Here is a 144,179-nt window from a genome sequence, read left to right on the forward strand (position 1 = left end):
ACTGGTTTGTGGCCTTTGGAAAGTCGTGAGATGGGATTGGGCCTATAATAAACAGAGGAGATGAGAGGGCGGGTAATGGAATGGGCTTGTACTGACGTCAGCTTGTTTGTGTATGTTATGGGTTTGTGTGGTGGGGGTGGTGGGCAATGGATTTCTGCTGAGTTGTAAGAGGCAGCACAGCAAAGCTGGAGCCAAACAGCTGCCCACAAACACAGTTCCACCCACTGGGTGAAGAAAGGAGGGGAAGAGGAGGAGGAAGAGGGGCGTTGTTTGCATGCCAAAAATAAGCCTCCATATCCATTTGGAGGCTGCTTTTCTGCCGGGAGAGAAAGGAGGGAGAGAAAGGAGGGAGAGAAAGGAGAGAGAGAAAGGAGAGAGAGAAAGGAGGGAGAGAAAGGAGAGAGAGAAAGGAGAGAGAGAAAGGAGGGAGAGAAAGGAGAGAGAGAATGGAGGGATAGAAAGGAGAGAGAGAAAGGAGGGCGAGAAAGGAGGGATAGAAAGGAGGGAGAGAAAGGAAGGTGGAGAAAAAAGGGAGAGAAAGGAGAGAGAGAAAGGAGAGAGAGAAAGGAGGAAGGGAAGGAGAGGAAGGAGAGAGAGAAAGGGATGTTAGGGAGAGTAACAAAAGAAAAGGGCGGGGAACGGAGAAAGAGAGAGGGGAATGAGCTAGCCAGCACAGTGGAAAAAAGGCTGGAAAAGAGGACAAGAACGCAGGAGTGAGACAGACAGAGGCTGTGCCAAGCCTCCCACCTGAGTGTGCACGGCGCGGCTGTGTTTTGTGTTTTGGATTTCAGGGAAAAGGAGGAGGAGAAGGAGGGGAGGAGGATGGAGCATGGGGTGGGCCAGAGAAAGGAAGTCTGCTGGCAGCGTTGGTTTCACACACCAGTGGTGAAGTGAAGCCCCTCGCAGGAATTCTTTCTGCTGCTGCGTCAGTTTTTTTCTCTGCCCTCGCTTTTCCTTCTTACTCACATCTGGAGTGGGGAGTCACTTCCTCTGTCTGTGCTGCCCCGTGTTGTGTTGTGCTTTAACAGGGCTAGTCCTCTCATCCTCTAGCCCCCCTTCACCTCCTCCTCTGACGACACTCTAGGAAGATACGGAACACACCACGCCAGGGGGACGGGACGCTCCCAACACACTCTCAGCACGGGACCGACCAGGGACCCTTGATACCCCCCACCAACACCCCCGACCCACCCTCTGTAATCTACGTCTGACAACAGAGAGGAAGAGAGAGACTGTGGAATCTGGAGAGAACTGCAACCATCAGCTGAACTTTCTGTAGGGTATTTGCCCTTTCCCTTGTATGGCAAAACAACTGGAAAATCATTTGAATTGTCTGATATCTATCCACCACAGCAGGCTGTGCAGCAGGGTTTGCTTGTATGGCTGACTGACTTCTCTTGGTTCTTCTTTCCTATGTTGTTTGCATGCCGGGCTTTTATTGAGGGGACAGCAGGCAGGAGCATTGCCGGTCTTTGGGGTGAGGCCGCAGGCACTGCCCCCAGGGGTGGTTGGCTATACGCATCATTGCTTCCCCCCCCTCTTTCTTTCTCTCTCTCTCTATCTCTGTCTGTCTGAGAGAAACATCCAGCTGTCTGTCTACCTGAGAGGAACATCCAGCTGTCTGTCTACCTGAGAGAAACATCCAGCTGTCTGTCTGCCTGAGAGAAACATCCAGCTGTCTGTCTGCCTGAGAGAAACATCCAGCTGTCTGTCTACCTGAGAGGAACATCCGGCTGGCAGCAACCTGCACACAGACACTAAGACAGTTGTTCTCTGTGGGGGAACTAACAGCAAGGTGGGCCAGAGTTCAGCAACTGTAGTTCTGGAATCTGGACACATAGAGACATCTGTGGGAGGGATACTGACTCTGACTCTACAACGACAACAATCCTCAAATGCAACAGGATGTGTAACCCAGTAGGACCCTGGAAGGCGTGCCTGTCTTAAATGAGGAGGACTGCTGTTGTTGTTCTGTGTCGACCTTACTAATGAGGACGAGGATGCTGGAGAAGCTGTGAACACTCAAGAGGACTGAACAACGAGAGCTCCTGGCTGGAGGGTCTCGTGGTGTCATGACACAGGTGTCTGAGACAGACTGTGTGTGTGTCATCTCTGACCGTACACCTTGTTGTGGATTACCCTGTTGGACGGACAGACACTCCACTAACTGACAGGTGGACAACAACAGCATTGGTTGTCATGGCGATGGCGGCGTGGTACCACCGTGACATCAGCCGTGTGCATGCGGAGGACTTGCTGGCCCGGGCTGGGAGGGACGGCAGCTTCCTGGTCAGGGACAGTGAGTCCGTGCATGGAGCCTACGCCCTCTGTCTGCTGTGAGTAGCCTACCACCACACACACACACACACACACACACACACACACACACACACACACACACACACACACACACACACACACACACACACACACACACACACACACACACGCACACACGCACACAAACATAACATTCCTTTCCATCTCTGAGTGTGTATGGTCAATATCAACTCAGTGATGCTCACAGTCAGTGGAAAGGGAACTAACCTCACATTCACAATAGCTATAGAGTGTCTCAATGTCTGCATTGTAAATGGATTCAGCAGCCTGTCTCTCTGTAATCTTTATCATTGTCACTCTGAGCTGGGACAGCAGGCACGGAGAAGGCTGTGGCTCACAGGGCTGCTGGAAGTCTATAGCTCCTGAACACTCAGGTTGCCCAGTCCCGATACAGCCCAACCAAGCCTGGCCAGTGTCCTTGTAACCCTGGCTTAGGGCTCCCTGTCCCCCTCTCTCCTCTCCTCCCCCCTCCCTTCATTCTTCCCTGGGGCCCCTGTAAGAGGGCGGGAGCTACAGTGACCACACGGCTCTCTGTGCACAGCGGCCCGAGCCAGACACATTCCTGAAAGCTGAGTCCCACTGCTGCTCATGCTGCCCCCACCCCCCCCTCTCTCCCTCTTAGCTGTCTCCTTCTCTCTCTCCCTCTTAGCTGTCTCCTTCTCTCTCTCCCTCTTAGCTGTCTCATTCTCTCTCCCTCTTAGCTGTCTCATTCTCTCTCCCTCTTAGCTGTCTCATTCTCTCTCCCTCTTAGCTGTCTCATTCTCTCTCTCCCTCTTAGCTGTCTCATTCTCTCTCTCCCTCTTAGCTGTCTCATTCTCTCTCCCTCTTAGCTGTTTCATATTCTATCTCCCTCTTAGCTGTCTCATTCTCTCTTTCCTCATTCTCTTTTCCCTCTCTTTTGCTGTTGTTTTCTATTCTGTGTTTTTCCTGTCCCTCTGTCTCTGTACCTATTCCTCCTCTCTATGTTGTATGTAGGCCTAGTGTACACTAATCTAATCTCCACATAAATACAGGTCTACTGTTTCTTTACATTATTCTCTAACTTCATTACAGGGAAATATGAATTAATTCCAGATAAATGATACCTGTGATTTTCTACCAGGCATCACAAGGCCATGCTTTCAGCAGGGGGCTTTCAACTGGTGGCTTTTCAACAGGTGGGGTTATAGGCATTTGCTGTACTGTGTTTAGAGATAAAGTAGAGATAAAAGTTAGCCATCTATTGGATACTTGACACAGACTAGTGGTATGATTTTGCTACCAAGTGATTATTATCGAACATGAAGCCCACATGCGGTCCAGATGAGTCACACCCCTCTGGCTAGTTTGTGTAGGTTGTGTAAATAGTGGTGTGTAAAAACGTGAGATGTCTGGGTAGGTTATTTCCATGTAAAGAGACCCATGTGCACCAACCTGTGACGTTAATAGAATCATGTCAAAATGGGTGTCAAATGAAAGATAATTAAGAGTCTATATATTTTTTTAATTAAGGCATTTATACATTATACAACAATTTTCCATCCTTAGAATTTGGAATAAGCATAGGCTTTAATTTCTTGTCAAACAGATGGGAAAGGAGTCTGAGAAAACATCTACCAGAATAAGTCTTAAAAGTTATTAGAAATACATCTAAACACAATAATGCTGAAGTAAAAACCCCTGCCAACTAATATCAACACTTATATTTAGGTTAGGAAAACATTTTCTGCTTTCTGTAAGTTGAAGAAACATTGCCTTATGCCTTGAAATTCTGTTACCAAAAACCAACATATTTTAAAGAGGGAGAATAATGAAAGTTCACAGAAGTAACCAGTAAAGGTAGACATATCAATTAGTTATAGAGTTTTTACCAATATAAATTATGTTAATGAATTGGCAACAGAATTTCTGAAAAATCTGCAACAGAATTTCTGAAAAATCTGCAACAGAATTTCTGAAAAATCTGCAACAGAATTTCTGAAAAATCTGCAACAGAATTTCTGAAAAATCTGCAACAGAATTTCTTCCTCCCTTCCACTGTCATGTTCAGCTGATAACGATTCTCTTTCATTTTCTGTCATCTGATGGTCAAAGTTAATGTGTCTGGACAAGCCCTCCCCTAGGCCTATTTATTTCTGCAACAACATACTAACTCATCACAATTTGTTAGCAAGCTGGTTACAGTGCCTCCTAAAGACATGATTGACATCGGAAAAGGGGGTGGGCTTGCTGATCAATAGGTGCCTTTCTTTGCGAGGCATTGGAAAACCTCCCTGGTCTTCGTTGTTGAATCTGTGTTTGAAATTCACTGCTCAACTAAGGGACCTTACAGATAATTGTATATGTGGGGTGCAGAGAGGAGGTAGTCATTCAAAAAATCATGTTTAAACACTATTATTGCACACAGAGTGAGTCCATGCAACTTATTATGTGACTTGTTAAGGACATTTTTACTCCAGAACGTGTTTAGGCTTGCCATAACAAAGGTGTTGTATACTTACGTATTTACTCAAGACATTTCACCTTTTCATTTTTGATTAATTTGTAAAAATGTCAAAAAACATAATTCCACTTTGACATTATGCGGTATTGTGTGTAGTCCAGTGACACAAAATCTAAACTTCCCAGTAAAGCAATAAAAACAATCAAGCATCCCAGAAAAGTGCAAAAAAATAGCCCACGTTAACATATGTAGTTTAAGAAACAAGGTTCATGAAATCAATAATTTGCTAGAAACAGATGACATTCATATTCTGACAATCTCTGAAACTCACTTAGATAATACATTTGATGATACAGTGGTAGCAATACATGGTTATATGATCTACAGAAAATACCAAAATGCCAAAGGTGGAGGTGTGGTCGTTTTCTATTCAGATACACGTTTCTGTAAGGCTTCGAGAGGATCTCATGTTTGTCACGGATCCCTCCGGAACTGTCATTACGCACACCTGGTCCCTATTCCCATTGATTAGTAATTGTATAAGTGTGCCCTTTGTTCACCATTATTCGGTTGATTATTATTACAATGTCCGTTGGTTGTGTGAGTACCTGTGCTGTGTTGTTTTGGCTTTCGTGTCGCGCGTATTGTGCAGATGATTACGGTTCTTGTCCAGTGTGGTATCATTGTGTGCTTGTGTATTTATTCGAGGTACTCCTCGCTCTTTTGTTTGGGACTAAACCCTGTATTTTGTATACGTGTTTGTTTGGTCTTTGTCCCCGTGCCTTTACATGGCACGCTGTAATTTGGGTAGAATTTTTTTGAACTATTACGCATTCCTGCGCCTGTCTCCCGAACATTTATACCAGCGTGACAATGTTAAATACTGTTGAAGTAATATGGCTACAGGTTCATCTGCCTCACCTAAAGTCCATTCTGGTGGGAAGCTGCGTTAGACCACCAAGTGCTAACAGTCAGTATCTGGCTAACGTGTGAAATGCTCGATAATGTATGTGATATCAACAGATATCAGGCTGCCCACTCAAGAGAACTTAAAATTGTGACTAGTATCAGCAAACTGGTTCAGGTTATCAGTCAACCTACCAGGGTAGTTACAAACAGCACAGGAATTAAATCATCAACATGTAGTGATCACATCTTTACTAATGCTGCAGTCATTTGCTTTAAAGCAGTATCCAAATCCATTGAATGTGGTGATCACAATATAGTAGCCATATCTAGGAAAACCGAAGTTCCAAAGGCTGGGCCTAATATAGTGTATAAGATGTCATACAAAACATTGTGTAGTGATTCCTATGTGTTGATGTAAAGAATATTTGTTGGTGCGTGGTGTGTAATGAAGAGCAACCAGACACTGCACGTTTATGAAATTGCTTTTCCCAGTTACTAATAAGCATGCAGCCATTAAGAAAATTACTATAAGGACTGTTACATCCCCATGGATTGATGAGGAATTGAAAAATGGTATGGTTGAGAGGGATGAGGCAAAAGGAATGGTAAATAAGTCTGACTGCGCAACCGATTGGCAAGCGAACTGAAAATTGAGAAATCATGTGACTAAACTGAATAAAAAGAAGAAACTACTCTATGAAACAAAGATGAATGAGAGGTAAAAGCTTTGGAGTACCTTAAAATAAAATTGGGGCAAGAAGGCAAACTCAGCTCCATCATTCATTGACAAAACCCACTGACATTGCCAACTACTTTAATCACTTTGTCATTGGCAAGATTAGCAAGCTTAGGCATGACATGCCAGCAATAAACACATCCAAGTATATCTGACCAAATTATGAAAGACAAGCATTGTAATTTTGAATTTCCGTAACGTAAGTGTGAAAGAGGTGAAAAAATGATTGCTGTCTATCAACAATGACAAGCCACTGGGGTCTGACAACTTGGAGGGAAAATTACTGAGGATAATAGCGGACGATATTGCCACTCCTATTTGCCATATCCTCAATTTAAGCCTACTAGAAAGTATGTGCCCTCAGGCCTGGAGGGAAGCTAACGTCATTCCGCTACCTAAGAATAGAAAGCACCCTTTACTGGCTTAGTAAACTTCTGGAAAAATTGTGTTTGACCAGATACAATGCTATTTTACAATAAACAAATTGACAACAGACGTTCAGCACACTTATAGGGAAGGACATTCAACAAACACAGCACTTACAAACATGACTGATGATTGGCTGAGAGAAATTGATGATAAAAAGATTGTGGGAGCTGTTTTGTTAGACTTCAATGCGGATTTTGACATTATTGATCATAGTCTGCTGTTGGAAAAAAACGTAAGTGTTATGGCTTTACACCCCCTGCTTTATTGTGGATAAAGAGTTACCTGTCTAACAGAACACAGAGGGTGTTCTTTAATGGAAGCCTCTCCAAAATAATCCAGGTAGAATCAGGAACACCCCAAGGCAGCTGTCGCCCCTTACTTTTTACTAACGACATGCCACTGGCTTTGAGTAAAGCCAGAGTGTCTATGTATGCGGATGACTCAACACTATACACTTCAGCTACTACAGTGACTGAAATGACTGCAACTTTTAAGAAAGAGATACAGTTACTTTCAGAATGGGTGGCAAGGAATAAGTTAGATCTAAATATTTAAAAAAAACTAAAAGCATTGTATAAGGGACAAATCATTCACTAAACCCTAAACCTCAACTAAATCTTGAATAAATTGAGCAAGTTGAGGTGACTAAACTGCTTGGAGTAACCCTGGATTGTAAACTGTTATGGTCAAAACATATTGATACAACAGTAGCTAAGATGGGGAGAAGTCTGTCCATAATAAAGCGCTGCTCTGTCTTCTTAACAGCACTATCAACATGGCAGGTCCTCCAGGCCCTAGTTTTGTCGCACCTGGACTACTGTTCAGTCGTGTGGGCAGGTGCCACAAAGAGGGACTTTGGAAAATTGCAATTGGCTCAGAACAGGGCAGCACGGCTGGCCCTTGGATGTACACAGAGAGCTGATATTAATAATATGCATGTCAATCTCTCCTGGCTCAAAGTGTAATTGTGAGAAGTATTGATATATTGAATGCCCAAGCTGTCTGTTTGAACTACTGGCACACAGCTCGGACCCTCATGCATACCCCACAAGACATGCCACCAGAGGTCTCTTCACAGTCCCCAAGTCCAGAACAGACTATGGGAGGCACACAGTACTACATAGAGCCATGACTACATGCAAGCAGTAAAATAAGATTTCAAAAACGTTTTAAAAAACACCTTATGGAAAAGCAGGGACAGTGAAGCAACACAAACATAGGCACAGACACATGCCTACACACACGATAACATACACACTATACACACGTACACATGGATTTTATGTTGTAGATAGGTGGTGGTAGTGTAGGGGTCTGAGGGCATACACTTCATGTGTTGTGAAATCTGTTGTGAATGTATTGTAATGTTTTAAAAATTGTATTACTGACTTAATTTTGCTGGACCCCAGGAAGAGTAGCTGCTGTCTTGGGGATCCATGATAAATACAAATCATACAGTGGACACGTTAGCCTGTAGGCCTATGCATGCAATGCCCTGATGCATTTAGGACTCAAATCGCCGACAGCTGAACCGTGAGGTGGACCATTATTGTTTTATGAAAGTAGCCTAAAAAACAATAAAAGAAATTTGCTTTAAAGTTTTGCATACGCTACACATCGAAACCAAGGAATAGTGTTTTGGGAATTTGTTATAGGCTGTTTTTAAGGACATGTAAATGTCGCTCATTTGCAGTGGTGGAAAAAGTACCCAATCGTCATACTTGAGTAAAAGTAAAGATACATTAATAGAAAATGACTCAAGTAAAAGTGAAAGTCACCCAGTCAAATACTACTTGAGTAAAAGTCTAAAAGTATTCTGTTTTAAATATACTTAAGTGTCAAAAGTAGATGTAATTGCAAAAATATACTTAAGTATCAAAAGTAAAAGTATAAATCATTTCAAATTACTTCTATTAGGCAATACAAATGGCGCAATTTTATTTTTTACATTTATTTATGGATAGTCAAGTGAACACTCCAACACTCAGACATAATTTACAAACGAGGCATGTGTGTTAAGTGAATCTGCCAGATCGGAGGCAGTAGGGATGATCAGGGATGTTCTCTTGATGAATTGTGTGAATTGGACCATTTTCCTGTCCTGTTAAGCATTCATAATGTAACGAGTACTTTTGGGTGTCACGGAAAATGTATGGAGTAAAAAGTACATTATTTTATTTAGGAATGTAGTGGAGTAAAAGTAAAAGTAGTCAAAAATATAAACAGTAAAGTACTGATACCCCCCAAAAACGACTTAAGTAATTTTACTTCAGTACTTTACACCACTGCTCATTTGGTCAATATCCCTCATGTATTGATGGCGCTGGCTGCGCCAGGTTGGATCTGAATGCAAATGGATGTCCGGTAAATTTCTCAAATGTCTGGTAAATTAAAATCTTCCCGGTCATGTTGTCTGCCAAATTTTCCTAAAGGAAACCCTGAAATGTATATATTGTTTTTATGCAGATTTGAGAATATTTCCATGACAATCTGTTGCCAATTGGATGGAAACCTATAGACACCCGAAAGACTAAAGTGTGCTAGTCCAATGTCACTTTGATCATGCCTGCACATCATGGTTCACCAGCAACCCCAAACATACAAAGAATATTTTCCCGGTATTTTATAAATGTTCCATCCTGAGAATAATCACTTTTTTCCCGGGTAACACGATATTTCCCACCCAAACCGGAAGTGTCATTCTCAAGTACATAGAGCATATTGATGTCTGGATTTGATTAGAGCTTTGATCGGCATGAAAATTCAAGTCTGATGCTACCTGAGCCTGATGAGCCATATATGAAGTCCTACATTAAAGATATTTTGTGAGCCCTACATTAAAGATATTTTGTGAGACCTACATTAAAGATATTTTATGAGCCCAAGCCCAAAAAAGGCCAAATGATTGTACCGTTATCCAATACATAGGCTATGACATAGGCTACTACACATTACGCACGACAGAAAAACATGAAAGCCCGCAGATGTAGCTATGTTAAAAAAATAAGATGACCACCCAAAGCCAGATGGAGATGTGTAAATTAGAAGTGCATTCTGTCCTTATATTACTGACGCATAAGACAGCGCTACAGGGAGACAGGACGGACAGCTGATCGTCCTCGCAGTGGCAGACCACGTGTAACAACACCTGCACAGGATCGGTACATCCGAACATCACACCTGCGGGACAGGTACAGGATGGCAACAACAACTGCCCGAGTTACACCAGGAACACACAATCCCTCCATCAGTGATCAGACTGTCCGTAATAGGCTGAGAGAGGCTGGACTGAGGGCTTGTAGACCTGTTGAAAGGCAGGTCCTCACCAGATATCACCAGCAACAACGTCGCCTATGGGCACAAACCCACCGTCGCTGGACCAGACAGGACTGGAAAGAAGTGCTCTTCACTGACGAGTCGCGGTTTTGGCTCACAAGGGGTGATGGTTGGATTTGCGTTTATCGCTGAAGGAATGAGCGTTACACCGAGGCCTGTACTCTGGAGCGGGATCAATTTGGAGGTGGAGGGTCCATCATGGTCTGGGGCGGTGTGTCACAGCATCATCGGACTGAGCTTGTTGTCATTACAGGCAATTTCAATGCTGTGCGTTACAGGGAAGACATCCTCCTCCCTCATGTGGTACCCTTCTTGCAGGCTCATCCTGACATGACCCTCCAGCATGACAATGCCACCAGCCATACTGCTCGTTCTGTGCGTGATTTCCTGCAAGACAGGAATGTCAGTGTTCTGCCATGACCAGCGAAGAGCCCGGATCTCAATCCCATTGAGCACGTCTGGGACCTGTTGGATCGGAGGGTGAGGGCTAGGGCCATTCCCCCTAGAAATGTCCGGGATCTTGCAGGTGCCTTGGTGGAAGTGTGGGGTAACATCTCACAGCAAGAACTGGCAAATCTGGTGCAGTCCATAAGGAGGAGATGCACTGCAGTACTTAATGCAGCTGGTGGCCACAATAGATTCTGACTTACTTTTAATTTTGACCCCCCCTTTGTTCAGGAACACATTATTCAATTTCTGTTAGTCACATGTCTGTGGAACTTGTTCAGTTTATGTCTCAGTTGTTGAATCTTGTTATATTCATACAAATATTTATACATGTTAAGTTTGCTGAAAATAAACACAATTGACAGTGAGAGGACGTTTCTTTTTTTGCTGAGTTTATTTTTGTGCCACAAAAGCCAAGTAGATATACATGTTTATAAACACAGGGCCGCTACAATTATTGTTATACAGTAAATTTCGATCTGTCCCTTAGGTAGCAAACTTGAAGACGTCGTGACGAACTTGCGGGCAATGGGTTCAGAACAACAACAACAAAACTTAATACAAAAAATATCTATACCACCACCCAAAACGGCACTTGGCGAGTAGAAGTGCAAAGGGGCATGTACTAGGCACAGGTTGACTCCTATCTGTGCACCTGCCTGCCAACACCTACCCATGAGCCCCCTCTCTTTCCATTTACTGTAACCAGCATCCTTACCCACTGACACGACCAACACCGAATGTTCATGGACGGTCAGTCCACCCTGGCCTTCATTTCAATGTCCACATATGCTATTTTTTGGTATGTCCACAGATGTTGATTTTTGGTCTGGTCCGGACCGGCCATGATTTGACCGAAACAAACGTCTATGATTGGTTCAGATTGGTCCAGACCAGACAAATGAACCAATCATAGACATCTATTTTTCACAAGTTTGGAGAGCACAGTACAGTACGGTAAAGTTTTTAAAAAGTTGAGTAGAATATAGCTCAGTACAGTGCAGTACAGTAGAGTAGTATAGAGTAGAGTTCAGTACAGTAGAGCACATGAGTTGAGTACACTATACTGTACTATACTGTACTCTACTGAGCTCTACTGTGCTGTACTTTGATGTCAAACTTGTGAAACATAGATGTCTGTGATTGGTTCAGATTTGGTCCTGTCCGGACCAACCAAATTTGGTCTTGCTTAGTGGAGGAGCTCATTAAAATAGCCAGTGTGTAGAATAATAACCAAATATGCAAAGGAGGATTTTGCATATTAATACCTTTTGTGTACCTATTTAGGATACATCGCCATGGAGAGAATGACATTTATATCTATAATTATGCATTTCTGTGTAATACAGATCGGGGACCCATGAAAAATGTCTGTTACCGCAATTCCGTTACCGGGTGTAAATCCACTTACTGTGGCTCAATAATCAAAATATCTTTTTTTTCAGAGTCAAGGTGTCATGTCATAGCTAACTTCCCATTCTTTCGGTAGACATCTTTTAATCTTAGTCTTGAGGAGATATTTAACAGATCTTTTGAAAAACATGGTCACATGAAAAACGGAGGGAGATTTTACCGAAATTATTTTACTAAAATGTGCATATGCACAGTTCTTCCAGTAAATGTGTTTCTGTAAAATGTTCTGTGTAAATTGTTAAAAGTAGTCATTGTGCATAGAGTGGTATGGTTTGTTAAATTTTTAAATCAAAGGTTTTTGTTTGGAATACATTTTAAGTGAAAAATCTGAGTCTCAGCGCAGTTCCCTTTCCATGGAATTGCCCAGTAGTAGTCATGTAGTCCCACGCTATGCAGTGGACCATGAAGTTGCTAAAATAACCATCTAACTGAGTCACACTATCAACAAATTAGCGTCTTGTTTATCTTTAACAAGGGCAGCACATCTGCTCATCCTTATTTCATTGCTACTTTAAAGCATGTTTTGCCTTTGAATGTGTATTTCTGGCCCAAGACAGTGGTATAGTTACGTGTGATGCTGTGTTGGGGTATATAGTACATTTGTAAATGTTATTTTCCCCTTTTCAGGTTCCAACGGCACGTTCACACTTATCGTATTCTTCCTGATGCAGACGGCCTGTTGGCTGTACAGGTGAGTAACCATCATCAGTGTAACTTTCCAAACCCCCTCACATACACACATGACCTAATCCTGACAGTAACCAGGCTAATACTGTAGCATATCCTACATGTGCAAGCATGATATTATCCTCTTGTAGCATCCACTTTTGAGAAAGAATGGACAGTACAATACTGTAGTTGTTATCCTTACAAAAGAGTTGTGTTATTTTCTGTTGTAAGGGAAACAGGAAGTGTCTTGTTACTAGGCTCATTCGGCCTTAGGCCTTTTTGTTTGAATGGCATCTCTGCCATGCGGCTGCATGCTTGGAGAATGACAGCTGCACAGAGGAGAAATTGTGTGTCTGTGTGTGTCTCACAGATTCCTGACCTACCCACTCGTTGACCAGTGCTCTAAGGAGGATGGGTCTGTTTGTACTTTGTGTATGTGTGTGTGTGTGTGTGTCGTGGACAAGGATGTGTGTGTTGAGGGTTAGTTGGGCGGGGGATAGGGATGGTTCGGATTAGTGTGTGTGTGGCGGTTGTATGGGTGTGTTTTAGATAGTGACTATAGGGGACGACTCCTTTCAAGAGCCGCAGCTCCTGGTCCTAATTATCAGGAATGAGAAGAAAGAAAAAAAACACAGCAACGAAAAACATTTGAGGCAGCCCGCAAACCAGCCTGTGCATTCCTTTACCATATCTGGTGAAAAAACAACAGCTCAATAACAATTGTCTCATAGAGACAGTCATGTAATGAGTCTTTGATTTGAAAACACCATGTAAACGTTATTTTCAGATGAGGGCTGTGCTACATTTACTGTAGCGCTGCTTCGCTTGTTTTCCACTGAAGTCAGTAAAGTCCCCAATAAGCAGATTGTCTCACTGGCTTTGCTATAAAAACATTACCACATAGGGATTGCGTGGTTGCTTTCTTGTCTTTCTGTGGGGGCTATTTTATAGAAGGGATATTTTGAGCTAAAAGACAGGCTGTTTTTGTCTCCCTGAGTCGTTTAGTCTGTATTTTCTTTGTAATCACTTTTCAAGAGTTCCTCGAAAAAATGCATCAACCATTAGAAGAGTCCCTGGCAACTGGAGCAGGTAATGTCTGCCAAAAATGGTTTTTCAAACCACATAATGAAAACAAACGTTTCTAAAATAAGACGTACAGGAAAGGGGCTTTTAGTTTGCAGTGTTGCTGTGTGTGCCCTTTGGGTCCTGTGTCTGAGAGTGTGTCCGTGGCATCTAATGTGTGTGTGTGTGTGTGTGTGTGTGTGTGTGTGTGTGTGTGTGTGTGTGTGTGTGTGTGTGTGTGTGTGTGTGTGTGTGTGTGTGTGTGTGTGTGTGTGTGTGTGTGTGTGTGTGTGTCTGAGAGTGTGTCTGTGACATCTAATATGTGTGTGTGTGTGTGTGTGTGTGTGTGTGTGACTGGCACGTAATGTGTTTGTCTATGACTGTTGAATGTGTGTTTCCCCCTCCATGTTTACTGTACGTATCTGAGACAGCTGGCTGTTGGAGTGTTGTTTATAGCGGGCAGCGTTTGTGCGTGTGTACGGTAGACTGGCTCAGAACACAGAGGTCAGCTAGTAATCTGCTGGAACACTGTGACTCATGGCAGCCAACCTTGCCAGTGACCAGAAGCTGGGGGGTTGTTTGTGACATCATCTCCTGTCCTGTGGCTGATTAGTAGTGGTTTCTGCAGCCTGCTTGGCAGTGAGTGTTTGATGTGGTTCTTGTTCTGGCTATGCAAACAGAGGTGAGTGGTTGTGGCTTCTGTTTGGCACCTCCAGGGCCTAAGAGACCGCACCTCTACTCCAAGGGACCCTCCTGAGCATATCCAGGTCCATTTTGTTTTGGTGGACACTGTTCGAACAACACATGCGTATCCTGAACAGGTTCTTATGGATTTGAGCCATTTGTACGGTCTTCCAAGCTTTAGGAACTTTAGAGAAACAGTTTATAAACATTATCTTGATGGACGGTTTGCAGCTTATTCTGGCACCAGTTCAGGGAATTTGTTCATCTATCCTGTAAATAAAGGAAACTCTCATGAAGATCACATGTGTTGTGTAGTGTCACAATTGTCGTCATGGAGAGAAGACCAAGGCGTAGCGGGAATGTGGATACTCATATTTTAATTTAAAAAAATAGTAAAGCATCCACCGGACAAAAAACAATACACACGACAGGAACAGTCTTGCAGGCACACAAAACGCAATGCAAGAACAACTACCCACAACCCCAAAGAAAAACACACACTACTATATAGGACTCCCAATCAAAGGCAACTCAACACACCTGCCTTCAATTGGGAGTCCAATCACCAACACAACACTTAACACACAAAAACCTGCCACGTCCTGACCAAAACTAATACAATTGCTCCCTCTGCTGGTCAGGACGTGACATGTAGGTTCTGTATCATGTGTTTATGGTATTTTTGACCTTTCTGGGTAACCACAGCCCATGTATGTATAACCACAGCCCATGTATGTTCATTCTTATATGTTTAAGCAAATTGCTATGTCTGTGAATGTCTATTTATATTATAATTATGTCTATGCCGTATGTGTGTTTCCCCACAGACATCTCAAGGGGTGCAGGTGAACTGTTTCCGTACGCTGGGGGACCTGGTGTTGGGGTACCAGCACCCTCATAAGGGTCTGGTCACCCCCCTGCTGTACCCTGTGGGGAGGGACACAGAGCCTGGTGAGGAGAGCTCAGGTGATGATGAGAAGCCAGGGCTGGTGTGGAATCCCAGCCCAGCCCCAGTCTCGGTCAGTACAGCTCCCCCAGCAGGACCCCCAGTCACCCCATCTCCCCACCTCCTCTTCCTCCACAGGCTGCAGGAGCTGAACACACCCAGGTACACACTCCCTAACACCAATCACACATCAGGAGAACACAGATATAGTTCCAGTTCCACACATACATAGAAAAAATGTTCAATATTGGTCTGGGGCTATTTAGGGTACTTTAGCACTGTAGGACTTTCCTGTGGCATCTAGGAATCCCCTTTCCCTTCCTTTTCAGCTTGCCTGAGTGCTGATTTCAGGCTTACATTTGCGAACACTCACAATAAACGTTGTTTCTTTTCAACAGAGTGTGTTGAATGTTGTTTTTTTTTTACACAAACATTCCATTCCGTTCGTTTAATCTACTCTTTCTGGTAAAATGATGGATAACCCACATAAAATGTAGATTTTTTTTTACTGTGGTTTCACAGCATGGCAGGTGAGGTGGTTGGGCTGCTCAGTGAGTATCTGTGCAGTGAGCTGCCTCTGGATGTGGAGGGTCTGCGTAGAGGAGCAAAAGGCCTACTCCATCTACACCACACCCTGGGCACCGCATGCCAGGGACTTAACAGGTGGGTTTCAGCATTTTGCTACTGCTATTACAGTTAAAGTGTTGTATGTAATTTTGTGTTTGTGATGTGATGGATTTGTTGGTTATCACAGGGAGAAAATGAAACTGATTGTCTGATCCACAGTGAGATTGATCTGACCATGTCTGGTTTGGAGACGCTGGCCAAAGTGTTTGACCATCCCACCTACCCTTTCACCTCCACCAAGTCACAGGTACATCCCATCTGTGATATACCCTGTCTGTCCTACCCGTTCTGTCCTTTTTTTACCCCGTTTTCTCCCCAATTTCGTGGCATCCAATTGGTAGTTACAGTCTTGTCTCGTCGCTGCAACTCCCGTACGGACTCGGGAGTGGCGAAGGTCGAGAGCCGTGCGTCCTCCGAAACACAACCCAATCCAGCCAAACCGCACTGCTTCTTGACACAATTCCCACTTAACCAATGCGTCGGAGGAAACACCGTACACCTGGCGACCGTGTCAGCGTGCACTGCGCCCGGCCCGCCACAGGAGTCGCTAGTGCGTGATGGGACAAGGACATCCCTGCCCGCCAAACCCCCCCCCCCCAACCCGGATGACACTGGGCCAATTGTGCACCGCCCCATGGGTCTCCAGGTCGCGGCCTGCTAAGACAGAGCATGGACTCGAACCCAGAATCTCTGGTGGCACAACTAGCACTGCGATGCAGTGCCTGAGACCACTGCGCCACTCGGATGGCCCCTACGCGGTCTGTCCTACCCTGTCTGTCCTATCCTGTCTACTCGACTATGGTCCACAACGGACCCACAAACTAAGAAGACATAAAATAAATGGAAATCTGATCTGCTACGCCCTCTAGTGTACCAATTGAGAAAAATAACTTTCACAGCGCATCACTGTTAAGAAAGTTGAAAATAAAACACCTCTAAATATGTTCCATTCATGGGGTACAATTATATATTTATATCTGTATTGCACATAGCACACAGCTACTTAATACAGTATATTACTGTTCCTCCTTTTAGAATATGGGCAGAGGTCCAGACATGGAGTTGGACAGCCTGCTGTGTAAGATCTCTGCCCTGGTCAGCCTGCTGTCCTCCCTGGAGAAGAGGGTATGTTCCCCCATACACACACTATCCCCCAATGCAAACCAGTCTGATATTCATTTACTATACAGTCTAAAGCTCTCTGTGCTCTTACTGTGCAGGTGCTGAAAGCTCTTCAAGATGCTGTGACCAATCACAACCTGGCTGTGCAGCCTGCCCCTCCCCGTGATCCCACCCCACCTCCGGCCCCAGTCCCTGCTCCTGCCCCAGCTCCGGCCCCAGTCCCTGCTCCAGCCCCTGCTCCATCCCCTGCTCCAGCTCCAGCCCCTTCTCCAGCCCCAGTCCATGCTCCAGCACTAGTCCCTCTAGCCAAGAACAATGCCAGGCCCATACCTGTCCACTCTTTTCAGGTGACAGAGAGAGACAAATGGCACTTCATACTTTTAGGGGGGCATACCAGCTGTTTAATCATATTTTGATCATTTTTTTGGTACAGTATAGTATATGTTGCATCATCTTTGTGTGTGTGTGTGTGTGTGTGTGTGTCTGTGTGTGTGTGTGTGTGTGTGTAGATTAAGATGGTGCGTTACGGCAGACAGACCGTGTCAGTGGACTTGGACACAGGAGTGCTGCTGTTTGACAAGAAGGCCGGGTCATTCGGAGCGGAGACAGTCTCACACGACCGGAGTAAGAGAATAACATCAACACCTGACATTACTTGACCCAGTTCGATGAAGAAGCTTTCAGTGAACCTAACGATTCCCCTCTTTTTCCTTGCTGGCGCACGTGTCAGTTCTGCAGCTAGTCAAGTTCCAGAGCAGTCCAGCCAAGCTGCGCATGGTAGTGGACAGTCATCACAACACCCCACGAGAGCTCATGTTTGAGAGTGCAAGGGTACATACAGGTCTACATTCATCTGTGTGTGTTGCCACCCATTGGATTCCATTGTAGTTTTTATATTGACTGAGAACACTCTTCCCTCCAGAAACGGGAGGCATTCTGCCAGCTGCTACAGCTGATGAAGACCAGACACTCCCATCTGAGTGAACCTGACGTCATCTCTGTGTTTGTGGGCAGCTGGAATATGGGTAACTACGGCATCAATAGAACCTCACTGTCATAGAGTAATATGTCTTCCACTATTACTGTCTGACATCAGAACTTTTACTGTTTTGGCTACGGTTATTACAGAGTTATTACAGGGTTATTACACTAGAAAGCCACAATTTTCTTATTAGAAACACCCTTTTTTTTATTTGAAGCACTAGATGGTCTATACTGAGTTGGACCCTTACTTATGATCTTAATGGCTGGGTGTCCAGGTGGCTCCCCTCCCCCTCGCAGTCTGCAGTCCTGGGTGACGTGCTGTGGTCTGGGGCGAACCCCAGATGAGTCCACGGCTCTGCTGCCTCATGACATCTACGCCCTGGGTACCCAGGAGAACTCTCAGGGGGAGAAGGAGTGGACCGAGCACGTCAAGGCTACCCTACACAGCTACACTCATATAGAGTACAAACAGGTGAGCATCAGTTTTTCCTCTATTGTTCTCCATTTAACTCCCCCCAAAAATTGGGACACAGACAATGTACAACAAAATCATACGTTTTAGAATACGGAGAAAGGAAATGTTGCACCAGATTTAGCAAACAGCTCATTTCCATCTGTTGTCCCCAGTCCTCTTTCTCCATCTCTCTCTGTTTCTTTTTCTCCATCTCCATGTCCCTCTTTTCCTCCATCTCTACTGTATGTGTCGCTCTTTCGCCATCTTTCTATCTCTGTCTCTTTCTTTCTTTCTGTCCCTATACCTTATTGGCCCTTTCTCCCAGATTTCAGTTTCTCTGATTGTCATGTGTTTGCATTATGTCATTATGCCCTTGCTCACCTTATAGGATATCTGTTTGATGTACTTTTTCTTTTACCCATTCATCCTGAAGCAATGATAGGTGTTTATCTCTCTGTGACAGTTACTTTACATGCTCAATTACGTATATAAACCCTGGATTGCGGATGCTATGTATTGGCCAATGAGAGGGTTTGAAACCATCAGTGGGCATTATTGGCACTCCCTAGGAGAGAGGGTTCTCCATAGGAATGAATGGAATTCTACAGTATTTCAATTAACTGTTTTAAGGACAAAATTACATGGATTTCAGTATTTTGTTGTTGCAGTGGGGACAGTAAAATTCGAACTTTCAAAAAGTATGCTTTAAGGAAAATAATTGTATATATTTAAAAATATATATTTGTATGTTTAGCTCACATAATATAATGAAAAAGTATGCATTAATGTGTCTGTAATGGAATAAACGTGGCAAAACAATGCATTTCTATAGCTTCCAAAATATTTTTTTTTACAACAGTGGTGGAGTGCCAAGATGGGGGCGTGGTAGCTTCAAAACAGCTTCACATGATAGTCATCTAGTGTAAATATAAATCGTTGGTATAAACTGGAAGTCTAGAGACATTTACATTTACATTTTAGTCATTTAGCAGACGCTCTTATCCAGAGCGACTTACAGTAGTGAATGCATACATTTCATACATTTTTTCGTACTGGTCCCCCGTAAGAGCATCTTAAGGTTTATTGCTCATTCATTTACCAGATACTTACTGGAGTTAGCCTAGCAATAAAATGTCTAAAAACCATTGCTCATGTCTATGATTATGATACTTCCATGAAAAATCAAGACATATATGTTAACATTACTTTAGCTTTTTTCAAACAGCAGCATTGTAGGCCGATGTCTTAATTGCTCCGTTATAGTGTGCTGTGGTTATGTGTCCTGCAGGTGGCAGTACAGTCCCTGTGGAACATGAGGCTGGCAGTGTTTGTGAAGCCGGAGCACGAGAGTCGCATCAGCCATGTAAACACAGCCAGTGTGAAGACTGGCCTGGGGAACACACTGGGTATAATGCCAGGCCCCTACTTGGGTCGTCTACCCATAACACCATACCCTCCTCCTCGTCTCAGAAAACAATGTGTAGTATACACATCCAAATACCAGTGGAGACTGCTGAGGGAAGGACGGCTCATAGTCATGGATGGAATGGAGTCAATGGAATGTCAAGGAAACTACATGTTTGATACCATTCCATTGACTCTATTCCAGGCATTATTATGAGCTGTCCTCCCGTCAGCAGCCTCCACTGACACATAGTGTATCTTTGGCGTAGCCTACAGCCGAAGACACGTGTCAAACTCATTCCACGGAGGGCCTACGGGTTTTTGCTCCTCCCTTGTACTTGACTGATGAATTAAAGTCACTAATTAGTAAAGAACTCCCCTCACATGGTTGTCTAGGTCTTAATTGGAAGGAACAAAACAAAAACCTGCAGACACTCGGCCCTCCGTAGAATGAGTTTCCGAGCATGAAATCCGAGCATGATCAACAGGAATGAGATGTTGTGTTTTATTAACTAACTGAGGTAAACCTTTAAAATGTCAAATCTGTTTGTTTCCAGGAAATAAAGGTGCTGTTGGGGTTTCCTTACACTTCAACAGTACTTCTTTTGGATTTGTTAACTGCCACCTGACCTCTGGCAGTGAGAAAGTACTCAGGTATGTACATATTGTATTCACCAGTGGAGGCTACTGAGGGGAGGACGGCTCATAATAATGGCCGGAACAGAGTGAATGGCATCAAACTATGTGTTTGATGCATTTGATACCGTTCCGCTAATTCCGCTCCAGCCATTACCACGAGTCCGTCCTCCCCAATTATGGTGCCACCAACCTCCTGTGGTATACACAACTGTATACACACCTATTTCCAATGTTCAGCTGTTTGGTATATCATTTGGGTGTTAGCTGACGGATAAAACATTAGGGAAACGTTCAACACAACTATCATCAGATTGATGTACACTGTGTACTTTCTATATAAGGACATTCCAGGGCTGTAGAGTGTATACGTTTCCAATGTATGTACGCAGCATGTCTATGTGTGTGAGTTGATGTTGTCCCTCCCTGTGCTTGTGGTCCTGTCAGGAGGAACCAGAACTGTGCGGACATCCTCAGACTGTTGTCCCTGGGTGACCGGCAGCTCAGTGCCTTTGACGTCAGCCTGCGCTTCACACATCTCTTCTGGTGTGGAGACCTCAACTACAGACTAGATCTGGACGTACAGGTCAGACAAACCCTGTCTCCTCTCCCCTCTCTGTTTTGTTGTTCCCCAGCAAATTTTGTATAACCCGAAAACAAGAATCTTCATAGACCCAGAACCCTACCTTGAATTCTCTCATACTGAATTGCTATTGCTTTACAGGACATTCTGAAACATGTTTCCAAGCGGGAGTTTGATGAGCTCATGTGTGCTGACCAGCTGACGCGAGAACGACACAAGAGGAAGGCCTTCCTCAATTTCAGTGAGTAGCATCCTACTGACGTCATGTCAAACTGTGTGTTCCTGTGCGGGTGAAAATACCTGTGTTATTTATTCTTGTCAATAATTTCTCTTCGTTGCTTTTGTCTCTGAATCTACCCCTTCTCTCTCCCTTTCTCTCACGTTGTCCTGGTTAAGAGGAAGAGAAGATTGCGTTTCCACCCACCTATCGGTACGAGAGGGGGTCCAGGGACAGTTACCTGTGGCAGAAGTACAAGACCTCTGGCGTGAGTCTATCTCCTTGTGACACTATCTGACCCAACCTCTCAAAGCTACATTGTGTCCAAATCAGCGTGTTGTCTGAATTACATTCAATCGGTAAGTGATGAATAATCCACACAAAGCATAATTTGTGAGCCTTGTGAAAGCAGCTGGCAAATAAGGGAATTGCGTAATGCTAGGTTGGGAACCTTCGCTTCTTCAACTAGTGTAACCTGCCCCTCTAAACATTCTAAACAAAGAAGTATAGCTCACGACTGGATTTACTGTGTGTGTAACCCAATCAGTCTCTATTGGGGACACAGGGGGTAGGTAGTTGCTTTGACGGCAGCTGTCACCATGACTACTAAAACTACCTCACAGAGTGAAATGGCTGGTATGATTGGAATGCAGTGTTCCCTACATTATATAATAAAACATGTCTAAATCAATTCTATGTTTAATGTGTCCGCATCGAACACACACAAACACACAATAAATATAGCCATTCTTCTATTCTGTGTCTACAGGTGCGTGTCAATGTGCCATCATGGTGTGACCGGATTCTGTGGAAGTCTTACTCAGAGACACATATCACCTGCAACTCCTATGGTGGGTTTAGGATAACGATATGGATGAGAAATTTTGATGGGGCTGGGGGCCACAAAAAAACAGAACTCATCATGAGGGGCCGCAGTGGCTCATGGGTCTGCGTACCCTCCCAACCCCATCCCCTTGTGAGAAAACATTTTAGCGGCCCCCCTCATGACAGCAATGAGCGATATTTACATTTTAAAGTTAATTTCCTGCAATTCTACTCATTTTGCCATGGGGCGGAGAAAAACATTAGCAGTTTTGAAGCTAATTTCCGGCAATTCTACAGTCGTGGCCAAAAGTTTGACAATGACACAAATATACATTTTCACAAAGTCTGCTGCTTCAGTGTCTTTAGATATTTTTGTCAGATGTTACTATGGAAATACTGAAGTATAATTACAAGCATTTCTTAAGTGTCAAAGGCTTTTATTGACAATTACATGAAGTTGATGCAAAGAGTCAATATTTGCAGTGTTGACCCTTCTTTTTCAAGACCTCTGCAATCCGCCCTGGCATGCTGTCAATTAACTTCTGGGCCACATCCTGACTGATGGCAGCCCATTCTTGCATAATCAATGCTTGGAGTTTGTCAGAATTTGTGGGTTTTTGTTTGTCCACCTGCCTCTTGAGGATTAACCACAAGTTGTCAATGGGCTTAAGGTCTGAGGAGTTTCCTGGCCATGGACCCAAAATATCGATGTTTTGTTCCCCAAGCCACTTAGTTATCACTTTTGCCTTATGGCAAGGTGCTCCATCATGCTGGAAAAGGCATTGTTCGTCACCAAACTGTTCCTGGATGGTTGGGAGAAGTTGCTCTCGGAGGATGTGTTGGTACCATTCTTTATTCATGGCTGTGTTCTTAGGCAAAATTGTGAGTCAGCCCACTCCCTTGGCTGAGAAGCAACCCCACACATGAATGGTCTCAGGATGCTTTACTGTTGGCATGACACAGGACTGATGGTAGCGCTCACCTTGTCTTCTCCGGACAAGCTTTTTTCCGGATGCCCCAAACAATCGGAAAGGGGATTCATCAGAGAAAATGACTTTACTCCAGTCCTCAGCAGTTCAATCCCTGTAACTTTTGCAGAATATCAGTCTGTCCCTGATGTTTTTCCTGGAGAGAAGTGGCTTCTTTGCTGCCCTTCTTGACACCAGGCCATCCTCCAAAAGTCTTTGTCTCACTGTGCGTGCAGATGCACTCACACCTGCCTGCTGCCATTCCTGAGCAAGCTCTGTACTGGTGGTGCCCCGATCCCGCAGCTGAATCAACTTTAGGAGACGGTCCTGGCGCTTGCTGGACTTTCTTGGGCGCCCTGAAGCCTTCTTTACAACAATTGAACCGCTCTCCTTGAAGTTCTTGATGATCGATAAATGGTTGATTTAGGTGCAATCTTACTGGCAGCAATATCCTTTCCTGTGAAGCCCTTTTTGTGCAAATCAATGATGACGGCGCGTGTTTCCTTGCAGGTAACGGTGGTTGACAGAGGAAGAACAATGACTCCAAGCACCACCTTCCTTTTGAAGCTTCCAGTCTGTTATTCGAACTCAATCAGCATGACAGAGTGATCTCCAGCCTTGTCCTCGTCAACACTCACACCTGTGTTAACAAGAGAATCACTGACATGATGTTAGCTGGTCCTTTTGTGGCAGGGCTGAAATGCAGTGGAAATGTTTTTGGGATTCAGTTCATTTGCATGGCAAAGAGGGACTTTGCAATTAATTGCAATTCATCTGATCACTCTTCATAACATTCTGGAGTATATGCAAATTACCATCATACATACTGAGGCAGCAGTCTTTGTGAAAATTAATATTTGTGTCATTCTCAAAACTTTTGGCCACGACTGTACACATTTTGCCATAGGGTGCAGGCAAATGTTTGCAGTTTTTTATATGATAACTGATGATCAGTGGGCCCCACCTCGGTCGGGGCCCACTGGACCATGCTTACTACAAGTTTAGATAGCTAGCCACTAGACTAACATATCAATCGTAAATAAAATTGCTGACGTGCTAACTGAGTGACTGCTGATGCACAACCACATTTCAAAATTGCACCCTGTGTATTCTATTATTCTAACTCTCAACAGTAAGTGGAGACCCCGATTGAGTTCCAACCAAAAACAAATACATGTATGTAAAATTTGTTTAATAAATTGTATTTTTGTTATTATTATTATTGGGCCACAGGCCTACAAAATGGGGGCTGTGGGCAGCTGATTGCCCATCCCTGGTTTAGGACATAAAAATTAACAATCTTTTTCAGGACCCTGTCTTTCAAAGATAATTCGTAAAAATCAAAATAACTTCATTGCAGAGGGTTTAAACACTGTTTCCCATGCTTGTTCAATGAACCATAAACAATGAATGAACATGCACCTGTGGAACGGTCGTTAAGACAGTAAAAGCTTACAGACGGTAGGCAATTAAGGTCACAGTTATGAAAACTTAGAACACTAAAGAGGCCTTTCTACTGACTCTGAAAAACACCAAAAGAAAGATGCCCAGGGTAGAATCCCTGCTCATCTGCGTGAACGTGCCTTAGGCATGCTGCAAGGAGGCATGTGGACTGCAGATGTGGCCAGGGCAAGAAATTGCAATGTCCATACTGTGAGACGCCTAAGACAGTGCTACAGGGAGACAGGACGGACAGTTGATCGTCCTCGCAGTGGAGACCACGTGTAACAACACCTGCAAAGGATCAGTACATCCGAACACGACACCTGTGGGACAGGTACAGGATGGCAACAACAACTGCCCGAGTTACACCAGGAACGCACAATCCCTCAATCAGTGCTCAGACTGTCTGCAATAGGCTGAGAGAGGCTGGACTGAGGGCTTTTAGGCCTGTTGTAAGGCAGGTCCTCACCAGACATCACTGGCAACAACATCGCCTATGGGCACAAACCCACCGTCTCTGGACCAGACAGGACTGGCAAAAAGTGCCCTTATCTCAGCAGGGGTGATGGTCGGATTTGCGTTTATCATCAAAGGAATGAATGTTACACCGAGGCCTGTACTCTGGAGTGGGAACGATTTGGAGGTGGAGGGTCCGTCAAGGTCTGGGGTGGTGTGTCACAGGATCATCAGACTGAGCGTGATGTCATTGCAGGCAATCTCAACGCTGTTTGTTACAGGGAAGACATCCTCCTCCCTCATGTGGTACCCTTCCTGCAGGCTCATCCTGACATGACCCTCCAGCATGTCCAGCATGACAATGCCACCAGCCATACTGCTCGTTCTGTGCGTGATTTCCTGCAAGACAGGAATGTCAGTGTTCTGCCATGACCAGCGAAGAGCCCGGATCTCAATCCCATTGAGCACGTCTGGGACCTGTTGGATCAGAGGGTGAGGGCTAGGGCCATTCCCCCCAGAATTGTCTGGGAACTTGCAGGTGCCTTGGTGGAAGTGTGGGGTAACATCTCACAGCAAGAACTGGCAAATCTGGTGCAGTCCATGAGGACGAGATGCACTGCAGTACTTAATGCAGCTGGTGGCCACACCAGATTCTGACTGTTACTTTTGACCCTCCCTTTGTTCAGGGACACATTATTCAATTTCTGTTAGTCAAATGTCTATGGAACTCAGTTTGATGTCTCAGTTGTTGAATCTTATGTTCATACAAATATTTACACATGTTAAGTTTGCTGAAAATAAACGACAGTGAGAGGATGTTTATTTTTTTGCTGAGTTTATTTTTTGTTGGCTCGTAACATTATCCTCAGACATACAGTGCCTTCAGAAAGTATTCAGACCCCTTGACTTTTTCCACATTTTGTTACATTACAGCCTTATTCTAAAATGGATTACAGAAATAAAAATTGTCAGCAATACCACGTGAAGAAAAAGCAAAAACAGTTTCTTAGATATTCTTGCTAATTTATTAATAATAAAAAAACAGAAATACCTTATTTCCTTAAGTATTCAGACCCTTTGCTATAAGACTCGAAATTGAGCTCAGGTGCATCCTGTTGCCATTGATCATCCTTGAGATGTTTCTACAACTTGATTGGAGTCCACCTGTGGTAAATTCAATTAATTGAACATGATTTGGAAAGGCACACACCTGTCTATATAAGGTCCCACAGTTGACAGTGCATGTCAGAGCAAAAGCCAAGCCATGAGGTTGAAGGAATTGTCTGTAGAGCTCCGAGACTGGATTGTGTCAAGACACAGATCTGGGGAAGGGTACCAAAACATTTCTGCAGCATTGAAGGTCCCCAAGAACACAGTAGCTTCCATCTTTCTTAAATGGAAGAAGTTTGGAACCACCAAGACTCTTCCTAGAGCTGGCCGCCCGGCCAAACTGAGCAATCGGAGGAAAAGGGCCTTGGTCAGGGAGGTGACTTGGTCAGTCTGACAGAGCTCTTGAGTTCCTCTGTGGAGATGGGAGAACCTTCCAGAAGGACAACCATCTCTGCAGCACCACCAATCAAGCCTTTATGTTAGAGTGGCCAGACAGAAGCCACTCCTCAGTAAAAGGCACATGACAGCCCGCTTGGAGTTTGCCAAAAGGCACCTAAAGACTCAGACCATGCGAAACAAGATTCTCTGATCTGATGAAACCAAGATTGAACTCTTTGGCCTGAATGCCAAGCATAACTTCCAGAGGAACCTGGCACCATCCCTACGGTGAAGCATGGTGGTGGCAGCATTATTCTGTTTGGATGTTTTTCAGTGGCAGGGACTGGGAGACTAGTCAGGATCGAGGCGAAGATGAACGGAGAAAAGTACAAAAGAGATCCTTGATGAAAACCTGCTCCAGAGCGCTGAAGACCTCAGAATGGGGAAAAGGTTCACCTTCCAACAGGACAACGACCTTAAGCACACAGCCAAGACAAAGCAGGAGTGACTTCGGGACAAACCTGTAAATGTCCTTGAGTGGCCTAGCCAGAGGCCGGACTTGAACCCAATCGAACATCTCTGGAGAAACCTGAAAATAGTTGTGCAGCGACACTCCCCATCCAACCTGACAGAGCTTGAGAGGATCTGCAGAGAAGAATGTGTGAAACTCCCCAAATACAGGTCTGCCAAGCTTGTAGCGTCATACCCAAGAAGACTCAAGGCTGTAATCGCTGCCAAAGGTGCTTCAACAAAGTACTGAGTAAATGGTCTGAATACTTATGTGAATGTGATATTTCCAGGTTTTATTTTTAATAAATGAGCAAAAATGTCTAAAATCCTGTTTTTGCTTTGTCATTATGGGGTATTGTGTGTAGATTGATGAGGGGGAAAAAAACGATTTAATACATTTTAAAATAAGACTGTAACCATAACAAAATGTGGAAAAAGTCTAGGGGCCTGATTACTTACCGAAGGCACTCAAACAGCGTTGTAGTTTAGCATTAGTGCACAGCAAATTGGATATCACAGTATTATTTCTCGTGGCGTTCCTAAAGGATATCTTTTGTGGCCATTTCTTTCATTGTTTTCCTGTAAAATGTGAGATGCCCTGTTAAGGTATGATTGACAACTCCTACATCCTCTGGTCTGTGGTCCTCAGACGAACAGTCAGTTCCTCACCGTAGCCCTGACTCCAGGGCACTGCTTTTGACCTCCCTCAGCAAATACTCCCCATACAGCATAATACAGCATAATACAGTATAATCATAGCCATTAAAGGATCATTAGTTTAGTCTATGCCACAGGTTTTGATGATAAGGTTGAATAACAGAGTGCTGAAGTGATCATCAGTGACATAAGAATGCTTATATGATGGTACAGTTAACAGAATAAGGATAATGGACACGGTTGTATCATTATGACTGAGATCTCTCTGTCTCCAGGTTGCACAGATGACATCTTCACCAGCGACCACTCACCTGTTTTTGCCACATTCCATGTAGGGGTGACATCACAGTTCATTTCCAAAACAGGTGATTGTGGTTATTTTGACATAAGAATTGTGATTAATATACGTCGTACAATATAACTGTGATGCTTGCTTGTGAGCCTCGATTGCTTTGCACTACAAAACAGACCCAAACTCAAGCATGGAGAGGGCCTGGATGGAATTGGAAGGCGTTGAGGCCATTGTGAAGACAGCCAGCAAAGCCAAGTTCTTCATTGAGTTTCACTCATCCTGCCTTGAAGGTGCTTTGTCCTTAACCTTTTCTCACCTAGTTCATCTAAAGTTCTATAATAAACTCTGTGACTTATGTGATGAATAATTTAAGTCGATATCTGTTTTGAGCAGAGATCCGCCGTTCCGTAGAGAATGACTCACAGAGCTGTGACGTGCCTGGCTTCCTCAAACTGGGCTGGTCCCCCAAGCAGCTTCCCAAGGTAAATACATCAATCTGGAGCTAGATGAGCAAACTCATACCAAAGACGCATAGCTAACCTGTTTGTGTGTGTGTGTGTGTGTGTCTACATATCATAGCTTCTCCCGATCGTCTCAGACATGGAATACCTTCAGGATCAGCACCTCCTGCTGTCTGTCAAGTCATGTGACGGGTTTGAGTCATACGGTTGGTCATTACTCCTTCCCTTCCTGTTCGTAAACCACCACCATTCACTATTTCCCCTCTCATCAGTCACTTAGTCAATCAATGCCCTTTGACCCTAGTCATTAGGATGTTTTGATCTTTTGAAGTGTATTTTAGGCACAGATCAAAGACCAGTGTACAGTCTTCAAATCTTAACTATTAGGAGAGAAAAAAGCTAAACTGACCAGAGATCAGTGTCTAGGCCGGGATCAGTGTCCACTCCATTGTTGATCCTACTGTTGACTCTGTAGGTGAGTGCTGTGTGGCGCTGCGCTCCCTTATCGGCGCGACAGAGCAGTTTGAGACGTTTCTGACCCACCGGGGCGAGGAGATGGGCTCCATACGTGGGCGAGTCAGGGTCCATGTGCCCAAGGACCGGCGAGGAACACGGGAGAAGATCTACGGTGGGTTCGCCTGGCTGCCCTCCCGCCAACCTCATCACTGCTCTCCTCTCCTTCCTCTGCTCGCACTATCACTTCCCGCTGGGCTTCTGTTGCGACAGTCCATATGCCGTCTGGTTCTCCTGTGTATCTCTCATTGCTTCCTCTATTTGGTTCCTGATTGATCCAAGGCTTGGCTTTCTCTCTCTGTGGTCTCTGCCCTGGCTTCCTCTTTTGGCTCCTCGCTGACTGACCCTGACCAGATGCATCCTGAGACATTCAAAGGAAACAGTGTGAGTGGGTGCCATTTGCCCTATAGGTCAGGCATTATGCATTGCCATAACAACACACATAAACACTGCCAACACACGCCAGGGGCAGCCTTTACTCCAGACAACACAGGACATATGGAGAAGACATGAGTTAGATGGTGTCCAGTAAACATCTGTTTTGTCTTTTTCAGAATGGTTCTGCTTTGAGAAGGATGAGAAGGGTCTGGTGAGGGGATGCTTGTCTCCTCCGTCCACTCGGACACCTATCAGCCGGTGAGGATCTTTTTGGTGTTTTTCAAGCCACTCATTGTAAAACCAGCCAACATACATTGTCAGCATATGATTCCGAGATATGATTAGTGATGGGAGTTTATAGTATAGTTTGTCATTTAGCCTACTTTCATTATTATCTGTCCACCCATTTCAGATCCTCACCGCCTCCACCCAAGCCGGCCCCTAGCAGTTACACAAACCCTGCCTACTTCATATTTGAAGGTGTGTCTGTCCTGGGAAGAGTAGAGGAGTCTCCACCCCCTCGCAGGGACCCTCAGGTGGTCTGGGCCGGCGACTCCGCGCTGCAGTTACCCAAACTCTTCGGGGGGCGTGGCTGTGACAGGAAGTCCCCTCGCAGGTCTGACTTCACTGAAATCGAGATTCCAGGCATCCTGCCCCACTATCCTTCCACCAATGACCCTCATCCACCCCAGACCAACTCCTCCTATCAGCTCTTCCCATCAAAGGACCCATCGCCAATCCCCCCTGCCCCAAGCCCCACCTCTCACTATCATGAACAACCCATACAACCACGACCAAGCAAAAACAATGTTGTCCAGGACTCCATCCTGCCTGCCAAGAACCTGAGGAACATGTACATGAACCACTCCGCCATCATCAGAGAGACCCCCAGGAGAGAACAGCCTAGGGTGCACCAACAGGAACAAGCCATCCCTGTACGGAGCAGCAAACTCCCAGCCTTCTACCCATATTTGTCCACCTGTGTACCCCACACCCAGGCCTCAGCACCGTGGGTGGTGGAGCAGCCAGTTGGGCCCCTTGGGGACCACTCCCTCACAGCCCTGCAGATAGCCAAGTCACTCAGCGAGGTAGACTTCTTCCCAATGGACCTTGAGGCTCCATCTACCCCATGCCAGAGACTGGCCCAGAGGAATGACCTGGCCATGGCTGCAGAAAGAGGCTACTGCTGGGAGAAAGAGGTGGGTAGATATAAAATGTTTATTTTATTTTTTATTTCACCTTTATTTAATCAGGTAGGCCAGTTATGAACAAGTTCTCATTTAAAACTGTGACCTGGCCAAGATAAAGCAAAGCAGTGCAACAAAAACAAAAAACAGAGTTACACATGGGATAAACAAATGTACAGTCAATAACACAATAGAAAAAAAATACAAATCTATATATATACAGTGCAAATGCAGTAAGATTAGGGAGGTAAGGCAATACATAGGCCATAGTGGCGAAATTATTACAATTTAGCATTAACACTGGAGTGATAGATGTGCAGATGCTGATGTGCAAGTAGAGATACAATATGGGGATGAGGTAGTTGGGTGGGCTATTTACAGATGGGCTGTGTACAGGTGCAGTGATCGGTAAGCTACTCTGACAGCTGATGCTTAAAGTTAGTGAGGGATATATAAGTCTCCAGCTTCAGTGAATTTTGCAATTCGTTCCAGTCATTGGCAGCAGAGAACTGGAAGGAAAGGCGGCCAAATGAGGAGTTGGCTTTGGGGATGACCAGTGAAATATACCTGCTGGAGTGAGTGCTATGGGTGGGTGCTGCTATGGTGACCAGTGAGCAGAGATAAGGCGGGGTTTACCTAGCAAAGAGTTATAGATGACCTGGAGCCAGTGGGTTTCGTGACGAATATGAAGCAAGGGCCAGCCAACGAGAGCATACAGGTCGCAGTGGTGGGTAGTATATGGGGCTTTGGTGACGAAATGAATGGCACTGTGATCGACTGCATCCAATTTGCTGAGTAGTGTTGGAGGCTATTTTGTAAATGACATCGCCCAAGTCAAGGATCGGTAGGATAATCAGTTTTACGAGGGTATATTTAGCAGCATGAGTGAAGGAGGCTTTGATGCGAAATAGGAAGCCGATTCTGGATTTAATTTTGGATTGGAGATGCTTAATGTGAGTTTGGAAGGAGAGTTTACTGTCTAAGCAGACACCAAGGTATTTGTAGTTGTCCACATATTCTAAGTCAGAACCGTCCATAGTAGTGATGCTGGGCGGGCGGGCTGGTGCAGGCAGCGATCTGTTTAAAAGCATGAATTTAGTTTTACTAGCATTTAAGAGCAGTTGGAGGCCACGGAAGGAGTGTTGTATGGCATTGAAGCTCGTCTGGAGGTTTGTTAACACAGTGTCCAAAGAAGGGCCAGAAGTATACAGAATGGTGTCATCTGCATAGAAGTGGGTCAGAGAATCACCAGCAGCAAGAGCGACATCATTGATATATACAGAGAAAAGAGTCGGCCAGAGAATTGAACCCTGTGGCACTCTCATAGAGACTGCCAGAGGTCCGGACAACAGGCCCTCCGATTTGACACACTGAACTCTATCCGAGAAGTAGTTGGTGAACCAGGCGAGGCAGTCATTAGAGAAACCAAGGCTGTTGAGTCTGCCGATATGAATGCAGTAATTGACAGAGTCGAAAGCCTTGGCCAGGTCAATGAAGACGGCTGCACAGTACTCGTCTTTTATCGATGGCGGTTATGATATTGTTTAGGACCTTGAGCGTGGCTGAGGTGCACCCATGACCAGCTCGGAAACCAGACTGCATAGTGGAGAAGGTACGATGGGTTTCGAAATGGTCGGTGATCTGTTTGTTAACTTGGCTTTCGAAGACTTTAGAAAGGCAGGGGAGGATGGATATAGGTCTATAACAGTTTGGGTCTAGAGTGTCTCCCCCTTTGACAGTGGCAGCTTTCCAATCTTTAGGGATCTCAGACGATACGAAAGAGAGGTTGAACATGCTAGTAATAGGGGTTGCAACAATTGCGGCAGATAATCTTAGAAAGAGAGGGTCCAGATTGTCTAGCCCAGCTGATTTGTAGGGGTCCAGATTTTGCAGCTCTTTCAGAACATCAGCTATCTGGATTTGGGTGAAGGAGAAGCTCTAGGGGGGGGCTTGGGCAAGTAGCTGCGGGGGGTGCGGAGCTGTTGGCTGGGGTAGGGGTAGCCAGGTGGAAAGCATGGCCAGCCGTAGAAAAATGCTTATTGAAATTCTCGATTATCGTGGATTTATCGGTGGTGACAGTGTTTCCTAGCCTCAGTGCAGTGGGCAGCTGGGAGGAGGTACTCTTATTCTCCATGGACTTTACAGTGTCCCAAAACTTTTGGGAATTTGTGCTACAGGATGCAAATTTCTGTTTGAAAAAGCTAGCCTTTGCTTTCCTAACTGACTGTGTATATTGGTTCCTAACTTCCCTGAAAAGTTGCATATCGCGGGGGCTATTCGATGCTAATGCAGTACGCCACAGGATGTTTTTTGTGCTGGTCAAGGGCAGTCAAGTCTGGAGTGAACCAAGGGCTTATATGTTCCAGGTTCTACATTTTTTTAATGTGCCATGCTTATTTAAGATGGTGAGGAAAGCACTTTTAAAGAATAACCAGACATCCTCTACTGACGGGATGAGGTCATTATCCTTCCAGGATACCCAGGCCAGGTCGATTAGAAAGGAGCGTTTGACAATGATGAAGGGTGGTCGTTTGACCGCGGGCCCATTACGGACGCAGGCAATGAGGCAGTGATCGCTGAGATCCTGGTTGAAGACAGCAGAGTTGTATTTAGAAGGCATGTTGGTCAGGATGATATCTTTGAGGGTGCCCGTGTTTACGGATTTGGGGTTGTACCTGGTAGGTTCCTTGATAATTTGTGTGAGATTGAGGGAATCTAGCTTAGATTGTAGGTGCCTAGTAATGGGCCCAGACCTAAGGCTTTATCAATCAGTTTTTTGACGAGACATTTGTTTTGGTGTTTGATACAGGTCCTCTATGGAGCTCCAGAGACGGTGCGAGAACTACTCAGCACCCTGGGTCTACAGAAGTACACTCTGGGACTCAGCCTCAACGGCTGGGATGACCTGGACTACTTCAGGTGAGAGGAGGAATAACGGTGGATGGAACCTGATTTGTTTGGTCTCGGTGGTCTAAGTCAGTCAGGGATACCTAAATGACCTTTGCTCTCTCCGCAGTGGTATCACAGAGGAGGACCTGCGTGCAGCCGGGGTGTGGAACCCGTCGCATCGCCGGAGGATCCTGGAGAACTTACCCAGGACCTGGGATTCACTATAGACCTACTCACTTTGTTTGAGTTCTCAAACTGAACCCAATGGACATCGGTGACAGATGCCTGCCCTAATGGACTCCTCGTCATCTCTTCCACTCACGTCCTTTTATATACAGTAAAAAAAAAATCTAGTAAGCACACACACAGACATGGTGCATGTCCCATGAAATCCTCATCTCATATCCGTTTCCATTCACATGTCCACCTTAAAATGGTCAAACATTTTTTAGATCCAATTTTAGATCCACATAGCTAAATATTGATTTTATGTCTCCCCAGTAGTCACCAGACGAGAGTGTTTACTGAGCATTCACACGCATCACCTCCTCCCCTGCCCTTTCCACTGCTCTGCCGTTTATAAAGAACAGCACAGAGCTTGTAAAATCACTCAGTAAGGGCCATGGAGGATGAAATGTACAGCTGTACATATTTACCAGTACATATTTTAACATGGCCTGGAAAGTTAATAATAAGGTCTCGCTTTCTGTTTACTGTCTGATGGTATTATTATATTGTCACTGTGGTGTAGCTGTTAGTGATAAGACGGGAATCCAGTGGGAGGAAAATGCGAACCCTGGGCCCGTTTATTTACATTCCTACTATTACATTGTATATGTTTCTCTATTCTCTCCCTTATCCCATAACTCTCGTGCGCTCACGAGATAATAAAGTGGCACCCACCCATTTAACATGAACATCACAGTCACTTAATCAATGCTTCTGTGAACTTAGCATTTTTTTTTACTGCCTTTTTAAAACGTTATTGTATAAAACTAACTGTTGATATATGTGGGTTCTTAGACACTGCTACTGTGTGAAGATTGAGGGCGTAAAAATTGTGCTTGACGCCTGTGGTTCTTTTCCTGTGGTTCTTTGCCAGTGGCGCTACTTTGGTCATCATCTGCGTTTTAGATATGCATTTAACTGTGGATCATAGAAGTTTACTACTTTATTTTCTGAAGGTTGTTGAATTAAGGTAATGAAGTATTACATGCAGGTGATGTTGCATTTATTCAACCAAATGGGACACGACGTGAATAAAACAATGTTGTGTGAACGTTATGAAGTAAACTCTCTATATTTATTAGGACATTTGGGACCATATAATCCAATGGCGATTGAGCATGGGGAGGTTTCATATGCCAGACTGTACGATGGAATTATGTTTGTTTTGTCTTCATATTAAACTATAAACTATCCACACTCTTAATGGTACAGGCCTTGCTGGCACAAAAATACAATAGCGGAAAAACAAATTGACCATGCCTTGATATAATCATCAACCTAAAATGGTATACCTAGATGCAGCATATAAACACAATGATATTGCAATCTTTATAGAAATGACAGAAATTCAATTGAATAGCTGTCATCATTTGCTTAATTTGCAAAATTATAACAGGTTTAGTTATATTTGCTAATTGTTATTTTTTCTTGAAGCCTTTCTTTGTTGGATATCTTCCCCAAAACTTCCTGTGTCTGGTTTCACACTATATTGTCAGTTACACCCACAAAAACCACACGACTGTCTCTATGCTGTACTCACCTGTTCCCATGACATGATTTGGGTATTTTACATAATGCATGTCAATGTCAGTGCCACACACATGATAGCTCAGTGGATGTTATCAAGGCCTGCATGTTTGAACAGGAGAAATACTTTTACTCTTATGTAAATTCCAATGTAAAGTGTACCCATGGAGCGACAGTCATTGTGGGAAAATAATAGGCATTTTTCCTTACAGCAAATGTTCTATAACTACAAGCTGTATGTGTGTCCCTTATAACTTCGGAACCCAGAACCATTTCCTGTCTGCGCTGGCCATGTAAGTTCTACTCGTTCTAACACAGGCAACAGGCACAAGAGTGGAGGACGTGTGTCCATGCGGGATTTGGAGAAATCTGTTGATATTATTGGTCTGTGTGTTTGGGGCCTGTGGTGGTGCATATAGAAAAAGTTAGTCATTCAAAAATGAGCCAACACATCCCTCTGTGTCACTTGACAGCGGGTATGTGTCAGTGACCCCCTGGCTGACCGTAGAGGCAAATGTGTACTGGTCACCCCGCCTGGACTCAGACACTGCGGCGGGGTGATGGCCAGGGTGATAAGACCCCCGGTCAGACTGGCTCCGGTGGAACTATCATGATGTCATCACAGGACATCCTCAGGGGATTCTGGGACTTTTGGCAGAATGTCAACATAGTGATCCTGTTTGCTCCTCTATAAACCCAACAGCCTTTGTCCACTACAGTAGGTTAGTTTAAAGCCAGGAACAAGATGATAGTGTGTCTGTGATTCTTTCCAAATCATTCTAATCCAACTGCTACTACTAATAATAATAAGGCTGTGGCTGCTGAGCTGACATTTCCCTGACCTTTTTATCCCGAGCGCATGTTTCTTTACCTCTGCGTTAGGCACATATTTTTCTGTTCTCCTTCCCTTCACATTTCTCGCTGCCAGTCGTGAATGATAATTCACGACTGGCAGCGTTTTACTGGTTGAGTTTTAGCCACATGAGAGGAAAATGTGGTGTTTTTTGTCTTGCAGTAATGCAATGCTATTATATTTGTTTATTTTATGTAGAGTACTATCCTCATGTGATCTTGCAGACATTGATTCAGCTTTCATCTATCGTTATTAAACAAGCACCATTCGCAAGAGTTCTCTAAAAGTAGAACACAGACAGCGCATAAGGAGAGAATTAACACATGCGCAGGAGCTTGGGGACCTTTAACGTTAGAAAAAAAAGGTCTGGGAAAAGTTGGATCCTCAGCCACTCCATAATAATAATACACTGAATGTATAATGCGCAGTGAGTGTGTTAAAATAAATCAAATAAAAAAAAAACGAAATAAGGGCACAAGTAGACAGGGTACCTGAAACAAAGAACAAAGGGACACAACAAGGAACACGTCTACAGTGAGCTCCAAAATTATTGGGACAGTGACACATATTTTGTTGTTTTGGCTCTGTACTCCAGCACTTTGGATTTGAAATGATACAGTGGACCTGGACCCGGTGAGGGGTAGAGCCTCGGTTTTGCGGCTGTTAATTAAGTTGAAGGGAGTTTTGCTTCATCCAAGCTCTTATCTCCTTAAGGCAGGTGTTTAGACGAGCACAGGCAGCAGAGAGACTTGGGGCAGTTTTCACCAGTGGTGATCAGGGTTGTTTAAGATGAGGGAGGACGATACGCATTTTTTATTATTCTTTTATTATGGGCATGGCCTTATTTCTATTACAGCATATTGGATGACTGTCATTTATATTACATTCACCCAGTTCAATGTAACATCGATAAGTTTAGGCTACTACATGATACTCTAGTTTTCCCTATACCCTTCGTGAGGTTGCTACAACCTAGTCTATTAATGAAAGTTTACAACGTAGGTGCACAGGTCGAGATACATTTTGTAATCAAGGTGACAGACATTGGCACATTCAATACCGCCTTACACACTTTTGCCTGCATCTAGCTGATCTAGGGTGTAATCATTAGTCCAACAGTTAAAAATGAGTTTCTATTGGACAAATTCAGGTTATGTTTATCCCCTTTTTGTTCTGTTTGCTTCCATTTAAGAAACGTTTTCAACAGAGTTGGCGGAATGAATACACCTCTGATCACATGCAAACACAGTTCACTTTCATAGCAGCCACATAGAATCAGCATGATCCCTTGATCGTTGTATAATTCCTTCTCGCATCCATATGCTCTCCTCCTCTCACCTTTTCCCTTCACTTGTGGACTTCAGTGTTCAAAACGTCAGTGGGCTGTCATGTGCCTTTTACTGAGGAGTGGCTTCCGTCTGGCCAATCTACCATACAGGCCTGATTGGTGGAGTGCAATGGCCCTGACCAAGACCCTTTTCCCCCGATTGCTCAGTCTGGCCGGGCAGCCAGCTCTAGGAAGAGACTTGGTGGTTCCAAACTTCTCCCATTTAAGAATGATGGAGGCCACCGTGTTCTTGGGGACCTTCAATGCTGCAGAAATGTTTTGGTACCCTTCCCCAGATCTGTGCCTCAACACAATCCTGTCTCGGTGCTCTACGGACAATTTATTTGACCTCATGGCTTTGCTTTTGCTCTGACATGCACTGTCAACTGTGGGACCTTATATAGATAGGGGTGTGCCTTTCCAAATCATGCCCAATAAATTGAATTTACCACAGGTGGACTCCAATCCAGTTGTAGAAACATCTCCCGGATGATCAATGGAAACAGGATGCACCTGAGCTCAATTTCGAGTCTCATAGCAAAGGGTTTAAATACTAATGTAAATAAGGTATTTCTGTTTTTTATTTTTAATACATTTTCAAACATTTATAAAAACCTGTTTTCGCTTTGTCCTTATGGCATATTTTGTGTAGTGTAGATTTTATAATAAGGCTGTAACATAACAGAATGTTGAAATAGGGAACGGGTCTGAATACTTTCCGAATGCACTGTATTTGGTGACGTGAATGCGTATATTTAGTATAGATTTATCTAAAAAGGATAACTTTTCAAAATATTTCCCTATTTTTTATTATTATTAAATTCACTGAGGGGGATGGTCCTCCCCTTCCTTCTTTGAGGAGCCTCCACTGGTTTTCACATATAGCTGGCTGTCATCAGGAGAGGAATATCATTGATATTATCTGTATGAGTGCTCACCTGATGCTAACTCATTACCCTGGTAGTCTACTACAGATGTTATTGGATTAGAATTTTTTTTAAATACAATACACTGACTTTCTGTCTGTGAAAGTTATATAAAGCAAGTCAGCCTGTCCTTTGATTGGTACTGAGTGGGTTTCTGACTTCTCCATGGGTCAGGGGCCAGGGTTTAAAGGGGAAGGGAGAAGAGGGGCTGCACTGACCCCAGGATATGAGCAGTAGAACTGCCGGCCGAACAGAACGAATGCAGAGCAAATTAACACCATGACACCATGACACTGCAATGAGCCTAATTTGTTTGAAGAACCAAAGAAGCACAATTACCCTAAATAGTCACTTACAGTATAAATCCTCAATAGAAATCGTTCACACGTGAAAGTTATGTTGTTTTAACAAGGGCATCTGCAAGGGTGAAATTCCATTCAAAAGCTTTTGGTATTTGTTTAATTAGTCCACTTTTGATACAGTCCCAAAATGTTTTGTCAGCAATCAAGTTTTCAAGATGTAGAACAGTCAAAATACAGAAAGTGTAACAGTATGCTGCGTTTGAAAATTTGAGCCATAGATATTCAAATCTACAATCCCAACAGGGCCACACCCATGGGCTCGTACACACACAGTCTACATACCACAAGCTACAGTACAGGAATCAGGTCCCGTCTCAGAGTAGGAGCGCTGATTTAAGATCAGGTCCCCCCTGTCCATGTAATCTTATTCATTATGATCTAAAAGGCAAAGCTGATCCTAGATCCGCACTCCTACTCTGAGACGCTTTGTGAATACGGGCCCAGATCTGATGCATGCTATATGGAACTAAAAGCATAACTATTGTAGTTTCTGACCGTCCTGTTTGGAGTCACGTGAAAACTGACATTCCCAGATAGATAACACCTGGACTATGCATCTCTGCCAACGTTAGCTTACTGCTCATCCTGTCCACATTTATTTCTTTATGATCATGTTTTATCACTCACATTTCCGGCAAATTAAGACGATGACGTGGAAAGGTGGCCAGAGTCAATAGTACATTTCTCCTGTCATGCCAGGATCGACCGCTGTGTAAATGTGCTACTTTGCGACAACCATTTACAGAACTGTCTAAATATTAACCTTAAAGCTGTAGCAATGACCCACCAATATCAGGCTTGGCTGGCAGTAGAGTAACATGAGAATGATGACAAGCAGGACAGAGTTGAAGAGAAACAGTAGCATACTTTTTGGTAGAATACAGTCTGATTAATCACTTTCACGGTATATTAACCTTAACACTCATTTGGAAAATCGAATACATAAACAAAGGCTATTTAAATTTCTGCCGTTTAGCAAATGCTCTTATCCAGAGCAACTTACAGTAGTGAGTGCATATATTTTCTTGGTGCCCTGTGGGAATAGAACCCACAACACTAGTGTTGCAAGGGCCATAGGCTATCAACTGAGCTACACAGGAATGGTAAAAAAGTAATGCATTACTCTCCATATTGATACAGCTGCCCTGGTCAATTAGTAGGCTAGTGCAGTAGGCCCTACAGTAGGTCATTATACAGCTAATCACAGTTCATATGATTTCCACTTTGATTTATTACAGTTTGTATCCGATTAAATACACAGTGGTTCCCCGACGGTGTTGAGTCATAAGATTTCGGCACGTTTGGTTATGTGCCAGTTCTCATGAAATTGTTAGGGTTGATTCCTCTTCTATTGAAAGGAAGTTGCAGACTTAGGAGGTCAGACATGCACACAGTGTCAACACATATCAATTTTACTTCCCAATTTGGTCCCCAACACAGCTCCATACGCCGTGTGTTTGTGTTTTTCTACTTGATTGTCACGTCCTGGCCAGTATAAGGGTTAATTGTTATTGTAGTTTGGTCAGGACGTGGCAGAGGGTATTTGTTCTGTGTTTAGCCGTGTGCCTTGCCAGACTGTTCGTTTGTCAGGGTGTGTTTCATGTGGTTCTGTATATTGTGGAGTTACGCTATTCCTTTTGGGCTGCGTCCCTGGTTACGTTCTTTGAAGGGTGGTGCGTTACTTTTGCACACCTTGCACTTTATACCTTGCATATTTTCCGTGTGGATATTTTTATTAAATTCATTAACGGAATTTTTCTGTCTCCTGCACCTGACTCTTCGGAATCCACAAGCCACCCATTGTGACATTGATATGATATTTGTGGTTGCGGTTATATGTGAATAAATTATTTGTGAGAAATCACTAATTTCGTCAAATACACTGAGTGTACAAAACATTAAGGACACCTTCCTAATATTGAGTTGCACCCCCCTTTTGCCCTCAGAATAGCCTCAATTTTTCGGGGCATGCTCTCTACAAGGTGTCGAAAGAGTTCTACAGGAATGTTGGCCCATGTTGACTCCAATGCTTCCCACAGTTGTGTCAAGTTGGCTGGATGTCCTTTGGGTGGTGGATCATTCTTGATACACACGAGAAACTGTTGAGCGTGAAAAACCCAGCAGTGTTGCAGTTCTTAACACAAACCGGTGAGCCTGGCACCTACTGCTGAAGGTCCTAAACGATATCGTAACCGCCATCGATAAGAAACAATACTGTGCTGCCATATTCATTGACCTGGCCAAAGCTTTCGACTCTGTCAATCACCACATCCTCATCGGCAGACTCAATAGCCTTGGTTTCTCAAATGATTGCCTCGCCTGGTTCACCAACTACTTCTCTGATAGAGTTCAGTGTGTCAAATCGGATGGCCTGTTGTCCGGACCTCTGGCAGTCTCTATGGGGGTGCTACAGAGTTCAATTCTCGGGTTGACTCTTTTCTCCGTATACATCAATGATGTCGCTCTCGCTGCTGGTGATTCTCTGATCCACCTCTACGAAGACGAAACCATTCTGTATACTTCTGGCCCTTCTTTGGACACTGTGTTAACAACCCTCCAGACAAGCTTCAATGCCATACAACTCTCCTTCCGTGGCTTCCAACTGCTCTTAAATACAAGTAAAACTAAATGCATGCTATTCAACCGATCGCTGCCTGCACCTGCCCGCCTGTCCAGCATCACTACTCTGGACAGTTCTGACTTAGAAGGTGTCTGGTTAGACTGTAAACTCTCCTTCCAGACTCACATCAAACATCTCCAATCCAAAGTTAAATCTAGAATTGGCTTCCTATTTCGCAACAAAGCATCCTTCACTCATGCTGCTAAACATACCCTCGTAAAACTGACCATCCTACCGATCCTCGACTTCGGCGATGCCATTTACAAAATAGCCTCCAATACCCTACTCAACAAACTGGATGCAGTCTATCACAGTGCCATCCGTTTTGTCACCAAAGCCCCATATACTACCCACCACTGCGACCTGTACACTCTCGTTGGCTGGCCCTCGCTTCATACTCGTCGCCAAACCCACTGGCTCCAGGTCATCTACAAGACCCTGTTAGGTAAAGTCCCCCCTTATCTCCGCTCACTGGTCACCATAGCAGCACCCACCTGTAGCACGTGCTCCAGCAGGTATATCTCTCTGGTCACCCCCAAAGCCAATTCCTCCTTTGGCCGTCTCTCCTTCCAGTTCTCTGCTGCCAATGACTGGAACGAACTACAAAAATCTCTGAAACTGGAAACACTTATCTCCCTCACTAGCTATAAGCACCAGCTGTCAGGGCAGCTCACAGATCACTGCACCTGTACATAGCCCATCTGTAATTTGGCCCAAACAACTACCACTTCCCATACTGTATTTATTTATTTTGCTCCTTTGCACCCCATTATTTATATTTCTACTTTGCATTTTCTTCTACTGCAGATCTACCATTCCAGTGTTTTACTTGCTATATTGTGTTTACTTTGCCACCATGGCCTTTTTGCCTTTACCTCCCTTATCTCACCTCATTTGCTCACATTGTATATAGACTTATTTTTCTACTGTATTATTGACTGTATGTTTGTTTTTACTCCATGTGTAACTCTGTGTTGTTGTATGTTATCGAACTGCTTTGCTTTATCTTGGCCAGGTCGCAATTGTAAATGATAACTTGTTCTCAACTTGCCTACCTGGTTAAATAAAGGTGAAATAAAATAAATAAATAAAAACTTCCATACCCCTTTCAAAGGCACTTAAATATTTTGTCTTTCCCATTCACCCTCTGAATGTCACACATGCACAATCCATGTCTCAATTGTCATAAGGGTTAAAAATAGATTTTTTTTATCTGTCTTCTCCCCATCTATACTGATTGAAGTGGATTTAACAAGTGACATCAATAAGGGATCATAGATTTCACCTGGATTCACCTGGTCAGTCCATTTAACGGAAAGAGCAAGTGTAATATTTTGTACACTCAGTGTATATGAAGCAATATTGTGAGAATTATGCTACATCACTTCAAAAGGCAAATTTACAAAAAAATATAAGTAATCAAAAAATTCATATTGAGCACTATTTGAAATCAGTGTTATTATCATGCTAAAACATTGATTGAATATCGGGTTTAAAACGAATAACTTGCCTCAGTAATATCGGAGTTGTATTTCATGTGGACGGATGAGAAGAAGGGGGCATATTTCCTTTAGACCGGAGAGTCAGTCAAGACGCATATACCATTTCTATCCAAGCCGTTTGCAGAGATAGTGCGCTCACTGCACTGAGAGCAGCGGTCACAAGTCAAGTCCGTCTCGGCAAGTCAATTTTGTATCTAAGGTGGGTAAATTGTACATCTCAGTTCAACTTTGAAGTTATATATCCCTTATGTCAGGGTTATTAGCTATAGTGCAATTATTACGATGAGTCACATTGAGTTGCCAGGTTTTCAAGAAGTGTGCATCCTCGTCAGTTTTTTAAATGTATTTTTTAAACCATGCGCACATTTCTCTGTAATCTTCCGGCGAACTATTTGGATTACAGATTTAGATACAACACCAATGTTATCCGTTTATGGATATGGCTCGGTATTTGGGGTTCATTTCAGAATAGGCTTTGTAGGAAATGAAAACATTTTTTTTTAGGTTAGGCTATAAGCAGAGCAGTCTCTAGACTTTTCGGTTGGGGGAGCCCACCAAACGGCCTAATGTTTTAGTAGAACCCTTTTGACAGCTGAGAGAAAAATGTACATTTGAAAATGTATTTCATGCAATTCTACACATTTTGCCATGGGCAGAGATAAAATTTTGCCATGTTATTTTTTTATTCATTCAATTCCACTCATTTTGCCATGGGGCAGAGATACATGATTACAACACGTTTAGATAACTGTCAGACTAACATACTAACATACCAAATTGTTAGCTGACATGGCTAATTGAGTGACAGTCAGTGACTGACAAAACAAGAGAAAAACTGCTAATGCACAACCAAAATTCGAACGTGCACCTCGTCTATTCTATTATTCTAACTCTCAACAAGTTGCGACCCCAACTGAGTTCCTAAAAAAAGGCTACTGCTTATATTGCTTATGCCTGGAGCCGGCCCTGGATATATACAGTGCAGTAAACTTTTATGAGCAGGTTGAACTTCAGTTCATTCTTCAAAGATGTCAACAAAACATTTGTATTTCTAACACAACATGCTGTTAATATTTTTCTTTCCAGAAAAAATTGAATCAGGGACTGCTTCAAAATTTGAATTCATACTAAATATATATATTTTTGGTGAAACTGTCATTTTCAGAGTGATGCCATGTGGATTCCAAATGTATTCAATGTCTCCACAGATATTACAATCCAAGCCTTAGCTCTCTGCTGAAGAGACAGAAGATGGACTCAGCCATTAACAGCCACCTTGTGCAGAACCAGTCCATTCTTCTGAGTGCTGGTTATTCCAACGAGACCTGTCGCTTCAATGAGGAGTTTAAGTACATCCTACTGCCTGTTTCCTATAGCCTGGTGTGCGTTCTGGGTCTGGTGCTGAACTCTGTGGCTCTGTGGATGTTCCTGACCAAGATGCGACCGTGGAACACCAGCACCGTCTACATGTTCCACCTGGCCCTCTCAGACTTCCTGTACGTTCTCTCCCTGCCCACCCTCATCTACTACTACGCTAACCGCAGCCACTGGCCCTTCGGCGTGGCCGCCTGCAAGATCGTCCGCTTCTTGTTCTACGCCAACCTCTACTGCAGCATCCTCTTCCTCACCTGCATCAGCGTCCACCGCTACCTGGGCATCTGCCACCCCATCAAGGCCCTGACCATGGTGAAGCCACGCCATGCCCACGCCGTGTGTGGAATGGTGTGGGCTGCTGTCACGGCGTGTCTGGTGCCCAACCTCATCTTTGTCACCACCAGCCAGAGGGACAACGACACGATGTGTCACGATACGACCAATCCCGAGAAGTTTGAGGAGTATGTGGACTACAGCTCTGCGGTCATGGTCCTGCTGTTCGGCATCCCGTTCATGGTCATCATGGTCTGTTACTGTCTGATGGCACTGGCTCTGTGTCGGCCCAGACGGGGGCTCTCGTCCAGCCTGCAGAACTCACCCTCACGCACCAAGTCCATCAAGCTAATTGTGGTGGTGCTGGTGGTGTTCGCCGTGTGTTTTGTACCCTTCCATATCACACGCACCCTTTACTACACCTACCGTGTACTGAATGCCAAATGTGAATTTCTGAACATCGTCAACTTTGCCTATAAGATCACCAGGCCCCTGGCCAGTGTGAACAGTTGTATTGATCCCCTCCTGTATTTCCTGGCTGGGGATCACTACCGCTCTAAGCTGGTCAAAGCTCTCACTGGAAATAGACCGACAACCTGCCTGACAAAGCGCCCCAAAAAGAACCATGAGATCGCCCTGGTCTATAAGAACCCAGAGCCTAAAGCCAGCGCTGAACCTATGAGATAGTGGGTTATACATATGGACAACTATGGGGCATCATATAGATATGCCTAACCTCCATGATATAAACAGGGAGGAAACAGTTAAAAGTCCTAGGCTGGCCACTACACAGCTGCACTTTCTTTGGATGCTGTTCTGTCATTTCAGACACAGGATGACTACTGTCCAGAGTGAACGAAGGGGCCTTTTGACAGAACTCAGACCTGAATGAGAAGTTCAGTTCCTATAAGGCTGTTGGGTCAACGCAGCTAATGTCATGTTAAAGAGAATGAAGAAGTGGGAGTACGGTTGAGTTCAGATAACAGTTGTGAAAAAAGTACCTAATTACCATACTTGAGTAAAGTAAAAATGAAAGTCACCCAGTAAAATAGTACTTGAGTAAAACATTTTACTTTTTTTTATTTTTTAGTCATTTAGCAGACGCTCTTATCCAGAGTGACTTACAGTAGTGAATACATTTTTTTTTTTTAAATCCCGTACTGGTCCCCCATGGGAATTGAACCCACAACCCTGGCGTTGCAAACACCATGCTCTACCAACTGAGCCACACGGGACCTAAAGTCTAAAAGCATTTGTTTTTAAATATACTTAAGTATCAAATGTAAATGTAATTGCTAAAATATACTTAAGTATCAAAGTAAAAGTAAAACTATAAATTATTTCCAATTCCTCATATTAAGCAAACCAGACAACATCTTTTTCTTGCTTTTTAATTTATGTGTGTTTAGTGAGTCCGTCAGATCAGAAGCAGTAGGGATGACCAGGGATGTTCTCTTGATAAGTGCGTGAATTGGACCCTTTCCCTGTCCTGCTAAGCATTCAAAATGTAATGAGTTATTTTGTGTGTAAGGGAAAATGTACAGAGTTAAAAAGTACATTATTTTCTTTAGGAATGTAGTGAAGTAAAAGTTGTCAAAAAATATAAATAGTAAAGTACAGATACCCAAAAAAACGACTTAAGTAGTACTTTAAAGTACTTTACACCGCTGGAAAACAGTCTCCTTATCACCACTAACACTTTAAAACAGTGTTGAAAGTATGTAGTTCCGTGAGACATCCACATTCCCCCTTGTTAGTAAGAAGCTATGGCAGGTAGCCTAATGGATAAGAATAACTGAACGGTTGCTGGTTCAAATCCCCGAGCTGACTAGGTGAAAAATCTGTTGAGCAAGGCACTTAACCCTAATTGCTCCTGTAAGTTGCTCTGGATAAGAGCTTCCGCAAAAATGTAAAAGCCAAGTCTGTTTTATACATGTACTGTACAGTCTCTTCCTAATATGAATATTTGTGTATTAATTTAATTCTGCCGGTTGCCGTGCTTGTAAGACAAGAGTTCAAATCCTTTCAACCAGGGAAACAAAACAGTTTATGTGCCTCTGTCTGAGCCAGACTGTAGTCTCATAGAATTAATTCTTAACTGACTTGCCTAGTTAAATAAAGGTTAAATAAATAAAATAAAAATATTACCACAGAGTGTTATGCACAGTAGCTACAGGACTCTGAAGAGCAGGAGGAAATGTATGTAATCTGTAATCTGTTTGTTCAGATTTGTGTTATTATGGTAGCACGTACTCAGAGAGAGGCTCTGTGGATGGGTATGACAGAATGGATTATTATGGATTATCAGTGAGTTACTGTGATCATCAAAAGCATCTCTTCCTATAACATTATTTAAAAAATATGATCCAAGGAGTTTGGCTGGTAAAAATGTCTTCCAGTCAGAGTGGAGGTGACGTCACAATTATCAAAAAAACTCAGAGGTTGAGGCAAGCTGAAACAGTTCAACAGAAACAGTGTGTGTTATCCAAAAAATGTGTGGTAGCTAAAGCACTAGTCCTCTCCCAGCTGTTTGTGTCCTTCAGCACAGCGTCTCCACAGCTGTCTATCTGTCTGTCTCTGCAGTGGGGAAACCAGGGGTGGGGTGGTGTGAGGGAGTAGAGGGACTGAATGGATGCGTAGGCTGGAGTATCAACTCCATCCAACAACCCACACTTTGGATAAAGAGGAGATTTTCCTGCATTACCCAATTTGGACTCATTACTAGACCCAACATGGTCTTTTTCCACACTAGTTTTGGTTGTTGTTGTTGTTGTTGTTGTTGTTGCTGCTCTCAGAAAGACTGTCTTACTTTCCATGTGAAAGCAGATGTCTCTGTAAAGCAGATTGCAGGTCAGAGGTCCATTCCTAAGGGTATTTGAAGTACTACACTGCTGTACTTTATATTTAAGCTACTGGTCGTGTTTATATAAGGCATTATAACTCAGCTTCAAGGTATGATATGAAGGCACATGGTTCAATAGGTTTATAATAACATAATGCCATTAAATCGATTTTTATAAATCCACATTTGCTTACCGTCATTTGGTTATAATTTTATTTTGTTATGCGCTATGTGTTATGTCAATATTTGTCAATATTTATCCATGACATTGGTTGATTAACCAAAATCTAAGTTGTGTGCGTATATCGAACTGAACTCCTTCGTGCTGCAGTGTCTTGCAGACTTGAATGGGGTTATGATAGAGGGAGAGTGTGGGAAAGTAATGGTTGGTTACGTGTCTCACCCAAACATGAGGCGTTATCGGATGTAGGTCCTCCATGATTCAGACAGGGGTGAAAGGAGGAGACCTGAGGAAGTGGGAGGACGGGACGGATGGAGAAACAAGAGCAGGAAGTGAGCTGGTCATGGTAGTGGACTGTTTGGGTTTTTCCTTCCCTGGTCCGTGCCAAGAAAACCAAGCTGGCCCCACCAACCAAAAGATCTTGTGCTTCCACTTTCCAGCCAAGGCTCTGTATTGATTGTCCATCGTAATCATCCATAAACAAACTGATATTGAGATCTGAAATAGGGGAAGACCAACTCTCCATAAAGCAATAGATGGTGTTAAAATAGTCACAGTACACAGCAGGTGTATTCTCCATATTTCTGTAGAGCATTGTTAGTTGTTGTCAATGACAACTTTTACTTCATTACATTCCTAAAGTAAATAATGTACTTTTTACTCCATACATTTCCCCTGACACCCAAAAGTACTTGTTATATTTTGAATGCTTAGCAGGACAGGAAAATGGTCAAATTCACACACTTATCAAGAGAACATTCCTGGTAATCCATATTGCCTCTGATCTGGCAGACTCATTAAACATGCATGCTTCATTTGTAAATTATGCCTGAGTGTTGGAGTGTGACCCTGGCTATCCGTATATAATGAAAAAAGCAAGAAAAAGGTGCCGTCTGGTTAGCTTAATATAAGGAATTAGAAATAATTTACACTTTTACTTTTGATACTTATGTATATTTTAGCAATTACATTCACTTATGCATTGTTTGTTGTACGCCTTCAGTTATTGGTTGTCCATTGTCATAAACTAGTCAAACTAATGTTCAACTAATTGTCTGCAATTCAGTGTTTTGCAATGATTTAGTTGTCTTGTCTGCCCCGCTACCTTCATACCTCTGCTCTCCTTTCCAACAAGGATGCATTAAAGGGTATATTTAAATACAGATTTTATGCTCAAAGAGACCAGCTAGTTGTTAAAGCCGTCCACTGATGTAATAGCAAGCCCCAGGAAGAATATGGTTTCCATGGATATTTATCTGAAGATTTGTAGTCTGGTCAGATTTGGAATCCCATGAGCACTAGCGCCACTCTGTGGGCTGACTGTGACAAAACCGATTAGTGGTGTGCATTGGTGCCTCTAAGTATCTAAAACGGAATAGAAATGTAACAATGGAATACAAATTATATCTAGGCTTAAATGTAGATGTTTAGTACTGATGTACCTATCGATAAAAAAAAAAAATAAAAACATTTAATTTTAATGACTTTTTGTATACAAAATAATTTGTCACATAAGTCTTAGGCCCAACAAAGAAATTTACAGCCGTGGCCAAAAGTTTAGAGAATGACACAAATATTCATTTTCACAAAGTCTGCTGCCTCAGTTTGTATGATGGCAATTTGCATATACTCCAGAATGTTATGAAGAGTGATCAGATGAATTGCAAAGTCCCTATTTGCCATGCAAATGACTGAATCCCCAAAAAACATTTCCACTGCATTTCAGCCCTGCCACAAAAGGACCAGCTGACATCATGTCAGTGATTCTCTTGTTAACACAGGTGTGAGTGTTGACAAGGACAAGGCTGGAGATCACTCTGTCATGCTGATTGAGTTCGAATAACAGACTGGAAGCTTCAAAAGGAGGTTGGTGCTTGGAATCATTGTTCTTCCTCTGTCAACCATGGTTACCTGTAAGGAAACACATGCTGTCATCATTGCTTTGCACAAAAAGGGCTTCACAGGCAAGGATATTGCTGCCAGTAAGATTGCACCTAAATCAACCATTTATCGGATCATCAAGGAACTTCAAGGAGAGCGGTTCAATTGTTGTGAAGAAGGCTTCAGGGCGCCCAAGAAAGTCCACCAAGCGCCAGGACCGTCTCCTAAAGTTGATTCAGCTGCAGGATCGGGGCACCACCTGTACAGAGCTTGCTCAGGAATGGCAACAGGCAGGTGTGAGGTTATCTGCACGCACAGTGAGGCGAAGACTTTTGGAGGATGGCCTGGTGTCAAGAAGGGCAGCAAAGAAGCCACTTCTCTCCAGGAAAAACATCAGAGACAGACTGATATTCTGCAAAAGGTACAGGGATTGGACTGCTGAGGACTGGGGTAAAGTCATTTTCTCTGATGAATCCCCTTTCCGATTGTTTGGGGCATCCGGAAAAAAGCTTGTCCGGAGAAGACAAGGTGAGCGCTACCATCAGTCCTGTGTCATGCCAACAGTAAAGCATCCTGAGACCATTCATGTGTGGGGGTGCTTCTCAGCCAAAGGAGTGGTCTCACTCACAATTTTGCCTAAGAACACAGCCATGAATAAAGAATGGTACCAACACATCCTCCGAGAGCAACTTCTCCCAACCATCCAGGAACAGTTTGGTGACGAACAATGCATTTTCCAGCATGATGGAGCACCTTGCCATAAGGCAAAAGTGATAACTAAGTGGCTCGGGGAACAAAACATTGATATTTTGGGTCCATGGCCAGGAAACTCCCCAGACCTTAATCCCATTGAGAACATGTGGTCAATCCTCAAGAGGCGGGTGGACAAACAAAACCCCACAAATTATGACAAACTCCAAGCATTGATTATGCAAGAATGGGCTGCCATCAGTCAGGATGTGGCCCAGAAGTTAATTGACAGCATGCCATGGCGGATTGCAGAGGTCTTGAAAAAGAAGGGTCAACACTGCAAATATTGACTCTTCGCATCAACTTCATGTAATTGTCAATAAAAGCCTTTGACACTTATGAAATGCTTGTAATTATACTTCAGTATTCCATAGTAACATCTGACAAAAATATCTAAAGAAACTGAAGCATAAAACTTTGTGGAAATTAATATTTGTGTCATTCTCAAAACTTTTGGCCACGACTGTACTCTGTTGTTAGGATATATAATGTTGTATAAACCAACCACATACAATATAATTACCAATAGTATATACCACTGCACATCTTTACAGAAGATTCAGTCATCTCATGTAGGATGTTCTCAGCTTGGTCAGTAGGTGGCCCCATCGGTTTCTTTACTAAAGCATGGGCATCATGTGAAACTATATCAGTTAATTACCTATGGGTTTATCGCATTTATTGAGATATAGGTTGATATTATTACAAGTGATGTTGAGTTGAAAATAATCTTAACCCAAAATAAAATAGGGGAAGTTTGGCAAGGAGTTTCTTTGACTATATATTTTTTTCTGTGAAGTCAGTAGCAAGTCAATTTAATTGTTATAGACATTTACTATAGGGAGGGCCTCAATATTTCCTATAATAGCTAAACATTATGAATTTATACATTGTCATTGGTATAGTATAAACAGGCAAGTAAACAGGCATTGTATAGCTCACTGCAGAAGGTGTAATAAAAGCACAATGTTTATCATAAAGCAGGTTTAAGTAGTCTAGTCTCAGCAGTTCATTTACAGCAGACAATATTTTAATGCTAGAACTTGGTATAAAATGAAGCAAAATACAAACATTATTTTTTGAAACCTCTATTCTGTAAATATATGGGAACATATTGTCTCTTGATATAGGGTAACATTTGGGTAAAATATTGTTGTTCCTTTCAGACCTCAGTAATGAGAACATTTATTAATGCCATAAGTTCTCTGACATTTATGAATGCTGTTGGACTTGTAAAATGCAATGGACTTATAAAATAAGTTTAGTAATTTGCATATTTTTATAGAAGTAAATAAGTCTTATGTAAATATTATATTGAGCATACCACATGCATATGGAAACTATGCATTGAAAGCCTACAACTTTCAGAGTGTTAAGGTGAACATATTTTAATAGAGTAATAAAAAAAATCTATTAAGTTATTAAATATTTATAATCAACCCTAAACATCTCGGCTATTTTTCAGGATATGGGGTTATACGTTTAAAAGCTTGATGAGTTTCATAAATACTAACTTATCAGCAGCCTATTTCATATATTTTCCACAAAATACATAAATACGTTGAAATTGTACTGATTTAATTGAAAATGTATATTCCTTAAATAAACACTGGAAAAATGACAAATTGTCAGTTTTTTCCTGAATGTTTTCATTTTTCCCCTCGTTTTTTGGGGGTAATCAAAAGTTATTTGTAATAATGCATGCAGTGTTTCAAAGTAATGCATGATACATGTCGCTGTATTTAACGTTATATTGTACTGTAATCTATGTATTATTCTTCATACACTTATTAATTACGCCATTAGAAAAGAAGAGGGATCCGTGCGCCCCCCTCCTGCCTCTCTCGTCGATCCACATCGCGCTCGCCTCATGAAAGGCGCGGCTGCTCCAAGGACATGGCTCTGCGCAGGTGAAGAACATCTGTGTTGAATACTCAGGGTCACAATATTGTAGACACCTAACGGATAATACGTTTCTAATAATTTCTTGAAGTTACTCTGAGGACTGTGTAGTGTATTATATCAAGTGTGAAAGGAAAGAGACGCATTCTGCACCGAATTGAGTTCTGCGGGCGAAGCAAATTATATTCTCCATATTTTTTTTGCCGAGGAACAATGTAATACTGTTATCCAACGTTTGTTGAGTCTCTCCCACGCTCTTCGTGTGAGATTACAACCTCTCACGATCTACGTCAGGGGCGGGAAACTCCTGTCCTCGGGGGCCTGATTGGCGTCACACATTTTCCCCAGCTCCAGCTAACACACCTGACTCTAATCATGATCTTCAGTTTAGAACGCAATTAGTTTAATCAGCTGTGTCTGCTAGGGATGAGGACAAGTGTGACACCACTCCGGCCCCCAATGACTGGATCAATTGCCTGGAAGGAATTTGACATATAAGACCAACAGCTGAGATGTCCACAGAAGAAGCGGGAACGTATATGACTATTTCAATAGAAAGGTGCATATGTTTTATTTAAATAAGAATATATTACTAATAACAGGTTCACATTTTAGGCCTATGGAGGCTATAAAAAAATGAAGTTGTGCCTCAAGGGAATCTACCAAAGTCTATCCATCGAACTCCACCCCCCCACCCTCAAGGACAATGGTAGCATCCAAATTAAAGGAGGTCTGAACTGACTGATTTAGCCTTGGTTTCAAGCCTCCTTATTAGGAAATGCGACTGAGAACGAGATTTGGGTCTTGGAGGTGTAATGGGTGTCATTATGTGTGTGTTTACATGTGGGAAGTTTTAGTACATTCAGTCTGCCAAAACACTACACAGTTAAATACATTTAAACAGTCTAACCAGGTCTTGGGTTTGGAAGTAGCCTAGGCTAGCTAGCAAACTAGCCAACTCCTTTGCCAATTTCCAAAGTTGGTTTGATTTTGGATAGTGGGGCTAGTTAGGGACAGTCAATAAATTACACAAGGTAAATGGGACAATATTTTCATATTGCACACCTTTTAGTTTTCTCATTAAATACTTTCAATATGTGTAGACTCAAAAACTTCTACAACTTATAGTTGGTTTGAGGCTTTTAAGTCATTGACATTTGGAGCCATTAAAATGTAAAAAAAAAAAAAAAAAATCGAATCAAATTGTATTTGTCACGTGCCGAATAAAACAGGTGTAGACCTTACCGTGAAATGCTTACTTACAAGCCCCTAAACCAGCAATGCAGTTCAAGACTTGTAGTTAAGAAAATATTTACTAAATAAACTAAAGTAACAAAATAACATAAAAGTAAAAAGAAAATTACATAACAATAACGAGGCTGTATACAGGGGGTACCGGTACTGAGTCAATGTGCGGGGGAACAGGTTAGTCAAGGTAATTTGTAAAGTGACTATACATAGATAATAAACAGTGAGTAGCAGCAGTGTAAAAACAAAGGGAGGGGGGGTCAATGTTAATAGTCCGGGTGACCATTTGATTAATTGTTCAGCAGTCTTATAGCTTGGAGAAGCTGTTAAGGAGCCTTTTGGTCCTATAGGCTTGGCTGTACGGTACTGCTTGCCGTGCTGTTATCAGAGAGAACAGTCTATGACTTAGGTGACTGGAGTCTTTGACCATTTTTTGGGCCTTCCTCTGACACCGCCTAGTATATAGGACCTGTATGTCAGGAAGCCAGTGATGTACTGGGCCATAAGCATTCCCTCTGTAGCGCCTTATGGTCAGATGCCGAGCAGTTGCCCTACCAGGCGATGATGCAACTGGTCAAGATGCTCTCGATGGTGCAACTTTAGAACCTTTTGAGGCTCTGGGGACCCACGCCAAAAATGTTCAGTCCCCTGAGGGGGAAAAGGTGTTGTCGTGGCCTCTTAACAACTGTCTTGGTGTGTTTGGATCATGTTGAGATGTGTCTGTAACTCTGTGAGGCATTTATTTGGGCTGCCATTTCTGAGGCTGTTAACGCCAATGAACTTAACCTCTGCAGCAGAGGTAACTCTGGGTCTTCCTTTCACAATGTAACTCCAAGTCAATCACACTTCTGTGAAATCAAACTGTCCACTTAGGAAGCAACACTGATTGACAATACATTTCACATGCTGTTGTTCAAATGGAATAGACAACAGGTGGAAATTATAGGCAATTCGCAAGACACCCCCAATAATGGAGTGGTTCTGCAGGTGGGGACCACAGACCGCTTCTCAGTTCCTATGCTTCCTGGCTGATGTTTTGGTCACTTTTGAATGCTGGCGGTGCTTTCACTCTAGTGGTAGCATGAGACGGAGTCTACAACCCACACAAGTGGCTCAGGTAGTGCAGCTCATCCAGGATGGCACAGCAATGTGAGCTGTGGCAAGAAGGTTTGCTATGTCTGTCAGCGTAGTGTCCAGAGCATGGAGGCGCTACCAGGAGACAGGCCAGTACATCAGGAGACGTGGAGGAGGCCGTAGGAGGGCAACAACCCAGCAGCAGGACCGCTACCTCCGCCTTTGTGCAAGGAGGAGCAGGAGAAGCACTGCCAGAGCCCTGCAAAATGACCTCCAGCAGGCCACAAATGTGCATGTGTCTGCTCAAACGGTCAGAAACAGACTCCATGAGGGTGGTATGAGGGCCCGACATCCACAGGTGGGGGTTGTGCTTACAGCCCAACACCGTGCAGGACGTTTGGCATTTGCCAGAGAACACCAAGATTGGCAAATTCGCCACTGGCGCCCTGTGCTCTTCACAGATGAAAGCAGGTTCACACTGAGCACGTGATAGACGCGACAGAGTCTGGAGACGCTGTGGAGAATGTTCTGCTGCCTGCAACATCCTCCAGCATGACTAGTTTGGCGGTGGGTCAGTCATGGTGTGGGGTGGCATTTCTTTGGGGGGCCGCACAGCCCTCCATGTGCTTGCCAGAGGTAGCCTGACTGCCATTAGGTACCGAGATGAGATCCTCAGACCCCTTGTGAGACCATATGCTGGTGCGGTTGTCCCTGGGTTCCTCCTAATGCAAGACAATGCTAGACCTCATGTGGCTGGAGTGTGTCAGCAGTTCCTGCAAGAGGAAGGCATTGATGCTATGGACTGGCCCGCCCGTTCCCCAGACCTGAATCCAATTGAGCACATCTGGGACATCATGTCTCGCTCCATCCACCAACGCCACGTTGCACCACAGACTGTCCAGGAGTTGGCGGATGCTTTAGTCCAGGTCTGGGAGGAGATCCCTCAGGAGAACATCCGCCACCTCATCAGGAGTATGCCCCGGCATTGTAGGGAGGTCATACAGGCACGTGGAGGCCACACACACTACGGGGCCTCATTTTTACTTGTTTTAAGGACATTACATCAAAGTTGGATCAGCCTGTAGTGTGGTTTTCCACTTTAATTTTGAGTGTGACTCCAAATCCAGACCTCCATGGGTTGATATATTGGATTTCCATTGATTATTTTTGTGTGATTTTGTTGTCAGCACATTCAACTATGTAAAGAAAAAAGTACTTAATAAGATTATTTCTTTCATTCAGATCTAGGATGTTGTTTAAGTGTTCCCTTTATTTTTTTGAGCAGTATATATATATATATATATATATATATATATACTTTCTTTTGTGAGGAAAACATATTTCACAAAAGAAGTACACTGAGCCTTTACCAGTCCTGTGTTAGCGGTTTGATATAGCTGTCAAAAATAAACATCCACAACAAATTCTCAGCCCCCCCCCACCCCACCCTTCAATTCGGATTAAAATGCAATGGCTGTTTACCTTAAGGGATGGCTTTAGGACCATGCGGAGAATTGCTCGTAGAGCAGCTTCCAGCCTGTGCACCTTTTCTGTCACTTTTAAAAAGAGTGCCATTTGCTTTGTCGGTCAGCTGTTTAGGCAGTGCACCAATTGCTTTGAATTTGATGTCAGCCTTGTAAACCTTATTGTAATCTGAGAGCCAGGGGTTCATTTAATTTGGAATTGGGGAGCCCTCCTTGTTGCTATTTTATTCAAATTAAAATATAGATTGTGAAAGCTGTAGGCCTAATTGTTATTTTCATTTATTTGCCCAGTAGGCTAGTGCAATTTTGGTTTCGTGTAGACCTATTGGTGTGAAAAAACAACTTGCTATTTCCCCAAAATACATGTCTTGTTTTTGGCTTCAAAGACAATAACAATTGTAGACTATAACAAATGTGCATTGTCATGCAGTGACATAACAATAATTGAGATAACTATTTTAACTATTTATATTATCTCAACTAGGTAATCATTAACTTCTTGCTGTAGACCTACATCATCATCCTCTGCCTTCATCTCTACCTGTAGCTTACCTGCCTCTAGTATAATGCATTTCCACCTCTCACTCTATCAATCTTGCTTGTCCATCTACTCGAATTAAAATTCTATCTTGTAACAGGCCAATCTTGCTGGCAAAACGTCATTAAATATTAAGTTATTTAACTATAGTGTGGATGTAGGGCTGTTTTGTTGTATATAATGAGCACCCAGATGCAGCGTAGGCAACACAATGTCATCAGACAGAGCCATGCTGCCCGGGGGAAAAACGTTCGCGGGCCGCCTCTGCATTGGCTACTATGTTGCAATATTATTATTCTCCGAACAGTCTAGTTGATTCAAAACGTTTCAATATTATCTGAGCCGCCTCGTTCGTTGATACAATGTTGGCAGGATTGAAATAAACCCAACTCAATGGATACTGTTACTTACCCTATATTCTCGCAAATCGATACTGACTTTGTGACCAACATGATCATATTTACACTTTGTAGTTCATTTTGACACTAGAATAAATGTTTCTGACTCATATCGATACCACATAGACCGTTCTCGACTAAGAAGTTGTTTGTTTTTGGTTCAGTTGCCGTTTAAATATGTTTCGAACGGTCTGAAAAAACGTTGTCTTACAGACAGGGTATCAAGAAAGAAGCAGCAGGAGGCCTAAGAAATATTTCATTTGGCAAGTGACGAATATCATGTCTGTGCTCTTGAAATTAGGATGTACAGTTAGAGCCATTTTAATTAATCTCCTATGAGACGGGCAAATCAGGAGACCGCCTGAAAAAAACGCGCCAAAACAGCAGAATTGAGGTAGGGCTAGCCCGTGCCCTCCAAATCCACTCACCCAAATCGTTGACATCATTTGTTGAATAATTTCACCATTGACTTTTGTTTTGTTTAATACTTTTGGAATTATACATGTTTAATGTTTATCAATTACAACCAATGTTCTTATAATTTGGTGCAGGGCGAGTTTGGCAGAGAAATTATACAAGCCATGAGTGTTGGAGAAGATAAGAAAACTGATGCATTGCTGAACAGAGGTCAGTCTTGGAGGTCGGTGTTTTGCCTAATATGGTTATTTGTTAGCCTACTAGAAAGCATAAAATGAACACTGGAGGCTATCTACCCTTTTTAGTTTTATTTAATGTATTTTCTAACCAAAAATGGTTTTTGAGTATTAGTATTAAGTAAATTAACTTGAGTTTATGTTTAGATTTCTAGGATTTTTATCAATATCCCATATAATAGGCCTATCGTATCTGTGGAGCTTCAAATCTCTTTCTCTCTCTCTCTCTGTCTGTGTTCTTGTTTGGAAGAACTATTTGGAAGAAATTCAAGATTTCAAGGACGCACGGATTTGAATTTAACTGGAGGGGCTGAGAGCTGAGGGGAAGAGTGACATAAAGAAGAGAGAAGTTCATTATCCAGCTGAAAAGGAAACCAATGGCTTTCACAGTCTCCATGGGAACCGGCCTTTCTTTTGCTGTCAAACCTATGATAAGGTACTTCACAGCATTAAGCACAAATGTTGCAAGGTAAAAAGAGGAAATATTGCTTTCAAATGCTAATAGATGTTAGATATTGATTGGCATGGTGATTCATGTAGAGCTGTGCCCTAAATGATCACCTGCTCTCCAGCCTTTTGGGAAATGGCGAGTTTTGGCATGAGTGGCTCGGAGGTTATCCATGATGGCTCTGTGAGGCACTGAGGGCCTAGACTGCCCCTGATAACTCTCTCTCTCTCACTGATAATAACATTTGGTAGGGAAAAACACAGACTAGCCACACTAAACTCACTGGAAAAGGCAAGCGAGTAGCATTGCCTTTGTGCATTTGTGTGGAAGCTGAATTTGAGCTGAAATTCATAAGCCAAGGATGATATCTGTTTACTTATTTTCTTTACTTGGTATGGTTAGGTACTTCCGCTCTTTCATCACTAACATTATGTAGACACAAATCTTAATTGGACAAGTACAGAGGCAGATATTCATAAACAACCAGACCCCCACCCCCCCCACCCCTCCATCTTCTCTCCTGTTTTAAAATGTAAAATCCCATAAATACCAAAAACAGGCTGCTCCGTGTCATCAGCATGAGTGGCCTTCAATGAGCTCCACAACACAATGGTGTTCATAGCCCCGGGAGCAGCAAGGTCAGGCCCAAGCACAAGGGCAGGCTGTGGAGGGTGGTGGAGGCCTAGTTAGTGGGGACCAGGGATTAGCATAGCAAGAGGGAGGCAGACAGGCAGAGGAGCCGACGGCGGGCTTGCTTGCTGAGGGGGCGGGTGGGCGAGAGGGGGCTGTGGCACTCCTGGCAAATAGTTTTAACCCCTATTATAGCAACGGTATGGTGCCTTGTCTTATCTGGGCCACTGCAGCCACCCATTAATATTCCGGACATATGGCAGCGCTATCTGTGTCATTGTCTATTAATGGGAGGGATAATCACTCATTCAATTATCAGCCAAAGAGCAATCCCGCCTGCCTACCCTTGGTTCTCACCAGCGCTGGAGCCAAAACAGAGATGCACCAGTGAGAAGGGGCGAGAGATAGTAGGGATTACACCATATTAGCAACTTTAATTAGACAGGTGGCAGGCAGCATGTGAACCAATAGGAGACTGACTCTGCCGGCGAACAAGAAGAACCTCTACTGAAATCAACAAAGGTCCCTGCATGAAATGATAAAGTGCCGTAGCTTAAAACAAAGTATTTCTTATGTTAATCTTGAAACTCTGCCATAGAGATGATCAATGTCTTCTTTGGCATTGGGCAGTGTATTGTTTTTGAGACAGCTCTACAGTCAGCTTTAGAAGCATCAAAGTAAGTCAGATCCTGGCTTTACCCCTGGTCAGAAGTGGAAGCTGATAGATACGACTCTTAATCGCTTCCTCTGTCTGCAGCCTGACCCTGGTCCCCGTGGACCAAAGGTTTGTGAAGTGATCCACTGCAGCATTCATCCCTGTTCATCTCTTTGGGGCCCCGGATCCTGCTCTGTCTGTCAGCCTGCTGTGGAATCCTGCTCTGTCTGTCAGCCTGCTGTGGGATCCTGCTCTGTCTGTCAGCCTGCTGTGGGATCCTGCTCTGTCTGTCAGCCTGCTGTGGGATCCTGCTCTGTCTGTCAGCCTGCTGTGGGATCCTGCTCTGTCTGTCAGCCTGCTGTGGGATCCTGCTCTGTCTGTCAGCCTGCTGTGGGATCCTGCTCTGTCTGTCAGCCTGCTGTGGGATCCTGCTCTGTCTGTCAGCCTGCTGTGGGATCCTGTGTCTGCTCTGTCTGTCAGCCTGCTGTGGGATCCTGCTCTGTCTGTCAGCCTGCTGTGGGATCCTGCTCTGTCTGTCAGCCTGCTGTGGGATCCTGCTCTGTCTGTCAGCCTGCTGTGGGATCCTGCTCTGTCTGTCAGCCTGCTGTGGGGCTCGTGGCCTGGATATGAGGGGCGACTAAGGGGCTACCACTATGATGACCTCTGGCCAGCTCCTGGCCTCTGGATGCACTCTGTTGCCTTTACCCACACAGGCATGCACTTAAACACACAAGAGGGCAAACACACGCACGCAGACACGTGGACTCTCTCTCTCTCACTCACACTATCGCAGTGAGTTTATTTCGTTCTCCTGTGTGCACCCATTCCCTTCAGGAGGTGGGTCATAAGATTGGGGTCACAGGGAAGCTGCAAGTAGGGAAGTTGTAGGGAGTGTAAGAAAGGTAGGAGGTGAAATGTTAACAAATTGTATAAAATCCAGAGTTTGATAAATTCTCACATTTTAAATTAACATAGGTGTCTGTGGCTGTGGAAGGCCTTTGTTGGAGGGCCCCTTTTTTCCACTGGAGTTGCGCTCTCACAGGGTCAGCAAAGTTACGAAAGTAATTAAAGCTCCATGATTCACCACTTGCTGCAGTGAAAAGAAAGCAAGCTGTCATTCTGATTTAGAAAAATAAATTACAATTTTAATAATGGTGTAGGGTGGGGGTACGAGGATGTCGGGAGTCTTGCTTGGTTGAGAGGAGGTGGGTAGTTACACATGGGGGGGGGGGGGTCCAGGGGTTGCTGGCAGCCTACTTATCAATAGTTGCAATTTTTTGAAACCGCATCCGTAGTACATTGCAGAGAGCACAAGTGCCCTTAAAAAAAGAAAATCCCGGAACATTAACATACTGATTTCATGTGCGTGGCAAAGGGCCTGAGCCAATATCAGAGAGGACTCAGCAGTCCTATTGTCTGCTGGGACTCTGGTCCCCTCTGATATGAAAATTCAATTATTTTATAACTAGATCTGGCGCTGCGTTTCGACAGTCGACGGTAGCGCCTTGCCAGCTGCATCAGTGTGGGGGACCACAGGCTCCTGATAGCGAGAGGGAGGCCTTTCACGCCATTGGTGTGTTTTTGGGGGACAAGATTACCTAAATGTGTTGCATTTAATGAATGAAAGTTAATTTAATGCCCTGCCATTATCTCACTCAGGTAATTCCAATACCGTCCCCAATCTATGTTTACACACACTCACTCATTCTTTAACACTTTGAATCTGATTCCCCTACACGCTGTCTGCCTCCAAATATGTTATGTATATATTTATTTTTCCCTGGTGTGTATATGCTTTGAAAGGTAGAAACTATATCACACTGAAGTCCTTTTCTATGAGATGTCAGTCATTTCCAGGAAGCAATTTCATTGGTTTAGAATAAATGCAATGTACAATATATTTATTTTGAAGGTGCATGAACATTGTTCAAAAATGCACACGTTTCCAGTTTGTCCACAAGGTGTCAAGGTATTTGTTTACGAGGTGATAAGGTTGTGCTTGCTTTTATTTAACGCATAAGGAAAAGGTTTTGGACCTTTACAAATCCAAATGTCCTTGAGAAAAGCAATATTGTAATAGGTGAAGTGTAGCGATTTACTATCTTGTGCGAGGCGGAAGTCTTTGTGACGTTACAGAGCTACAGAGCTGTATGTTGCTGCGTTCATTATCTAAAGACCGGCCTTGTCCTATATTTTCCCATCAGATACAGCAGTGTCGTCACCGTTACATATCCATGTTGTTGACTGAGGCTCCACTGTGCTGGCCCCCTCGACACCTACAGTCCTCTCCAGTTTGGGGGGGGTTCTGTTAGGAGCAAGGGGGACCGGAACCCCCCCCCATCTTTACCCAGCACTCCCCAAACCCTAACATGGACCTCCTTCTTTACCCACTTGGAACATGGTGAAGACAAACCTGCCTCCTGCCTCTGCTCATTAGGACATGGTGGAGTAGTGGAGTACATTCATACACACCCAGCAACATTAATTAGTATTCTCTGCAGGGGGACTGCCATTAGCACTTCATTAGCAGTAAGAGTACCATTCAGACAGGGGACAGTCAGTGTCCAACACAATATGTTCTGTCTCTGTCTCTGTGTGTCACGGCAAAATGCTCCAATGTGAAGAAAAAGGCCTCCTTTTGTTAGCACATGTGTGTTTGGTGTGTGTGTGTGCAAAGTACGCGTGTGCTACGCTTCCTTGCATATGCCTGCCTTCTTGTCTTCATGGTTAGCTGAGGGATAAGATTTTGTTTTAAATACCCAGGAACTCATATCCCCTCCAAACTACAGCCACGAAAGGGCTCATTTTTCCCATCCTTAAGAAAAGCTGGCCACACAGGTCTGTGCTGTGTAAGCGTGTGTTTATTTTAAGAATAACTCTCTCTGCCCTCTCCCTGCTCTGGTCTGCTGTAAGGCCAAGGGCTTTGCTATCAGCAGTGTGTAAGCTCAGATAGTGGGGCTGGTTGGTGTGTAAGCTTTTTACCTCCGGTCACAGGGAAGATCTGATGAGCAGGCATTCTGGTCCCCTTTTCTTTTCTCTCTACCTGCACACCAGAACTAGGGAACAGACATGGGGAAGAGACAGGAGAGTTCCAGCCCCCCCTCCTCACCCCTCGAACGTACCGCCCCCACCATCAGCTCCCCTGTTCCCCATGGCTCAGGCGGACGGTGGCGGTGGTACCTTTCACTTCCCTAAATCCTAGAGGCGGAGAGCTGTCATTTGCCAATTTGGCCTGAATGAGGTGGCGGCGGATTGAATGTCGTTTTCCCACCAGGCTTCGCCATCCAGCCCAGCAGGAGAGGGAGGGGGGCAGTGGGGAGGCGGGAGGGCGGCAGTGGGGAGGCGGGGAAGGGGTGTAATGCTAGAGTAAAATGAGCGCTTTATGGCATCTAATAGTATGTGATGGTGTCACTGATGTGGAACTTCCAGTAAAGACACCGCAGGTTGTTTGCCTTGCTTGCTCTCTCTCTCTCTCTCTCTCTCGCTCTCGCTCTACCGGCTGGGCGCTGACACACCTGTAAGATTATATGGGCCCAGCCTCTCCTCTAAGAGCTGTAATTTCTCCCTGATCAATATAATTATACATCTCCACATCACCCTCTCTAATGTCAATGGGCCACGACTGGTCCTGTTCCGTGTTGTTGATAAAGCCCCCTCAGTACACACACACACACACACACACTATATACATATATACACTACATAGCCAAAAGTATGTGGACACCTGTATTTCATATTCAGTGTATTGCATTGGGGCTATGTGGGGGGGAGTAAAAACATTTTATTCCAAACATCTCATTCCAAAATCATGGGCATTAATATGGAGTTGGTATCCCCTTTGCTGAAATAACAGCCTCCACTCTTCTGGGAAGGCTTTCCACTAGATGTTGAAACATTGCTGCAGGGACTTTCTTCCATTCAGCCACAAGAGCATTAGTGAGGTTGGGCACTGATGTTGGGCGATTAAGCCTGGCTCACTGTCAGCGTTCCTATTCATCTCAAAGGTGTTCGATGGGGTTGAGATCAGGGCTCTGTGCAGGCAAGTCAATTTCTTCCACACCGATCTTGACAGACCAATTTTGTATGGACATCGCTTTGTGCATGGGAACATTGTCATGCTGAAACAGGAAAGGGCCTTCCCCAAACTGTTGCCACAAAGTTGGAAGTACAGAATCCTCGAGAATGTCATTGTATGCTAAGATTTCCCTCCACTGGAACTAAGCCCTAGCCCGAACCATGAAAGACAGCCCTAGACTATTATTTCTCCTTCACCAAACTTTACCGTTGGCACTATCCATTGGGGCAGGTAGCGCTCTCCTGTCATCCGCCAAACCCAGATTCGCTGTCGGACTGCCAGATAGTGAAGTGTGATTCATCACTCTAGAGAACGCGTTTCCACTGCTCCAGAGTCCAATGGCGGCGAGCTTTACACTACTACAGCCGACACTTGGCATTGTGCATGTTGATATTAGGCTTGTGTGTGGCTGCTCGGCCATAAGAAACCATTTCACGAAGCTCCCGATGAACAGTTCTTGTGCTGAAGTTTCCAGAGGCAGTATGAAACTCGGTAGTGGGTGTTGTAACCGAGGACAGACGCTACGCGCTTCAGCACTTGGCGGTCCTGTTCTCTGAGCTTGTGCAGCCTACCACTTTGAGGCTAAGCCGTTGTTGCTCCTAGACGTTTCCACTTCACAATAACGGGATTTACAGTTGACCGAGGCAGCTCTAGCAAGGCAGAAATTTGACGAACTGACTTGTTGGAAAGGTGGCATCCTATGACGGTGCCACGATGACAGTCACTGAGCTCTTCACTAAGGCCATTCTACTGGCAATGTTTGTCTATGGAGGTTGCATGGCTGTGTGCTTGATTTTATACACCTGTCAGCAACGGGTGTGGCTGAAATAGCCAAATCCACTAATTTGAAGGGGTGTCCACATACTTGTGGCCATGTAGTAGGTTTGTGTTGTACTGGTTGTATAAAGCACACAGGGAAAGGGAGGGGTCACAGGAAGTAAAGGGGTTTCCTTTAGGGTTATTGTAATCTTCATTAATCCCAGGTAGACTGGGAGCTTTGAATGTCCTCCTCTCGCACTCCACTCCAACCTAGAGATACGGGGAAGATGAAACTTAACACTGGGACATGGCTCAAGGCTACGAGCCTCCCCTCACCCCCAACACACACACACAGCCTACCTCTCTTCACACACACACACACACACACACACACACACACACACACACACACACACACACACACACACACACACACACACAGACACACACGCCCAAACACAGACACACACACACGCACACACACACACACACACACACCCACACAGTCAGACACACACACACACACACACACAGTCAGACACACACACCCAAACACAGACACACACACGCGCACACACACACACACACTCAGACAACACACACACACACACACACACACACACACACACACACACACACACACACACACACACACACACACTCAGACACACACACACACACACTCAGACACACACACACACACACAGAGTCAGACACACGCACCCAAACACAGACACACACACCCAAACACAGACACACGCACACACGCACACACACACACACACACCCACACAGTCAGACACACACAAACACAGACACACATACACCAACACACACGCACACACACACACACCAACACAGACATACACACAGAAACACACAATCAAGCATTTCACTGACTGCCTTATCGATTGCTAGCATGTTAGTCTAAAGCCTCATTGGGCACTCATGCTCTGACAGATGGGAGGTTAAAGGCTTCTTAAATGTCTATATCAATCTGCAGGGTTGTCACGGTGACAAAGACTGGAAACAGAACATCATTAGCTGTCAGCACGTGTCACGCAGGATCATCAGAACAACATCCTAGAAGTGGATGGATGGCCCTCACTGTCACTATCTCTATGGACATTAGGGCTAGATCAGCTTCTAATGGTATTGCTGTAAATACCGTTTCTGACCCCAAATGGTTTTATAGTTTGAACTCAAATGATCACTAATGTATTTGTACTTAGTTAACCTGCTCAGATGACATGAGTACGTCTTAGAAATCCAGAAATGCAATATCCAGTATTACAGTGGATCTAATAGCACTGGATTACATTGTTTTTCTTAATACAATCTGTTGAATACTAACATGCTTTTGACCCAGTGAGGGTATTGTCCTTTCTCAGCCACACAACGAGCATTGTAGTCCATTCTCCTGGGATAGGAGACATTTTGTTTTCGTGCTCTTTTCACACCAGCACTCCCTTTTCCCACAGAAACCCTCTCCTTTCTTCCGTTCCAAGGCAGCCCTTTTCAAACCGGGAAGCTCCAGGTCAGTTTCCCTTTCCAAGTTTTACGGCCTGCCATGTTGTCTATTCTGCTCAGCTATTTAAAAAATGTTGAATATCAACAATGGCTTTCACTGGTGTATTGTCAACTTTTGTATGAAGCAATCTTGGCTGAATGAGATGGGTCCCAGAGCAGGGAGGGCTTGGCTGCGGCATGCACCGCAACACCACTGGCGCCTGCCTGGCTCTCTCTCTCTCTCTCTCTCTCTCTCTGCTGCAGGCAGGATCAGGGAGGCAGGAGCAGCCGTCCCTCTAGTCCCTGTCTCAGCCCAGCCGTTGGGGTCTGCATGGGGCTGGGAAAGCCACCCCCTCGTCAGTCCACTCCGCGAACCCATCCTCATCCTCCCCCTGCCTCTGGCCCTGTCGTCTGGGAGCCCCCGAAGGTGTGACACCTCACACAGGGATCGGAGAGCAGGAGCCCCGGGGGTCAGTCAGAGCTGGGTGAGTGTTTGTGCGTGAGCTAGTAGTGGTTGGGAGTTGTGAGGGAGGGAAGTGGGGGGGTGGTGTAGGGAGAGCTGGTGTGTGTCGCTCTGTTCTGTTCTCTGAGTTCGGTTCTCTATAGCTCTATGCAGTTCGGAGGTGGCAAAAAAGCTAAGGGCAACACGTTTTTGGCCTTCATGATTCACAATGTTTTTATTTGCAAATTCATCGAGTAGGAATGCATTTATTGTACGATAAATCATGGAAACATTGTCACGTCCTGTCTGGCAAAAATATCAGCTGACTACAGATATCTAATTCTCTGTAAAGGTATTATCTGTTGGTCCTGATGCCATCATTGTGTATTGTGTGCCTATTGAGTGACAAAGTTAGTAAAAATTGTCGGGCAAAAATTCAAGTCACATGGTGGACACGGACAACAGAAGAGGTAATGTGATAAGTATGGCCTTCAGAGCAGGTGTGTTGCTTTAGATCAGAGCTCAAACTAATGGCCAGTTGGTGATATTCCTAATAAATACAAAGGTTTGACAGACACAATACAGCTTGCTGACTGTAATGTACTGCATTGTATTCATACACAAATTACGTTAGCCTAGCTCACATGGATTCAATCGGTACCACTTTTAGAGGACTCTAAATCGAACTTCAAAACAACTCCAAAGACAACCCTCGTAACAGTTTATGTAATGCATGGCATGATTCACTATTCCCTTCATACTGAATACCTTTATGCGTTTATGCTGCTGATCATGTGTTTGTACAAGCACGTGCGTCCGTGTTTTGAGTGAGTGAGTGAAGGAAAGAAAATATAAAAGTGAGAGTGCTCCAGTGTTGCTGTCAGTGAGGAGTGCAGTGAGTCTGTGAGATCTCCTCTCCACTGGAGCAGCAGCTTGTATCTGTCATTGACATGTCAGTCTCCGGGGCATTGAGCTGTCCTCATCTCACCCCTGTTGTGGGACACTTGCGTGCGGGCACTATGATTCAAGTCAGCACCGTATGCAAGTACAGTTGAAGTCAGAAGTTTGCATACACCTTAGCCAAATACATTTAAACTCAGTTTTTCACAATTCCTGGCATTTAATCCTAGTACAAATTCCCTGTTTTAGGTCAGTTAGGATCACCACTTTATTTTAAGAACGTGAAATGTCAGAATAATAGTAGAGAATGATTTATTCAGCTTTTATTTCATTAATCACATTCCCAGTGGGTCAGAAGTTTACATACACTCAATTAGTATTTGGTAGCATTGCCTTTAAATTGTTTAACTTGGGTCAAACGTTTCAGGAAGCCTTCCACAAGCTTCCCACAATAAGTTGGGTGAATTTTGGCCATTACTCCTGACAGACCTGGTGTAACTGAGTCAGGTTTGTAGGCCTCCTTGCTCGCACACACACTTTCAGTTCTGCCCACAAATCTTCTATAGGACTGAGGTCAGGGCTTTGTGATGGCCACTCCAATACCTTGACTTTGTTGTCCTTAAGCCATTTTGCCACAACTTTTGAAGTATGCTTGGGGTCATTGTCCATTTGGAAGACCCATTTGCGATCAAACTTTAACTTCCTGACTGATGTCTTGAGCTGTTACTTCAATATATCCACATAATTTTCCTCCCTCATGATGCCATCTATTTTGTGAAGTTCACCAGTCCCTCCAGCAGCAAAGCACCCCACAACATGATGCTGCCACCCCCGTGCTTCACGGTTGGGATGGTGTTCTTCGGCTTGGAAGCCTCCCCCTTTTTCCTGCAAACATAACGATGGTCATTATGGCCAAACAGTTCTATTTTTGTTTCATCAGACCAGAGGACATTTCTCCAAAAAGTACGATCTTGGTCCCCATGTGCAGTTGCAAACCGTAGTCTGGCTTTTTTATGGCGGTTTTGGACCAGTGGCTTCTTCCTTGCTGAGCGGCCTTTCAGGTTATGTCGATATAGGACTCGTTTTACTGTGGATATAGATACTTTTGTACCTGTTTCCTCCAGCATCTTCACAAGGTCCTTTTCTGTTGTTCTGGGATTGATTTGCACTTTTCGCACCATAGTGCGTTCATCTCTAGGAGACAGAACGCTTCTCCTTCTTGAGCGGTATGACGGCTGCATGGTCCCATGGTGTTTATACTTGCTTCCTATTGTTTGTACTGATGAACGTGGTACCTTCAGGCGTTTGGAAATTGCTCCCAAGGATGAATCAGACTTGTGGAGGTCTACACATTTTTTTTCTGAGGTCTTGGCTGATTTCTTTTGATTTTCCCATGATGTCAAGTGAAGAGGCACTGAGTGTGAAGGTAGGCCTTGAAATACATCCACAGGTACACCTCCAATTGACTCTATTCCTATATTGTTAGTACTGCTAAAAGCATATTACCCTCGGTCAGTAATGTTCAGAACCTAATGTCCTGTAAGTGTGATGCCATACTGTCTGTTTTATTTTCCAGAATGGTGTCAGTTCTGATTTAGTGCTTGTGTGGTGGGAAGTGTCTTTTTGAGGGGGTAGCTGTATTTTCTAATATAGGTTCCATGTTGACCTCTCCCAAAAACATTTGTCCTCATTCCAGATATGCAGAAAAGTTTATGTAGAGCACAGGAGGCTGCTGAGGGGAGGACAGCTCATAATAATATCTGGAACGGCGCGAATGGAATGGCATCATACACATGGAAACCATGTTTGATGTATTTGATATCAGTCCACCTGTTCCACTCCAGCCATTACCACGAGCCCGTGCTCCCCAATTAAGATGCCACCAACCTCCTGTGGTGTAGACTATGCACACGTTCATGTGCTATTGCTTGTATTGTACATGTTGCCAAATGTTTTTATAAACTCTGTAGTTTGGGTCCTGGATGCTGATTGGCTTAAAGCCGTGGTATATCAGACATGATAAACTGGGTGGTTCGAGCCCTGAATACTGACTGGCTGACAGCCATTGTATATTAGACCATATACCACGGGTATGACAAAACATTTATTTTTACCGTTCTAATTACGTTGGTAACCAGTTTATAATAGCAATAAGGCACCTTGGGGTTTGTTATATACAGCGCCTTAGGAAAGTATTCAGACCCCTTGACTTTTTCCACATTTTATTACACTACAGCCTTATTCTAAAATGGATTAAATAAATGAAAATCCTCACTAATCTACACACGGTATACCATTATGACAAAGTGAAAACAGGTTTTTTGACATTTTTGCAAATTTATGAAAATTTGTAAAAATTATTACCTGATTTACTTAAGTATTCAGACCCTTTGCTATGAGATTAGAAATTGCGATCAGGTGCATCCTGTTAAGTTGATCATCCTTGAGATGTTTCTACAACTTGATTGAAGTCCACCGGTGGTAAATTCAATTGATTGGACATGATTTGGATAGGCCCACACCTGTCTATATAAGGTTCCACAGTTGACAGTGCATGTCAAAGCAAAAACCAAGCCATGAGGTCGAAGGAATTGTCCGTAGAGCTCAGAGGCAGGATTGTGTCGAGGCACAGATCTGGAGAAGAGTACTAAAACATTTCTGCAGCATTGAAGGTCCCCAAGAACACAGTGGCCTCCATCATTCTTAAATTGAAGAGGTTTGGAACCACCAAGTCTCTTAGAGCTGGCTGCCTGGCCAAACTGAGCAATCAGGAGAGATGACCAAGAACCCAATGGTCACTCTGACATAGCTCTAGAGTTCCTCTGTGGAGATGGTAGAACCTTCCAGAAAGACAACCATCTCTGCAGCCTTTATGGTAGAGTGGCCAGATGGAAGCCACTCTTCAGTAAACGACACATGACAGCCTGCTTGGAGTTTGCCAAAAGGCACCTAAAGACTCTCAGACCATGAGAAACAAGATTCTCTGGTCTGATAAAACCAAGATTTAACTATTTGACCTGAATGACAAGCGTCACGTATGGAGGAAACCTGGCACCATCCCTACGATGAAGCATGGTGGTGGCAGCATCATGCTGTGGGGATGTTTTTCAGCGGCAAGGACTGGGAGACCAGTCAGGATAGATGGCAAAGATGAAAGTACAGAGAGATCCTTGATGAAACCCCAGACCTCAGGTTAACTTTCCAACTGTACAACAACCCTAAGCACACAGCCAAGACAATGCAGGACTGGCTTTGGGACAAGTCTCTGAATCTCCTTGAGTGGCCCAGCCAGAGCCCGGACTTGAACCATGATCGAACATCTCTGAAGAGACCTGAAAATAGCTGTGCAGCAACGCTCCCCATCCAACCTGAAAGAGCTTGAGAAGATCTGCAGAGAAGAATGGGAGAAACTCCCCAAATACAGGTGTACCAAGCTTGTAGCTTCTTACTCAAGAAAACTCGAGGCTGTAATCGCTGTCAAAGGTGCTTCAACAAAGTACTGAGTAAAGGGTCTGAATACTTATGTAAATGTCACATTTCTGTTTTTTATTTTTAATACATTTGCAAAAGATTCTAAAAATCCGTTTTTGCTTTGTCATTATGGGGTATTGTGCATACATTGATGAGGGGATTTTTTTTTTTAAACATTCTAGAAGACTATAAACTAACAAAATATGGAAAAAGTGAAGGAGTCTGAATGGTTTCCGAATGCACTGTTGGGCCAATGCACATTGTGTCGTGCTTAAGAACAGCCCTTAACCGTGGTATATTGGCCATATACCACAAGCCCTCGAGCATTAATGTTTAAATATATCACGGTATGACGCAAAATTACTTGTTTACTGTTCTAATTATGTTGGTAACTAGTTTATAGTAGCAATAAGGCACCTTGGGGGTTTGTGGTATATGGCCAATATAGCACAGCTAAGGGCTCCATCCAGTCACTCTGCGTTGCATCGTGCATAAGAACAGTCCTTAGCCGTGGTATGTTGGCCATATACCACAACGCCTCTGGCTTTATTGCTTAACCTCCCTGGGCAAGGTCACAACAGCCAGTGGAATCGCGTGGCGCGAAATACAAATACCTCATAAATGCTATAACTTCAATTTCTCAAACATATGACTATTTTACACCATTTTAAAGACAAGACTCGTTAATCTAACCACACTGTCCGATTTCAAAAAGGCTTTACAGCGAAAGCAAAACATTAGATTGTCAGGAGAGTACCCTGACAAAAATAATCACACAGCCATTTTCAAAGCAAGCATATATGTCACAAAAACCAAAACCACAGCTAAATGCAGCACTAACCTTTGATGATCTTCATCAGATGACACTCCTAGGACATTATGTTATACAATACATGCATGTTTTGTTCAATCAAGTTCATATTTATATCAAAACCAGCTTTTTACATTAGCATGTGATGTTCAGAACTAGGATACCGACCGCAAACTTCCGGTGAATTTACTTAATTTCTCACGATTAACGTTTACAAAATACATAACAATTATTTTAAGAATTATAGATACAGAACTCCTTTATGCAATCGCGGTGTCAGATTTTAAAATAGCTTTTCGGCGAAAGCACATTTTGCAATATTCTGAGTAGATAGCCCGGCCATCACGGCTAGCTAATTTGACACCCACCAAGTTTGGCCCTCACCAAACTCAGATTTACTATAAGAAAAATTGGATTACCTTTGCTGTTCTTCGTCAGAATGCACTCCCAGGACTTCTACTTCAACAACAAATGTTGTTTTGGTTCGAAATAATCCATAGTTATATCCAAATACCTCCGTTTTGTTTGTGCGTTCAGGTCAGTATCCAAAGGGTGACGCGCGAGCGCATTTCGTGACACAAAATTTCAAAATATTCCATTACCGTACTTCGAAGCATGTCAAACGCTGTTTAAAATCAATTTTTATGCGATTTTTCTCGTAAAATAGCGATAATATTCCAACCGGGCGACGTTGTATTCATTCAAAGAGAAAAAGAAAAACATGGAGAATTCACATGAATCTCTAGTGTCATTGTTCTCAGCCTGACCACTCACAAAATCTCCTGCTGTTTTTCGCCCAGAGACTGGAGAGACGTCATTCCACTTTCTGGCGCCTTCTGAGAGCCAATGGAAGCCTTATAAAATGTCACGTTACAGTAGAAATGCTGTATTTTCGATAGAGATGCCACAGAAGGAGAACAAATTGTCAGACAGGGCACTTCCTGTATGGAATCTTCTCAGGTTTTGGCCTGCCATATGAGTTCTGTTATACTCACAGACACCATTCAAACAGTTTTAGAAACGTTGGAGTGTTTTCTATCCAAATCTACTAATTATATGCATATTCTCGTTTCTGGGCAAGAGTAGTAACCAGTTTAAATAGGTACGTTTTTTATCCGGCCATGCAAATACTGCCCCCTAGCCCCAACAGGTTTTAAATAGACCCTGGTTAAGTTGTGAGTTGATGTGTTGCTACCTCTGGAGGTCCAGCAGGGAGCACAATCTCCTGTTTCACCTCTCAAATTGAGCTAAACTCACCCCTCCTTACCACAGACAAGGTGACCACCAGCAGCACCCTCCTCTGAGGCCAGCCCATCCATTATCCTGTCAACATGCCCACTTCCACACCTTACTTTGGGCTCCGCACAGAACAATGGCTGTAATGAAATCATCAGTAATCCCCCAAAATCATCTCGTCACGCTCAAGGTAATTAATGTATTTGGAGGGCGATGGCTAACTCTTAATTAAATTGTGCCCTTTTTTAATGAGACCATGACTGAGACAAAATGTATGGTCACTATCTCCATTATCAAATGCTTGGCGTGCAACAGAGATTTGTCATATTCACCCAAATTATGCACAGATTAGGCATAATGACGCTAATGATTAATATATCAATTTATACTTGTTTGTTTCTCTCTTAAAGATTTGTTAAATTACCTTTTGTAATTACCTCAGCCAGCTCTGGCTACTGTAAAAGCCTCCATTTCTGCAATTAATGCACAAGGTATTCCTATTCCGCATTTATTTTTGGGGAAAATACAGATAACTTCATGGTATTAATCATATTACAACATTGGGTTTATTTAATTAATTAAAGATACACTCTGCAAATTAATTTTGCATTCTCACAATATTATCTTAAACTAATGAAGGCTTGACAAAGAGACTGTTTCATTTTTTTAAAAGGTGCTAGATTAGTGGTATCTCAATTATGGCTAAAACAAAAAGCAGCCGCGTGCTGGCGCATGACGCGAAGCAAGAAAGTGACGATTCAGCACTTTCTCCCAAACAATAAAGGAGAAAGTTTCTATTGTTTTGGGAGAACTGTAGAACATGCCAATGACTCAAAAGATACATGGGAAATAATGAGTGCTGTAATTAGCCATGAAGCAGGCAATAAGAGTCTTTAAATTGATAATGCAGAGTAGACAGAGGTGGTTCATAAAATGTGATTTACAGGTGGCAACATCACTAAACAGGAAGGCATCATCAGCCTGCAGACAGACAGGGTATTGTTTTATAAAGCCAGCACCCTAAGTTAGAACAATGACATTAAGCATACCGTACCCAGAGTCATATACACTCTCTATGGCTCTGACTGTACTTACCCCTCCGTCTCAGCACACATCTTTTGTGCTGACTGCATAGTATTCACCACATAACACATATAGTGAAGGCATCCACAAGACTAATAGACCACCACAGATACAGGGCTACAGTTCATCCAGAGAGGAGATGGCTGGATATGATTTGCCCATAGGGTCAATTGAGATGACAGAGATTACAACAGATTATAATCTAAAGGGTTTTTTTTCAATTGAGGAAATTGTCAACTACAGAATCTGCTCTGAACAAACATAGAAGTAGTCATGATAGGTCCTCATTCTAAAACAATGGGTTGTTAGAACCCCCGGCTTGACTCACTAGCTCAGAAGCAATGAGCATATTTATAGAAATGTTCTGCTTAATTAAAACTTAATCGAAATTAGCTTTCAATGGTCGTGATCTTATAATGCAGGGTAATTCTTCATTTAACGCACCATATACCAAATGTGTTCTTATGGCTGTTTTTTTAAATCATCCATACTAAAAGTAAGGAATTATTGTTTTAAAATGTGCTCCAGGGAGGAAAAATAATTGAAATGCTTCTTCTCTAATGCCCTTTTTGTGCCCTTTTTTTATGACATATGTTAATTATAACTTTGAGTTTCATTGGTTAATAACCCTTATATGAAATGCATATTTTGCTTAAAGGCCCAGTGCAGTCAAAAATGTGATTTTCCTGTGTTTTATATATATTTCCACACTATGAGGTTGGAATAAGGCTGTGAAATTGTGAAAATTAGAATAATGCCCTTTTAGTTTAAGATATGTTTGAAAAGACTGCCTGAAATTTCAGCCTGTTTTGGTGGGATGGTGTTTGCCTTCTATGGTGACATCAACCATGCGGTAAATTAGTTAACAGACCAATAAGAAGGAGAGTTCCAAACCTCTTTCCCAATAAAAGCTCATTTTCAGTTTCCCCCTCCCCACACAAACTACTCCCAGACAGTCCTAGCAAAATTCTTGCTTGAGAAATGTCCCTTTGCTTAGAGGCCATTTTAGTTTTTGACCCTTTTTAACCATTTAACAGTAAGGTAATTGTTACCCAGAAATTATATTGAGATAAAAACAGCTGCATTGGACCTTTAAGGAGTCCTTCAGGAGTGACTAAATGATTGCCTAAACTGTCTATTCAACTTAGTCACACATTAAGTGTGTTATTTATTCTAAAACACAAGTAAACAACCCATTACACTTTAGTGTTCAGGATATTCATTTGAAATAACCTTTTCTGGAGAGGGAGAAGCTATTGCTACAGTCCATTTAGGCCTGAGAGTTGTAGCTCAAAGGTGACTGTATCTTATGTCTGTAAGGTGAATGCTGTCTCCTCAGTGCATGTGTGCGTGCGTGTTCACACGTGTATAGGTGAGTAAGCGAGTCTGTGGGTGTGCTTGAGAAAATGTGTTTATGTATGCAGCCACGAATACGACACCAAGTAAGACAGATAAACCCAGAAGTGACTAGCCTCAGGACACTCTATTGGCTAATTGAGATGGAGCAGAGAGAGTGCTGGGTGGTCACGCCTTGTCTGCTGATGACAGTGGTGGGTTAAAGAGATTACACCAGGGTCTGTGTGTGTCAGCAGCCATGGCCCGGCCTTGCTCACACTGGAACATAATGAGCAACGACATGCTTGGGCTGCTGGGAAAAAAACAAGCCTCCATTTCAGGCATTCCTCACAGACAGCTACAGGAGGGACATAACATGTTGCATGTTGTCTTTGCGTCCCAGCTCAATTGAGATGGTTACATTCCAGAGGGCCCAACAAAATCAAATCACATTTTATTTGTCACATGCGCAGTTAAGAAAAATATTTACTAAATAAACTAAAGTAAAAAATAAAAGGGCAACAATAAAATAACAATAACGAGGCTATATACAGGGGTACAGGTTAGTCGAGGTAATTTGGGTAATATGTTCATGTAGGTAGGGGTAACGTGACTATGCATAGATAAACAGTGAATAGCAGTAGTGTAAAAAAAAGGGGGGGGGGGTCATTGCAAATTGTCCAGGTAGCCATTTGATTAGCTGTTCAGCAGGCTTATGGCTCGGGGGTAGAAGCTGTTAAGAAGCCTCTTGGACTTAGATTTGACGCTCCAGTACCACTTGCCGTGCGGTAGAAGAGAACAGTCTATGACTAGGGTGGCTGGAGTCTTCCTTTCCTCTAGAGGTCCTGGATGGCAGGAAGCTTGGACCCAGTGATGTACTGGGCCGTACTCACTACCCAAGGTGCAATTTGGGTGGTGGTGGTGAACGTAGGCATAATGCCTCAGAGCTGAGCCTCACCGGTGCAATGAAAACACAACAAGTGACTTTTCTGCAGCAGTGAAAAAAAAATGCACCTCTCTCCATTAGCTCCAACAGACATATGAAACACCACTAAAGGTCATTGGCCCCCTGTGAAAAGGGGAAGTTAGTAATGTTCTAAGTGTTGGTTTTGTTTATTTTTGAAGGTGTGATGGACAGTCCCTCCATCGAATGACTGACTGGGTCATGGACATGGCTTTCAATGACATGATGCTCTAACAGTCACACACTGCCTCTCATCCTCTGGTTCATGAAAACCACTTCCCCCAGCCCTCCTTTACACCCACTATGTGATGCATTGGGAGCAGTGATGCTATACATACAGGCATCTCTTGCATCTTTAGCCTATGGAATGACCAAATGTTGAGGAGTTGTTAGATCTGTCTGTTCTCTGCAATGTGTTAACAAAATCTGGGCATTATATTGTTTTCGAGAGAGAGAACAGTCTTTTGTTTCTTTTGGAAATTGACCCTCACATATTTCCCAAATATGTATTTATAGATGGCATACAATCCTTGACATAGACTGTTTTTCGAAATGTTGCTATTGTGACAGATAAATCCTTAAAGATGCCAGCTAAATGAACCGTGGACAAATTAATCACGGCTGCTCACTGTCGGCTACTACTTGATATGCTTGGCTACAACAGTGACGTAGGAGTTGCCGCGCACATGATGCAAACTGGTGTGATATCGTTAGGATTAATAAACAGCCAGTAATTCCCGTCTGCTGCACTGATGCTGTTGCTCGTTAGTAAAATAATAATAATAATGATACGCACAATTGAGGAATATTGTCTGACACTGGCACACAGTTCGTGATAACCTTTGGTGTTCCATCGACTATTATGCATGGCACATTATGACATTTTTAAAGGGTCTATAGACAGCAGACTGAAAACATACTGTACAAAAATATGGAAATAGGAATACTAAACCGGCTAAATGTAAATTAATTAACAATAATGTACGCCCTTTAGTTTTATTCATAGACATACGGAGTATGTATCCTGGTTATTTAACTTTGCAAAAATCTTTAATTTGGAGGATTCAAAGTTGTGGTAATTTTGCCAATGCAATTAGTACATTATGTAATCTCTGGTGAAATGTGATTAGAAGCTAAAATGACCCTGCATTACATCCAGACATTAAACACATGAAAATATAGCCTATATGCAGCAACGCATGCGGTTAATAACATTAAACATCTACAGTAGCATGACTTCGTACAAATGTTATGACTTTTACAATAAACGAGGGTAATAATCCCACTGTCCTCCTCTTCCTTGAAGTGACCCATGCATATTATTTTAGGACTCAGCCGTTCACACTGGCACAATGGGAACAGCAGACCGTACGTTAATTGCATCTTCATTTGCATTCCTGGTCCAAAAAATCATGCAAATCTTAATGAGACAGTCTCTATTGTGGTTGTAATTGAAAACCCATTCTTTATTAATTACTGTTTCTCAAAGGCCTTGTCCGCAGTCACTGAGCTGAAACAAAAAAGTTATTGATTCCAGAGGCCGTGGGGTTTAAATGGACATCTAATGCAATGGTTTATAGTCCGTTTGAGGGAATATCCATATTTTCGCAGGCCAAATGTAGAGTTTTCCCTTATGGATTAAATAGAGAACTGGCGGATCAGTTTCACATTTATAACACATTTCTTTTCACTTTCATTGTATGCCAAGCAACAAACCCAGCAACTAAAACCACCACAATGATTTATTTACAGGTATATTGATAAGGCTAGTTAAATACCACAGATACACCTCTCTATTCAGTTTAGGGGGTTTAAATCAGCCAAAAGTCTTTATTTAAAATGATAAACGCATAAACGGACACGTCTAATATATTTATTTCAGTGGGGATATTATGTTTTTCATGCGCCTTGCAGCACTGCTCCAGCACATTGTCCGTCCTGAATTCAATTTCTCTGACCAAAAGCTTTATTCAGTCAGTTACGCTAAGCTTGCATAGGGAACTGCGTCTCCTTTCAATGGGGGAATTAATGCAGCTTTTGTGTCAATTAGACCGAAGTAGAATGAATTTTAATTAGCCTAAAGCCCTGCGCAAATATCGTTGTTCATTATATACTATTTAGTATATCTACCCCCTTATCATATTGTGCGGATATGCGATAGCGGGGCTTTCTGCCATTTCGATATTGTTTATTTACTGCTCATTAACCAGATTCAGATAATCACTGAAATAGAGATTATACATGAACGGTTGCAAAAGTATTAGTGTAGGCTATAGTGTTTTATCCTGAATTCACCATCTGGGGAATATGCTTTTACGCAATACATTTTATTAAAAAAAGATTTTTGTATACATTGGGCTATAAAAAAAACAGGCTTGGTTGGCCAATGAATGGGAGCTCTTGGCCAATTGTTGATGAGAGGGCTTTTGTTGGTGCTGGGGCAGGTTATCAAACGAGGCTTTAGTTGGATATTTCACAGAAAATATCTGTGTGTGTCTTGGATGATATACTATATTGAAGACATTTTTATAAAATAGGCTTTTTTATTTGCCACTCAATTGCTGCATCTATTGGTGATGCATGACAAGTTGATCAAATTAAAATGAAGTTTATTTCTGAACAGGACCTTATCAGATATGGCTACTATTGTTTGCATGCTCGTTGCAGATGACTCTGCACACTTGAACATTCACAAATGTACTTCAAATACTTTCAACCGTGTGATTCTGAAAGCCGTGACGCTCAGGGGCCTGAGGGGCATGGAGCTCGCTGAGGCCGAACACTGGCAGGCTTTGCTGGTGGTCCTCCTCGCCCTCCGCTGTCCTTAATTAGGAAATGAGGTGCACATCATAGGTCCTCCTTACTGAGCCCGGAGTTTTTATTTTCCCGTTGTCTGGTCGATTTCCATAAAACGATTACAAGCGGATCAGTTTTTGAATCTTCCCAGATAAACAAATGACTGGTTTCTGAGAATTAGATGGGTTAACTCAAACACAGAGGTCCAGCGACATGTCCTGTGCTCTGTTAATGGCGGACCAATCAACACAGCTTTTCACTGAAATGCGCGGGGTGATGATTAACGTCGAGGCAAATCAATATTTTTTGTATCTATGAGCTGGATAGCAAGTGTAGAACTGCGTTTCTATGGCTATTAATTTATTTTGTCTTCAACTAAATGAAATGTACTCTTTCTCTGACGGACTTGATTTAAATGTGGATTCCATTCAATATCCCCTATAGACACATGTTCAATGTTCGCCATCGTCAGATGTCATGTTGTTATTATGTGGTAGGCCTATATGGACTATGGATACATTATTTCATGTCAGGCCTGTGTATTTTCAAGCCTTGATAATAATTATGTTGAAAAAAGGTTACAATATTTAACGTTTTGATATCGAACTATCTAACTTCTCGATTTTGAAATCCAATTCATAAGCATAAATATGCTTACACAACTCCAATATGTTAATGTGAATTGAGATTTTGAACTTCTTTAGGTGAAATAGTGAAGTTATTAGTGTGGAGAATTCCTTTTCGTGAATATTTGAAACCCTAGATTGCTCACAGATCTGTGGTACTCAATATTGAGTGGCGGAGATGTTAATTGAGGACGTTTTCGACTGGCGAAGGCTTGTAGTCATTAGCAGGTGTAAAGTTTGCCTGAGGGCTGCAAGAGAATGTCATATCGGTTTAAACTGCTCAACAGGAGCGGTGTTTCAGGTCGTTTGTAAAGCAACACATGTAAATCAATGACTCTCCGCGGTGACCATTTTAATAACCATTAGCACTACAGAGCGAAAACGTTTTACGCACACGAGCTGTCGAATTTTACGACAAGGTAAATCGAAATATTAATTTTCTCAGGGCACCATCAACCCTTCAAAATAAACTTTTCGAGGAGGTACTTTGTTCGAGCTGTAGGCAGTCCTCTCACCACAAGAGGTCGTTGATGTATCAAGGTTTTGTCTCTCGCCGGTGTGCCAGTCCCAATGTTGGCTGTTTTTAGAACTGGCTACTGAGATAAACCAAAACTAGTGGAGAAATAGCAAGTGAAGTAGCACTTGCAAATATAAACGGACACGGTAAACTGACATTTTAATCCAGTCTATTGTGACAATTACGCACACTTACTGTGCAGTTTATTCCAAGTAACCCACATTTATATTTCCAAAATGTTCAAGTTGATGCTTTTTTGATTAATCAGAATTTGTCAACATATTAACAATTGAATAAATGAATTTTAATTAAATTCATGACAAATCCCCATTTTGAAAATGATAATCAGACACATTTTCAATAGGCCTTTTTTTTTTTAACAGATTGGCGTTTGAAATTGGCTGCAATTGAAATGGTATTGACACAAACCCTTCCGTATGAGGGAGCACGATAACCTCAAATTCTATAGATGCCAGTCCAACACAATAGTATTATCTTGATATTTAAAGGACGTGAGAGAATTCATGAATGAAGGGAGAGAATACCACTTTTCTGCCTCGATATTTGCCTTGCACTCATTTAGGCCCTTTGGAACCCCGCCTCCATGTCGCCACTTGAATGGGATTATTTGATTTCCACCTTTTTCTTTACCAAGACCGTTTACAAATTAAGAAGTTACGCCTGGCGTATTTGCTCTATATATAGACAGGGTGTGCCATAATTAATTTATAATAAAGTTTTATACGCAAGTGTTACGTGTAAAATTGTATAGCACTTACAAATGCAATTTACAAACTCCAACCTATATATTGAACCATTAGGCTAATATATTTGATGATCAACTTAAATTGTCGACGTGATCCGTTCCATCAAATGTATTCGTTTTATTTTAAAACGCTACAGGCTAAGATTCCGTTTGTTTCAGTCAGGTTTCAGACATATTCTACAACTTTTCATGCATGTAACTTACATTTTAACATGTCGAAATACAGATATACATTTAGAGTACACTTTGATTACTTTGATGAACTAAAATAGAATTTAACTGCCTTATAACGTGTTCTTTATGTATAAAGTTGAATATATCTCTAACTCTGCCCAAAACAGAGCGCTGTGATTGGTCGAGAGCCACTTATTGTTACACTGTCAATCCAAATCACATGGCCCAGGCACTAATAACAGCTGAGGTTGGCGGACAAGTTTGCAGAGTTCTGTTTTAGAGCGGTGGTGAACAGAGCTTGCTGACGAGAAGTGAGACATTGGAAGCACCTGGCAAACTAGCAATACCTAAGCTTCTTTTGACAACTTTTTTTCCTCACATGAGACTGGTGGTCAGTACTATTTCTACCTCTCTTTTAGTCTGAGGGTATTTTGTTATACATTTTCCGCGCCTGAGAGTGAACATTTTAAAGCCGTTTGAATGTATAACATGATGGAAACCGAGATCAAGAGCCCGCTCCCGCAGTCCAATTCGGGCTCCGCTGCGGGCAACAAGAACAACAGTGCCAACGACCAGGACCGGGTGAAGAGGCCTATGAACGCTTTCATGGTGTGGTCCCGTGGACAGCGGAGAAAGATGGCACAAGAGAACCCTAAAATGCACAACTCTGAGATCAGCAAGCGGCTCGGTGCAGACTGGAAACTTTTGACCGACGCGGAGAAGAGACCCTTCATCGACGAGGCCAAGCGTCTGCGCGCCATGCACATGAAGGAGCATCCGGATTACAAATACCGTCCCCGCAGGAAGACCAAAACCCTGCTCAAGAAAGACAAGTATTCTTTGCCAGGAGGACTTCTGGCGCCAGGTGCCAACGCTGTTAACAACGGCGTCTCGGTGGGACAGCGGATGGACAGTTACGCTCACATGAATGGCTGGACAAACAGTGCGTACTCCCTCATGCAGGACCAGTTGGCCTACCCTCCGCATCACAGCATGAACAGCCCTCAGATCCAGCAGATGCACCGGTATGAGATGGCAGGGCTTCAGTACCCCATGATGTCCTCGGCACAGACCTACATGAACGCAGCGTCCACGTACAGCATGTCCCCAGCATACACACAGCAGACCTCCAACGCCATGGGCTTGGGCTCCATGGCCTCCGTGTGCAAGACCGAGCCGAGCTCACCTCCACCGGCGATTACCTCCCACTCCCAGAGAGCGTGTTTGGGGGATCTGAGGGATATGATCAGCATGTACCTGCCTCCGGGTGGAGACGGCGCGGATCACTCTTCTCTTCAGACCAGTCGGTTACACAGTGTACATCCGCACTATCAGACCGCGGGGACTGGCGTGAACGGAACGCTACCCCTAACCCACATTTGAAAAAATGACTAAACTTAAGTACTTCGGATACTTGAACATTTTGATTGCTAAAAGAGTCGACGTTCAGTAGTTTTGTTTAAAACAATGAAATTGTATTTTTTATCTCAATGAGTTGTCCATGTTAAAAGCATTTTTAAAACTACATATCCTGGACTGAAGTTGAATGTTGAGCCCACCAGAGTAAATTGCATTGCAAAGAGTCTTTTATCATGAGTATACGCAATCAAATTCTGTAGGAGAAATGGACTTCTATATTTTAATGCCATTTTTTTTTTCTCTATGAAAAAGGCTTGTGGCCTCATGAAGACGCCATTGTATTTCAGAAAAGCTGGATGGAGAGTTGGATCATAAATGTTTACACTTAATTTGTAGAATGTCCGTTTGTGTCGGCTGTGTCCAAATCTTTGTAGTCTTTTTCTTTATGACCTAGGTTTTAATGAAATGTAAGACTGTGCGGGGTCGCAAGCGCTAGTTTATTTATAGTACGTTGTTTTTTAAGCTTGTGAACCCTCTGTAGGCCTACGTCATGTTCCACTTTTTTGTTTTGTGACAATTTCCCTTTCTGTGATGTTTTGACAGTGTCAGGTTAACCCATATCATGGGCCAAGAGGTTTTATTTAAAACTGACGTTTCTACTTTAAGACCATCCTCTATTCTTAAATGATGAATAAATTTGTACGAAACAAGATTACTGACTCATGTTTTTTTGGTGATTTGTGTGGGGTATGAGCCACCTGTGTTGTACTTGTCTATAGGGGATATGACGTGAGTTTGATGGGTGAAATCTGTCAAGTATCCTAGGAGATGCCGCCTCAGAATGAAATGAGCATAACATTGAACAGCAAGTGATTTATCTTAGACGATGGGTGTAACGAAGTGTGACTAATAAACTCAAACATGCTGGATGAACGCGCTCTATAACTCAAGTTTTCCTCAAAAAGGCCTACTGTAAACAAAATGTGAAATCTAGGTCTAAAGTAGCGCGTAGCCCAATATTTTGGGTAATTCTGTTAAATTTAATGACTAGTCAAATCTCTTCCAATTATCGAAATATACACCTATTTTAATTAACTTTGGTTGCAGAGTACATTTTTTTTGACTCCATGAATATCTAGGCCTATTCCTAAATAAGGGGTATCAATGATTAGCCTACTGACTTGTACAATTTTGTTGGGACATAGGAAAACAACGCGGCACCTTTTCAATATCTCAATGTAAAAGATAATGGCCCTATAAAAAGTATGCCTAACCATTCCAAGTTATTGCTGACATTTTTCCATACTTATCTGAGACGGGAAATTGTTTAATTTACTCTGTCCTGAATTTAACTTCTTACTGATTTGCTTCTAGGCCTATTGGACAGCTTTAATCAATAGTATAACTTTAGTTTCTTACCAAACCATGCAGGCTACTCAATATAGTTTTCATTTCGAAAGGGAATGTTTGTAAGTTATATTTACTGTGGTCTATAGTTTATTTTATGGAATGTGCCTCTGAATGATTCAATCAGATAAGTTATGGTGACAACTGCCAAGCTGGTGACCTATGAAAGTTGTGTTGACTTTCTTTTATAATGTAATTGTTTATACCGCTCATTTTTACACCTTGGAATTCAGCAGTCTTTCTCAAGTCTTTCCAATATTGACTTTGGATCAATGTATATCAACATTTTACATTCATACATATTATAGTGGAGAGTGGGATAAGTTGAGTCGTTTTTACATTCAGCATCACTCTGACAAGGCAGAGATAGTATTCTTTCTAACAAAGATATCTATGTGTATTCCTGGAAATAATCAGAATTCATGTAAACATTACAGTTTTGAAAACTGGTCTCTTGGCACAGGGTAAATTAAGCTGCCTTAAAATTTCTGTACAGAATTAACTATTACCACTACCTTTTAAAAACCATGTCAATCTTTATTTCCAAAAAATAATTCAACACAATCACAATCTCTTTTTTTGTATTTTTATAAGTTTAAGCTTAAAACAGGCTTATCACCTAACATATTTTACTTTTTAAAACACGTTTAACATAGGCCCTGTTGTTACTTCATATCCCTACGATAATGCATTGCATTACGCCTGGGAAGAAAACTCAACTCAACTTGCCATTGGCTCAACCGTTGGCTCAATTTTCCCCATGGGCATTTGCTCAACTTACCCCAAGGCAAACATTTTGATTAGCCCACACAGCTGCAACAAGGATGCACTTTCATGCTAGGTTTAGGACCTCATATTGAGGCTTATAGAGTAGAGACCCCCAGCTGATATATAGAAACATCTTAAAAGTATCTCCTTTGGTTCAGATACAAGCATAATGAAACATCTAACACTAAATTAATTTGATTTGGTGAAAATTACAAATATTTGGTCACATTATTAAGTTTCTGTATGGTTTCCTAGAAACAAATTTACCCCTTTGGCTCAACTTACCCCACTCTCCCCTACAATAGTAGCAGATACAATGTGGATATAGGCCTATACCTGTAAATCCATTCCTTTATTGCATACGGTTTATCATCAACATGTTCAATTGGTTGGATAATGAGTGTGAATGGTCATATATTAGTCAATACTATTTGAATAAATGAATTAACAAGCAAAATATACAATTCATGTAGGAATTCATTGGTCTATACATTTTATTGACAAAGTATAAGCTTCATTAAGCTTTTTCAAATACTTCATTTCCAGACACAATTATTTTTGTTTTTTTGTCAGAATATTCAAAAGCAGAAAAGTATTAGATTAAATAAAATAATTTAAATATGATGTAATTTAATTAGTCATCCTTGTTTTGAATGTGACTTGACAAACTGAATAAAACGCTTGACTGTGAAACCGACTCGTACTCATACACAGAAAAGGTTTCCTTCAGGTTTCTGCTTAGGAATTGCTGCTGTTAGGAAGTAAAATACTTAAAGAAGGGATAGAGACCATTTGGATGCAATTCCTTACTACTTATAAACACACACACACACACACACACACACACACACACACACACACACACACACACACACAAAACAATCTGAGACCCTGTTTCTTGGCATTCCAGCACACTCCTTCTGTCCAACACCCTTACAGCAGAGGTATGGAGCAAGCAGGCAGGTCTATACTGGTGCAAAGCACCCTGGGATAGGCCACCCTGGCCACCAAGAGGGCCGGAGCGTTGGCTGTCCCGCTGGCCTTCCCACACTCCCTGTAGGATTTGATCCACAGCTCAGCAAAGCGGCCTGGATTAGCCCCACGCACCTTTGTGGAGGGAAAGATTATCCAGACCTCCCTGCATTCACTGAAAGGGTCTTAAATCACTCTAGTGCGCTAGCGGCCGGCCGTCAGCTAATCACCCTCTTCAAGTAATTTTTTTGCAATTAAGCAGCTTTTCCCTCCCCGGTCGGCCATGTCGGAGGTGTTTGCACTGAGCCGGAGTCAGAGAGAATGGTGGTTCTGTGCCATCTGTCAAAATGTGCTAGATCAGTCAGTTGGTATGTGATCCCCGAGCGGAGCGGCCTCCAGCCCTCATAGTTTGTTTGATAACCGGGGAGGATTCAGTTCTGTTGTACTTTTCCATTAGGATAGCAAGGCCCTACAGGAAATATGATGCAAGAGTTATCAAAGATCTACTGCTTCATTTGATGTAAGAGTTATCAAAGTTTTTCTGGTGCATTTGGGTGTAATGCATTGTTTTCCCATCGGAGTTCTTTGAAAACCGTATACAGTACATTTAGCTAAGTAGCCAAACTATTATCTGTATTGTTTCTCCTGAGGACACTTATAACATGGCTAATCCTGATTTAGTTCTGAAATGAGATCTTGGAAAACCGTATACAGTACATGTAGCTAAGTAGCCAAACCCTGATCTATTGACTGGGTGTGAATGTTCTGGCAGTGAGAACATCGGTGGTGTGCTGTTGGCCACCGTCAGCCCCCCCCCCCCCCACCCACCCGCTGATCGCCCACAGGGCCTCTCTCAGGGCCTGTCATGTGGAGCACTGTGCACACTCAGCAAGTGCAGGCATATCCCCACTTCCATCTGCCTATGACCTCACTGGGCCTGTTTGTTTAACCCCCCCCCCCCCTCCAAAAACTAACCTAATTATACCCCTGTAGAACACGGATTCAGCGGATTCCCAGAGGATTCTATCTACTGCTGTGTGGTGCTTGTTCTGGTTTGTGATAATGCGTGTTTAACTGTTTGTGTGTGTCGTCATGCTTGAATATCATTTTTTTTTTTCTGGGCATTTTTTATTCTCTTCCACTTACGTACATGTATTACATTTTTGTATTACAGAGCTTCAGTGTCATATTTGAATTTCTATCAGTTTTTCCTGTTGTCTTTTCATTCAGTTGTGATAAGGCATGACACACTTATATGGGTGTCATAGTATGTTAACTAGGTGTTGTGAGGGAATATGAGTAGGTCTTTTAGAGGGTTCCGTCTACATCAATATCATAAATGGAAAAGTCATTCTTAAAGTCTGTGACAGGTCGACTGACTGATGTTGGTGACATCACACGCCTACTATGTGGCATGAACCTGCTCAGCAAGTCTATATCAGGACACACCTCGTTCCAAAAATGAACACACTTTTACATACCTAAATCACGCTCTTACTCTTCAAACAGTCACTATGTGCGTCATCCAACATGGAAAAGGGGTTGATACTGATTTGTGCCATATAGTGTAGGTGACAGTTGTAGTGAGACAGAAACTCAGATGAGATGTTAGACTTAGTCTGTCTATCAGGCCTCATTCCAGTCCAGAAGCAGACTTGGGCTGTATTGGTATTGATCTGCTATGGCTGGGATCTTCAGGAGGTCCTTCCCTCTGATCTCAGCTGGCCTGGCCTGGAGCGCCCTGCGTGTCCAGCTTGGGGCAGGCTTGTCCGGAGAGGTGACCCTCGTGTGGGACCGGCAAGACTGACAGCCAGCAGAGGGGTGTGTTTGTGTGTGTCAGTCTGTGTGTGTATGTGTGTGGAGGTGTGGGGGTTGGGGCGATGTGGTGGGGGTTAATCTTCCTGAACTGGGGCAGATGTTGTTAACAAGCTCCTCTCAGGTTGGCTCCCTGCGTGGGAAAATGGCATCAAATCCTCCTGGGGTCAGGGCTTTGGGGCTGACCCTCTGAGAGCCATCCATCCAACCAACCCTCTCTCCTCTCCTGTCCAGACACTCACACTCACTTACTCACAATGGTCCGAACTGACTGATAGACAGCCCTCAGTCAATAAACAGAAAATGAAATTGGACATTTTCTCTGTTCTCTCTCTCGGCCCTCCCTGTGGCTCAGTTGGTAGAGCATGGTGTTTGCAATGCCAGCATGGTGTGTGCAACGCCAGGGTTGTGGGTTCAATTCCCATGGGGGGCCAGTACAAAAAAAAAAGAAGAAATGTATGAAATGTATGCACTCACTACTGTAAGTCGCTCTGGATAAGAGCGTCTGCTAAATGACTAAAATGTAAAAAATGTCAAATGTCTTTTCTCCTCAGATTTTATTTTATCACCTTAGTTTAGAATTTTAGTCCTACCCTCCCTGGGTGGATATTCAGTGCGTTCGGAAAGTATTCATACCCCTTGACTTTTGCTACATTTTGTTACGTTACAACCTTATTCTAAGTAGCTTTCCCCCCCCCCCTCATCAATCTACACACAATACCCCATAATGACAAATCAAAAACAGGTTTTTAGAAAATTTTGCAAATGTATAAAACAATAAAAAAAAATTACATTTACATAAGTATTCAGACCCTTTACTCTGCACTGTGTTGAAGCACCTTTGGCAGCGATTACAGCCTCGAGTCTTCTTGGGTATGTCACTACAAGCTTGGCACACCTGTATTTCGGGAGTTTCTCCCATTCTTCTCTGCAGATCCTCTCAAGCTCTGTCAGGTTGGATGGGGATCGTCGCTGCACAGCTATTTTCAGGTTTCTCCAGAGATGTTCGATCGGGTTCAAGTCCAGGCTCTGACTTGGCCACTCAAGGGCATTCAGAGACTTGTCCCGAAGCCTCTCCTGCGTTGTCTTTGCTGTGTGCTTAGGGTCATTGTCCTGTTGGAAGGTAAACCTTCACCCCAGTCTGAGGTCCTGAGTGCTCTGGAGCAGGTTTTCATCAAGAATGTCTCTGTACTTTGCTCCATTCATCTTTCCCCCAATCCTGACTAGTCTTCCAGTCCCTGCTGCTGAAAAACATCCCAACAGCATGATGTTTCTACCACCATGCTTCACCGTAGGGATGGTTTCATCAGACCAGAGAAAATTGTTTCTCATGGTCTGAGAGTCCTTTAGGTGTCTTTTGACAAACTCCAAGCGCCTTTTACTGAGGAGTGGCTTCCGTCTGGCCACTCTACCATAAAGGCCTGATTGGTGGAGTGCTGCAGAGATGGTTGTCCTTCTGGAAGGTTCTTCCATCTCCACAGAGGAACTCTGGAGCTCTTTCAGAGTGACCATTGGTTTCTTGTTCGCCTCCCTGACCAAGGCCCTTCTCCCCGATTGCTCAGTTTGGCCGGGCGTCCAGCCCTAGGAAGAGTCTTGAAGGTTCCAAACTTCTTCCATTTAAGAATGATGGAGGCCACTGTGTTCTTGGGGACCTTCAATGCTGCAGAAATGTTTTGGTACCCTTCCCTTGGTCTGTGCCTCGACACAATCCTGTCTTTGAGCTCTACGAACAATTCCTTCGACCCTATGGCTTGGTTTTTGCTCTGACATACACTGTCAACTGTGGGACCTCATATAGACAGGCGTGTGCCTTTCCAAATCATGTCCAACCAATTTAATTTACTACAGGTGGACTCCACTCAAGTTGTAGAAACATCTCAAGGATGATCAATTGAAACAGGATGCACCTGAGCTCAATTTCAAGTCTCATATTAAAGGGTCTGAATACTTATGTAAATAAGTTACTTCTGTTTTTGCTTTGTCATTATGCGGTATTGTGTGTAGATTGATGAGGGAAAAAATGTACGTAATCCATTTTAGAAATAGGCTGTAACGTAACAAAATGTGGAAAAAGTGAAATGGTCTGAATAGTTTCTGAACTCACTGTAAGCACCAAGCCACCAACAGACGTGCTCCGTGATGCAGATGTCTCTTGTTAATTATAGCTTATGGTTGCATTGCCGTGCATTACACAAACACAAAGAATGCAGATTGGGAGACGCTTGAAAGGCAAAGCCACCGCCACTCCAGAATCAGAGTAGAGCCTTAGGACCAAATTACTTCCATTGATGTCAGTAGGTAAAATGATTAAAATGAAAGGTTTATAGACGTTGGACAGCAATCAGGTGTAAATGTCAAGACATGCGTGTTAGGGAATGGTTCTTTGAATTAATTCAATTAAAAATAATGGTTTTATTTGTTTTTCAATCAAACATACACACTGTGTATATTCTTTCTAGGCCTGTACCATTTTCTTACTGTGATATTCTGTTATCAGGGCGAAAACAGTTGGCAGTCTTTCAGAGTGTTAATCTAGGATTGTTGCCCAACAGCTTCGATTGAGACTCCTGATAAGGCGTGAGGAATCTCAGAATGAAGACATACTGTCTCTGGCTTAGAGTGACTAATAATATCCAGTCATTCAGGGTTGGGGTAAATGTCAATTCTATTCAGGAAAAATATGAATGAAAATAAAAACGAGGAAATTGACATTCTGATAGACAACATGTGCAAACTTTATTTATAAATTTAATTTTAATTAATATCTTCAATTGGCATGCTTTACTCAGCATAGTCCTGCCCACTCAGACATAGTTGGAAGGCAGGCCAGAGTATCTCCTCTTCACTCATGTCTTTATGCATGCCTCACCCATGACTCACCAGTGTAGGGGCGTGCCATGCTACCAGCCAGATTACCTTACAGATGCCTCAGATGTCACTAGAGTTACCTTTCCTCAACAACACCCAGCTCCCAATTTCAATATTTCATTATTTAGGAACCTAATTTGTCCAAACACTTTTTTGTTGTTGCAATTTCACTTGTGATTTACTTCCTGAACCTTATTCTAGAGTTCCAGGGCGTCCAAAAAACATGAACAAAGACTCCAAAAACAACCAGAAAGAAGTGAGAATGTCACAACTTCACGTGTACAACATCTAAAGACCTGCATCACTATACTGAAAGCTTTGCTGTTTGTAAAAGGATGCATTTGGGTGTTTTTGGAGTCTTTGTTCATGTTTTTTGATGCCCAGGAACACCAGAGTGAGGCTGGTATGTGTGACTATGAGACTCATCAAACACGAGACAGGCTTTACAGTCCCTTTGTCCACAAAGATAACAAACACAAATCATACCCAGGGCTGGAAGGTAGAATTCGCTAGGGGTGGTTGGTATAGTGAGGTGATATTTTTAAAGGGTTCTCCCTACAGGGATTCTTTGGTTTGTGTCCCAGAATGCCCTGTTGTTGACATTCACTTGAACTTATTTGGGAGGATGACTGTATGTAATTGGTGGATGACACACATACACAGCCGATTGGGAAACAGGGTTAGGGAGCTACGTTAGCCTATATACACTATATATACAAAAGTATGTGGACATCCCTTCAAATGAATGGATTCGGCTATTTCAGCCACACCTGTTTCTCACATGTGTATAATATCGAGCACACAGCCATGCTATCTCCATAGACAAATATTGGTAGTAGAATGGACTTACTGAAGAGCTCAGTGACTTTCAACGTGGTACTGTCATAGAATGCCACCTTTCCAACGAGTCAGTTCGTATAATTTCTGCCCTGCTAGAGCTGTCCCTGTCAACTGCAAGTGCTGTTATTGTGAAGTGGAAACTTCTAGGAGCAACAAAGGCTCAGCTGCAAAGTGGTAGACCGCACAAGCTCACAGAATGGGACCACCAAGTGCTGAAGCGCGTAGCGCGTAAAAAAACGTCTGTCCTCGGTTGCAACAATCACTACTGAGTTAAAAAATACCTCTGGAAGCAACCGTCAGCACAAGAACTGTTCGTCAGGAGCGTCATGAAATGGGTTTCCATGGCCGAGCAGCTGCTCACAAGCCTAAGATCACCATGCGCAATGCCAAGCATCGGCTGGAGTGGTGTAAAGCTCACTACCATTGGACTCTGGAGCTGTGGAAATGCGTTCTCTGGAGTGATGAATCACGCTTCACTATCTGTCAGTCCGACGGATGAATCTGGGTTTGACGGATGCCACGAGAATGCTACCTGCCCCAATGCATAGTGCCAACTGTAATGTTTGGGGGAGGAGGAATAATGGTCTGGGGCTGGTTTTCATGGTTCGGGCTAGGCCCCTTAGTCACAGTGAAGGGAAATCTTAATGCTACAACATACAATGACATTCTAGACGATTCTGTGCTTCCAACTTTGTGGCAACAGTTTGGGGAAGGCCCTTGCCTGTTTCAGCATGACAATGCCCCTGTACACAAAGTGAGGTCCATACAGAAATGGTTTGTTGAAATTGGTGTGGAAGAACTTGACTCGCCTGAACACCTTTTGGATGAATTGGAAGACTGACTGCGAGTCAGGCTTAATGCCCAATATCACTGCCCGACCTCACTAATGCTATTGTGGCTGAAACAAAGCGAGTCCCCGCAGCAATGTTACAACATCTAGTGGAAAGCCTTCCCAGAAGAGAGGAGGCTGTTATAGCAGCAAAGGGGGGACCAACTCCATATTAATGCCCATGATTTTGGAATGAGATGTTTGACGAGCGGATGTCCACATCCTTATTTATTTATTTATTACCCCTTTTTCTCCCCAATTTCGTGGCATCTAATTGGTAGTTACAGTCTTATCCCATAACTGCAACTCCCGTACTGACTCGGGAGAGGCAAAGGTCGAGCACCGTGCGTCCTCCGAAACACAATCCAGCCAAGCTGCACTGCTTCTTGACACAATGCCTGCTTAACCCGGAAGCCAGCTGCACCAATGTGTCGGAGGAAACACTATACACCTGGTGACCGTGTCAGCGTGTACTGCGCCCAGCCCGCCACAGGAGTCGATAGTGCGCAATGGGACAAGGACATCCCTGCCGGCCAAACCCTCCCCTAACCCGGACCACGCTGGGCGAATTGTGCGATGGCCCATGGGTCTCCCAGTCGCGGCCGGCTGCGACAGAGCCTGGTCTCGAACCAGGATCTCTAGTGGCATAGCTAGCACTGCGATGCAGTGCCTTAGACCACTGCGCCACTCGGGAGGCCCCCCGGTGACCACATACTTTTGACCATGTAGTGGTCCAATAACACATAGTAGTAGTGAGTTGGTAAAATCACCGGGGAAGCCAGGAAAAAAATGCCATATTACAACCCATGTGTTGTGATAATTGCGATGTTTGCTCTATAGCCTGTTAGTTCATATGCCTTGCCACTGTGATATATAGGCCTAAGGCAGAGACAATAAGAACACAGTGGCAGAATAAATTCAACCGCACCTTTGTTTCACCACAAAACCGGAAAGCAACATCTGTCCGGTGGATTCCAGAAAGCACATTGCGTGTAACAAACCGTTACATGACCAATGGGCGGCAAAAATGTCATACTCTTTTTGACCAGACCTATTGTGCGTGACCTAATATGTCCTATTTCACATTGTCTACGAACACTGGAGCATGTACCATGATTTCACCTAATTTGCAAAGAGCAGTGGTATTTATCTGACCCTAGTTGACCCCGTCTTGAGAGCCTAGAAAACGGGGCCAAGTGTGTGTGTGTGTGTGTGTGTGTGTGTGAGTTAGGCCCGAGGTACATATGCGATATGTCCAGTGACAGCGATCTGATTACGGGATTCTATAGCGACGATACAGTTACAATGCAGCGATTGGGGCGCGGGGGTTGATGGAGGTAGGGGGCGACGCAAGGGGCAGATTAGGCCTCTCATCTAGGCCACAGATATTGATTAGTGATGGTTGGGGGACAGTGAGAAGGAACACAGATTGACAGACACACGATTGGCGCGCGGTGCCTTAGACCCGTCAGATGGCTCCTGATCGTATTCGTATTGTCACGATCTGTGTTCATTAAGCTCCTGGCTGTAACCTGTCTCAAACTCAATACCCATGCCGCCCCTCCATTCAACACCCTCCCACACACACACACACACACACACACACACACACACACACACACGTGTGCAAACGCACACTCAAATCCCCCCCACACAACCCATACACATACAAAGCCCCCCCAAACATATATATATATATACACACACACACATACATCACACATCACCCCTCCACAAACACCCCACCACCACACTAAGTCTTGTGCAGTGGGGGATAAAATTCCCTCCCTGATCTGTGAGGGGTTTATGGGGGTCCCCTCCTGCCCTGTCCTACGGAGGAGGGGAGCTTTGGTTACCCTGGGAACGTGGGGGGAGGTGGGACAAGCTCAGCCGCGGCTCAGTTCTGACTGACTCTGTCACCTATTGATTAGTTGCCATGGTGAGTTAGTCAGTGCTCTCTCCCTCCCGGACGGAGATGTGTCTTGGAGAGTCAGGCAGTGCTACCCAGATGAGCCTCATTCTGCCCAGGCTTTGTCTGGAGGGAGCTGTGACCTCTCTCCTTCTCTCCACCTACTCCCTTTTGTTTTCTCTCACTTGTTTCTAGGACCGTGTCATTAGGCGAGTGTCTCTCCCGAGCTTGGTTCAGTTCATCTGCACTAGAGCCCTGTCCATCTCCTCCATCTTGGTTACAATATGCCAGTCTCATGGGGACGGATTATAATATAGATTGTAATTAAATACTCTTAAGTTATTGAGCTGTGAAATCCCCCTGCACCACAGGGTTGCTATCTTGTATGATCCCTCTTCACTTATCAATGTACTGTCCTTGTTATGGTCATAAGTGGGGCCATGAGTTTTTCTTGACTATGCGACGTAACCAGAAAAATTCTGGGCCGTAGCTTTAGGCAATGACTAGGGTCCAGAGTTTTTTCCCCCAGGCAAGGTAATTTGAGATCAGGAAAAACTCCTGTCCCTGGTCATTAGTTCTGAGGTATGGTAGACCCATTGGAGGAGAGGGTCCCTGTGGTGTCAGGGTTCCACCTGCAGTAGCTAAAACCTACACAGTAGCTGACAGCCCGGTTGGAGCCCAGAGGCCGTCATCCACCAAGGGCCAATCTGCACTTCACACCTCAGGGGCCATTAGCATGCAGCAGGGACTTGAAGGGAGGCCTGCTATGGACATCCAGGGCCGAGGGCCCACAGGTGGGGAGCAGGAGACAAGAGACATGAAGGAAGATGGAGAGTATAAGACAGAAGATAAGGAAAGCCAAAGCGCAGCTTGGCCACTCTGGAGTGTTTATAGTGCATTAGATCTTCCTATCACCTTCCTTGGCTCCTCTTTCTTCAAGACTGCCATGAGTGCGTTAATGTGGGCTTGGCCTGGAGGCCTCACCTGTCAAAGCAATGAAGTGTAGTCTGCTTTATTTCCATTTTAGGAAAAAAAGTCATGGGGGAAAAATCTGTTTAGTAGGAGGCTGTTTTTTCTTCCTTATAAAAATCTTGGCAGCCTGTATTTAACTTTTTGGTTGTTCAAGAAATGCTCACTCTTCTCTCTATTTTGGAGCTGTGCACAGTTCATCAAGTTTAACCTGAAGCTTGTCCTCCCCAATATCACACCTCAGACGCATAAACATGCTAGTGCTCCCCATCTCACCCCACCCAGGGGGCCTCCCAGGGGGCCTGCATGGTTTTAGTGCCTGAGCTGTGACACCAATCAGGCGAGATGGCGGGCTCCTTTGTCATGCTAACACCAATCGCCTCTAGTTTCTTATTCAAATGCCCCCCTCCTTTTCTCCTCTCCCTTGCTCTCGCCCCGCTCCCCACCCTTCTCTCCCTTCCTCTCTCTCTCAAGTCCAAGTAAATCCACTACTGAGCGAGGGGGAGAGAGAGAGCAATAGAGAGATAGATAAGGGATGACAGAGAGAGAGGGAGAATGCCTGGCTACTGAGCTGATCTGATCTGCGGGAGACCCTCTCTCCTGGGGACCAGCCCGTGTCTCAGTAGTCTCAGAGCATGGGGCTGTTACCATGCCCAACGGAGGCCAGCCATTTCATATTCAAACGCTACACTCAGGCCTATGACCCACGGGGGGCTCTTTATGGCCTAGGCCCTAGGTCAGGGGTCAAGATGGTGATTTAATAGCCCAGGCTAAAGAAGGGAAAGAGCGGGGGAGCAGAGTGATTTAGGGGCTGAATGAGTATTAAAAAAGCATTTTTCCTAAGTTGTCATGTAAATTGGAATCCCTCTCTCCTCGCTTTCCTCCTTGCTTGCATAACTCCTCTGTGTTCAGCCGAGGACTTACCCTTTGAAAAAAAAGTCAACTTTCGCCAGTCTAGACGCCATTCCCGCCCGACTTGTCAGACCTGTAAAACAGTAGCTGTGGAGGAGGAGAAGTTGATGGTAGTGAAATGGATGAAGATTATAGATGGAGATAAAGAGATGTTAGCTAGGGCTTTTTAACACATCTGCTCTGTGCGGTGCCACTCAAGTGTCCGATGTGCTGCAGCTGCAGTGGCCTGTTATTCCAGTCCCTCTGGGTGTGTTCTCCTCTGCACTGGGAGAGGCTCCAGTGACATAGGACAGGTGTGTGTGTGTGTGTGTGTGTGTATGTTGTAACGGGGAATACAGGTGACTAATACAATTTTTCTGGCAGAGTTCCTGACTTGCAGATGTAATTAACATGCTGACTACACCAGGCACGCGAGCATGCTGATTTTGTTCATTCACACCAGACGCGATCAAGACACACAGGTTGAAATTCAAAACAAACTCTGAACCAACTATATTCATTTGGGGACGGGTTGAAACACATTAAACATTCATGGGCATTTAGTTAGCTAGCTTGTTGTTGCCAGCTCATTTGTCCTGGGATATAACATTGGGTTGTTTTTTACATGGAATGCACATTGTCTTTTTTTTTTTTTATGGATCATTGTAGAACAAAATCATGTGTTCTCTACTCCGACAATTAATCCACAGATAAAAGGGGAAACCTAGTTAGTTTCTAGTAATCTCTCGCAGTCTTCTTCTTCTGTGGACTTTATATGGTGGTTTGCAACCACCTTTAAGGTGCATTACCACCAACTGGACCTCAGTTCATCTTTCAATCACCCAGGTGGCTATATGCTCCTGAAAACCAATGAGGAGATGGGAGAGGCGGGACTTGCAGTGCATCAAGCATCAAAAATAGAACCAAGTTCTATTTTAGCGCCTGGCTACGCAGACTTGCACGAGCAGTTAGGATGAAATGATTGAATAACATTTACGTGTACATTTATTTTGCAAGGCTTGCGCATGCAACGCGGGCAGTGTGGTCAGCATGTAAGCCACCTCTGTTATCCTTTACCAAAACGAAATATCTTGTTTTAACCCTTTCTAGTTACTGCTCCCTCCTCTGTGGCTCCATACTGTCTAAGCATTTGTGACTCATACAGCTTTCCTTCCACCAGATGCAAAGGCCTTCCTTCATTATTTGACTCCTCAAAACTACAACACCATATCAGCTTATAAGTAGTGCTGCAGATGAGGCTTTGATGGTGAGTGGATGTGAGGGAAGCTAGCAGAGGATAGATGCTGTCCTGAAAGACTTTGGTCACATAGGAACTGTGGTATTTCTGTCTACCTCGGCCTAGTACTCTTTTGAGGTTGTGGACAAGGCAATGACGTCTAGCTTTTGTGCATACATCCTTTTTTTCATGAAACGTGTTTATTGCTACATTAACAGGATATTGTGTAATCTGTTTACAGGTAGCCATGCCAACCCCATTGGAGATGTATGTTTGAAGATAATCATAGGAAATCCTCCACCTAACCCAGAGAAACCCTCTCCAGGTCAGCAGCAACCCTGGAGTACCCTACTACCTGACAGGTGGGTTGTACAGGCCCACTCAGGCTCTGACATGGGCTTTGGTGGACTTCTCGTTCTAACTCCCACACCATAGCTAGGGTCAAGGCCATCTAAATTCCTGCCAATTGAGGAACGGACTTACACTCCTATGATAAAATTGACTCCAACTCTGATGACACAATGATCCTATCATGGTGGTCTGGGGTCAGGGGGGTCAGGGAGCTCACGGTTGTTGAGTGGTGTGTGTGAGGCAGGACCAGGGGTAGGGGAGTTTGTGTTGGGAGTGTGGTGAGGTGCACAGCTGCAGCCACACTGTCATTACTGATCCTCTGGTGGCTGGGAAGAAAGGGGCTCCTTGGCACATTGGCCGCCCTCCCCTTGTCCATGCCTGCCTACCCGCCCAGCGCCAGGCGGCACCACTCACAGTTCACACTCTGTCACGTGTTGCAGCAGGGAGGTATGGAGGGAGGGGGGGGTTAAAGGGTAAAGGAGGAGGGATGGGGTGTAGGGGTGGGCTCCCTCTCCTCTCCCCTCTGACCATTCTGTTTCCCACCCTTCACCCCTCTCTTTCTCCTTTCTCCTTTCTCCTCTTCCCTCAACCCGCTCCTCTCCATTCTCTCCCATGCACCTGCAGCACTTGTGTCCAGGCCGTAGAGCTGAAGGATTGGGGTGTTCTGAGGGTTTGGGGGGGGACACCGTCAAACAGCATGGGGAAGACATTTCTAACTGCTGCTTTTTGATATGGGACAGTGTAATATCACATTGTTTAGACTATATGTAATGTAGTTAGACAGAGAGGGAAGAAGTTTACAGTATTTGTATGGCAGGTCTTTCTAGCTGTCCCATAAAGTAACCTTTATGGGTTAGTGTCAATACTCATCTTTATGAAGTGACTGCTAACAACTGATTAACCCTAAACATGCCTGTTCTCTATGCAATCTGGTGTTGCAGCTCAGGTCTGTTTAGCTTATAGCTAATAATACGGTAACTTGATCAGATATGTACTGTAGATAGGACAGGTATGTATGACAGTGGTCCTTACAGTACTGAAACATTCCTTATTTTTGAGCAGATTTTCACAGGGTAACCCAGTGGTTTAATGAATCACATTATTAATTTACGGTACATTGTGTTTTATTACCTTGAACCCCGTGTTTGGATTTCAGCCTCACAACTTAAACACATGTAAATCATATCAAGTCATGATATTCCCGTTGATCATCATATGTAGCGTTGCTCTCTGTCTATTCCCCACCTGTTGTAATGTTCAGCCATGGAGAACTTTTCACTCCCTCCCCATGCACACCAGACCCCCCACACTACAATACAGCTATTTGGAAGAAGGAGGGAAAAAAAATCTTCTTTTCGAAAGGAAAAACCACGAAGGCTGATGAAATCACTTTAAACGGCCCTAATTCTGCCATTAGGCGAGCAGCAACGAGAGGCAGCACTGAGGCGATTGGCTGGGCCTGCACTCCATATTCACAGGCCCAGGATGAAGCTGGGCGGCCTGCTGAGAAAATGGTGTCGTAATCAGGAGCCGCATGTTCTGCCTGATCCTGTACGCCAGCCCCCACCCCCGTGCCTCCCTTTCCTTCCCTCTTTCTGGCTAGTAAGGAGATCCTAATGAGAGTTTGGATGTACTGAGCTCCTCATATGTGAGGAACTTGGCAGGAGGGAAGGGAGATGGGGCCTGAGGTGAGGGCGGGAGCTGGAGGTAGAGACTTTGGGAGTTGGAGGGTGGGAAGGTGTTTTTTTTTGTTCCCACATTTGATTATTCAGGTTGGCTGAATTAAATTCTAGACCCATAAAATTCGTATCCCCTCTGGGATCTATTTGCATATCTTTCAACACCCCCCACTTCCCTATTCCCCTTTTTACCCCAGAAAGTGAAAGAGATGGCGAAGCAACCAGGCCTGGCTTTAAGACGTCACCATGGTGTGAAATATGGGTGAACAAGCAGGGGCTTTGAAACTCAAACTGACCCCTCTTAGACCTTTTTACACACACACACACACACACGCACAAACTTTTATTCAAATGATCATTTACAACATTCAACAGTTATGTGCTTTGCAGTTTTTACACAATGGCTATAAATAATCACTCAGGGGAATAGTTGGTAAGGGGTACATTATGCCAAAAACACTTGTTTGAATCACAATGTAACAAATGCTTGTGATACGGAACAGTGGTGTAACTTGACGTGACATCATTGAGGTAAACCTACAGGAACATTATACAAGGGACATATTTCATAAATATGTCTAAAGTCCATTTTATTTGTCCCAATTTAACACTCAGTGGAGAAAGTTGGGGATTAATTTTCAGACAAATGTTTTGACGCCAGGTCTTAAAATTCCATTTGGGATGTGTGCCCAATAGCGTATATAAGATGAGGGGAACACACAGGTAGCTAGGCAATGGGCACATGTTCTGTCTGAGAAGCTAGCTGGTTATAACAACAACAACAACACAAAGCCATGCAGATAGCCAGCCATAGGAGACACCTGTTAGTTTGGATAGCTGAGTTGAGCTTTTTGTTGTGCCCCGTGCCATGCTCTGGCCTAATGGCACTTGTTTTATGGCCCATCTGTGTGGAACTGTGATGGGGCATGAGGGCTGAAGTTGGATGGTTATGGCGGCGTAATTGATGGCATTTAGTCACATGGGGTGTGCTGTTGCTGTAAGCCCCCCCCCCCGCCCCCTTGCCCGCACCCCGGTGCACAGGCAGAATGCAGTGTCAGGAGGCTGAGCACTGAGCGGCCATTGTGTGCGCTAACCAAAGCGGAATGGCCGGGTGACAAAAGGGGGAGGAGTGGGCTCAGGGCGCACAAAGCCAGGGGGAGGAGAGGAGAGGGTTAGTAGAGGAGAAGGAGGAGGTGTGGAGGGGCGTACTGCTGGAGGCTAAATAGACCCACTCAGTCCCAGAAACTCCATGCACCCCCAAAACTCCCTACAACCCCTCTCAACCCCCTCTGTACCCCTCTCTCTCCTCCTATGGTGTGTGTTGCCTGGTTAGGTTGCCCACTTGTTCAGAAAGAAAGTGGAAGGGGGAAATACAACACCTGAAACGGCAAACTCGTTGCTGTTTTGACATTCATGAATCATGTCTTCAAACGGGCTAAAATACGTAGACAGCACGTAGTAGTCATCATTGACCTGAATCCTTATCAAACTGTCCAGTGAGCATTTTTTCTCACTAGCAGGTGTTGCTGGTATCCAAAAATAGACTCAATGATTTGCTGCTCAGTTCACCCACGTTCAACATATACTGTAAGTTTGGAGTAAAAAGGTAACTGATAAACTGATCATTCAACATCTGAGATCCAATCTGACATCTGACCCTAGGTTAGTTTGAGGAACTTGTTCTATATCCTCCTTTTATAACTTCCCCCCCAACACAGCCATGTGGATGTGATTGATTGCTGAGGGCCTGTGGTGTTTGAGAGAGAGAGAGATGGAGAGGGGTCTGTGAATCTGTCTAAACCAACCAGTAACCCTCACCAACCCTTCATAGAGATACTTGAGAGAAGAGACCACTCTAAAACACACAACACCAAACCCCTACCCAAATACCATCATCCACCCCAACCAGAGTTCTATTAGTAATATCCCTCTCTGGCCTACGTCAATTGGCTTATTTGGATTCAACTAGATATCCCTCCGTCTGTCCAAAAGTGAGTGTGGGGACAGCTAGCCAGTGAGATGTCTGCGTTAGATCCCTGTCTTTGTGTTACCATGGAGATAACCTCAGATGGCCTCCAGTCATGGATATCCCCTGTCCCACCCCTTGGCTGGTCACCAAACCCACAAAGGGCCACAGGGCCACTTTGAAGAGGCCCCTCTTCCTTGTCGGGCCCTTCCTCTCCCCTCTCAGATGCAAGGTGGACTCAGGAACATCAAAGGGATGCTCTATAGAAACTCCCCTCCCTCCTTACCATTTGAAAACCTTCTTTATTGCTGCGAGCCTCACTCTTTTCTGTCTATTTACAAACCCCACTGTAGGGCCCAATCGTAGATTCCCTTTTTACTGGTTGTTTGCGGCCGAGTTAGGAAGTAGCTTGCTGGGTTGTTTTGCTTTATCTTTTGTGATGTAACTAGAGGGTCAAACCCAGGGGCATGCATAGGTCATATAGCAGTAGTGAACTGGTCGGGTCAACCCTGGAACGCCACAGCACACATCCTTCCCCTACAGGTGTGTGTGTTGTGCCCAGAGCTAGTACATACAGGTTGTCTTGGCCCTCCCTCACCTCCAGCACTGCAGTCAGAGCCCTCTCCATCAGAGCCATGACCTCCCCAGCCATTATCCCCATGCAGCCTGTAAATCAGCCTGCAATCAGGGCCCCTTGGCTCCTGGAGCCCTCACCTCGCCACTCCAGATGATTCCCCTGGCTGATTGGGCTAACTGGACTCCTGTCTGTGGAGACATTAGCATGGATTGTTTTCTGGATGGCACACAGATGGAGCTGCGTTAGCATTCACACCTCACCTCCGCCACCGCTGAGCGACTGAGACTGATACAAGGGAGACATTTCTGTCATTTTTATTTACAATTCCATCTTATCAAAGCAGGTGTGACTGCAACCCTACTATAGTAATGATATAGTTCACCCCCCAACCCTGTGTCTCACCCACGAGGGCCCCATAGGTCCTCGGCAGCAATCAGAAACTGACCCATGGCATGTCTTACTGTCATGCCCGAGGAGAAGACCTGATAGACTCCGTGTCTGTGGTATTAGATAGGTAGGGATGATAAAATGGGTTTGTGAGTGAGAACATCATCTAGCTTTCATACAGGCTGTCTTGGCCCTCCCTCACCTCCAGCACTGCAGTCAGAGCCCTCTCCATTGAGTTGGTTTCCATTCGTGAGAGTGTGGATCTGTGAGAAGGAATCAGAGAGTGAGTGGTTGAGTGAGTCTGTTTGGCTTGTGATTAGTAGCCCTCCACACAGGTCCAAGAGGCTTCTAAACAGCTTCTACCCCCAAGCCATAAGACTCCTGAACAGCTAATCAAATGGCTACCCAGACTATATGCATTGCCCCCCCCCCCCTTCTACGCTGCTGCTACTCTCAGTTATTATCTATGCATAGTCACTTTAATAACTCTACCTGCATGTACATATTACTTCAATTACCTCGACACTGGTGCCCCTGCACATTGACTCTGTACCGGTACCCCCTGTATGTAGCCCCGCTATTGTTATTTCCTGCTGCTCTTTAATTAGTTGCTATTCTTATCTCTTACTTTTTGGGGGGGTATTTTCTTAAAACTGCATTGTTGGTTAAGGGCTGTAAGTAAGCATTTCACTGTAAGGTCTACACCTGTTATATTTGGCACATGTGACAAATACAATTTGATATGATTTGATTTGACACACACACACACACCAACCCCCTTCTCCCTGGATAAATTATGTCCGGCGACAGCCATTGTCTATAGCCTCGTGGAATCCTGACGACATCACAGTTGCCCAGGCTCTACTGCGCTTAGTGACCACTCAGCTCTGGACAGGCCTCATGTCTGGCCCGAGAGAGAGAGAGAGAGAGGGTGGGGAGAGATGAGAGGTGGGAGGAGTGGAGAGAGGGGAGGGATGGGTGGGGCAGACAGGGGGATGAGAGAGAGAGGGTGGGGAGGGAGGGAAATATATAGAGAGGGATAGTTTGAGAGGTGGAGTATTGGAGAAAGAGGGGGCCGATGGGGGTGTATTTTGTATGGTATGTGCTGTATGGAGGGAGTTAGGGTTCTCATAGTCAGCAAAATCATTCCACAATGTACAGACATCCAGCAGATTTGTCTCCCATGTGGAAGACACCAAAAGCTACATGTAGGGCAAAATGGAAAAAAAACGAACTTTCTGTATTTAAAACCAAATCACCTTATTCAGCTGGTAAAAGTTCTGTCACTTACTCTTCCATTCTCATTCTCATCAGAAAAAAGACTAGCACTTTAGAAATGGAATAAACCACTTTTTTTAACAGCCACTATCAGACATATCTGGTTAATCAATGACGGGAAACTAGAAGGGAAGCTGGTCTCATGTTCTACCTGACCGTAGAAAGAGAGGAGATACTCAAAGTATATCATTTATTTTCACAAATAGGAATCACACACAGATCCTCTCTAGGAATTACTGCGTGCGTGTGAGAGAGACTAGAGAGAGACTAGAGAGAGACTAGAGAGAGACGGCTAGAGAGAGACGGATAGAGAGAGACAGCTAGAGAGAGACGGATAAAGAACAACAGAGAGAGACTAGAGAGAGACGGCTAGAGAGAGACTGGCGGAGAGAGACTGGCGGAGAGAGACTGGCGGAGAGAGACGGCCGGAGAGAGACGGCCGGAGAGAGACGGCCGGAGAGAGACGGCCGGAGAGAGACGGCCGGAGAGAGACGGCCGGAGAGAGACGGCCAGAGAGAGACGGCTAGAGAGTGACGGATAGATGGATAGAGAGAGATGGATAGAGAGCCGGATAGAGAAATATAGAGAGAGACGGATAGAGAAATATAGAGAGAGACGGATAGAGAAAGACAGAGACGGCCGGAGAGAGACGGCCGGAGAGAGACGGCCGGAGAGAGACGGCCGGAGAGAGACGGCCGGAGAGAGACAGTGAGGGAGAGAGCAGAAATGTGGCTCTGGTGTCTGAGCTGGTCTCTTTTTACGCTTGTTAGAACTGTCTCTGATAGTAATTATGGTAAAGTGTACTGCCTGTTTACACCATTACATGTCACAGAGTTGTATGTTTCTGAGGGGAAAAGGATGAGAGTCAGAATTTACAGCAAAAAAGTGGAAAATATTTATAATTGTGTGGTTATAATTTATAGTGAGCGTATGTGACTGCTGGTATATTTGTATAACAGGAGGCTGCTGAGGGGAGGACAGCTCATAATAATGTCCGGACAGAGCAGTGGAATGGCATCAAGCACATGGAAACCATGTGTTTGATGTATTTGATACCATTCCACTGATTCCGCTCCAGCCATTACCACAAGCCCGTCCTCCCCAATAAAGGTGCCACCAACCTCCTGTGATTTGTGTGTGTGTGTGTTTATTTATCTGTATGTCTGTTTTGCTGTGTGCGTCAGAGAGAGAGAGAGAGAGTGTGTGTGTATTGTGGGGCATGGAGTGTGGGATGCCAGCTCCAGGAAGCTCAGCACTATAGAAACCTGAGCCAGCAACTCCTGAGACAATGAGAGAAACATGTGAGGTTCTGGCACATGGTGGCTTGGATTACCTACCTGTCCTGCCTCACTCTCACTCACTCTGCCTGCCTGCCTGCCCCCCTCCCACACTGAACTTTTGGCCCAGGGAGCACAGCTGCTGTTAACTCCCCGCAACACTCTATCTTATTTACTATTTTCATACTTTCCTTCATTACATCCCTCTCATCTCCCCAACTCTTCCTTTCCCTTGTTATCTCTCTTTCCCTATATCTCCCCCTCCTCTTTTTTCTTCCACTCACTCACTCTCTCTCTCTCTCTCTCTCTCTCTCTCTCTCTCTCTCTCTGTTTTCCATCGTTCTCTCTCTCTCTCTCTCTCTCTCTCTCTCTCTCTCTCTCTCTCTCTCTCTCTCTTCCATGCAGGTGGATCTGTCAGCACCCTATACACTGTGCTGTGCTCTGGGTCTTCCCTCCCTCCCAGTCCTGATCCTCAGGTGTCTGGCTGACTGGGTCTCTGGGTCTTCCCTCCCTCCCAGTCCTGATCCTCAGGTGTCTGGCTGACTGGGTCTCTGGGTCATCCCTCCCTCCCAGTCCTGATCCTCAGGTGTCTGGCTAACTGGGTCTCCAGACAAAGGGTGTCCCCCACCATCCATTCACAAGCCACAGGTGAACTCTCATACACGGGCAAACCTGACTTTCAAGTCTCCCACAGACATTTACACCTACATATTGGGCCGGTCTCCTCTCACCTGTGCAAATAGAACTGGTTAGGGTGAGAGAGAAAGAGAGAGAGAAAAGAGAGGGGGATGACAGGCAGTGTGAGGTAGGGATATATACACTGCTCAAAAAAATAAAGGGAACACCCGGCATCACAGGGCTAGCTATTTAGACACCCAGCAAGTTTAGCCTTCACCAAACTCCGATTTACTATTAGAAAAGTTTGATTACCTTTGGTGTTCTTCGTCAGAATGCACTCCCAGGACTGCTACTTCAATAACAAATGTTGGTTTGGTCCCAAATAATCCATTGTTATATCCAAACAGCGGCTCTGGACACTACACTACGCTGACAGACACAGCAAACCTTCTTGCCACAGCTCGCATTGATGTGCCATCCTGGATGAGCTGCACTACCTGAGCCACTTGGGTGGGTTGTAGACTCCGTCTCATGCTACCACTAGAGTGAAAGCACCGCCAGCATTCAAAAGGGACCAAAACATCAGCCAGGAAGCATAGGAACTGAGAAGTGGTCTGTGGTCACCACCTGCCTAACCACTCCTTTATTGGGGGTGTCTTGCTTATTGCCTATAATTTCCACCTGTTGTCTATTCCATTTGCACAACAGCATGTGAAATGTATTGTCATTCAGTGTTGCTTCCTAAGTGGACAGTTTGATTTCACAGAAGTGTGATTGACTTGGAGTTACATTGTGTTGTTTAAGTGTTCCCTTTATTTTTTTGAGCAGTGCATATATATATAAGGGTAGAAGTTGAACAAAACAGAGAGAGGAGAGGGGGAATGAGAGAGAGAGAAATGGTGATAAGAAGAGGTCTGCTGAGTTTTAGTTAGAGGGTGGGGCCCAGAATACCTCACAGCTAAGCAAACCTCCAGTACCACAACACCTCACCTAGGCTCTCCTCTACCGTTCACTCTGTTTTCTCCCTCAATTTCTACAACCATCCGTACTCTCATTAGAGAGTGGGAGAGAAACTTCCATGAACCCTCAAAAGAGTTTCTTTTTGAGGTTCAAGAGTTCATACATTTAAAGTCACTTTTTTGTAATCTTCAGAGTCTTAATTAACCTCTTACATCTAGATGTTCCGCTAGCGGAACACCTGCTCCAATATCCAATGATAGGCGTGGCGCGAATTACAAATTCCTCAAAAATACAAAAACTTCAATTTTTCAAACATATGACTATTTCACAGCATTTTAAAGACAAGACTCTCCTTTATCTAACCACACTGTCCGATTTCAAAAAGGCTTTACAACGAAAGCAAAACATTAGATTATGTCAGCAGAGTACCAAGCCAGAAATAATCAGACACCCATTTTTCAAGCTAGCATATAATGTCACAAAAACCCAGAAGACAGCTAAATGCAGCACTAACCTTTGATGATCTTCATCAGATGACACACCTAGGACATTATGTTATACAATACATGCATGTTTTGTTCAATCAAGTTCATATTTATATCAAAAAACAGCTTTTTACATTAGCATGTGACGTTCAGAACTAGCATACCCCCCGCAAACTTCCGGGAATTCGCTAACAATTTACTAAATTACTCACGATAAACGTTCACAAAAAGCATAACAATTATTTTAAGAATTATAGATACAGAACTCCTCTATGCACTCGATATGTCCGATTTTAAAATAGCTTTTGGTGAAAGCACATTTTGCAATATTCTAAGTACATAGCCAAGCCATCACGGGCTAGCTATTTAGACACCCGGCAAGTTTAGCACTCACCAATATCAGATTTACTATTATAAAAGTTTGATTACCTTTTGTTGTCTTCGTCAGAATGCACTCCCAGGACTGCTACTTCAATAACAAATGTTGGTTTGGTCCAAAATAATCCATCGTTATATCCGAATAGCGGCGTTTTGTTCGTGCGTCCCAGACACTATCCGAAATGGTAAATCAGGGTCGCGCGCATGGCGCAATTCGTGACAAAAAAATCTAAATATTCCATTACCGTACTTCGAAGCATGTCAACCGCTGTTTAAAATCCATTTTTATGCCATTTTTCTCGTAAAAAAGCGATAATATTCCGACCGGGAATGTCCATTTAGCTAAACAGAGGAAAGAAAACAAAGCTTTCGGTCGACGCGGGCACGAGCCTGAGTCTCACAGTACTGTAACCAGCCACTACCCAAACGCGCTACTTTGTTTCAGCCAGAGCCTGCAAAGCCACGATTCAGCGTTTTGCCGCCTTCTGAGAGCCTATGGCATCCGTAGGAAGTGTCACGGGACAGCTAAGATCCTCACTCTTCAATAAACAGAGACAAGAAGAACGACACCTTGTCAGACAGGCCACTTCCTGCATGAAATCTTCTCAGGTTTTTGCCTGCCATATGAGTTCTGTTATACTCACAGACACCATTCAAACAGTTTTAGAAACTTTAGGGTGTTTTCTATCCAAAGCCAATAATTATATGCATATTCTAGTTACTGGGCAGGAGTAGTAACCAGATTAAATCGGGTACGTTTTTTATCCAGCCGTGAAAATACTGCCCCCTAGCCATAACAGGTTAACCTGAGAAGTAGTGAGAAGTAGTGTTTCATCTTGGCTCTTTTTATTGAAGACTCAGGATCTGTGCAATAACGTGACACTTCCTACGGCTTCCATAGGGTCTCAGAGCCCGGGAAAAAGTTGAACGATATCGAGGCAGGCTCTGGCTGAAACACTTTATCGCTTTTGGCAAGTGGCCACTCAGAGTACTATGGGCTTAGGCGCGTGCCCGCTTCGACCGAATGCTTTCTTTTCCTTTGTCTGTTTATCTAAACGCAGATTCACGGTCGGAATATTATCGCTTTTTTACGAGAAAAATGGCATAAAAATAGATTTTAAACAGCGGTTGACATGCTTCGAAGTACGGTAATGGAATATTTAGAATTTTTTTGTCACGAAATGCACCATGCTCGCCACCCTTATTTACCCTTTAGGATAGTGTCTAGAACGCACGAACAAAACGCCGCTGTTTGGATATAACGATGGATTATTTTGGACCAAACCAACATTTGTTATTGAAGTAGAAGTCCTGGGAGTGCATTCTGACGAAGACAACAAAGGTAATAACATTTTTCTTATAGTAAATCTGACTTTGATGAGTGCTAAACTTGCTGGGTGTCTAAATAGCTAGCCCTGTGATGCCGGGCTATCTACTGAGAATATTGCAAAATGTGCTTTCACCGAAAAGCTATTTTAAAACCGGACATATCGAGTGCATAGAGGAGTTCTGTATCTATAATTCTTAAAATAATTGTTATGCTTTTTGTGAACGTTTATCGTGAGTAATTTAGTAAATTCACCGGAAGTGTTCGGTGGGAATGCTAGTCACATGCTAATGTAAAAAGCTGTTTTTTTATATAAATATGAACTTGATTGAACAAAACATGCATGTATTGTATAACATAATGTCCTAGGGTTGTCATCTGATGAAGATCATCAAAGGTTAGTGCTACATTTAGCTGTGGTTTGGGTTTATGTGACATTATATGCTAGCTTGAAAAATGGGTGTCTGATTATTTCTGGCTTGGTACTCTGCTGACATAATCTAATGTTTTGCTTTCGTTGTAAAGCCTTTTTGAAATCGGACAGTGTGGTTAGATTAACGAGAGTCTTATCTTTAAAATGGTGTAAAATAGTCATATTTTTGAAAAATTGAAGTAATATCATATCTAAGGTATTTGAATAACGCGCCACAGGATTCAACTGGCTGTTGAGTAGGTGGGACGCAAGCGTCCCACCTAGCCCATAGAGGTTAACAATGTCGATCGACTGATGTGGAGTGATGCCTAAAGGGGGGCCGTGGTGCCTTGGGCATTGCTATTCTAGGTAGTAAGACTGTGTAGCAGTTGAAATGAATCATATCAAATGCAAAATTTCACCTCTCCCTCTGTGTCTGTCTGTCTGTCTGTCTGTCTGTCTGTCTGTCTGTCTGTCTGTCTGTCTGTCTGTCTGTCTGTCTGTCTGTCTGTCTGTCTGTCTGTCTGTCTGTCTGTCTGTTCTGTTCTGTCTGTCTGTCTGTTCTGTCTGTCTGCGTGCAGGTCGGGGCCTGAAAGATGTGCCAGACCTGCCAAACATTGGCCTCCACCTCGCCCTGCAGACATGGCTAAACTCAAAACACACAGATCATACACACACACACACACACACACACACGCGCACCTTTCAACAAACATACCGTAGTTGATCGTACAGACACACACCGTTTCACAATCACACCCATGTTCACATGCATGCAAGAACACACATTCTTTACATTGACATTTTTTGTCATTTAGCAGATGCTCTTAGTCAGCAATTAGGGTTAAGCGCCTTGCTCAATGGCACATCAAAAGATTTTTCGCCTAGTTGACTGGCCCAACACTCTGAACCACTAGGCTACGTTCCGCCCACACACACGCACACCAGGTGCGCCACTTTCGCTGGGGACGAAAGTTGCATTTTTGAAATTATATTTTTGTCCCCGACAGTTTTATCATTAGAATGTGATACAAAACAAGGCAACAGTGTGCTTTAGGACCATGCGGACGCCTCCGAGCGGTCGGGTACACATGCACGTACGTACACACACACACACACACACACACACACACACACACACACACACACCCATGTACACACACACACACACACACACACACACACACACACACACACACACACACACACACTCTTTCAACATTCAAGAGAGACATGGACACTAATTCCCATTCACACCCATGTAAACACACTGTCACTCCTTAACAGTTAATCTCCCACAGTCACATGCCACATCTTTCAGGCACAAACACACAAACATGCTGCATTTGTCTGCATTCACACGGTCCCCCACACACCCAAACATAAACGCTAAACATGCACTCAGCCTCTCACACATAGCTTGGCCCTATATTTGAACACCAACACACTATACACACATTCTTCCATGCTCCAACACACCCACAGGGGCCCTGCCTTAGTCGTAGACACTCCTACCCAATAATGATGAAGCGAAAATTCCAAAAACCTGTTTTGGGCCAATTTATAAAAAATAAGGAACAGAAATACCTTACTTACATAAGTATTCAGACCCTTTGCTATGACACTTGAAATTGAGCTCAGGTGCATCCTGTTTCCATTGATCATTCTTGATGTTTCTACAACTTCATCGGAGTCCACCTGTGGTAAATTCAATTGACTGGACATGATTTGGAAAGGCACACACCTGTCTATATAAGGTCCCACAGTTGACAGTGCATGTCAGAGCAAAAACCAAGCCATGAGATTGAAGGAAGTGGAGCTCCAAGACAGGATTGTGTCGAGGCACAGATCTGGGGAAGGGTACCAAAAAATGTCTGCAGCATTGAAGGTCCCCAAGAACATAGTGGCCTCCATCATCCTTAAATGGAAGAAGTTTGGAACCACCAAGACTCTTCCTAGAGCTGGCCACCCGGCCAAATCGGGCAATCGGGGGAGTAGGGCCTTGGTTACTACATGATTCCATATGTGTTATTTCATAGTTTTGATGTCTTCACTATTATTCTACAATTTAGAAAAAAGTAAAAAATAAAGAAAAACTCTTGAATGAGTAGGTGTGTCCAAACTTTTGACTGGTACTGTATGTATCCTGAACCTTCTTATATCTCCTGGATATAGGAAAGACACTTCAAAACCTTATTCCTTATGATTCATTTTTGTTGACTTTTTTTTTTTTTTGCCATTGATGAATGTGTTATTCAATGCGTTTCTATGGGATTTGGTACTAAAGGCCAAATTCAATATTTTATCAAATATATATTTTTAATGTCTTTTTTTATACCTAAAGGGGTCCTAAAATTCAACATCAAATAGCTAAATGATCCATTGTATGTACATCTTAAAACAATTCCATATGTCAGTTTATAACCCCCCTCACATCTTAGACTCTAGAGAATTAAAAACATATACACTTCATTCTCAGCATCAACAACACTCTCTCTATCCTCTATCTTGTTAAGTGTGTTAAGATGTAGTAGCCGCACCCACTTATCGACCACACTTGATCTTAATGAGTGCTTGTTTCCTTTGAAACGGGGTCTGTTTGGCATGGTAGCTCTGTCCTGGTGGCGCAGTGGACTAATTCCATGAATAGAGAATGGAAGATCATAGGTTCAAATCTCACTGATGCTGTCACAATAAAAAAATACATGTGTTTGCATGATCAATTCCTTAGGAAATGAGCCTACCTGCAACCTACCAAAAAATGTCAACTCTTGGTCGTTTTTTCATTAGTCCACTGTTGATATGGTCCCAAAATGCTGCATCATCATGTTGATGTGGCCGGTGACACTGTGGTTCTTGAAAGTCCAATATCTTGAAAACCTGACTGCTGACATGCAAAACATTTTGGGACTGTATCAACAGCGGACTAATAAAAAAAAATATGATTGATTTTTTTTTTCTCCCCCACTTACCTTCCTTTCTGCATTACTAAGTGCTAGTAACATCAGCATTTCGCTGCACCCGCTATAACACTAACTAAACTGTGTATGCAACCAATAAACTTTGATTTGATTAAGCTGGATGCTTTTGGGAGACGTAAAGTGGTAAGCCTTGTAAGCTATGGTGTTTTGTGTGCCTGTGTCTGTTTGTGTTGGTATAGCAGACTGGGTGTAGTGACACGGCTTGTTTTGATACTACTCAAACAATGTTTATGATAGTATTTCTATGAATGGGTCTCTCTGAGTGTGGTTGTGGGTGCAGCATCTGAGGTTATGTTGTCAGCTGTGTTTGTGAGGTTGTTATGTAGTGGTTATGAGATAGCTAAGGCGGTTGTGAGGCGGTTGTTGTTTTTCCACGGCCTCTGGGCCTTCCTGTGTGACAGTAACGTGAGGTAAACCCCAGTAAATATGTCTTAGTCCTCCTTCCTCCCATCTAATTCCTCATTACCTCACAGTAGGCTGTCTCAGGGGAGATTTAGAACGCCCCCAAGGCTGTGGTGTGTTTGGCTATGTTTTAATGAGTGTGTGTTAACCCATGCGGTGAGTGTGTTGGACCACAGAGATTCACTGCGGGAAGCAGGTAGCCCTGCAGCCAGGTGTGTGACCGTTGACCACATGGGTCATGCAGGTGACACACTCTCTGGGGTCTTCTGCATATGTGTGTGTGTGTGTGTGTGTGTGTGTGTGTGTGTGTGTGTGTGTGTGTGTGTGTGTGTGTGTGTGTGTGTGTGTGTGTGTGTGTCTCTCTCTCTCTGTGTGTGGTTTCACAGCATGTTCGTTACACTGGCTTACGTAGGTCCACTGTGTCTCTGTCCTGTTCTATATAGAAAGAGCTATAGAAAGACTTCATCCAGAAAGAAAAACGCACTGACTTAAGCCAACTCACCAATCACGCCACATGACAGTGTTAGATACAGATGAGTTAGTCTCAGATCTTATCCACACTAACAATCTTTGTTCAACGTTTAGAGAGGACCAAAAGAGGTGCGAGTCGGAGACACACTTGTGTGCTCTGTTGATTTGTTGATTTGATATTAGTGCATTTGTCGGTGGACTCGGGGGTTTGCTCATCCTTTCAGCGTTTATCAGCGTAACTGAACACCCAGCCTCATCAATCTACCCTCTCCACTTGTCTACCTGACTGTCTGTGTCTTAACCTTGGTCAACCCTTGTCTTTAAACAAAGTCATAAAAATCACAGTTTGTTCCCAACACTGTTCAAACAAGGCCTAGGAAAAGCCAGAGGGAAGTCTGTCAGCCATGTTCACCAGCCCCCATCAGTGGAAGGACGAAGTACTGCAGGATGGGTGTTTTGATATTTTGAAGGAGAGAGAGGATCTACATTTTCATGTGCGTAGTTGTTTTACAATCGTTGATATTTTTGTTATTATCAAATGTTTGCTTGTTGTTCAATCTCGCAGGCTGATTCCCACCTTTGGAGGGGACGAACTACATGTTCAAGCTCAGCTTTGAACTGCATTACAATAGCCAATGTTATCTATAGCCAATGTTTTCAATAGCTAATATTATCCAAAAGATAGTCCTCCCGAACATCAAAATTGTATTCCTTAGTGCATACCACGATACTACAACCAAAATAAATGTTCTGTTAATTCATATCATTAACATTCCTTGTAACAAGAGCCATCAAGTTTTCCCTGAAAAGTCTTTCTAATGATGTTCTGTAGTCTGACAGAGCCAGCCACGCTGTGTAAGCAACTATAGGCACGAACTAGTGGTGTTGAATTGAATCCGTTTGCAATATGTGTGATTTCTCCTCTGGCATTGTGTCTTCTACGACAGTGTTTACTGATAATTGAGTAATTAGGTGTAAAAGATAGCACTCCCATGGCTCAGTACAGCTAATCTTACCTGCCCGGGTTCCACTGCAGATCAGGTTTCATCACCTCAAGAGGCTAAACACAGCAGCACCTCATCGCTTCCCTAAACGTGTGTGTGTTAGCGGCTTTAAAAATGCTTAACTGTCCTTATGCTATTCACCAAACAGGCCTCAGAGATGAGGCAATCAGCAACAACAAAGTGTTTAGAACTCATTTTCCCCTGAGAAAAGATGATTGTTTGCCTCCACAATTGCAAAAAAAAAAGGGAGTTTCAAAATCGCATCCTGAAAGGAAAGTTGTCGGGCACACTTCATATAGCTAGCATCCTCACCCGCGTAGCTATTCCAAAGACAAACAACAATGCGTGCTCTTGGCCACAGACAGAGAAAGTGGTCATTCTTTTTTAGTTACAGTGGCCATTGAGGTTGTAAAAGATGTTCAACATAATGTGCATGTCATTACAGAGTAAAGAGACTTTTGTAAGTCACTCTACTCCCCTTCCTGCGTTCGTTAGGCTCTCAGTTGAAGGGCTATACACACACACAGACACACACACACACACACACACACACACACACACACACACACACACACACACACACACACACACACACACACACACACACACATTTACCAAACAGATCAGGCTCTCTCACACCTCTGGCATGGGCAGCCATTACAGCACCATTACAGCAAACCCACAGAGTTATATGCTGCAGCGTCCCTGCACTCCGCTAGCCTACTTTCTCTTCCTCTTTTTTTACTTTCTTCACCAAATACCAAACTCCACCCGGGCCTCCAACCAGAAGTGGATCCGTTTACCGATGCATTTCCATTTGATTGTCCCAAAAGGGGACTCGAAGCAGTAAGCGGTATGACTGACTACGGGGGATCATATTTATGTAACACACACACACACAGTAATCCCACAGGACTTCCATTCCAAGCCACACCCAGGAGTAGTGGTAACAGGAGAACGAACACCATTCACAGGGTCAGATTGGAAGAGGTGGGAAAAACAGGAAGGCAGAAAGGTGCACAAAGATTAGTTTCACCTATCCATACCTGCTAGCCTCCTGTCTGTCTGTCTGTCTGTCTGTCTGTCTGTCTGTCTGTCTGTCTGTCTGTCTGTCTGTCTGTCTGTCTGTCTGTCTGTCTGTCTGTCTGTCTGTCCCACCTTTTCTTTCTCACTTTCTCTCTAAAGTTAAGGCTGCTGCAACATATCTGATCCATTTGAATATTCGTATCTGCTGTTAATTTGTGGTGTCTTTCTTCTCCCCCCTCCCGTAGTGTTTGCCTAAGAGTTGGCTCCTCTCAAAGGGGACAGTAATATCCACTGATGTAATGAGTGAGATAGGGATCTTTTGTGCACAGCGTTATAAATTGTCACCGTAATGTGAGTGAGTGGGGAGAGCGGGAGAGAGGGGAGGGAGAGAGGGGTGGAGGGAGGGTTGGATAAAGCAGTACGGCTGGAATCCACAGTGTTGTGAGAGCCCATACCTTTCAGCTTCATTAAACCAATTTCACGCCGAGGTGAGCTACGAGAGGAAGCTCCGAGTCTCAGCGGCAGCAACAATGGCGCATTGAAGGGATGAGGCGAAAGTAAATTAGGTACCACTTCACAGACGGCAAATTAAAATCTGAAAGTTGGATAGGAAAAGTTGAGGGGAGATGATTATGTCTTTATTGTGCCCCCCAATCTGAGAAAAAAAACTTCCTTTTACCAACATCCTTTGCCCCCCCCACCTCCCCAACCCAATCCTCAGAGAAAAAATGATCTATTTCTTGTCTGATAATTGGTTTTGAAGATGCCCCCACTCAAAGCCTTAGTAAATCTCAAACAGCAAGCTGCGTGTGGACCTCCTTTCAGACACTTAATTTGCTTGAGCTTAACAGTAACATTTCATATCCAGGAAAATCCTATCAATTGAACTTTAATGTGCTGCTTATTTCTGTGCAATCATTGACCTCCTGTGGCCAGTGAGCTGTTCTATTGGGCAGGGGGCTGGCTGTTTCTCAGTCAGCCCCCTCAGGGTGCAGGTTTTAGCCTACTCTCTGACACAGACACAGTCCTCTCTGCTTATGGAGTTAGTATTACTATTTACCATGGCATTACATGGAAATCCATATTTGTTTGTGCCAGATGTTGATTTGATACATGTACAAAGTATATCTCTTAAATTCCATTGACTCTAATCTGATATGTAAAGTTCTATGTTTTGACACTGTTTTTCAGAAGTGTGGTGAGGGAGAGGAGCGTCAGAAACATGAAACTTAAGATAGCAGAGTGGAAGAAGAGAACAAGTCGTTAGCACTTTGAAACCAGACACCGGGAAGGTAGCAGATCCATTGGGTGGCTAAGGATCATGTGTGTGTGTGTGTGTGTGTGTGTGTGTGTGTGTGTGTGTGTGTGTGTGTGTGTGTGTGCGTGAATGCATGTGTGTGTGTGTATGGGGAGGTGGATGCTGACAGGGTCTCTTTCTCTCTCTCTCTCTGGTTGACTGGGTCACTCGGGGGGCCCCGGACCCCACACAATGCCCTGGCAGCAGTGTGGGCTTTACTGGGCCTCTACAGAGCAGCGCTGAGCTGCTAGCTTTACGAGAGTCAGACTGATGGATCCCTTCACCTCGCGCCATAAAGCCACCAGTCGGGGATAAAAGAGGGCAGGTGCGAGGGGAAGCATTGAGAGCTCACCTGCACCCAGCAGGGAACAGCCTCTATCCAGCCAACCCAAGAGGGCCTCCACATTCAGCCTCCTCTCACTAACACCACTAATGGGGAGCAGGGACACTGTCAAAGAAGAGGAGAATCCTTCCTTGTTTTGGATGGCCTGGGATCCTTATTAGCTATTAGTGCTAGAACACAGCTATAATGGTGAAGAGTTCAGTGCAGTTAACACAGATGTTGACAGTGCAGTGCAGAGCAGGCTGCAACAGGTTGCTGCTAAAAGCTGTAATTACAGTATGATCTGGAGACTCTAGTTACTGGGAGAGTGAGAGTGGTGGGATCCTTGTGAAAAGGGCCAATACTGAATCTATTTTTAAGAGGCACTTGTTGGGAGGGAGAACATGGTTAGGTAACAGGTTGATCAGTAGTCTGACAGGGAACGGGACATACAGACAGACTAACTGACAGAGGGTCAGGATTGGAGACAGGAGGCAGGCAAGGTGGCAGATGGGCTAAGCGACAGACAGAGACAGGTAGGCATGGAGTCATGGAGCCAGGCAGTCAGGGAGGCAGGCTGTCGGCGAGGGCAGACCCACCCTGGGTAGCTTCTTCCTTCCCTGTTGAAGTGACAGATGTGTGGCGAATCTTTAGCTCTCCTCACAGCTCCTCACTCCCCGCTGTCACCGCATCTGTCCCTGGCGATGTCCCCTCCTCAGTCCCCCTTGGCTCAACCCCCTCCTGTGTAAATGCAGGACAACAAAAATGAGTTCAGTGGACTTATTGATTAGTCCAGCCTGCACCGGCTAGCTTCATTTAATGACCTCTGGGACTCATTATTGACAAGGCTTTGTTTTTGTGATGAGTTCAAAATTTCACTGGGCGTATGGGAACCCTGTGTCTCACTCAGTAAGACAATTTAAACAGAACATCTGATCTGTTTATGTTGATCTACAGTGCAGAATTATGAGCATATTTCAATATGTTGACATGGATCAAGCAGATAAACAAACATTTGGACAATGGTAAGTGGGTCATGTTTGTGGGACAACAGAAAAGAAGAGGTCATCGTATGCTCTCAACCGAACACAACGTCCTGTCTAATTGTTTGCCTTAAACCCCACTGTAAAAAACATATACTGCCTCGGCCATAGTAGATGGTAAGTAGCATTTTATCCTCATCAGTCTAATCTTCTCAGACGCCTCAATGTTAAAGGGTCTGGACTCGCTGTCCCCCATCCCCTGTCCCTCTCTCCCACTCAGCTCAGCTCAGCCTGGCCCTGGCGAGAGATGGTTTATTTAAATTGAAAATTAGCAAAACAAAACAAGGGCAAGAGGATCCCTGAATGGGGCCCCTTTCTCTGGGAGCTCCTGTGTCGTTGAATAATGCATATGGGAGAAAGTAAACAGCAGCCTCGGGCTCCGTCCAGGGAACAATGGGCCGCACACAGCCCAACCACGGCGCCTGATTTTATTACGGGCCCTGTCAGTCCCTCCCTCCCTCCATCCCTCCCTCCAGTATCTCCTCTAGCCTGGGAATCGTGGGACGCAGGCCAGGCAGCAGCTGCTGACCGCTCCACACTGACCCAACACACTCCGCGACCTGCAGGATAACTCCACACACACGCCCTCCCAGCCAGCACACACCACCACTGCATACCTCCACTGTCACAGCCTGCATGCCTGCCTACCACCACTACAGTGCATACATATACACAGTCACACCAGGCAGCAACTGGTTGGCCACATCCAGATGGTGTCTTGCGAGGAAATGTTTGAATGCGCTGAATGTTCGAAACATATGGAATTTATGTTTTGGTTCTTGTCATGAATGACTGACTCATTTAGACTCAGGAAAATATCAGACTTTACCAACTCCAACCCCTATTTCTGAGATCTTGGCTTGGACAGTGACGGGAACTTTTCTCTCCATTAGAACATTCTGTGTGTGTGTGTTCTCTCTCTCTCTCTCCGATCAGGCTGGCATTGAGATTCCGGTCTTGCTTCTGGCTTCAGCCTGGGCCGGTTGCCATGCCGACAGGCAAATTGGCTAGCAGGATGAGTAGTGATGTGATGTGGCTGTGGCTTTAAAGTCCCAACAAAGACTGTATTACAACCCAATCTTTGCATAACACTACTATTGTTGTCACGTGCTACTGATATTAATCCTCCTCCTGCATCTGGAGACGCGTGTGTCTCTCTGTGGAAAGGTGTTGTGTGTGTCTATGTGCGTGTGTGTGTGTGTGTGTGTGTGTGTGTGTGTGTGTGTGTGTGTGTGTGTGTGTGTGTGTGTGTATGTGCATGCACGTGTGTGTGTGTGTGTGGCTGGCTGGACACCAGAAGTCACACTAAAGATTATCTACAGTCACAACGACTGAAGATGCATACTGAATAAAATAAAGGATTTTGATAGTGAAGTTAATGTTTTAGTCAGTTTGCTGACATTGCTCTCTCTTTCTCTCTCTCTCTCTCTCTCTCTCTCTCTCTCTCTCTCTCTCTCTCTCTCTCTCATACTGTTGTAGTCCAGGTCTGTGTCTTTAGTCTGGCTTGAAAAAACTCAACAATGTTCATGAAACCTCCATACTCCCCACCTCACCTCAGCAAACATCCCTGGGCCCTAGGCCTGAGACGAGTCTATAGCAGCCTGGCCTTATAGCCTAGTCCCTGAGTGTGAAGAGAGGGGGGGAGGGGGGGGGGTCCCTGTAGCAGGAGCCCATGACACCGGGTGGCTGCAGGATGTTTGAGTTGGTTGTGTTTGAGTTGGTTTAACAACATCCTCTGACAGTGAGGGGACAGGCGTGATCCAGGTCTTCACCTCTAGTCCATTGTTCCCCTTATCTCATCTACTGCTATCTGGGGAGGGGATGGAATGAGGGAGGGGGGGGGGAGGAATATTGGAGCATGGCCACTGATAATGAAGAAACACCACTTTTGTGTTTAGTGTGACACGCACACACATGCACACACAGACACACACTTCAGCAGCCAGTAGTGAACACGGTGGTATGGGTCAGTGGTCAGCTAAGCTAGGATTGTGCTGAGTCAGTCAGTCGTTGGATGTTCCACTACTTTACACATCAAAAACAACACGGAGCCATGACTTGGCAAATATCCCAGCCTTGGCAGAGAACCTGAGATTTCAATGAAACAGGATTTATCCATCTGAAAACCAAACGAAATATGATTCCTGTCAGTGTCACCTATGTCAAGCAGTACGCGTGTGTTATTTGTTGTGTGCAGGAGCTCTTAAATGGATTGTAGTGATGGAGCTCCCTGTCTCAGGCTGATGAGGCGTACACTCAGGTGTAGAACACAGGATGTCTTGTCTTGTGTTTCTCTGGCCCCGTCCTGGCGGTCAGGAGAGAAGTGCTCCATGGGGGTTATCAGCCTGCAATCCCCACCCCACTCCAGACTCTGGTGCGTGGGATGGGGAGAGGGACCTGCACCCCTGCGATACATCACTGTCGCTGTGGGATTCCACATCTATCAAATAAAGTTAGGCATTTGCCTGTGTGGCTCAGGTGACGGTGTGGGGGGTGGGGGGCTGAGAGGGGTTGGGGTAGTGGGGTGGAAGCCCAGGGGTGACAGAGGCGGGGTGGAGGAACCAGAGAGTTAGCCAGCCCGGCGGAGGGAGGGGGAGGGAGGCCTCGGCCCCATGGCCTGGCCCCCTGCCTGGTCCCGCTGTCCTGGAGGCAGACTGAGACTGTGGGAATGTTTCCTCTCTAACAGGGCCAGCTGGTCCCAGGGGAGCAGTTCCCCTTCCGGGAGCGACAGCAGCAGCTCTCCCACCCTCCTCACCTCAACACAGCATCACATGCCTGGAAGAACCGGTTCAATCACCATCCAGATCACAATCACCATTGACTACGGGTCATTCTTGAATTGCGGGGGCATTACATTTTTCTAGAAAAAAAAATATATATATTTGGTTACTTCTTCCCATTCCAAATGAACTAATATGACAGCTTAATTACTTTAAATAGTCTTTATCATTATGATAATATCAGTGCCACCAGTAGGTGTAGTAACACCGATGACTGTAACACCAATGATAAATTGGTAATTGAGGATTTTCTTAAATGGAGGCCACATATGCTCAAATCTAAGGTCATGAACCCTTTAAAGGTAATTTACAAAAGTTGGGATTAATCATTTTGTTCACAATTTCATTTCCCTTCATTTAAATTGGGTAACACCAATTACACTTTTTATTTAGAGACACCAAATTATCAATGGACTCCTCAAATGTATGACATACTAAAAGGGTGTAAAAAGCTAATACTTTTCTTTAAAGACCCGATAACAGTTTGCCACTGCAGGGAATGCTCAAGGTCCTTGTATATATTCATAATGACTGATTTTCAAGGTGGTAACACCAATGACATAAAATGTAAGGGATACAGTACATATTATATTTGTAAAAAAATGAAATAAATATAAGGTATTTTAATAGCCTTCTTTGTTTTTATTGATCTATACAATATATTAAATACTTTGTTTACTTTCTAGCATTACAAATAATAGATAGCTAACTTTAAATCTCCAAAACATGTAATTACAACTCAAGTACTTTAAACAATGCATACACATACAGTTTTGCATTAAGAAGGACTTGATAAACAGTTCAGTATAAACAAAAACATATAATGTGTAGCTATTTGTCATTTTAAAGTGTTTTTCATGGTTGCAATGGTGAGGGACACAAATGCCACCGCAAGTCAAGAATGACCCCTACAGCACAAGGATGGGATAGGGCTACAGGTATTTGTCTGTTGGTATGACTTGTAACTTATGTATTCATGTGTGTGCGCGGGCACACACACACACACACACACACACAATAGTACTGTTGTGGTTGATGACAAATTCATCAGGAGTGTTTTTGTTCTTGTTTCAGATCAAATATCTCTGGTTCCCACCAATGACAAACTCAAAAAGATGAGACAATGAACGCAATGCATTTTGTTATTGTTGTTGTGAGAAACCCCAACTCATCTCCACATCTAAAGGGGAAGTCTCACTCTTGTGCCACTGGTGTCGATCTCCCCTCACAGAGACGAGAGACGGACATGGCATCACTCAGTTTCCCCCTCGGACTGGACAACAGGTCTTATGTAAAGGAGCAGAGTGGTAGTTTTTCTGAGTGTGTGTGTGTTTGCTTATGTGTGTGTGTGTGTGTGTGTGTGTGTGTGTGTGTGTGTCTGCATACACGGTGGGGGTAAGAGGTTTGTAAGCTGATCAGGCTGTGTAATGATGTGCTGTGATCATCAACTTTGTCTCATTTCAGAGCGAGAGAGAGAGAGAGAGAGAGAGAGGGGGAGAGGGAGAGAACTCCTGTCTTACTACTCTGTAGGAAATATTTCACATATGAATCACCTACCGCCCCCACATTTATTATCCACATCAGGATAGATAGAATAATTAATTACACTCTAAAGCCATTAAACATACAGAACAGTTACGCATTTTAATTATCATCATCCTTTTAAAAAATCACATTTTAATTGATTTAGTTTCCATTACTTAAGTGTAGAAATACTTTTCTTTTAAAAATACTTCCAGGTTTTGAACATTTCTGTCACATAAGACGTATGATGTGTATTGAAACCCCACTCCCATAACTCATTGCGGTGACAATGCAAAACAGAGCCGAAGACACCACGGCTTGATAAGCAGGATATACGGTTACACCTGCTGATATGTAGATAAGATTACATTTAAGACAGAGGGATGAGTGGTGGAGGTGTAGGAGCTGGGTAAGAATGGGGGGATGGGGCTCCTCAGTGATGCATGAAGAACAACATCCAGGCTAGGGTAAGGTTGGGGTTGGGGCCGGGGCTGGGCGGATGGCCACGGGGTCGCGGGGTTGTGTTTACCTGTGGTAGGTATTTCCTCTGGGAGCTGATAAGACCGACGGAGGGGAAGTGCTGCGTTCCAGGTGAGTGCAGAGGGTCCTGCAAAACGACACCAAACACCACCAACCCCAAACCTATACCTATACCTACCTCTCAGACTCCACCCCTACACACACCCACACACAGATCCCGCCACTCCTCGACATTCTGACGCACACCTCACGCTCTGGCACGTTCTCTCACTCACCAAGACACATTAAACACACACGCCGGGCATGGTTTCTCGCAGTCATTCACACACATAGGCCACTCATGTTTAGCTAGCCATGTTATACTATGTCATACTCTAGCAACGGTAAAAAGGCAATGCAATGGGATTGCATCTGTATAAGATGTCCCATACAATTCATAATATCGTATAATAAAGGTCGAATAGCTTATAGGTAAAATCCACCCTTGCTACTTTCATTCTGGACTCATAAAGGGATTATATACTGTATACCCATTGATTGTTGAAGAATATAACTTATTAAGGCCTAATGAGCTAGTTCAACTGTTGTACCCCATCAGAACCCAAAATAGAAGCTTGTTTTACTCCAATGTTTGGAAACAAAGAAAATGTAAACAAACACTGTATAGTCTAAAAACATGGTTACAACTATAATTTTGATACCACAGATGGTCAGTCCTTGTATCAATAACTTTGTCTATGAATTTGAGAGTGGTTACATTTCTCCAGCCCCATCCCTCAGCTTTTACCAAAACAGTGGTGGGGTGGACACTTTGTTATTGTTTCAACTGCGGATTGGTCTTTTAAAACTGCATGAGAAAACTTCAGCAATTCACAGTCTGACCTGTCGATTGAATAAAATACGTAGACATAAATTATGAATTCTTCCACCCTGCAGGAGTGTCATAGGATTAGGCAGCTGTGATATGGAGTCCCTCTTAGTTTGTTTGTTATGATTCTGTATTCCCCTTCCTCACCTGGCCCAGCTATGAGGCCCTCCCCCAGGGTGCTGAGAGGAGTCAATGAGCTAGAACATGTTAACAAGGGAAGCCTAGACCAGTGTACTGACAGTCATACAGAAAGGGCAGGGAGGAGGAAAGGGCCACAATGACAAAGCATGGTGCAAGAAATTATGCAAGAAATGATAGGGCTGCCCTTTTAGAAGTTGAATGGTAATCAAATGGTCCATTAAGTGTTGTGTACCTGTCCTTTGTTGTCGATGGAAACCACACAGTGCTGGCAACCTGGTGTTTGTTTTTGCAGAGCTTGGTAACAGGACTGGAAGCTCAGGTTCCCATAATAAACCGTTCTACCTGACTATGACTAAACTTGTCTACATTTAATTTCCTTGTTGTACCTCATATACTAGAATAGAAAACATGAGCTGGCGCACACCCAGATTTTTTGTTGTTGTTGTGGAGGTGCTGACTAACGGCGAATAAACCCTAAACTATAAAAATAAAGAGAGTCGCACACTCCATATATAAACTCCCAGTAATTTATTGGGTAAATCACCAACGTTTCGGCATCACGGTGCCTTCTTAAGGAGTTTATATATGGAGTGTGCGACTCTATTTATTTAATAATAAAAAAATATATAGTTTATAGTACATCATATACTACACACAGCAAATTGGCCAATGTTGATATTTTTCAGTGTAAAATTTCCTGTGTTGATTCTGGAGTTACATTCACTCTGTAATATTTAAATTAACACTTAGTGGTGTATAAGAACCCCCAGGTTTGGTGTTAATAACCAGAGTTATCGTTTTACACTGTGGAGAGTAAAACAGCCCCATCAAAACCACACCCATTATTATCATATTTCGCAGCACGCAGCACGCAGCTGCAGGTAGATTGTTTTGGGTTGTTTTTAATATCTGTGCGTGTACATTGATTGATTAATTAATCTCGCAATACACAAAGATAAATAACATAAAAAAAATTTAAACGAATCCAATCATTTAGTTACATTTATTGCACCCGTTACTGAAATGGTTGTTCTGGTTTAAATGGTTTAGGTAGTGGATTTTATGACGTCTCACTACCCTGACAGTCATTCTGAATGCAGGTTGTGGGTAAATAAAACAATCCAACTCTTGGATATTCTAACTCTGGCTGGATTCCAATAGGAATTACACATCACTTTGCAAGCCAGCCTAATGTTATTTGCAGGCCTATTGTGGCCTGTAAACCAGGAGTTTCCTAACACCACTGGGTTAGGGTTAAACTAAGCCATCAACTAGGTCAATAAGTAAGACCTTATTATATATGTAATGTATTGTAATAGCGTTTAATTTTAATGATAACATTTACCCAGGAACTCATTTGGTGAATGCCACAGGCCTTTAAAAGGAAAAAATTGAACAACCATATCTCTGTCACTAACAAATACAGTCATTGGTGTTAACTCTATAAAATTACTCAAAAAGAAAAGGCACCCTGGGAAATATGCAAATTAGGCTTTATACCATACAGTTTTAAAACAACACCCAAAAATGATTTACTGTAACACTACAGGTGTTAATTTCTTACACTAAGAAAGTGTGTCCAGTTTACTCTAAATCAAGTGTTGTGTTTTACACTGTATTACTCTACAATAGAGCTATGCAAACACCACAATCAAGTTCATTTGAACACTTTAAGAGTAAAATGGGGAACACTGCAACAAAGTTACATCTTTAACACTTTCAAAAGTATTACTTTTACACCCGTACAGTGGGACTCATATGTTCACTGAAAACAGTGTACATTTTACACTTTCAGAGTTGAATGTACACCATTGACTTTGCCATGCACCATCATTATAATACATTGTTCAAAGCAGTATGTTTTCAACTTAGATTTCAAATGTTACGATATTGAGAATGAAATGAAAGTAGGCCCACACTCATGCCATATGTGAAATGTTTTGTAAAAAAAAAATATATATATATTTCTGGATTTTGGAGGCGTCGTGTGGGTTTATACGCTGGTGTGCCTGTGTGTTACTGTGTGTGTCAGAGTAGCGTGACTGTTTTCTGCTAAGGAGATGAAAGTAGTGTATGAGGTAGGTGTGTAGTGGCACCCCCCACTCCTCTCCTCCTCCACTCCTCCTCTCATCCTCCTGCGCTGCAGAAAGCCTCATTACTCTTAAGGAGCTGGTGAGGTAGCACACGGCTGCCATTGTAGCCAACCCAAACACGGGGCCCTATCCAATCCCTCTCCATCCTCCAGGCCCCCCACTTCAGCTCAGCCCCCCGGACCAAATCCCATTTTCAGGCTCCACAGCTGCCCCTGTTCCCCTAGACCAGTTAGCCATGTCATTCTATGCGGCCCTTCAGGGTCGGGCGGGGAGGAAACAGGCCCGTTTTGTTGCTTCGCTGTCTCTGATATGACTCCAGAAATGGAAATGAAGCCATGGATCTTCATTAGGAGAGGCAGGTGTCCACATGAAGCGGGCCCAGGTGAAGAAGGAGCAGGGAGGGCTGTGGAGGAGGGAGGCGTGGGTGGGGGGGTGTGTGTGTACGTGGATGGGGGGGGGGGGGGTCCTTAGACCGCCAGGCTGTCCCCCATACCCCTCCATCCCCCCCACACCGGGTCTCCGTAATGTACGTAATGCACCACCGCCTCTCTACCACCCCACCGCCCCCACCCAGCACTTAATTGCCCTTGTAATGAGCTGCAGTGAATGGGATTACTTGTGTGGAAGCACTTGAGGAGCCTGTGCATTGGGGCACCTCCTGCAGGCCCTTAATCTCCAGGGAATACATTGAGGAGGAGGATGCTCTGTGTGTGTGTGTGTGTGTGTGTGTGTGTGTGTGTGTGTGTGTGTGTGTGTGTGTGTGTGTGTGTGTGTGTATAGATGGATGGATCACAGGGCTAAAAGCTTACCTCCTCCTATGCATCTGGCCTGTTTGCCTTGGTCTGCCTCTCCTCCCCCCTGAGCCTTTGTTTCCTAATTATTCACCTAGAGAGACGGCCTTCATTTGAAACCTGTGGAGGCGGATGATGAGGCTCGTTGCTGACCCACGAATCACACAGAAGCATCTTAGAGCCTGAGAAGCCCTTGTGATGGGACACCTGTTCTTTTACCATCTCTACCCTGTTGTCTTGATCAAATCTTATTACCAACAGGAAATATATCACATTTTATTTGTGTGGACCACTGTTGGTGATATCAAGGTTCCAGAGTTTCATTTACCTCATTGTGTACAGCTATATATATATATACATGCTGTTGTGCGTGCGTATGTATGAAATGTACGCATTCACTACTGTAAGTCGCTCTGGATAAGAGCGTCTGCTAAATGACTAAAATGTAAATGTAAATATATATATAAATAAAAGTGGCCTATGAATGGAGTCTTTTTTTAAATTATAAGACTTGACTGGAATTAATGTTTGCTAGCGGTTGAATGGACAAACTTTTTAAATGTGCTTTTCTCCAGATGGATGTCTTTGTGGAGGTGTGGTGCTGTTTATGTGTGGGTCCCATTAACAATGATTCCATCCTGCAAATGATGTGAGTAAATGATTGTAAATCCCTACTCTCCTCTTCTCCGTCATCCCTCCTCTCCATGGAGTCCCGGCCAACTCCACTTCTCACGCTGTTTGGTGGTAAAATATTAGCCCCCTCAGTCCCGGTGTGGGGCGGCTGACAAATAGAGGGCCGTTGTCCCCCTTCTCTCTCAGGGCTTGGGGTTAATGATTGTTGTTCCGGGGGGTTAGAGCCTGGTGATAGGCCCTTTCTCCTGCACCCCAACAGATGTTGCTGGGATTTTAATGTGGTTATCAAATCAGAGTGCCCTCTGAGCCCTGGGAGTCTATTGTGTGCTGGTCGCATTCCGGGGCCCTGCCGTGGCAACAGGGCATCCTAGGGGCCAAGCGGGGCTCCCGCTGAGTCTTCCAGCAGCCTTCAGCTCTGACAGGTCAGGGCAGCCCCTCTCCCACACCATGCCAGCTCCTCTACCCCCCCCCAACCCTCTGTGTCATAAAGAGCCCCACACATCCACCCTCTCTCCCACACTATCCCCTCTGTCACAGTAGTGATGAGTCTTTCTCACAAACAGCCCCACTCACTCACATTACCCCACCCACTGACACTCACAGCCCCTTCACGCACATACGCCCATTCCCAAAATCTATCATCCCCTCACAAACACATTACTACTACAATGCTACACCACTACCCAAACATATACAGATTTTTTTCTATCACAGCTTCACACTCCCCCATTCTCATAGTATGCCAGTCACATAATAATTAAACAATCACTCAGTGCAATACCCAACCTCACATCTATTAAGGCTATCCTAAAAGTGGAGATAGCCTGAATACAATATACTGTAATCTTGGGGGAACAAACCTCCAGGCCTCTCCTGTTAGAGGACCTCTCCTCTACCTGATGCTGCTGTTGTTAATGTGAGATTTCCTTCTCCGGGGCCTATCATCTCTTAAGGAAGTGTCCCGTTACAACAGTGAATAGCAGATTTGGGGCAAGTGGGAGTTTACACTGAAGCTACAGCTAAAAAAGGGCTGTATACCCTCGGCACCTAGCCACGTCTCCTGGGCTTTTTGCATAATGAAACAGACCTTTACCCAACATTCTATGTCAACAATGAGCACACTCTGTTGCCAGTATATGACAGTTCATTTGAAATTGTAAACAGGTTCAGTGTTCCGAGGTGTCACAGATACCTCACTGTGATGAATAGAGGCACGGCACCCATCTCACAGGCGATACTGGGGCCCTGGAGGGCGACCTGGGCTTTCAATCTCCTGCACTGCATCTACAGTATCAATGCCAGCAGCTGTGGGATTGTTTGTACACAGATGCGGGGATGCTTGATGATAATTGCCTCGCAGCTGCACTCCAGGCCTGGAGTCGGCTGGGTTTTTTCACACAGGCTCAGGCTCGTATTGTGTTTGGAGGCGTCCTTGCTCACGAGCAGGAATGTTGGAAACTGCCATAATTAAAGTATTCTGTAACCCAATTAAGGTCCCTGCCCTTGAGCACCACAGTCTCAACGCCAGTCACAGTCCTACCTAGCCCCAGCAAGTGACTCGATGCTGGGAGAGCTTTTAACCCTCTCCGTTGCCTCTAGTTTCCCAGCCACTCTCTTAGACCAGGGACTAAAGTGTTTAACTGAACTGGTTAGACTGAGAAAGGGGGGATTTTGGGGGTTGAATGTAAAGGTGTAAGGGGTTTGAGGTGGAGAGAGAAAGAGGAGGACAGTGAGGTGGAATAAATGGGAATGGATGCTCTGTGGTGCAGGGCTGTGAACCAGGCTTCTATTCTGAGGTGACGGAGACACTCATTAGACCTATGATTTATTTGTCACAGAGTGTTATCGCCTCACAGTGCACAGAAGATGGATGGCTGACTATTACTTTGGTGAAAACCTCATATGCCCTCATCATTGGAAGGAAAAGAACAGTTTCGTAGTGTAAAATTGCATCAACAATTTCAAACACCCAAATATAGATTGAGTTTCTGAATTCGCTATTATCGAGGAAACCTCATTTTGAGTTATACATGTAGCCACATTTCTAAATCTATTTCCAAAAGTCAAAATGGCCTTGTTGACATTCTCAATAGTATGACTAATATATTTGGCAAAGAATATACATTTGTTTGGTTATTTATGGGAATGGGAAACACAACTCAAATCTTTTGTCCAAACCCACCCAAAGACTTGGGCCGGTTGCTGGGCAGTGTATCTGAGCACCAGGAACAATGAAAGGCTACAATAGATGTGCTCAATTAACTGTAGAACACTGCCATCAATTAAGACATCAATTACTAAATTGATTGATGAGGCCAAATGATCCGATTCATTTTCTCCATCCAGCGTAAAAATTGGAAGCACCAATATGGGGAAATTAGTTGATGAATGTATTTAAGTACATGGAAATCTTTTGAGCACAGCGAATGGTAATGTATACTGCTCTCTCTCTCTCTCTCTCTCTCAATTTTCTCAGCTCACAGTTCTGTAGGAAATTAGTTCTTGATAAAAACAACTCACAAATTATTTTCTAGCTCTCACACACACAGTAAGTTCCATAAGAGTTGCATTTCTAGGTGGTATTTGTTGAATTACACTATAATTTTTTAAAAACTATTCTTCATTAAATTATACAAAAGTGTTCCAGCACACAGCTGTTTGAGAAGGTTTGAATCCTAAGCAACCTACCTACACATTGTTTGAAGTACAATAGACCAACATAGCTACTGTAGTAGGTCAAAGCTGTGTGCTGGAAAACTTTGGTAGAGCATGGGTGGAGTAGGCATTGTGATGCTCATGTGAATTTACTTTATTTTTTGGCTTCAAACCAATGCCTACTTCTCACTTAAAACATAGTTTTTCCTTTTAATTTCCATGGTTTTTACACCGGAAGGTGATTTTTTGTTGAAGGCGCATTATACAATATTTCCACATACAAAGCCAATTTTTTTGGGAGCAACCAAAAGTCTGTCATTGGCAGTGTTATTGTAACCTTTAATTCGGCCTCTACCAAAAGGTCTGGGCCTTAATGGCACAGGTGGTATGCTTGCATAACTGTAAGGGTTGCTGGTTTAAACTCTGGTCTGCTGGCTGTTGTCCTCTAATAGCTCAAATCAGTTTTGAACTAACTATTAAAGTATGAAAGAATTTATCATGGACAGTCAAAAGTCATTGTCTGTGGTTTTCAGAAGGTCAATTGATTGCAACAGTCTTACATTGTAAAATATGACTACATTCCCATTGAAAGCAACGTAAAAGAAAACAGTTTTAAGCCATTGATTTTGAAGGTCGTATAGACTAAACAAAGATACCCCAATGTACAGTAGAGCTGCATCTTTCTTGTGCCTTTTACAGCTTGTTTCTAGTCTAAAGCATTGCGGAGTTATGCATCCTATACATTTATATAATACCGTTTTGGGGGGGAGTAGCCCCCTCCCCCCACTCTAGCAAGCATGGATTTGCACACTGCAGTCAGTGCACAACTGAGGCGCTGTTACACATTTGAATTGTGTCCTGTCTGACAGTGAAAGGTGGCTAGCTCTTACCGTAGCTTGGACTATGGAGTAGCTAGCTAGCTAGTGTTGTAAAAGCCCATTGCATGTATTGTAAAGGTAGCAGCATGACAATTTACTCAAAGTTTAGTATTGGTTTTGAACTGATGTAGCTAACTAGCTACGTTTTGTGGGAAAACTTAGGACTGGCATTTGGACATGAGCTTGCTAACATTAGCTATCTTCTGTGTCAAGGTCAGCTGTATTTGTCTGGCTCTAGGTAGCTATTGGTTTAAGTAATTTGTGTAAAAACCTTCCATGACCAAACCTATGTAGCTACCTTTCTTTGCCTGTTAGTTAGCTAGCTAGCTTTCAGCTGACTGGTGTTAGCTAGCTATAGAGGCCAGCTGCTGGACTCTGGATAAGAAAGCTACCATTAGCTATCTAACCTTAGCTAACTTTGCAGTTTTACGTTGGCTAACTTTACCTAGCTAACTAACGTTTACTGGCTATCGTAGCAGCCAAGGATGTTTGCTCACTTATTTGTGCATATTTGTTTGTTCTCTGGTTACACAAGTGTTTAGGTTATCTAGCTACCTAGCTAATCAAAACAAAACCACATTCATTGGCTTATCAAATCGGAAACAGCTCACTAATAACAATCAACCAATTTTTTTCATGTCAGACAATTATCTGTATGCATTTATTGATTAACCTCAGCTTGACTCCAGTAGCTTAGGTTTGTTCTCAACCACTTCTTATGCTTGGTGCAGGTGGCCAGCTGTGTTATTGAGTTGCTGAGCAACCGAGTTGATGGGCCCGGTTTTAGATAGAACCCTGAGATTCGGCTGAAAAAATGTTAGCATTATCAGAAATGCTGCAAAAAGGTAGCACATCGTTGGTTCTCTCATCATTGTTTACCTCCAAGTTGATTTGCGAAGTTTAATCAACATTGCTGTCATATTAGCTTAGATGTGATGGTAGGAAGATTGTAATTTAACATTGAGCTTCAACCTTAGTCTACTATAGTCACGAGCCTGTAATTTAACTGAAAAGGTAACCAGTTCAAATTCTCATCTGCATTTATGTTACTCAGTTCTGTAACAATGGTCAGAACAATGTAGAAAATAAGTCTTGAGCAGCAGCTTGGACTAAGGCTTGTGTTTTATTCACTCCATGTTGTTAGTGTGTAGAGGGATAATTGAACCGTCCTGCCACTATAGGACCTTTTTATACTCAGCATAATTCCGTCTGTATTCAGGCATTATCATGGTGTCAGGGACGGGACAATAGCACAATAAGGTCAATATAATGAAACTTAAAAACAATATGGTGTCATTCTTTTAATAAAATAGTGAGACACTCCCAGTTCTTCTGTCTTATTTCAGAGGCGGTGATATATGGAGTGTCTTTCAAAAAGTAATTATAAACAGTAACTATTGCTAACATGCTATTAGTGAAGGCGATGTTTGCAGAATTGTTTATCTTTATTCATTAAGAGTATTTGCCAATTAATCTACATATTTGTTAGAACAGCTTAAATTGAATCTCATCAAGTTTGGTTTTAAAAAGTAAAGAATTTAATTGAATGTGTACAGCAATTTTTTATTCAAAAACATGTACCCTGAAGTTTGCAAATTAATGTTTGCAGATTTAAAATAAATAATGTGAAAAAATACATTTACATAGCTAATAACACCAACATAACAACACAATAACCTAAAATGTTTATGAAGTAAGTTCATTTTATATTTGCCATTAGTATTTGGTAATTCCAGCCCAGACCTATTAATTACATTTGCTGGGAAGACTTCATTGATGTGTTATTTTTAATTTGCTGTTATTCTCACCACCAAACTGTGCCAAAATGTCATCCGCTTTTTTTTTTTACCATTAGCAATTTGACAAATACCCCTTTTACAACACCCCCATATCATTCTGCTTGACTTTCCCCAGGGCCTGAATTCAGTTATTGATTGCCTGTTCAGTTTCACTTGGAAAAGGTTGATAAAAGGCAGTTTTCACTTTCTCTATTCGATCTGACAGCTCCCTAACAGGAATAATGGAAAGCTCCTATTCACAGGCAAATCAAGCTAATTCAGCGTGCCCCTCCACTCTCAATGGAGAAGTCACAGTCCTTCCCGGCCCATTCCATCACAAGCCTTTTCTTCACAAGAAGAAGCACTACTCATGCTCTTTCTTAGCCTCTTTACCCCCACCATCAAATGAATAAATAGGTTGATTAATGTACACAAAGTCAGAAAGGAAACAAAATAGAAGCAGAAAAATCGGTTTGTTTTTACGTGTAATCTACTCTCACCGATTCAGCCTGCTCTTTCTGTTGGTTTTCAAGAGCAAGGTAGAGTGGAAAGTGTTATTCTCACACTTAACCTGGAAAATGTATTCACATTCCATTGACGTTAATTAAAAGCAATGCAATAGCTTCAGATGAGGTTAACTTTATAAAAAACACTATTGGGCCGGAAAATGTAATGTCTCATTTGAGCTGCTGTCAGACAGACTCCCTGTGTGGGATGGAGGTTAATCTAGGCCCATTCTTCGCCTTCAGTGTAATAAACTTTAATCCCTCTGTACAGTGCCTAGGTGACAACACACAGGTGTGCATGGTGTGTGAGTGAGTGTCTGTGTATGGACATGAGCATATTTGTGTGAGTATGTGTATATATGTGTGTGTATGTGTGTGTGTGTGTGTGTGTGTGTGTGTGTGTGTGTTTACGTCCTCACATATGTGTGCGTATGGCGCCTAAATCAACAGGGAAAGGTGAATCCTAACCCCAGACAGACCCTGGCACAGTGGAGTTAGTGTTGGGAGAAGATTAAATGTATCACAGGAAACTGGTTTAATCTCACACTCTAAGGTTCCTCTGAGCTCCACACAGGGGCAGCTCTGTGTGTTGCCATGCAGCATTATCCTGCCAGGAGGGCTGGGACAGGGACAGGGACAAACTTTGAGAACACACAATATTCTGTCTTATCTAGAAAACCCAGAAACTGAAATAATGTTGAACTGTACCAGACAAATATACATTTAAATACATCTGTATTATATATCGAATCATCCAGTGATTGATGTCTATTTCAATACATTATCAGAGGGATAGTGGTCAGTGGCAACATGACGACTTGACAAGGAAAACCAAATGTTTCCAGACAGGACAGCTCTAATTCACAACTGAACAAAGTGGACATAAGATTACCCTATGACCTAGGAAGAGGACATTGGAAGTGGATCAGGTTTATACCCATTTTACCCTTACATGAGAGAAAGAGGAGATGAACATGATTTACCTTTATCCAACACATACAGACTGTGATTTATCTGCCAGAATCCATAAAAAACAACCCAAGGGCTTCAACGTCCAGCTCTGAATGCGCACTTGTTCCTGCTCTCAATTCGCCTTTCAGCCCCCACTAAAGAGACAAGGCCCAATCACAATATTGTCAAGGCTCTGTTGGTTTTCTGGTTCAAATCCTTGTTCACGCTGTTTGCTGAGTACTCATCTGCTGTGACAGCCTTCAGACAAACAGAGAGTCCTGAAAGAGGTCTTCCACGACCAGATCTTTCCTGCTGGGCAGCGGCTGAAACAGCCCTTTCTCTCTCCATCAAGTGGAACCCGGCCTATTGAGTTGGCCCCTGGGATTCCCCCATTGAGGCGGGCTATGGGACAGTGGTTTGCCCCTCCGTGCCCCGGGCCGCCCGAGTTCTCCCAGAACACCTGTACACCTCAACCACCTCGTGGGAACCTCCATCTCAGCCTGTTACACCTGAGCATACACGGGAAGACAGTACTCGTTAAATGTGGCAATGCTAAATGTTAATTAAGTTAAGCACAGAGGGTTTGGAGATGGGTTGTGTATGGCAATGTGATTTTTGAAGTTGAGGTTGTTGTTTTTAGCACAGATGTAGTACTACATTTGGATAGTCCTACTTAGACCGTGTGCAGTCACCGTTTACCGTTGTTAACGCAACAACAACCAAACACCCTGAACCAACGTCAGAACTCTCTCCCTCCCACACACCCTCCCCAGTCCCCATGCACCCCGTCCCTCTAAATCTCCATGGCACACTGCAGAGAAATGGCATCAATTAATCAGCATTCATAAACCGTTTACTTGAGCTCTCCTTTGTGTGCTGCAGCCAGGCAGGGTCTAATCCAGACAGAGACCAGGCTGTTCTGCAGCTCTGCAGACAGCGCCACTCCACCCACTGTGGGAGAGAGATGGCCGGCTCCAGGCATAAGTGACATAAGCGGTCGCTCAGGGCCCCCGATCGCTAGGTGTCCCCCGACCCCCCAAAAAACATATTTTTAGGAAATCTTACTGTTGAGAGTTAGAATAGTAGAATATACAAGGTGCAATTTCGAAATTTGGTTGTGCATCAGCAGTTTTTCTCTTGCTATGTCAGTCACTGACAGTCACTCAATTAAGATAACACTTTTTAGATTGGTAAGTTAGTAAACTAGTCATCATGGTTGAATATCGACTAGGCATGCAGGGCATGTGCCCAGGGGACCTGACCTTCAGGGGGCCCCCATTGATCACTCTCACTCAGATATAATTAACATGGCTTGGCAAAAGTCTTGGCAAAATGTGTAGAATTGCAGGAAATTTGCTTTAAAACTGAACCAATTTCTCTACACTCCATGGCAAAATGGGCAGAATTGGAGGAAATTATCTTTAAAGCGCCAATGTTTCTCTCTCCCGTCAAGAGGGGGGCCACTAAAATGTTTTGCTGGCAAGGTGGGGGGGGGACGACGACAACTGTCCCTTCACTGACAGTTTAAACCTTCCACCTCTCTTCTTTTCTCTTCTCCTCTTTTCTCTTCTCTACTCTCCTCTCTCACCATCTCCTTCCTGTGCCCTCTCACCACTCAGGAAGCACCATCTCCTAGAGAAGGGCTCTATCCTTCCATTTCCATCACACCCTCTCCATAACCCCCCGCATCACATGCACTGTATGAAGACATCTGTCCATATTTATATCACATTTTCCATTTTGGTGCAAATGATCCCACCCCCACCCGTTACCCCTTAACTCTGAAGGAGGCAGCATTTAAATCATGGCAATGCTTCTTGCCATAATTCCCTGCCAATTCTTTGCCTTTCAGAAGAAGCAAGTTTAATTGGGAGATGCATTTAGACAGCTATTTTACAATTATACAATTACAGCCAAGATGCATTTCTGCATGTTACTCTGTTTGTCCCAATTTACTGCACTGTTCCTGCAGTTTACCTCTAGTTTCCTTTTCATACGATGCAAATTTGCCTCACTCAGCTCCAAATGAAGCATAATTGCTCATAGCGAAGCGCACACCTTTCTATAAGAGGTTCCTGCCAGTTAGCGCACATTAAATCTTAGGAGAACAAAAATCTCCAATTCCATTTGCGCACGTGGCAGCTGTATCATTTGGGTGGTAAAAGCAAGGAAATGGATGATGAAATGGATGCTGAACACTGTGACTGTATAACAACCACTCAATTCTGGGTAATGGCACTGTAGGATAACACTGTTATTTGGGGGCCATACACACTGTAACTTGCTTTCCCTATACTGTAGGCCTATAGCTTTACAGATACCAAGACTTCATGCTTTAAAACATATTTTTGAATACATCGTTTGAATAGTACATTAGTAGATAACTATTTCAAAGATGAATAAAAAAATCTATTTTAAATATTTAATTTTGTGGACAATTAGTGTTGTTAAACCTTGAAAAAGCATTCAATTAAATGCAGCCTAATTAGTTCAAATATGGACCCATTATCTTTGTACGTAAAACAAAACAAAAGTGCTGTATCCCCCTGACATCTGATCATGGTCAAACTATTTCCCACTCCTTCCTTTCTTTTATTTCCTTTACTCTGGAAAGTTCTAGAACAACTCATTATCTACCAGCCCCTCAGTGTCTGAAGTGGCGGCCTGTGCCCACAACAAACAATGGCTTACAAGATACTGTTTTAATTCATATATGTTCTCCCTTTCTTAAAGGGGGACAACACAACACACCGTTGACCCACTGATACACAATTAGAAGTGATGCGGCAGTTAAGGCTACAAGCAACTCTGTTGAACAGTCTGTCTTTGACCCTCCACCATTGAATAAATATAATGCTCCGAGTGAGAGTAAGACACAGAGAGGAGAGAAAGGGGAGCCAGGGGGAGATTTTAAGCCACAGATTAGTAGCTAAAGACCTTTATAGACTATAACACCATTATCCCTGCTGAATAAAAATAGGATTGAGTGTTTTTTCCACTTAATTTAAATCAAAAGAGTCCCCACCTTACATATTGCACTGGTAATGTAATGGAGAGAGAGCCACAAAAAAGGCTTTGTGGCTCTGACACCTCCTATAGTGGGAGTGTGTTGTCCTGGGACCAAAAGGGAGAGAAAGGGTTTTCCTTCTACGCTATCTGCTAACACATTCTAATTGATGCTGCTGCATTCCTGCACTGGATGCATTCAGTGAATAACGAGGCCTGAACTGAATGCCTATGAATTGGTCCCCTTTAAGCAAAGCAGTCACCCCGCCACCCCACCACCACCCCCCGCCCTCCATCCATCAATCCACCGCACCACAACCACCACCCCGAAACAACCACCACCTCTCCTCAACCCTTCCCCAAAGCTCTAATATAGCTTTACTGCCCATTAAAGCACCACCATTGTGTGGAGACGCAGCCCACAAAAGCTGTCAATCTCGCGGGGTCCACCAAAGCTTGGACTCACACAGACTGGAGTGACAGACCCCCCCCCCGCTTCCCCTAACCCTCTCCCCCAAACTTCTCAGCTAGCTAACTAAACTACTTCCCCCCCACCACCACGCACACACACACAGAGACACAGACACACACGCACACTAACACACACCCACTCTTGCCTCAACGCACAAAGCATCAATCTGTCTTCAGGCCCAGCACCCTTGGCCCTTTGTCCCATCTGCAGGTGCGTGTGAAAGCACCCACGGTCACCCCAGCCTCCGTGCACACCACGCCTAGTCCAGGGACAGGAAATGCTGACAAAGGCCCAGTGTGGGAATGAGGGATGCGCGGAGGGAGGGGGGGGGCAGCTCTAGGACAGATGGCTGGGGAAGTTTCCCAACTCCACCAAGCCAAGGCTCCTCCATGGGGACTGTCAGTTCAGATTCACAAGTAGGACTGACACACACAGTGGATGAGCCAGTGGAGGAATGCCCTCTAAACTGTGGAGGGAAGGGAGGCACTATAATCACTACTGTAAATACTTCCCTCTCGGGATTACATATGAGGAGTATGGCAGTGCTTTAAATATAACTAATATCATTACTGCAAAAATCATCCCCATACGATTCTTCCCCAAAATGTTGATCAACATTACAAAAAGGGTTATTTGGATCCATACAACGTATACCAAATAGCCTACAGGTTATGATAAAATGGTAGCAGAGAAACAGACGTTTCTTTAAAAGTGCTATTAACATTTTTCTAGAAGTATTACTCTGTCCCAAGACTAAGCCTAGTCACACTACTATTACAAATATGTTGAAAATAAAATAAGAACATTAGCACCCCTCTCTGTATTGTTTCAGGATTATTAAAGTAAAATATTCAAAACCATGTGGAAATATCGTCAAATCAAAAGTAAAGTTTCAAAAAGAGAGTAAACAATAGCCTATTCCTCTACAAATGTTACTTATAAGGCTAACTGATTCATGGGTTAGGTTTTGTATATGCAAACTGGTACATTACACACAAACAATCAATTGCTGTGTCAACAGAAACACACCTAATCTCGGCTACATGCCTAAAAATTTTTTAATTTAACCTTTATTTAACTAGGCAAGTCATGCCTACATCATATGGAACACAGTGTGAAGAGAGAAAACATTATTTGCTACTTCATTAAAAAAAAATTATGAAGCTCTTCTAGTTTGATTGCTTGTTTGATAGCTGCATACATTATTAGTTAGCCTACTCCTTCAGCTCCATGGAGTCAATAAAGTGAGGCAACTTTACCTCTTGATAGCCGTGCGTGCCTCCACCCAATAGCCGTTCCATTGCCTTCATTGGGCTGCCATCGTGTGGAAATCTTTTGAACGACAGAAACTCCATTTTAATTCGTTCATTTTTAGGCTCCTCGAGTATCCGCCAAGCATATTATAAAATGATGTCGACACAGTCCAAACATTGTGATTTGTGTGCTCTCAAACGTTTGGGTTTATGGCTACATTAGATGTACTTAATTTTGTAGTGTTTGGTCTAGTGTTGAAACACAATATCATACTCAATTCGTACAAAAAGTACTTCAGCAGATTTCGTGCATTTTTGTGTGGCTTAATTCGTGTGAAAATACACATTTTTTCTGCGACTTAATTCGTAGAAAAAGACAACAAAAAAATCACAGGAAAATACATTTTTGTTGTAGGAAAACTTCGAAAAAATCTTTTGAAAGTTATTGAAGCAATGCATTATGGGCAATGACGTTCTACGCTGCCTTTTTTGAGTCCCGCATTTATTTATGTGAAAAAATAAACGTGTTAACAATCAACCAAGTTGTCAACGAAATAATATAATACTAGCCTTACGATGTTGTTGTTTTTATTAATGTTGTTTTATACATTTATTTGTATTAATACCAATGCTGTTTTCTATGCTTGCTTTTGCTTAATTAATAGTTTGGGATACTGGTGCTAAATTTTCATGATGGGAAATTAATTAATAATGTGGTGCAAATGCATGGTATTTGGACAATGACCAATTAAGTAATATCAATGCAGTTAAACAGGTTATATGAGCCCTAGTTAGAGTCCCTGTTGCAGCTTTCACTTTCTTCCGCTACATCGGTGGCAGCATTGGGATCACATCCAGCTCACGTGATCTAGTGGTGGGAAGCATTCTGTTTTTCAACATTGTGTTGGGTATAAATACATTGATACATCTATTGAACAATGGTTACGCAACAATGGGCGTGACAGATAGAAGTAGTCACTACAGGTGTGATCAAGCCTTACATCAAAGTTGCCTAAAGCTGAATGGAAAGTGCTATGCCCTGATCAGTTATTCAGAAGAAAATCCTCTGTATGTCTAATTTACATAAGTTAACTTACCAGTGTGGAAACAAAACAAACACATTCTACACATTTATAAACTACCTGTTTAAAGTGTTATTACAACCATGGTGTTCTGTTGTTACTGAAGCTCATATATCAAATAACATGACAATGATCCAGATCATATGGGTAGACAAATAATGTAAGTGTGTTATGCAGCAAAACACAACTATGTTTTTTTAGGATGCAAACCAGTAATATGTATATCTGTTGATCCATCCTGTTTTGATCTAATGACATGGATGTAGAATTTTCTACGGTCTAGCATTGAGGCCCCTGTTGGTTTTCATTGGCGAAGACAACTCAAGTTAGGGGTTATATGTCGGACTCTCCTATACCACTTTGCCCAACATATTATACCCAAGAGGTTGTAAGTAAACCATTTTTAAGGTGCTATAACTTGTATCATTATTATAGGGTTGTGAAACCCATAGCCGAATGGCTTCAGACTGAGCATTTCGCACCATTTATTTACCGAGCGTAATTTCCGTTTTATAGCAGGTACTGTCCATTTATTTAAAGTAGTGTGTTGATTAATTATTGCTTTCTTCAGTGGAAATACAGAATATGTATGGAAATGGCAAATATACCAAAAGCTAAATCAAGCAGAGATTTGCGACTATTTAACCATGTTAATCCTTACTGAAACATACAAACTACAATCATTTAACTAGTTAAAGATAATGAATACATGACAAATAGACACAAATATTTTATAAAAGATAATTCATACAAAGTCAAGTCGGCTATAACAGTACGAAAAAGTAAGTGTGTGTATATTTTTGTAAGTGTTTGTGTGGGAGTGTGTATTATGGTGTGTATTATAATTTCAAATCGTAAACATATATCCCCATTCCCCAATCAAATACCTTCATCGATACCACATAGAAATATATATATATATATATATATATATATATACATATATACACACACTGCTCAAAAAAATAAAGGGAACACTAAAATAACACATCCTAGATCTGAATGAATGAAATAATCTTATTAAATACTTTTTCTTTACATAGTTGAATGTGCTGACAACAAAATCACACAAAAATAATCAATGTAAATCCAATTTATCAACCCATGGAGGTCTGGATTTGGAGTCACACTCAAAATTAAAGTGGAAAACCACACTACAGGCTGATCCAACTTTGATGTAATGTCCTTAAAACAAGTCAAAATGAGGCTCAGTAGTGTGTGTGGCCTCCACGTGCCTGTATGACCTCCCTACAACACCTGGGCATGCTCCTGATGAGGTGGCGGATGGTCTCCTGAGGGATCTCCTCCCAGACCTGGACTAAAGCATCCCCCAACTCCTGGACAGTCTGTGGTGCAACGTGGCGTTGGTGGATGGAGCGAGACATGATGTCCCAGATGTGCTCAATTGGATTCAGGTCTGGGGAACGGGCGGGCCAGTCCATAGCATCAATGCCTTCCTCTTGCAGGAACTGCTGACACACTCCAGCCACATGAGGTCTAGCATTGTCTTGCATTAGGAGGAACCCAGGGCCAACCGCACCAGCATATGGTCTCACAAGGGGTCTGAGGATCTCATCTCGGTACCTAATGGCAGTCAGGCTACCTCTGGCGAGCACATGGTGCCACCCCACACCATGACTGACCCACTGCCAAACCGGTCATGCTGGAGGATGTTGCAGGCAGCAGAACGTTCTCCACGGCGTCTCCAGACTCTGTCACGTCTGTCACATGTGCTCAGTGTGAACCTGCTTTCATCTGTGAAGAGCACAGGGCGCCAGTGGCGAATTTGCCAATCTTGGTGTTCTCTGGCAAATGCCAAACGTCCTGCACTGTGTTGGGCTGTAAGCACAACCCCCACCTGTGGACGTCGGGCCCTCATACCACCCTCATGGAGTCTGTTTCAGACCGTTTGAGCAGACACATGCACATTTGTGGCCTGCTGGAGGTAATTTTGCAGGGCTCTGGCAGTGCTCCTCCTGCTCCTCCTTGCACAAAGGCGGAGGTAGCGGTCCTGCTGCTGGGTTGTTGCCCTCCTACGGCCTCCTCCACGTCTCCTGATGTACTGGCCTGTCTCCTGGTAGCGCCTCCATGCTCTGGACACTACGCTGACAGACACAGCAAGCCTTCTTGCCACAGCTCGCATTGATGTGCCATCCTGGATGAGCTGCACTACCTGAGCCACTTATGTGGGTTGTAGACTCCGTCTCATGCTACCACTAGAGTGAAAGCACCGCCAGCATTCAAGTGACCAAAACATCAGCCAGGAAGCATAGGAACTGAGAAGTGGTCTATGGTCACCACCTGCAGAACCACTCCTTTATTGGGGGTGTCTTGCTAATTGCCTATAATTTCCACCTGTTGTCTATTCCATTTGCACAACAGCATGTGCAATTTATTGTCAATCAGTGTTGCTTCCTAAGTGGACAGTTTGATTTCACAGAAGTGTGATTGACTTGGAGTTACATTGTGTTGTTTAAGTGTTTCCTTTATTTTTTTGAACAGTGTATATGTATTTTTTCTCCAATCTGGCAACCCTCATAACATTCGACATAGCCTTGTATTAAATGCATTATGAAATAAATGGTGTAATGTACATGACAAAGTGGAGCCTTGTATTAAATGCATTATTAAGAAAATTGTGCAATGTAGGCTCCACGAAATATGAAATGCGCCATGATGAAAATCGTGTAGGCCTACTGTTGCCTAGACGAAAAAAGGGCCTTTCTGACTACAAGTTCACCAGTATCCCAATGTGAAGTGAAAACAAGCATAGAAAACCGTTTTGGAATTAATAAGGCTACTATTATATTATAATTATTTGGTGACAACCTGGATGATTAACAATATTGGGTTGTTAACACGTATTTTTTACCCTATAAATAAATGTGGGACACAAACAAAGGCCGTGTTGAACACCATTGCCCATCATGCATTGCTCTAATAACGTTCAAAAGATTGTTCCGAAATTTGCCCCCCACAAATGTATTTTCCTATGAATTTGACCAATATTGGACACATTTATCTAAAGAAAAATATAGAAATTGTTGAATTCATGTGACGCATAATGACATATTTGGCACAACGGTTAATTTAATTAGTCCATTATTTTTGCAAATACATATATATTATTCAATTGATTAATTGACAATACACTTTATTGATGAGCTTCGGTAATTTTACAGAAATGTTCCTTTGCAAACACATTAATGTACGTTTTAGCCTACTCTACAACTAAGGTGATAGACCTAGATTAGACGATGAGTGCAGATCCACACGGGGGCGCAAGAGTCAAGCAGACGGATCTCACCATTATGAACAGCCCACGGTTTTGTGACCAGAATTTGAATTATATTTCCAATGGTGTGACAATGTATTATTTATTTATATAATGTGCAAACCACAAATTGACATCTGCGCCTCGGAAGAAGAGAAGATGTCAGATCTGACATAATTCGATTTGGTGACATAAGCAGCAGCAGCAGTAGGACCTACTCTCAGTGTTCTGTAATAATTAACTCCTGGGTTAGATGATAGAATATACTCATGAATTCATTACAGCCATTGTGAAATTAAGTGTTCCTGTAAAAAAAAAAAAAAATCTGACTTTTCAACAGTTGATGCAGTTGATACTCAACAAAATTATAAACGCAACATGCACCAATATCAAAGATTTTACAGTTACAGTTCATATAAGGAAATCAGTCAATTGAAATAAATTCATTAGCCCCTAATCTATGGATTTCACATGATTGGGAATACAGATATCTCCTCTTCAATGGCTGTGTGAAGTTGCTGGATATTGGCGGGAACTGGAACAGGCTGTCGTACACATCGATCCAGAACATCCCAAACAAGCTTAATGGGTGATATGTCTGGTGAGTACGCAGGCCATGGAAGAACTGGGACATTTTCAGCTTCCAGGAATTGTGTACAGATCCTTGCGACATGGGGCTGTGCATTACCATGCTGAAACATGAGGTGATGGCGGCGGATTAATGGCACAACAATGGGCCTCAGGGTCTCGTCAAGGGATCTCTGTTCATTCAAATTGCATCAATAAAATGCAATTGTGTTCGTTGTCCGTAGCTTATGCCTGCAAATACCATAACCCCACCACCACCATGGGAAGCTCTGTTCACAATGTTGACATCAGCAAACCGCTCGCCCACACAACACCATGAAAGTGGTCTGTGGTTGTGAGGCCAGTTGGAGGAATTCTCTAAAACAGCGTTGGAGGCGGCTTACGGTAAATAAATTAACATTCAATTCTTTGCCAAAAATTCTGGTGGACATTCCTGCAGAACATTAACATTACATGGGGGATATTAGCCTATGTCTAGAATTATAAACTGGGTGGTTCGAGCCCTGAATGCTGATTGGCTGATTGGCTGAAAAAACATGTATTTTTACTGGTCTAATTACTTTGGTAACCAGTTTATAATAGCAATAAGGCACCTCAGGGGTTTGTGGTATATGACCAAAATACCACGGCTAAGGGATGTATCCAGGCACTCGGCATTGCGTTGTGCATAAGAACAGCCATTAGCTGTGGTATATTGGCCATATACCACACCCTCTCGGGCCTTATTGCTTAATTAGAACACTATTGTCTAAATATATGGCTCTGTCATATTGTGACCTTATTGGCAGGGTAACAGTGAAATGTGTATCCGTAAGAGGATTCTATGTATCACTGATTGTGGTGTCATAAACTAACATGATGACATCAACATTATAATCAATCCTCAACCCTCTAAATACAGACAGAACCTGTCAGAATCTTCTACACCTTGAAGAAACTACTTCAGATATGAACTTCTAGACTAACTGTTGGTGACTTTGAAATTCAAGATGGATAGAGTATGCCAGGAGAGAGGTCAGGGAGAGCTTGATGAGCCATGTTGTAGTTGGTGTCCAGTCCAGGCCGCTTATTCTTCTCCAGGCCAATTCCCAAGCTCAAAACCAGGCACAGATTCAGACTGAGGCTAAGAAACTTGCAAAGATAAGAAATTGGAGACAGGCTAAGAGACCGGTTAAGCATTTCTCTACGGCTGGCCATTCTCTCCACCTGGCTACCCCAACCTCGGACAACAGCTCTGCACCCCCCCGCAGCAACTGGCCCAAGCCCCCCCCCCCGCTTCTCCTTCACCCAAATCCAGACAGCTTATGTTCTCATAGAGCTGCAAAATCTGGATCCCTACACATCAGCTGGGCCAGACAATCTGGACCCTCTCTTCCTAAAATGATCCGCCGCCATTGTTGCAACCCCTATTACTAGTCTGTTCAACATTTCTTTCGTATCGTCTGAGATTCCTAAAGATTGGAAAGAGGCCACGGTCATCCCCCTCTTCAAAGGGGGAGACACTCTAGACCCAAACTGTTACAGACCTATATCCATCCTGCCCTGCCTTTCTAAAGTCTTCGAAAGTAAAGTGAACAAACAGATCCCCGACCATTTCGAATCCCACCGTACCTTCTCCGCTACGCAATCCGGTTTCCGAGCTGGTCACGGGTGCACCTCAGCCACACTCAAGGTCCTAAACGATATCATAACCG

General features: G+C 43.6%; 3 protein-coding genes and 1 long non-coding RNA gene across 4 annotated transcripts; all 4 read left to right on the forward strand.

Moving 5' to 3' along the window:
- The first annotated feature begins 504 nt into the window (after window positions 1–504).
- On the forward strand, window positions 505–34,771 carry LOC106604736 (phosphatidylinositol 3,4,5-trisphosphate 5-phosphatase 2B). Its single transcript, XM_014199707.2, has 26 exons — window positions 505–2,336; window positions 12,660–12,723; window positions 15,275–15,555; window positions 15,916–16,056; window positions 16,180–16,267; window positions 17,056–17,145; window positions 17,241–17,489; window positions 17,652–17,766; window positions 17,873–17,973; window positions 18,065–18,167; window positions 18,402–18,598; window positions 19,869–19,986; window positions 20,542–20,638; window positions 21,068–21,206; window positions 21,345–21,444; window positions 21,600–21,688; window positions 22,190–22,271; window positions 28,043–28,132; window positions 28,236–28,349; window positions 28,453–28,541; window positions 28,639–28,726; window positions 28,996–29,148; window positions 29,588–29,669; window positions 29,824–30,610; window positions 33,408–33,517; window positions 33,615–34,771. The coding sequence occupies exons 1-26, from the start codon at window positions 2,200–2,202 to the stop codon at window positions 33,712–33,714; spliced, it is 3,804 nt and encodes a 1,267-aa protein (XP_014055182.2). The 5' UTR covers window positions 505–2,199; the 3' UTR covers window positions 33,715–34,771.
- Window positions 34,772–42,787: 8,016 nt separating this feature from the next.
- On the forward strand, window positions 42,788–48,549 carry LOC106604737 (P2Y purinoceptor 4). The gene is made up of 2 exons (XM_014199708.2): window positions 42,788–43,031; window positions 44,041–48,549. Exon 2 carries the CDS (start codon window positions 44,084–44,086, stop codon window positions 45,164–45,166), a length of 1,083 nt encoding a protein of 360 aa, XP_014055183.1. The 5' UTR covers window positions 42,788–43,031; window positions 44,041–44,083; the 3' UTR covers window positions 45,167–48,549.
- Window positions 48,550–57,732: 9,183 nt separating this feature from the next.
- On the forward strand, window positions 57,733–108,918 carry LOC106604739 (uncharacterized). The gene is made up of 5 exons (XR_006769864.1): window positions 57,733–57,866; window positions 65,479–65,991; window positions 96,733–96,853; window positions 104,412–104,654; window positions 108,768–108,918. It is a non-coding gene; the product is annotated as an uncharacterized lncRNA (long non-coding RNA).
- On the forward strand, window positions 80,873–82,698 carry LOC106604738 (transcription factor Sox-3). The gene has a single exon (XM_014199709.2). The coding sequence runs from the start codon at window positions 81,108–81,110 to the stop codon at window positions 82,008–82,010; it is 903 nt and encodes a 300-aa protein (XP_014055184.1). The 5' UTR covers window positions 80,873–81,107; the 3' UTR covers window positions 82,011–82,698.
- Window positions 108,919–144,179: the final 35,261 nt, after the last annotated feature.

The sequence above is a fragment of the Salmo salar genome, chromosome ssa05 (assembly GCF_905237065.1).
Source record: "Salmo salar chromosome ssa05, Ssal_v3.1, whole genome shotgun sequence".
NCBI lineage: Eukaryota > Metazoa > Chordata > Actinopteri > Salmoniformes > Salmonidae > Salmo > Salmo salar.

What these genes read in the sequence shown, in the direction of transcription:
- LOC106604736 (XM_014199707.2), top strand. Translation starts at nt 2,200, where the DNA reads ATGGCGATGGCGGCGTGGTACCACCGTGACATCAGCCGTGTGCATGCG. An exon ending in TACCTGTCCACTCTTTTCAG is followed by an intron (nt 17,490 to 17,651) that starts GTGACAGAGAGA and finishes GTGTGTGTGTAG; the next exon opens with ATTAAGATGGTGCGTTACGG. An exon ending in TCACTCATCCTGCCTTGAAG is followed by an intron (nt 28,350 to 28,452) that starts GTGCTTTGTCCT and finishes TGTTTTGAGCAG; the next exon opens with AGATCCGCCGTTCCGTAGAG.
- LOC106604738 (XM_014199709.2), top strand. Translation starts at nt 81,108, where the DNA reads ATGTATAACATGATGGAAACCGAGATCAAGAGCCCGCTCCCGCAGTCC.
- LOC106604737 (XM_014199708.2), top strand. Translation starts at nt 44,084, where the DNA reads ATGGACTCAGCCATTAACAGCCACCTTGTGCAGAACCAGTCCATTCTT.